At 38.3% G+C, this 133,341-nt stretch overlaps 9 protein-coding genes, 2 long non-coding RNA genes and 1 pseudogene across 17 annotated transcripts in view; 6 read left to right on the top strand and 6 right to left on the bottom strand.

Annotated features, from left to right (window-relative positions):
• Positions 1 to 2,246: 2,246 nt before the first annotated feature.
• Positions 2,247 to 5,407, top strand: LOC6043330 (maternal protein exuperantia). Of its 2 annotated transcripts, XM_038263663.1 has the most exons (6): positions 2,247 to 2,422; positions 2,523 to 3,273; positions 3,382 to 3,868; positions 3,928 to 4,163; positions 4,236 to 4,351; positions 4,460 to 5,407. In XM_038263663.1, the coding sequence occupies exons 2-6, from the start codon at positions 2,529 to 2,531 to the stop codon at positions 4,541 to 4,543; spliced, it is 1,668 nt and encodes a 555-aa protein (XP_038119591.1). In that variant the 5' UTR covers positions 2,247 to 2,422; positions 2,523 to 2,528; the 3' UTR covers positions 4,544 to 5,407. The 2 variants fall into 2 exon arrangements, with proteins under 2 accessions (XP_038119591.1, XP_038119590.1); XM_038263662.1 differs by having other exon boundaries at positions 4,236 to 5,407.
• Positions 5,408 to 14,217: 8,810 nt separating this feature from the next.
• Positions 14,218 to 16,786, top strand: LOC6034093 (annotated as a pseudogene).
• A 3,452-nt stretch (positions 16,787 to 20,238) lies between these two features.
• LOC6048809 lies at positions 20,239 to 21,860 on the bottom strand. Of its 3 annotated transcripts, XM_038263607.1 has the most exons (3): positions 21,085 to 21,860; positions 20,525 to 20,738; positions 20,239 to 20,451 (listed from the first exon to the last, which is right to left on the bottom strand). In XM_038263607.1, the coding sequence occupies exons 1-2, from the start codon at positions 21,332 to 21,334 to the stop codon at positions 20,575 to 20,577; spliced, it is 414 nt and encodes a 137-aa protein (XP_038119535.1). In that variant the 5' UTR covers positions 21,335 to 21,860; the 3' UTR covers positions 20,239 to 20,451; positions 20,525 to 20,574. The 3 variants fall into 2 exon arrangements, with proteins under 3 accessions (XP_038119535.1, XP_038119534.1, XP_038119536.1); XM_038263606.1 differs by lacking the exon at positions 20,239 to 20,451 and having other exon boundaries at positions 20,494 to 20,738.
• A 59-nt stretch (positions 21,861 to 21,919) lies between these two features.
• On the bottom strand, positions 21,920 to 22,397 carry LOC119770318 (probable helicase with zinc finger domain). Of its 2 annotated transcripts, none has more exons than XM_038264981.1 (2): positions 22,076 to 22,397; positions 21,920 to 22,002 (listed from the first exon to the last, which is right to left on the bottom strand). In XM_038264981.1, exons 1-2 carry the CDS (start codon positions 22,345 to 22,347, stop codon positions 21,972 to 21,974), a joined length of 303 nt encoding a protein of 100 aa, XP_038120909.1. In that variant the 5' UTR covers positions 22,348 to 22,397; the 3' UTR covers positions 21,920 to 21,971. The 2 variants fall into 2 exon arrangements, with proteins under 2 accessions (XP_038120909.1, XP_038120910.1); XM_038264982.1 differs by having other exon boundaries at positions 21,920 to 21,999.
• Positions 22,398 to 22,959: 562 nt separating this feature from the next.
• On the top strand, positions 22,960 to 24,148 carry LOC119770704. Its single transcript, XR_005278952.1, has 3 exons — positions 22,960 to 23,131; positions 23,230 to 23,345; positions 23,491 to 24,148. It is a non-coding gene; the product is annotated as an uncharacterized LOC119770704 (long non-coding RNA).
• A 622-nt stretch (positions 24,149 to 24,770) lies between these two features.
• On the bottom strand, positions 24,771 to 25,678 carry LOC119770705. Its single transcript, XR_005278953.1, has 3 exons — positions 25,517 to 25,678; positions 25,287 to 25,425; positions 24,771 to 25,198 (listed from the first exon to the last, which is right to left on the bottom strand). It is a non-coding gene; the product is annotated as an uncharacterized LOC119770705 (long non-coding RNA).
• Positions 25,679 to 27,738: 2,060 nt separating this feature from the next.
• Positions 27,739 to 28,775, bottom strand: LOC6043329 (MIP18 family protein galla-1). Its single transcript, XM_001858438.2, has 3 exons — positions 28,418 to 28,775; positions 28,096 to 28,359; positions 27,739 to 28,035 (listed from the first exon to the last, which is right to left on the bottom strand). Exons 1-3 carry the CDS (start codon positions 28,584 to 28,586, stop codon positions 27,938 to 27,940), a joined length of 531 nt encoding a protein of 176 aa, XP_001858472.1. The 5' UTR covers positions 28,587 to 28,775; the 3' UTR covers positions 27,739 to 27,937.
• A 2,789-nt stretch (positions 28,776 to 31,564) lies between these two features.
• On the top strand, positions 31,565 to 67,525 carry LOC6043324 (protein fem-1 homolog B). Its single transcript, XM_038260659.1, has 6 exons — positions 31,565 to 32,268; positions 64,371 to 65,110; positions 65,170 to 65,877; positions 66,510 to 66,612; positions 66,689 to 66,830; positions 66,924 to 67,525. Exons 1-6 carry the CDS (start codon positions 32,068 to 32,070, stop codon positions 67,079 to 67,081), a joined length of 2,052 nt encoding a protein of 683 aa, XP_038116587.1. The 5' UTR covers positions 31,565 to 32,067; the 3' UTR covers positions 67,082 to 67,525.
• LOC119768891 (PR domain zinc finger protein 2-like) lies at positions 60,033 to 61,660 on the bottom strand. The gene is made up of 2 exons (XM_038260660.1): positions 61,392 to 61,660; positions 60,033 to 61,262 (listed from the first exon to the last, which is right to left on the bottom strand). Exons 1-2 carry the CDS (start codon positions 61,512 to 61,514, stop codon positions 60,111 to 60,113), a joined length of 1,275 nt encoding a protein of 424 aa, XP_038116588.1. The 5' UTR covers positions 61,515 to 61,660; the 3' UTR covers positions 60,033 to 60,110.
• A 16,415-nt stretch (positions 67,526 to 83,940) lies between the features above and the next one.
• LOC6043323 lies at positions 83,941 to 105,916 on the top strand. Of its 2 annotated transcripts, none has more exons than XM_038264205.1 (3): positions 83,941 to 84,800; positions 104,855 to 105,224; positions 105,418 to 105,916. In XM_038264205.1, exons 2-3 carry the CDS (start codon positions 104,861 to 104,863, stop codon positions 105,672 to 105,674), a joined length of 621 nt encoding a protein of 206 aa, XP_038120133.1. In that variant the 5' UTR covers positions 83,941 to 84,800; positions 104,855 to 104,860; the 3' UTR covers positions 105,675 to 105,916. The 2 variants fall into 2 exon arrangements, with proteins under 2 accessions (XP_038120133.1, XP_038120132.1); XM_038264204.1 differs by lacking the exon at positions 83,941 to 84,800 and adding an exon at positions 97,317 to 97,465.
• Positions 105,917 to 110,247: 4,331 nt separating this feature from the next.
• The window catches only part of LOC6043327 (leucine-rich repeat-containing G-protein coupled receptor 4), a 62,068-nt gene continuing 38,974 nt past the window's right edge, over positions 110,248 to 133,341 (bottom strand). Inside the window, exons 1-4 of one of the 2 annotated variants that reach the window (XM_038260139.1) lie at positions 122,724 to 122,828; positions 112,015 to 113,821; positions 111,215 to 111,309; positions 110,248 to 111,154 (exon numbers count right to left, since the gene is read on the bottom strand). In XM_038260139.1, the coding sequence (XP_038116067.1) occupies positions 110,596 to 111,154; positions 111,215 to 111,309; positions 112,015 to 113,821; positions 122,724 to 122,806 (2,544 nt within the window). In that variant the 5' untranslated portion in view covers positions 122,807 to 122,828 and the 3' untranslated portion in view covers positions 110,248 to 110,595. Of the gene's footprint in view, positions 111,155 to 111,214; positions 111,310 to 112,014; positions 113,822 to 122,723; positions 122,829 to 133,341 lie in introns of those variants that run through there. The other variant, XM_038260140.1, reaches the window with a different exon arrangement.
• LOC6043322 lies at positions 114,145 to 123,524 on the top strand. Its single transcript, XM_038260141.1, is given in 8 exon segments — positions 114,145 to 114,279; positions 114,621 to 114,838; positions 114,905 to 114,993; positions 115,056 to 115,119; positions 115,268 to 115,363; positions 122,895 to 123,212; positions 123,277 to 123,375; positions 123,378 to 123,524. Coding segments are annotated over 8 exon segments (1,017 nt in total). The 5' UTR covers positions 114,145 to 114,178; the 3' UTR covers positions 123,410 to 123,524.

Below are 133,341 nucleotides of genomic sequence, written 5' to 3'. Positions count from 1 at the left end.
TAATCCGAAAAACATTTGAAAATTTCTAAATTATTTAAAACATTTGATTTGAACAATAAACCAAATTAAAAAAAATCTAATAAATCAATGCCTCTCTTATCTTCTTATCCAGAAAGTGTAAGTTTTAACTTGTCAAAAATTTCAATAACTATAATTGAGAGGACAAAAAAATCCTAAAAGTATACTTAGCAGTCACACCCCAGAAATGAAAACTAAAGTATTCTAAATATTATTTTTATTTATTATTCCTAAGAGGGAAAAGACTTTCCAAAATAAGTTCAACTTCCGTATACTCTCTTGAGAATAGCAATTCTCCTTATCTAGTTTTAGTAAGTTAATTTCGCTTTACCAAGGTAATTTCGCATCAACCTCAATATTAAATAATATTTTGGAGAAAAAAAAACCCTCTGACAATCTTTGTAAAGTTTAAGTCCGCCAATTGTGAATATTCGAGTTTTTTCTGCTAACTGATATTTCTTCAATAAATACTTACAACTTTAAATTGTTTTGTTGAGTCGTTATTTATCATATTGCGAAAATCCCGATACTGGGAAATTGTGTATAAGCTATTTTTAGTCGTAAATATTAAAAAAAAATGTCCCTAATAGCTCAAGAAACGATCTTGTTTTTGCAGATTCCAAAACAAAATCTAAAGGAAGAAATAGTTCCTAAAAATAATGAGGCTACCTCAATTAACGTTTCATTGAAGAAGTATTAATTAATTGTTTTTGAATTTTAGCTGAAAAGAAACAAATTTATTACCTTTCTTTTAAAATTATTGGCACTATTGTCATAGTTAAAAAACTCCCGGGTCCCGGGAATTCCCGGGAAATGACCAAATTCAACTCTCGATTCCCGGGAAATTGAAAATCTCGAGAATCGTCACCCTCTACTCTTAATTCTGAATGTTTTCAATATTGGCCACTAATAACCGTTTTTTTTAGCGACGAATCGAATTGAAATTATAGCATTTTTCAATATCGTGGACATTGCTATTGTTCCAAAGAGGCCATCATGGCCCAAAGAGCACCATACTTTGCCATATCTTTTAATTCCATGTAGTTTGATATATCGAATGAGCACCATCCCGAAACCACTAGGGCACTTTTTTGGATATTTCAACCCCATGTAGGAAATTGGACGCCAATTCTATGATATTTTATAATTTTTAAAATGTGACAAAAAGACTCACGAAAAATGCAGGATGGTATGTCTCTCTTAAGAAAATACAAAAATCATTTAATAAAACTGTTTTTTGAAAAGTAGTTTAAACGTCAAAATTTTCAAAAACCGAAGTCTCCACATTGACCATTGTCCTATGCCCAATCCTTGTGAAGATATAGCGGCTTTAAAAATAAAAATGTTGAAAAAATGGGTTTTTAGTGGTTTTTGGCAATTTCTATATGACCGACTTGAATTTTCAGTCTCGTAAATATTTTAACCAGAAAGCTCGTCCAATTACGCATAAGTTTGGCTTTGACAGCATTCCAATTGAATGTATGGGCTTACAGATATAAGCTAAATGAGCTTTTACAGCTACGGGTAAAAGCTAAACAGTTTTTGCCTCAGCACTAACAGCTACTATAGTGCTGAATAATGGCCGCATTTGGACCTTACTCGGCTGGTTTAGTGCTGTTCTCTACCTTTGATGTTCAACGTGTTCAACCGAGACCCAAACAGACACAAGTTTGACGTATCCACCCTTGCAAATAATATCTGCACACCAAATATTTGCACACCTGAAATCCTACCCCTTCTCCCCCCTGCTCGTTCTGAGTGGTGCGTGTCTCGACTAAGCTTTGTTGATGCTTTCGACCCAGCCCTCTGGACGTAAAATTCTTTACCAAATCTACAAATAAAAAAAAACTTTAAAACTAATTTTCCCATTTAGTCAGTTTTTTTCCTCAAATTTTTAAGTTCTGTCTCTTCTTTATGAGAAATATAACGCTCCGATCAATCAGATGCTTGAATAAAATCGGGCTGACGAATACCGATCAGGGCGTTAAATTTCTCAGCGGGTTGCAGCTTACTTGTCAAATTTAGAGCCACCCTGTAAACATTCCGTTATCCAAAGCTCTTTAAAAGCCCTCTCTCTCTCTCATCACCTTGGGAACCGTTAGCCGCCACGCGACGACGCTCGCACTTTCTGTCTCTTTCTTTCGTCCGCTGGCATCAGCTGACGGACGCTCCTTTTTTCTCTTTCACTCCTCCCTTTGTCTGCTGTCGCGCCCTGCTGCCAACCAGCGTTCGCCGCGGTCGTTCACTTTGAGTTCATCAAGCAACGATCGAACATCATCTCTCGTCTGGAACTGAGGCCCTTGCTCTGGAAGCAGCGCTAAAATTCAGCGAAAAATTAGGAAAGTGTAGCAAGAAAACCTGTCGAGAATTTCTTCCAAAGAGGCCTGTGAGAAGTAAGAAAAAGGTGAGTTTGATTTTTCGGAGAAAGTTTTTTGGTTGGTGGATGACGGGTTGTTCCTACAAAATGGCGTTTCGGCGTGGCCTGCTTTGTTCTTTGTCCCCAGATCAAAATGGTGTCTGCTGGATTGGACGAAAGCAAGGTGGATTTCGAGCACCTGGAGGAGGAGGAGTGCGGCTCGGATGATTCGGACTCCGCCGGAGTTCCGGCGGGGACGCTGTCGTCCAAGTTTGACCGGACGGACACGTCGATCAACACGCACCCGTTGCCGCATGGGCGGTACACGCTGATCGGGATCGATATCGATACGACCGGCCGCCGGCTGATCGACGAGATTGTCCAGATCTCGGCGTACACCCCGGAGCACCAGCACTCGCAGTACATCATGCCGCTGATGAACCTGAATCCGGCCGCCCGGCAGCGGCACCAGGTTCGCGTCATTACGGTGGGTTTCTTCCGGATGCTGAAGAGCATGCAGACGTACCGGGTCGTGAAGACGAAGACGGAAGTGTCCGCGTTGAACGAGTTCATCACGTGGCTTGAGGAGAGGCTCCGGGAGGATGAGGGATCTGATGGGGTGGTGCTGATCTACCACGAGCAGCGCAAGTTCGTGCCGTACATGGTCATCGAGGCGCTCAAGAAGTACGCCCTGCTGGACCGGTTCACGGCCACGGTCAAGTCGTTCGCGAACGGGTTCAAGCTGGCCGAGCAGAAGTGCACCAAGACGATCAAGTACTTCTCGATCCGGCAGCTGGCGGATCTGGTCATCGGCGAGGACGAGGCCAAGGGTGGATTCGAGGGGAACGCGGCGTACCGGGCTCGGCTCGCGTACCAGTTGGCGCGGAAGCTGGCCAACGGTGAGTACAGAGTGGTGGTCGCCATTTTAGTGTCTATTGTTTGTTCGTGTTCTTTGTTTGTAGTTGGCACGTGGTTTATATTCTGATTTCTATTGTTCTCCTCTACAGATGGCGCCACCCCTTTGCACAGCACGGACCTGACTGCTCCGGAAACCGACGACGGCAACAAGTCGGACACCACCACGGAGGCCGACACCGAGAGCGGTGCCGAAAATCCGAAGCCCCAGCGCAAGAGCTGCGCCAGCAGCGTGGACGAGAACAATAACGAGGTCGTCGCGTCCTCAACCGTGACCACCTCGGACGATGAACAAACATCGCAACAGCAGCAGCAGGACCAATCCACCGTCCTCGACAGCTCCGTGACGGTCGAAGTGGACGACGTCACCGGACAGCTGACGACGGTGCCGGAACCGCAGCCCCGCTCCCGGCCCACGACGGAAGCCGAGCGGGAGCAGATGTGCACGGTGCTGTGCGAGCTGGCCTCGCCCATCTCGTGCGAAATCGGCGAACTCGACGAGCAGGAGAAGATCCTGCTGCGCCAGAACTCGCTGCGGCCGGTCTTCCTGCAGTACTTCAAGACGACCATCTACCACAGGCAAGTTTGGACTCGGTCGCTCTGGTAGATCAACGTTTAAACTTTTTCTTTTTCCGCAGAGTTAAGGCTGTAACGTACAGACGAGTGCTGGCCGAGTACGGACACGACTTTGAGTCGCTGCGGCAAATCTGGACGGAGAGCAAGCGCGAGGGCCTGGAGCAGGTGATCGCGAAGCTCACCGAGCTGAAGGAGGACGAACGCACCGAGCTGTGCGAGCTGCTCGACTGCCACTACGATCCGGACAAGCAGCAGCTGAAGCCGGTCGTGAAGCGCGTGCGACGTCGCACCTCCAGAGGTAACCCCAGAATCCCTCGACGAACCCCCTCCGACGATTTCATAACACCCCTTCTTTCTTCAATCCGCACAGGTCGCCTGTTCTTCGCCAATAAGAACAGCAACACGAACAACAACAATAGCTTCGCGAACAACAGTAACGTCAGCAACAAGGAGAACCGCAAACCCAACGGCGGCCCTGGAGGACGTAACAACAACAACGCGAACCAGAAGAACTTCAACCAGCAGCAGCAGCAGCAACCGTCCTCGCCGACCGGAAACAAAAAGTTCCGTCAGCGTCAGCCGAGACGTCGTCGCAACAATAACAACAACAACAACACCATGGACAAGCAGAATGATCCCAACTTTAACCAGCCACCGATCATTCAGGCGAGCGCCTAAGTTTGCCAACTTGATAGTTAAGGAGAAAACTCGCCTAATTTGAATTTGATTCCAAGTTTTCCTTTTTATTAGTAAGCACTGATTAGTAGTTTTTATCAACGCGAGAGAGCGCAAATCAGCCATCGGCTGCGATGAGAGAACGAGAGAGAGAGAGAGGGAGAAATAAGTACAGGAGTGTAAGAGAGAGTGTTCAGGGATTTGAGGAAGCCGCCAGTGATCGAAGATCTTCCTTTCAATTCCGTTTCCTTCTTTTTTTTCTTTTTAATTCAAACGTTATCTGCAACACACGGTTTAGACATTAGGGGTGATATTAGTTGATAACTAATGTAATTTTAAAATGTTTATATTTTACCTTTACTCCAAAAATTACATTATTGTAATTCCACACTTTTATTTACACAATTCTCCAGAGCGATTTAGGGTTAGACGTCGAAAATGCTCTTGAAATTGCTTTTGAATTTATCGCACAAAAAAAAAACAGAAAAGTGCAGCGCAGTGTCACACAGCGCGGCTTTTTTGTTGCGGTCCAGCTATTACGGCGAAAAGTTTACGCGAAGAAGAAGAAAAACCTATACACGAAGATTGTAAACATTTGAAATGTAACGGAACCGTTGAACGCGCGCCAGAAATGCACACGTGGCCTCCTGGTTCGGGAAGATTGTGTGTTACGCGTGTCGATAGTTGCCGAAGGTGAAGAAGAAGAACACAATATCTACTAGTTTCATTGTATGAGAGAGAGAGATATGGAAACATCCTTGGAATGATTTGAATTTGTTGGTTCCAGCCAAACCGCAAGGCCCCGTCGTCTGCGACGTTCTGGGGAAACTTGTTTAGCAGCGCAAAATATAGCGAAAGCAAAAAAAACTTGGTTTTGTTTTAACGTGAAGACTTCCATCATTGTCATGATTTTTCCTTCAAAGATATAAATTTTGTGGCGCTTTCAATATTTTGGCAAAATTCCTTCAACAAGTTGTTTAGAATAGTGCCCTACACATGCTGATTCCTTTTGGTAACGAATATCCCATTCCTTGTTAAGTTATGGAAATCGTCATTAATCAATGATTGCCAACTAGGACGTCAATGACTGTGCCACAAAATTATATAAATTTCGAAGCACAATTGATTTAGTTCAAAAATTCCTTAAGTGGCAACAACCGGCACATGCTGATTCCTTTTGGTGCTGAAATTCGTTAAATTGAATTTAATACACAATTTTTTTTAGTAATGATTAATTTTCTTCGAAAATGATGAACGGCTTCACCTTAATCTACGAACAAATGACTCCAATATCAACTATCCAATAACAAAGTTCAAGGCGTTCGCCGCTGCACACAACAACGAGCAACCAGGTGATCCCGAAACATCGGCCGCTGTGGAGAACGCGCTGGGCCACATCCGAGCGACAACTCCTCCCGTGCCTCCGGCCGCCCTTGTTAAGCCGAAAGAGGTCAAAGCGATCATCAGCACGCTCAAAAACCGGAAGTCTCCTGGGCAAGACGGAATCCGAAATACGTGCCTCAAGCAGCTGCCAAGAAAAGGTTGGTCGTCCTGACCAAAATCTTCAACGCTTGCCTGGCCTTGGGCTACTTTCCGACCGGCTTGAAGCACGCGAACGTGATCGCCAAGGCGAACAAGGACATAACCAACCCAGGAAATTACCGCCCGATCAGCCTTTTGAGCAGCCTGAGCAAACTCCGGGTACGGGTGATCCTCGCCCGGATAAACCGTCACCTGGAGACGGAGCAACTCATCCCACACGAGCAGTTCGGCTTCAAGCCGGGGCACTCAACGGTGCACCAATTCGCCCGTATCTCGGAGATGGTGAAGCGCGGTTTTCTGGCGGGGAAGTCGACCGGCATGATCCTTCTCGACGTCGAAAAGGCCTACGACTCCGTGAAGCAGGACGCCGTGGTCTACAAGCTCCTCCGCTCGAACCTCCAGCCGTTCCTGGTTTACGTTGACGGTGAATGGCGAGCGTTCCTCCGTCCACAACATCCCCTTCGGCGTGCCCCAAGGATCAGTGCTGAGCCCGACTCTCTACAACATCCTCACCTCCGACGTGCCGATGATCGATGGAGTGTCGTACGCATTCTTTGCGGATGACACTGCATACTTGGCATCGGATAAGGACCCGAAGATCGTCGTCACCCACCTCCAAGCGGCACAGAGCAACCTCGAGGAGTTTCAGCGGAAGTGGCGCATCAAGCTGAACGCTGGGAAACCCAGTCCAAAAAGAACAAAGAACGTTTTTTTTACGCACAACAATAATTATAATTACAGTCATCCCACATATTCGGAACGGTTTCCAGATCGGAACGGTTTCCAGATGTTCAAAAAATCATAGCAAATCGATAATTGAACTTAATGATTCGCTTTTACCTTCATTTGAAAGCTTTTCTTGCGATCTTTCGAATGCTGTATCGAACATCTACAAATTTTAACTTTTATATGAAGTTTTTGAATAATTACTTTGACCCTTGAAATCCACAAATTCGGAACACTTTTTTCTTACGAATGTAAACAAACTTTGGATCTCTCCAGGAGTACATATTTATTACCAAATAATGACTTCTCACACTGAAACCAATGAAACTCAAGCTTAGTGATGTTTTATACGTGGTTTGATAACTTTTTTTGTGAAAATATCAGTTAAATTCAGGTGTTCCACAATTGTGGGAGGCACAATAACATTCCACAATTATGAAACAGGCCATTTGGAGGCAGTGTTTTGCTGCTCTGGACAAAAAAGTCTTGGAATGAAGTTTTTTGTTCAAAAAGTACTAGGGTATATGACCCTATTTTGGACCTAGTACCTATTTTGGACCTATTTTTATTAATCGAGTTAGTTCAGGCTTTTAAAGTACGAATTCACTGAATCCAACCAACAGAAAGTGTAGGCAGGATCGTTTTGTATCTTACCTCTTCCAAAAATGTTAACATTTTTGATTATTTCCGCCTCTTCAGCCACTTTTTCCAACGCCATTCGAACTTCCTTTCATTTTCCTAGCACATCGATTAGGTCCAAAAATTCCGGCCTCGTTGCTTATCAGATTTGGCTCGCGACACCTTGATGATTTTTTCTGTTTTGCACTGACACCAAGCAATTTCGTCCGGTTTCCGAGCAATGTAATTGTTGCTTATTTAATTCTTTCTTGTTTTCCGTCACTAAACTATTGATATAACTATTCTATTATCGAAAAAAACTCATTTCAAAATATATTTTCAAATCAGCCGCGTTGGATCAGTTTTTGGAGCTACTTTGCCGTCGGTTCAAGGCTATCACCAACACATGCATAACAAGGTGTTGCCAGTTTTGTTTATCAATTTATTTCGATATTTCATTGAAATTGATTGATTTTTTTTTAACTTAATATTTTGAATTGAATTTCTTTACTGTAATTATTTGAATGAAATCTAAACTTTAAAAAGCAAATGATTAACAGAAACAATGAAAATATGTTTTTTAAACGATTAAAATGCAAATTGATGCTAGAGATTTAGATGATTGTTAGGACCGATTGCAAAGTATCCCAAAATTTAAACTGATGTTGATTTATTTTTGTCTTAACATCATTATCACCAATTTAGCCGCATATATTTTTAATTTTTGCTTCAAAAAAATGCAAACTGGCTACCCTGTTGGAATTGAAGGGGAAACGATTGAAAAACCTAAAGGGTCTAGTTCATTAAATCGTCAGCTGTCACCGTGACAGGAGCTGTCAACATCGTTTACGAGTGGTTTTTGAAAAAGTCGTATGAATTAAATTTAAAAAAAATCTTGAGTTAGTTTAAAAAAGATCCTAAGCGCTAGTTGTAAACAAATCAATTTTTCGATTTGTTCTCGATCAATTTACGAATTATAAATAAAAAATGCTTTGAATTATCATCTGCACGTCTCATAAATGCTCTTTACTGGAAAACAAACAAAATTTGGTTTGGTTCAGAAAAAAAATCAAATATATGTCGGAGATCGTGATGGCTTTTAAGACGTATTGCAAACTAATCAGAGAAATATACATATGGAAAATATATTTTTTGTAAGTTTTATCTGATTTTTGCATATTTATCTATACATAATTTTTAAAAATATAGGTATAACGATTTTTTTTTCGCCATTGGCAGCGTTGGTTTAAAATAAATTACATTTTTAAGTTTTACCGTGTCAATCATGTTAGAAACACAATTAAACCAGCTAGAAAAATAAAAATCTTCGAAAAAATAGGCATAAGAGGTTAATGCGATGTCAACATTATTATGATTTGAGACATATAGCCGGGGTGACTTTGATAGGTTTGATATTTTTCCGCAAAATGAAGAGTAAAATTGAATACGTACGGAATGGTATGGAATCATACTGACCGTGGTAGAGAAGTGCTTAAAGTACCTCATAAAGATCTTTTCATGAAATTTTGAAAAGTTTAAAAGTCAGTTAACTATAACCACAGACAACAGACGTTTGGGCTCGATTCTTCCCTTGTGTAAATCATTGTTACAGATTTTTTAGTTGTGGCAATCCGTTTGTGGCGCTGCAGTCGCTTTGCCCTGACACATTGCCCGCTGTCAAAATATCGCTTTCCGCCTACTTTCATTTTGTTGGTTTTCAACGTTTGCAATAGAGCGTCCAATTTCCCGTCCCGGGAAAAAAATTCCCGGGAATTCCCGGGATTTCCCGAATAAAAATATTTCCCGTTTCCCGGGAAATTTGTAAATTTCCCGGGAATTCCCGAAATTCAAGCGGAAGTATACATTTTCTCAACTTTCTGGTACATTTTTTAAACTTTCAAAAAAAAAAATCTAAATAAAAAAACTTATTTTATTAAATTCAATTTACTGTTCTTATTGAACTTATCAGTTCGTCTAAAAATTTTATGTCAAGATTTATTTCAGATGATAATAATTTCTGAAGCATTCACAACTAGGTATAGATCTTGTACGATATTATGAATAAACTTACGATATTAAAAATAAACTATTAAAATTTTGGTAAGCTTTTTAAGCAAAAATTCTTGTTATATCATTTGAAAATAAGGTAACTCTTCTCGCCAAGATCAAAATTGATTTTTTTTGTTTCGTTTACCATTACCAAATTATTAGGTTAATTTGTTCAAAAGTATTCGAGAAATTACAGTCAAAAGTTAAAAATTTATAGAGCACTTGAGCTACACTCAAAAAAATGAGTTCGCGTAAACGTGAACAGAGCTTATGCCAACGGGAACCAGGAAGAAAACTGTTCACTTTCATGGTGCAATGCACTATAAAAGTTGAATAGTTTTCTTCCTGGTTCCCGTTGGCATGAGCTCTGCTCACGTTTACGCGAACTCATTTTTTTAGCGTACAAAGGGCGTAAAGTTTAAATCTGAAACTACTAAACAACTTTTTTTTTCTATGAAAATTCTTTTTACCGAAGTCTTTTATTAGACCGAATCATTAAAAATATCATTAAAAACTACTTCAAAAATGTAAACATATTTCAAATACTCGCTCCAAACATTTGAAAACTGGAAGTTGTAATTACATAAAAATGGTATTTCGAGTGAATAGCAGATTTTTAAGGTAAATTCAATGTTTATATATTTATTCATGAGATTAATCCAGTAAGATTTGTTCTGAATAAAATATTTGCCATGAAAAACATATACCTGGCTATTTCTTATCAATACAAAATACTAATCATTATATTTTGAGCGAACGAATTTAGAAAATTTATATATTTTCCTGAAGTTGTATGTTTTTTTTTACAAGCAGCCAAGGCATTACGTGAACCTTTCTCTTACTCTGACCATTAGAATTGCTATTTAATACTATTTTGTTGCAAAATATTGACCAAAACCAGGATCAGAACAATTTTCGATTAATTTAGAATTTCCCGGGAATTCCCGGGAAATTTGTTGAAAATTTCCCGTTTCCCGGGAATTTTGTAACCCCGGGAAATTGGACGCTCTAGTTTGCAATCGTTTGTTCTGGTTCTGGTGTTTGAGGATCGCTTACACTAGAAATCCGGTGGGGGAATCTGACGCGCCGGGGAGAACATTCAAGATTCAGGCCTTTGGTATGGCGACGAGGGTTCGCCGGAAGTGGCGTCACTTGAAGGTGGGGTGGGTTTCGAGGGCGTTGAAGATGTTGATGCCTTGGAGGTGAGCGTTGAAATGATCGTGGTAGCTGGTTTGTCGGTTCCGGAGATAATCTTCGGAATGCGGTCGTTTGGGGCCAAAAGGTTTACGGGGTTGGCCGTGATAATAGCTCTTGCTGACGGCGCCGATGACATCCAGACTTTACCGTGTCATACCTTGCTGTTTTTCCTTCTTCGACAGTTCCGGATTGTTTCGTTTCTGGTTCCGGATCTTTTATCCTCCAAGAAACGCTTGCCCATCCTCCCGATTTCCACCGGGTCTCCTCCTTATTTTCGCTCACCTCTGTTGGTTTTGTTTATAAACACAACCAGCAAAAATTTGACAGCCTCAAGCGCGGCCTTGGTTGCTGTGTTAAAAAACCATCAGATTAGACTATTTTTAATATTGATAATTAAATGAAAAAATCCATGTGCTCGTAAATCGTGTTAATTGATAATTAAAGTAGATTTACTATAGCATAAAAACACAATCTTTAACTTTTTATTTCTTTTCTCGAAAAATTTAAATAATATATTTTTAAACATTTTTGGGTGATGCATTTTCAAACACACCTTCTCAGAAAACCATCATGGCTGCTTTAGAGAGTGGCAATAGGCTAACAGATGGCGCTAGTAGATTAGCAGGATGCGGCAGCCATGTTTTTACACACGATTTTCAAAATATTTTGTTCTAGCCGCTACGTCTGTTGTCTGTGCTATAACTAAGAAAATGTTGATAAATAGCATTATTTTCATCTTCTCAACGTGTCATGATTTTTTCAATGAACATGATTTTGAATCGTAAAACGGAATGCATTTTCGGATTCTTCGGACAATCTTCTACCAGGAAAAGGTAAAATAAGTAATATAAATATTATTAAATTTTATTTGTTTTTGAAACATAATTTAAAAAAATCTCATAATTTAAAGGCATTTCCAGTAAAACAAATTTCATGCAAAATGTGAAAACTTTTGATTCATTCTTTAAATTCAGTTATACATGTAATATAAATCCATAATTTAATAAACAAAACTAGTTTCAACGAATTTCAGGCAAAGTTCTAAATTTTTAACAATATTACCTAAAATTTATATGTATTATATTAAAAAGCTTATAAACATAATTAACTAAGTATTGACATAAATGATTTTCTTAAAAAAATATATCAGCAACCTAAGTGATGGTAAGTTCGAAGTAAAAATAATGTTTGAAAACCTCAAATCTGCTTTTAACAAGACAAACTATGACTATCAAAGGCACCCTGGTATTCAAACAAAGATTTTTTTGAAATATTACATTGTTTTTAAAGTGCAACATGTAGTTAATCTTTTTGTCAAGCAACTGTAAAGTTTAACATGACAGATGAGAAAGTTTCACACCAAGTTACAAGCTATAATCTCCCTTTAAAATTTCTTGATTGTTTAATAATATTTGAACATAAGCTCTGCGTAAAATTTAGAACCTTTTTTTCATTGTAACTTGTTATGTATCTGTGTCATTCATTTAATGTTAAGATAAGGTGTTTTTATTGCGAGTAATAACGGGTTGTCTTTTATGTTCTAATGCTTGAACAATTAGGTCGTAAGAATATGCAAATTGTAAATAGGACAGAGACCTTCTAAAGATGCGTGAGTTTCCATTCAATATGATTAAAACACGTTTTCAAATTCAAATCCATTGTTTCATCATAATTGTTTAATTTCTGAAATAAATATTTTCCAAATTATAATCGTGGATAGGCCCTTTGGTTTATCAAACCGAGTTTTTGTAAGTGTGCGTGTTGCCGCCGCACGCCGCAATTCGAGTTGTCCAAATTTCAACCAATCAGAGTGTGGGTCCAAAATAGGTTCAGCGATGTCTCCAAAATACATTCAATAAGTCCAAAAGCATCCAAAAATGTTTTACTTGAAATGCTTATTACAATGGAATGGTTAAATTATTTTAAATTTTCAATAGTACACTTTGTTAAGCATAAATTAAGGCACAAAACAATCCTGAAACGAGCCAAATTAGTTAGACCGTTCCTGAGAACTATGCGAAATATGTTGACGCTTTGCATAGTAGGTCCAAAATAGGGCCATATACCCTACTTTTATTAGTGAAATAGCAAGATAATGTCCAAATGAAGGTTCTAAAAATAGTAGGGTCGACAAAAAAGCTACTATTGGCATGCTATTGACGGGGTCGGGCCGAAGGCCCGAATGTCATTCGCCAGAATGTATTCTCCGGTGTGATCAGCCAGGACGATAAGAGTGGCGGCTTAAAGATTGTTGCACTAAGTTCTTCGTGGAATTGGTGACTTTCGTCTTGTACTGTATTGTCCACCTTTGAAATTTTGAAGTGCTCGAAATCAACGATTCAGTCTGGACTTGTCTTGTCAAGTGAGTTGTGTGCACGATGTTGGAGTTCAGACGCCGGAGACTAATGAACCAATCTGGCAACTTAGGCACAGAGTTCGATAACCAGCCCTGTACAATGCTCTTACGGGGTCTGGTATGAACTCAAGAGTACGCTCGAGTGCCACCGGATGTGGGATAGCGAAAGTCACACTAAAGCTGTCCTTTTCTTGCTGATGCCATCATCATGCCACATTGTTCGATTGGCAGCTCCATAATCATGCAGTGATGAAATGGATTCTCAAACCGATGGATTCAAACTCGTGCGCGCCTTTCGGAATCGAATTGCCCGTAAAACCATAGGCAATAACCTGCATCCATCACTCGGTGGAAGAGTTGTTTTCCCGAAATTTTTATGATTGCTGGAGCATAAATCTTCCCCCTAATCGATCGATACTTCGTCGACTACCCCACCACAATCAAGGTTTTCGTTGCTCATCGTAGAAACTTTGATTATTAAAATTTCGTGGTCTTCTCGAAAATATCCTGTGAATAAATATAAGTTGAATTTACTCGATGCACATTACGGCATAGACGGCATGAGTGTCAAGTCGAAGCCGTACTTTAGCTCATACCTGTCAGCTACGTTGAACAGACCAGTCTCTGTAAAACAACGCTGTCTTCAAAGGGATTCGAGTTGCAAAGATGCTGCTGCCGTTCATCCAAAAGAACATACCACCAGAGCTGAAAATGTCAGGGGTCCTGACGCGAAAATCGGCGACGCATACACGATTTTTTCAGATCCATTCACTCACTCAGCCAAAATATCTATTAAAATTCATATGGCTAACCTTATAGACACCAACAATATCCTCATTTTTACATTTCATATGCGTAACTTATGGCTTATGATCGATTTCATTAAATTTATAAGGTTCACTTATGACATTCATTAATGTTGTTTATGTGAAAAAGTCATATGGTTAACTATAAATATAAACAGTAAATGTATTATCACGGAGCACATCATCTCGCAAAGTTGAACGCGTCCGTTGAATTGACGCTTAACCAACAAGTCAGCAGCGCAAGTCCCGAAGCGACCGGAAGCTGCAGAAGGATGTGACGATCTGGTCACGCCCGAGCGGCAGAACCTGAGTAGGTACCCACGGACGCCGGTACCAGTATCGACCGAAAAGAGCCACAGCGGAGTCAAGAGCGGAGTGCGGAAATGAAGGTTGTCAAACCGGTAAGTTCAATCAAATTATTCTATAACTCGAAATAACCGTCTTTTTTTATTTCTTCTGTCACCCGAAGCACCACAGGACGAACAAGCTCCTTAACCCACTCGCGAGATCACCCCTTTCTCCCGGAATCAGTCAGTCGTTGAGAATGCCGTAGAGAGCACCGCCGATATTGGCCCAGAAAGTGCACGAGAACATAACCACGGCAGCGGCAACGGTCGGTTGCCTGAGCATCCTGGAAACGGCCGCAAAACCGACGAAGGTTGGGAGTTTATTGGAAGAAGGGAGTATGGCAGGAGAAAAAAATGTAGTCCTAAGAAAGTCGTGGCGAGCGTTCCCGTACTAAGTAGAAAACTTCACCGGAATAGAAGTTTGGAATGTTATTATAATGATTTGATTGAAATAAATTGTAAAAATTTTAAGCAAATTCAATGTTTACATTTCTAATAACAAAAGCAAAAATCATTAAATGTTTTATAAGTACCAAATGCTGCAAGCTTCTCATATTTAAATTTCATAAGGTTTACTTATGAAAGCAACAATTGATCATACTTTTTTATGTACTTTTATATCACAAACATTTTCCGTACGGGGGGGTACGGACAAATATTTGACTCACTGTATATATTACATCTATAACCCAGACGGAAAAGGGGGGCGCCTGGCGGGCGTTTTGTCTTGGGCGCTGCACTTAGCTGCGCAAGACGTCTGGCAGATTTTCCCCCCGACTGGCCCAAGAATGTTGCCAGAATTCTGGCGAATATGCAACAAACCGGTCGTGCACGGTTCAACCGATTGAACCGATTCGTTTTTGTGCCAGACAGCTGTGTGTTATTCCGCCAGATTTTTGCCAGATTCGTCGGGCGTCACGCAAAACCTGGCTAAAAGAAATGTGCCAAGTGTGTCTGAACTGCACGACAAACGTCCGCCTGCGCCAGACACTCAAATTTACCAGATTTTTTTCCGACCGGGAAGGTTACCTTATGGAAAGAAATCCATTTATTGATCCTATAAAATCTATATGGTTAGCGTATGGAAAAAATCTATATGGCACAAGGGGGTTGACACATCAAATATTTTCATTCGAATCATTCTGCTCATTCCACAATTATTCTGGAATGATGCTGGAATACACATGATTATTCCGTTTCTGATTAATTTTGTTTTTGCGTGTTAGCGATCAGCAGCTGTCATTTTATTGAAGGAAAAGTAAACATGTTTTGAAAATCAAACAAATTCTCGTCATTCCAGAATCAATCCAGAATGATCGGCTGGCAACCTAAAAATCTAGGTTCCATCATTCCGTTGATTCCAGAATGAAATCGGAATTATGCTGTAATGAAGTCAATTTCGAGTACCTTTGTTAATCTTCGTTTACCGTGTACCTCGTGCTGTCAAAAAAATCTTTGTCAAAACCAAATGTAAACATAAATATTTAAAAACGCTTTTCTACGTTTTCAAATCTTTGCTACACCAGAACCGGGCCGATCGGGGGCCGAAGAACTACATGCCGGAGAAGTCGTTGACAGGTTTCCTGGACCTGGTCATCTGGGGTAACGAGCGCGTAAGAGAACCCGGCGTCAGTCAGCCCGGCTCGACGGTGGCCACTTCCCTGGCGGAGGGCGAGTCCTTCGACAAGTGCTGTGGTATTTTGAGCATTCTGTTCCGAATGAACCCGATCAAGCTGCAGACGGTTGTGTTTGAGACGGTCAATTTGGTGAAGATCGCGAACGAGTTGCAGCTGGACGAGGGATACGCTCAACAGAAGGTGCTAAACTTTGCGGCGGAGAAGGTCGAAGAGATGATTGCGAGGGCAAAGGGAAAGTTGACCGAGAACCAGAAGCAGCCAAAGTTTCCGTTGATTCGGCCGAGGATTGAAGTTACCGAGGTGGAGCAGCAGTTTAATGCAATCCCGTGGCCGGATTGCGAACCCTCAAGACATGTTCAGGCCTATGCGGACAAGTAGCTGGAGGTGCAATCGGCGAAGAGTATAACTGAGCTGACCCGCAGGATGGTCGACTACGAGGACGACGACGCGGCGCAGTTTATTATCATGTTCACGAACGGCAAACGATGACCACCCTGGACGCGGTCGCCGACGCCATCATCGAGGACAACATCGACGAGGTACTGGCTGGGTTTTACGAGAAGGAAAAGGACACGTACAACGACATGCTCAAAATGTTAGACTCTCGCATTCAAAAGCGCGGAGATTCACCGTGCGATTTCTTGATTACGACGACGACGACTTTGGCTTGAAAACAAAATCCCGCAACAACTCCACGTCATGCTCCAAGGCCAGCGCCGACGACGATCCGAGGAGGTCGGGGAAGTCGCGGAGGAAGGGGATCGAGAGCGGTGGTCAATTCTAGCACTACGGGTCGGGGAAGAGCGAGTCACGGAGGTCGTAGGGCCTCTACCAGCAAGATTGACTCGTTCTTGGTTAGTGCAGCGTCGCCGGCGAAGACAAGCTTCCCTGCGAGCGGACGGAACATTTCTAAGGTGGTTTACATCTCGGACAAGGATGACGATTACACACCCTCCCTGTTCCGCTGAAATATTTTACATTCCTTTTATTTTGGAACCAGTGTTAAATTGTTGGCTTCCTCATTTCTTATCTTTTCCCTTCTGGATTCGTATTCCTAGATGCAGGCGTACTTCTGGCCCGACTTGCCGACCTGTGGCTCTAAGTCGTGCAGCGCTTCATCGCGGCCGAAATCTTGACCGTCTTGTTTGCTCCGGCCAACTCCCGCACCAGCACGAAGACCTTGTCCGACGTGTTTGGACGCTGTAAATAAAGAATGATTTGTTAGTAGATCGTAATTTGAGTCATTAATAAAAAGTAACTTAGTTAGTGGTCTTCTGCTCGGATTGACAACGGCAAGGATCGACACACCATGACCTAGTGTATGGCAATTCAATCGGTATTGGCCGTCTTGTCAAACTCGTCGATCCAGAAAGCGCCCTGATCAGCCAGAACCAGCACACCTCCTTCCGAGAATCATCTCGCCGGTCAACGGATCCTTTGTGACGGCGGCAGTCAAACCATCTCCAGAAGAACCAAGGCTCGTAATGTACTAACTACGAACCAACCGATCGATGTAGCCCAATATCTGCGCCTTGGCCACACCGAGATCTCCCATCAGGCAGAAGTTGAAGTTGACACGAATTTACAGCAACAATAGCAGCGCCTCTTTCATGTCCAAATGGCCGTAAATCACCGACAATTCGCGTGTAAAAGTACCTTGACCAATTTGACCAACACGTCCGGAGTCAGTTTGTTGCTTGTCTCGCCATCCGCGGAAGACTGTCTCGTGGTGAACCAATCCGGCGGGAACCCCCTCTACCTGCGGTGGCCGGAAAGTCTTCTTCTCTCAGTTCCGAAACCATGACCTTGAAACCACTTTGATGAATCGGCAAAAAGATTCCGCTAATAACGACGTGATCTCCGGGTCGATCACCGTGACACTTAACGGTCACCGAGCGCGGAATGTGTCAAACGGGAACCTGATCGCTGTGCTCCTGGATCTTTATCTCTTTGAAATTCATAATCTTCGCGTCTACAGGTACAAACGGTCACCGGATTTGTGCGCCCGGTAATCCTCCGCAGGACAATCGATCGAAACCGCCTTTGACACGTTCGGTGCTTGAAGTAAACCTTGTAAATGATCAGCTCAACCGGAATCGTGTTCCGCGCATCATCCCCTCCTTGCCGGTGAGACTGCCATCCTAACCTGGGTCATTTCCACCGTTGGTCAGCGGAGCTTCCCCACCGGAGACAGCGGAAGCATCTCCCCGGTTACCGTTTCGAAGTCCCGGAGTACGGCCACCGCAGGTAGAGGGTGTTCCCTCCGGATTGGTTCACCACGAGACAGTCTTCCGCCACTGCAATCTACTGGTGGAGACGATAGTCGAAATGAAGGTGGCTGCGATGGTGGCTGGATTGCTGGTTAAAACTCCTCCACCCAGCTGGTCACTGACTTATTTTTAAACGTCCTCTTCCACGAGTAAATTCGAGGTCCTTTTCCGGGTGCCTCGTTGGGATGGTTGGGCTTGGGATATATCCGCAGAAACTTTTGCTTGCCGCAAACGACGACAGAACGAACACGTGTATAAAAACATTGGATGAAAACATTTTGTTTTGTTTTGATGTGTTGACGTTTACACGCTAATCTGAAAAAACTTATATAATAGAGCAAAAAATTCTCATCATTCCAATTATTCTGGAATTAAACTAGAATGATTCCAGAATGATCGAGTGTCAACCCCCTTGACCTAGAATGATGCTTTTTAAGTGTACTTTACGGGAACTATCAATAGTCTTGTTTAAACTTATTTCTGAATAAATTTGTTGCATACGACCTTTGAGTGCACATAGGACACGCTTCATAGAACTTTTTTGCAGATAGGATTTATCACATTGGAGCAAATGTGTGCAGCATTGCACATAGGACTTTTCTTAATTATATTTAAATCTCTATTTAAAAAGAACAACTTTTTTATAAAAACTATGTTCGCCCAATCCTCGCGCAACGTGTAGGCAACAGCTGCCCAGACGGAAAAGGGGGGCGCCTGGCGGGCGTTTTGTCTTGGGCGCTGCACTTAGCTGCGCAAGACGTCTGGCAGATTTTCCCCCCGACTGGCCCAAGAATGTTGCCAGAATTCTGGCGAATATGCAACAAACCGGTCGTGCACGGTTCAACCGATTGAACCGATTGGTTTTTGTGCCAGACAGCTGTGTGTTATTCCGCCAGATTTTTGCCAGATTCGTCGGGCGTCACGCAAAACCTGGCTAAAAGAAATGTGCCAAGTGTGTCTGAACTGCACGACAAACGTCCGCCTGCGCCAGACACTCAAATTTACCAGATTTTTTTCCGACCGGGTGATTGAGAGCATGAAATGTTTCAATGCTTCCACACGGACCCACTCGGAAAATAATCTGGTAAATTTGAGTGTCTGGCGCTGGCGGACGTTTGTCGTGCAGTTCAGACACACTTGGCACACTTATCCTAGACAAGTTTTGCGTAACGCCAGATGAATCTGGCGAAAGTTCTGCCAGCTATCTGGCACAAAAATCAACCGGTTCAATCGGTTGAACCGTGCACGACCGGTTTGTGTCATATTCGCCAGAAACCATGGCAGAAATCTGGGGTGAATCTGGGGGAAATTCTGCCAGATGGCTGGCGCAAGCCCCCAGACGAACGCCAGAATTGTGTCCGCCATTTCCGACCGGGGAGGATAGGCATTACACGAAATCGAGTTCGATTACACGAAATTCAGTTCAAGTACGATTACATACTTTCGTGTAAGAGGGGTCGAACTGAAAATCGTGTAAAATCGAAATTGAAACGTTTCACCTGGTCGAAAAGTTTCACAGGGTGAGAAATTGCCTATATCTGGGCGTATATATATATATCGTTTTTTGTTGTTCAGAAAAACAATAAATTTACTCATAAAAAGAGTTCGTAAGAAAGCTTTATTTCAAAGATTAAGTACAAATTATAATAATACATAATTAATATGATATATCTAAATGGAATTCCATATTTCGAGAGAAAAACTTAAAACAAAAACTGGTCTTCCACGTTCGGTCGGAACACTTGGCAATCGGATACAATTCCGGTGGAAACTCAGTGCAAAGTGTTGGTGGACAAGATCATACGTCATTGCTGGTGTGGGTAGTGGCCATCGTGGTCATTCCTCGGACCTACTTGGATGTTGTTTGGTCTGCAGACGGGCCCGAGTTTTGCTGGAAGACTTGCTTTGGTTCAGTGTAGGTCGAAATGTCCTCCTGGGCCCACTCCGGGTTGCCTGCACAGCATGTTCCGGATTGCCGTCAGATTGTTCAACGGGAACACCTCGCAGAAGCCGCAGTGGAACGCGACAAGCTGTTGTCCGATGCCCTCCTACAGGTAGAAATTGATCGTTAAGTTGCAGTACTCCTTGACGTCGTCTTCCAATTAGCTGTGAGCTGGGGTAGACGGCGGTCCAGGAATTACAGAGCTAGGTGAAAGCGCTGATTCGTCACTTCGCTGTGAGAACATCAAAACCGGAACGGGAAACGCACCACCTTCTCGCCACTGAGGGACTAGCGCAGATCGTCGGTTGCCTATATTCCCCGTACCTCAATCAGTAAGGCAGGACTACCGGGGCCTGGGCGACGGAGGATGTAGTTATTTGGCCGGCTCGAACGGGGGACGTAGCAGCGCAGATCTCAGCACCTTGAAAAAAAAAACAAACAAAAATTACAATAAATTCAAATAAACAATACACGATTTCATCAGCGATCGCTACCTTTTGACACTTTTTTGGTGGTCGATTCCAGGGAGGAGGTCGCTTTTTAATCAGCAACGACGGCGGCTCGAACGAGGGACGTAGCAGCGCAGACCATCGGTTGCCCAGATTCCCCGTACCTTAATCAGTACGGCAGGACTACCGGGGCCTGGACGACGGAGGCCGGCGAAGTACGTAGCAGCCGGATTTGCACAAGCAGCGGATATTGCTGCACCTAAAAAATAGAACAAAACAAATTAGTTGGGAGCACAACATTTTGCCTCTTCCGGCCGGAGTTGTCTAAATGATGCCATCTCCTGTTGGAAGGGAACAAAATCAAGGGGGTGGAAATGTCAACATTTGGCCATATTCGGTCGGATCATTGTGATCATAATCTCGTACTCATACACGAATAGCTTTGGCGGGGAAGGACCAGTGCCACCGGTATCCTTGAGTTTGCCGTTCCGTTCGCGACATTTCTGGGCCGTTTCGAAGCGTTAACGAACGGATGTTGTTAACAAGTACTAAAAAGAGGATGGTTGTTACAAATTTCGCAATTTCTGAATCTTGTAAAAACTTACATTTGAGAGCTGGTACGACGCACGCATCCCCTCCAGAGTCTTGCCGAAGTGGGGCTTGCAGCGCATGGTTCAATTCGGTGACATCCGGTACAACGGGAACTTCGTAGACCTTGCCGAGCCCGACGACCATCTCAGATAGGTGACATGCTGGGTCCACTTGAGTAGATTTCCGGTACCATGATACGAAGTTCGTGCTGGTCGGCGTGGCGTGGACTAAGCCCGAGAGCGCGTTGCCTCTCCAGGTTGACATCCCGCTGGGACTGCGACCAAACGATACTCCGCGAGGCGCCAAAAGCCGTACAATTAAAGTACAGCTAGCGCGTCTCGAACGGAAACAGCAACGAACAGCTCTGGTTAAAGTCCTCGCATCACTTGGGCAGACTTCTGCTTCTGCAGCTTGTTGGTGATCTTCTTGCTCATGAACGTGCCCGGGATGCGTACGTTCAATATGCTTTTGAGGTTCTTGTCGTTGTTGGAAGGTGACGAGGCCATGTCGACAAGCCCACCGTGCCGCTGCTGTCTTCCGTCATCCATCCGAAGCGCTCCAACTTTATGCAGGCTCTGCTGTTGATGAAGCAGCGATTGCTGTTGTTGCATCGCCACTACAACCTGCTGCTGCTGTTGCTGCTGAGGGGGCATTTGCATTTGCACAGGCCGTAATCGATGCCATCAAGTCGGTAGACGAACTTGGGCAGATGGGACCGCCGCCGCCCATCACCGGGCGAATGTGGTTCTGGTGAAGCTGATGGCGTGGATGTTGGGGCTGGTGGTGGGGTGGGAATGATCCGTAGTTCGGAAGCGCTGGCTGGCTGGGTTGTTACTGTTGCTGCTGCTGCTGCTGGACCGGACTCCTCATCGGCGGTGGAATCAACGGTCGGCCCTGGCCTTCAGGTGCTGTGCCATCTGGGGACGAATCTGCTGACAAGTTTTGGAAGAGGCAAGATTGAGTTTAGAAAAAAAATCCTTACGAAAATAATCATTTCAAACCAACCTTTCGTGTTTCAGCTGCTTGCCGGACGTGATCAGCTTCTGCTCGTAGAACAGCTCCGACGTAAACTTGATGATCGCTTCGTGCGCTCGGTAGTTTTCGCACAGCAAGATCTTGCACGGGAAATCGTTCGGATAGTGATCGTACAGGCGCTCCAGCAGCGAAATGTCCAACTTGCGCTCCTTGGCATAGTTCGATAACAGCTCCGGGGACATTTGCATGTGGTCACCGGCCAGCACGATGCGCGTCTTCTCCTTCGCCAGCGCCAACGGCATGATCGCCTAGCACTCCATGGCGCCATGGAGTGCAGCACCTAATAATAAAAAAAGAGATAATTTAAGGTTAGTTTGAAGTTTGAAAATCCCGCCGGAAGATAGATTTGCACTTCTTTCAGAACAGCATTCAGCAATTCTTGTTAATTCGTTTTGAGGGCGTGTCCCAAATGTTTTTGTGGCCGGATTCTTTTGATTTCTTGGTTCATCGGTCTGGGGGAAGCGAAATTCTATCTTCCGGCAGGATCTTAAACAAATCTGTCGGTTGCGGCAGGAAAGTGCAAGATTTCGGTTCCCCCAGACCGAAAAACCAAGAATGGCCAGTGAATGTTTTTGTGGCCGAATTCGGTTGAATTCTTGGTTCTTCGGTCTGAGGGAAGCGAAGTACTACACGGAGAATCAGCATTACACTTTTTGCAGTTCGATTTTACACCACCGACTAGTTTCAACCCTCGAACTGAAAAAGGTGTAAAATGCGAACTGCAAAAAGTGTAAAAGTTACACCTTTACCAGTTCAGGGGTCCGAACTGAAAAAGGTGAATCGTGCTGCAGCGTGAGAGAGAGAAACCGTTAGGAGAGAAAAACAACCAACCCGCGCTCTCGTAAACCCAAACGTAAACATCTGTCGGATAGGTGCTTGCAATTTAACTTACACGACAATGTAAACAATCTTTGCTTGGTTGCGGATAGGACTTTTCAGATTTTTATAGTTTTTGATGTTTTTGAAATGATTTTTTTGCCAAAGAAGTGCTAGAATCTTGTTGAAGGCTGATTAACTAGAGTTCAGGTAAGTTTTTCTGTTAAAATACAGCAATGGTAGTGGTTTGCAACCTTGTTTGCAACCTGAAATTAGTATTTTTTTTTTAATGATAATATTTTTTTCAGAATCTGCTGCACTGGTTTTGAGGACACATCGGCAACGGCGAAAACAAAACTGAGTCGATCTCGCTAGCCGGAACGAGAAGCGCAAGAACGACGACCCTCCAAGCTGGAGACTTCAGGTAAAAAGAAAATGAGCAATCAACCACTTGGCTGCCGTTGTCCACTGAAAATTTTGGCTCGAGCCAAAATTCTCGGTGGGTGGTAAGTTTAATTTGGAGGATTGCGTGATTTTAGTTTTGAATTGATGTGGAATTTTGTTTTTAGGTGTCGTGAAGGCGGTTTGCTGACGAAAGTAGCAGTGGTAAGAAGGACAAGCACCGGTAGAACGGCGAGCGAGACAACAATAAAAACCGGGATCGGAACTAGGATCGCGATCGGGAGAGGGAAAACGACCGTCACCGGCACAAGTACAGTTCTTGGTCGGGTTAACAGTCGAATTCATCGTCCTCGAAGCACCACCACGAGGAACGCCAACGAAAGCTTTCCCACTCGTCGTCGTCCTCGAATCAGCATCCACACAGCAGAGCAAGTAGCCGGCGAGAATCGACCTCGAACGTTACGAAGGACAAGGAGGTCAGCGGCAATGTCGTGAGCGTTCCAGCTCTGATGGTTTCACCCTCGGTTTCACCCGCCGCGGCCGAATTAAAAGTCCCGGAAGCGGCCGTAGATGTGGTGGTCGGTGCATCACGTCGTTGACATCAACTGCTGAAAAACTGGCCCAAAGTTTTTCTCCAAACTCTGCTCTGCTCCACCGAGCGATCGACGTAGACAAGGCAACATGGCTTGTGATTTGCGATTCATAAACAGTTTGTTAAGTCTTGCACAACTTTTTTGCCAAATTTTACTTTATTAAATTGAAAAGATGTAAAATTGTTACCTCGGTACTTGATAAAACAGAAATGATTTGGGAACATAAAACCAAGTGAGAAAGACCTTGTTATTTGGCGGGCGTAGCGACATTCGTCGCTGGAGGAACCGGTTACTCCGATGTTGGAACTCTGCTGCTGCTGGGAACGTTCCGACGCGGGCGTTGGACAGGTCGGTGGCAACAGAGAAAGGGGTGGCATCGGCGGTAGCGGTGGAGATTGCTGGGCTTACTCTTCGGAAGTCGATGGCAACGGAAACAGCTTCTCCGTACTGATATCGTCCCCGTCGGCCAAGATAGTCGTTTCCATTGCGACGCCAACGACTTCGTCATTGCAGTTTACTGCAGTCTCGTAATTGCTGTTTCTGCGTGGTGACGACTTCCTCGATGATGGCTAGGCCAACGACGACCACTACGTCTACGGCCGCTTCCGGAACGTTCTTCCGCCGAGGTCGATTCTCACAGGATACATAATCCGTAGGCTTAGTAATTTTTCTAATATAGCTAAAAAGTTATCGCTGATTTGCTTATATTTTATCTTTTTATATTTTATTGAATTTCATACCAAAGCAACATTTAATTATCTTGTCCAGCCAGAATGATTGAAATAAATTAAAATTTCTGTGACATTTTGCCCAGCTCAAAATATTTTTTGAGGATTTCATCTCACTTTTCAAAAAATAAAAATCAAGAAGCCAAACATTATTTAAATTGGAGCAAAATCTTCAAATTTTTATTTAAAATCAGAACAGAAAACTAAAAAAGTGGTATTTTTTAACTTCCACGGGAACCATCCACCTAAATAATCAAATATCGTGAAAATTAAACAGGAAACAGCAAAATCTTAAATCTCCCTTTTCTTTGGTTTGCCCTCGGCCGTTCGCTTTGCCGGGGTGCGCTTCTCCACGTCCAGCAACACCGGATCGGGCAGGATGGTTTACTTTTTCTTGCAGTGCGGCGGATAAACTCCGTACCCGTTGGCAATCTCTTGCACAATTCACCGCTTGAGCCGCTGGCTAACACCGAATGCCTCCCTCCTCAGCTGGTTGGCGTCCTCCACCCACTGGACGCATTGCGGAAAGCCACAACGAACCGCCTTCAGGACACCTAAAACAAAAAATTCCTCACTAACTCAAAACTCGAATCACGCAGTCCTCGACGCAGTCCTCGACGCAGTCCCTCAAATTAAACTTACCAACGGCTGTTCCCAGTCCCCGGAAGTCCCCAGCTTGGAGAGTTATCGTTCTTGGGCTCCTCGTTCCGGCTAGCGAGATCGACTCTGTTTCTCTGTTCTCGCCGTTGCTGATTTGTCCTCAAAACCAGTTCACCAGATTCTGAAAGAAAATTTAAAAATCAATCAAAAAGGTTGGTTTTAATCCGCTACCACCGAGGCTACCACCGTTGATTTTTAACAGAAAAACTTACCTGAACTCTAGTTTATCAGCCTACAACAAGATTCTAGCACTACTTTGGTAAATAATCGTAAAAATAATGGTAAATAATCGTAGAAAATATTAAAAGTCCTATCCGACTCAGGCAAATAATGTTTACATTGTCGTGTAAGTTAAATTGCAAGCACCTATCCGACAGATGTTTACGAGAGCGCGGGTTGGGTGTTTTTCTCTCCTACAGTTTCTCTCTCTCACGCTGGAAGCATTGAAACATTTCCCGGTCGGAAATGGCGGACACAATTCTGGCGTTCGTCTGGGGTCTTGCGCCAGCCATCTGGCAGAATTTCCCCCAGATTTACCCCAGATTTCTGCCATGATTTCTGGCGAATATGACACAAACCGGTCGTGCACGGTTCAACCGATTGAACCGGTTGATTTTTGTGCCAGACAGCTGGCAGAAATTTCGCCCGATTTTCGCCAGATTCATCTGGCGTTACGCAAAACTTGTCTAGGATAAGTGTGCCAAGTGTGTCTGAACTGCACGACAAACGTCCGCCAGCGCCAGACACTCAAATTTACCAGATTATTTTCCAAGTGGGTTCATGCTCTCAATCAGCTGTTGCCTACACGTTGCGTGAGGATTGGGTGAACTTGAAGTTTGCAAAATATTTTTGTTTTAGGGTTTCATAAAAAAACGACCTATACATATTTTTTAATTAGCAAAATAACCATGTACATAGGTCATTTTGATATGGGCGTATATTAGGCGTATATGCATCATGACTATAAAATTATATAGATGGCACATAGGTTGATTTGCTACGGTTCTATGTGCACGTTTGACTCGAATGCACATAGGACTCCCGAGGGGCAAAACAACCTATATTTATTTGGGGTAGCATTTTTCGAGAGTGGTTTTAGGTTGTTTTGTTTTCTATCAATAACTTGAAAAATAAAAGGCTTTTACAAAATCGGATCAGCGGTTCGTGTAGTTTCCGGCTTGCTGAACGTCATGCAATAAATAACTCAGTTTGCTTATTTTGTCGGATAGGACCTTTTGAAAATTTACTCTAGAAATAACCAACTTCTATATCATCCTGCCAACATCCTGTTGTCATTGGAGGGGAAGCTTTGTTATGGTTCGTTTTTCTTTGCCGAATGTACATGGCATCTTTTTTCATGATGCTTTTTCCATCCCGAGGTTCATGTAGTCTTTTATTTGACAGGTAGACAGGGCTATATAAACAGGCACTGGTGATGCCAGAAATTTGTTTATGTTGCTTTATTTAAAATCATTATTGAACAGACTTCACTGAAGTAACTTTTACTAATTTTTGGCGGAGGGGTAGCTTATTAGGAGTACACTCAACCCCCGGTGGTTGGTCTTTTTTTCGTTTGACACTTTTTTAGTTTATCCAGGTTTTTAAGCGAAAATAGCGTTCGAAAGGTGAACGCCCGAAATGTCAAAATCACGCAGTGGTACCAACATTACGAAAAAAGTGTGCCATGGCATGACAGCCACATTTTTTTGTATTGTTGGTGCTACTGCGCGATTTTGACATTTCGGACGTTCACCATTCGAACGCCACCTTCGCTTAAAAACCTGGATAGACCGTTGGTTGGTCAAAGTCAAACTTAAAACTTGACGAACTGTCACTTTTTACACGGCGCTTACGAAAACTATCAAAAGAAACGTTTGATAGTGAAGCTAAGAACAAGATTGTCCGTTCGACGCAGTGGTGAACGCAGAACGCTGTGCCAGTTCGATTTTTCTATCAACTGTCAGTCGAACAATCTGCAGGGGTTGCTTTGTTCAATGGTCGATGTCTTGGGAGTCTTGCGGGAGCCTCACAGAGGGAGAGCGAAAGTAAAGACGTGCGTGTCGTTTCGAGTCAACGTTAAGAATGATATTTATTAAGCTATGTTTTTGACAGGTGGTAGGGCTGTCATTTCTCTCTGTGTGTAAGTGATGTTGAACTGCAGGGCTGTGCCCATTTGAACACGATGACTGGCAGGCTATGATGACAGGCGCAAAATTTTGCGTTTGCGTTCAGGCCTGACGGACAATCTTGTTCTTACCTTGAGTGTGAACTCCGTGTAAAAGGGGTGTCAAACTAAAAAGTGATCGCGTTCGTTTGACAACAGTTGGTGTCAAACCATCGGGGTTTGAGTGTACTTTCAGAATTTGCAATAACTGATATATAACTGATTTGGGAAATAAGACTTTCGGCACTACAATTATTTTTACACTAAAAATTTTACGATCCACGATATCTTCATTTATTTTTGACCTTGTCGAAAAAGTTTAGAATCACTATTAAATCCCTATAAAAATAACGAGTTACAAAATAACACTCTCTTGCACACCTTCTATGAAAAACTTTACACCACTTTGATCATGCAGCGCGAGTCCACTTTTGAGCCGATAAACCGTTCCGAAACCAGAACGAACCGTTCAGTCTTCTTCCTTAATGCAATTCTCTACGAGTTGCCTCAGGTTTGGATTTTCCATCGCGGCCGCTATTCGTTCCTTGTCGTTGATTTGCTTGTTAACTGAAAATTATTTTCATTTAACTATGAATGCTTCTAAATTCAATGCAATTTTCCACTCACTTTCCTCCTCGGTCGAGTGCGCCCCCTTCTTGATGTAGATGTCCAGCTTCAGGTTGTGGGCCAGGCTGCGCTGGACCTTGATCCGGATGCACAGCCCAATCAGCGTGGCCAGCGAGCAGTGCGGCACGGTCGGGTTGAACTCTATCCGCACGACGTACACGTTCCCCTCCGTCGGTTCCTGCACGAAGATGCCCTCCTCGTAGACCACCTTCAGGTCCTCCAGCGTGTTTGGCTTTTCCGGGTCGCGGATCGTCCGGAGGAAATCTACAAAGTCACTAAATTGTTTCAAACTTCCAGCGGAAAAAGAGTTCGTTAAACGTACCGTAAATGGTTTCCCGCAGGTCATCGACCGAGCGGTAACCCAGCTGAGAGAGGGATGGAGACGGAACGACCTCTTTTGCAACAACAGCAGCACCACCACCACTTCCTGTGGAGTTTGTTCCGTCACCCGTAAGATCGTCTGACGTTTTCTTGCGGAAGAACGATAACATTTTCGGGCACTACACAGCTGACCTGGCCGGCGGGGGTGGACGAGGAGTACACAGGAGTAATCAATTCACTCGCGCAGAGTCACGTACGAGAGATTTTCCGCGATTAGACGGAGCTGTTGGGTCGGATGTTATCTTGTTCGCTTTCGTTTTGTTTTGGTCGTCTCTTGCACAACACTGTTGTTGATTTTTGACGTTTCGTTTTTGGGTTTAAAATCAGCCGCCGAGAACATATGAGCCGCCCGTGAAGTTTTGGGTAGGAGGGTTCGGTTACCGGGTTTTTCGCTTTTTAGAAACAGGGCTTTGTAAATATTCGGTGTATTCATTTGGTAATAATATTTTGAAAATAATATTTATCGTAAGAGTCTTGGTTAAAACAAATAATTTCTAAGATATATGGAAATTTTACAGGTCTACCCGAAGTTTGTCCGAGCATCGTCAAGTCCAAGGGCCGAACATGGCCAAACACTCATGTCATCAACTACATCAGATTCTTTTGTGCACCAGACGTGTTTCTTTGCTCTGCAGTCGCCTTTGTTCAAGAAGTCTCAACGCGTTGCGGCAGGCTCAGTGAAATGAGTGATGTCCGCAAAAACACGCTATTGATGAATTTGAGCGTACTCCCGGAACGTCCACAACTGGAAGTCGTGCAGAGGTTCGTTGATAAAGGTCTGACTCTGACCTCTGTCATTCAGCTATGCAACATCCGCCATTGTGTGCTAATCGAAATGGCGGACGCAGCCACCGCCTCAAGGATAGCAACGAAGAACCACCTAAAGTACGCTATCAAAACGTACCCATCATCAAAAATCCCGGTCTACGCAGAAAAAAAATATTTGTATTTTTCGGCAGAAAACCTAAAAATGAATTAATAAATACTAAATTAAAAATAAATCTTTAAAAAATAAAAGGTAGCAAAGTTTTAAAATTAAAAAAAAAACTTGAATTCATAAGTTCTTAAATTCTTAAAATGTCCCCATGTCAATTGTTATGTACAATGGTAAAAAACACGATTAAAAACCATTTCTGATCACTTTTTTTTTTCATTTTAATGCAAAAAAATATTGACAAGACAACATTTTTTTCGATACATCACCCCTTACATACATCGTCCCCTTGGAACGAGCTGTCAAGTAGGAAATTTTCTGTTAAGAAGGGCCGTGAAGTTAATTTTTAAAACTTGATTTCAAAATCCATTTTAAACTCTTTGTGGTCGTACAAAGGGTCATTGTACTCAGAAAAATAAGCTTTATCGCTGTAAACAATAATATCAGCAATCTAAGCTTCATTTTAGGACCCAATTCTTAAATTCTTTTTTTTTTTTCAATTCAATTTGGTTTTATTGATGAATAATCAATTGCTCCGCCTTGTTGCGGAAGGTCCGAAAACGCGTCATCATCTCCCCTGCGAGAGTAAAGAACTCTGACAGGGTAAAGAGATCTTCCCTGGTAACTTCTTGCTGGGCCGTATTGCCACTACTGGCAGCAACCACGCTGGCGAAAGATCGCCCCCATCCAGGAAGGAACGCTGAGTTGTCTGCTGGAACCGTACGATGACCAGCTGCCGGCACGGTTACGCTCGTACTTCGCTGAGGAGGGTGGGACGTCGTCGGTGGGACGCTGCTGCTTTCTTCTTCCTCTTTTCCTGCTCCTCGAGGTAGTTTTTCCATGCGCTGCATGCCTTGGTTTGCTCTGCCTTGTCCCCAAGTCCGCCTTGCACGGCAGTGCACACGCCTCAAATAGGTGTAATTCACCGCACTTCACGCAGCGGGGCGGGAGGTTGCAGTTCCGCGAGCCGTGGCCGAATTTCTGGCAACGGTGGCATTGTGCTGCGTCCGAAGGGGTTCTTTGAGTATAACCGCCAGTTTACCCAAAAACCGTCCAACGCCTTAGTGCGCCGCAGGTCTTGAATTTTGATGGTGCCCCGGTCGAAGTACAACAGGTACAAGGTGTGTGTACCTGTGACTGTTGTCTTCCGCGAGAGGACTTTTATGTCACGCGGTGTTATTCCTGCACTCGAGAGGTCCTTCTTGAGGTCGGAGATCGGGCGGTCTTGGTACCCCTGCAAGACGACCTTAACTTGCCTTATCGGCTGTCTTCTGCGCGAGGTTGAATGTGTAAAACTTGAAGTTTTTGCGCTTCAATTTCTCCACAACCAGTTCGAAGTTCTTTTCGTCAAATGTGTAAACTTGCACTGACAACTTAGCGATTTTCAGACAATATCTGAGGCCTTCCAGCAACTCGTCAACATCGTCCACCAACGTGTCCAAAACAAACATTGGAGGTTATCTACGTTCCTTTGGAGGATTGCTCTTTTTTGACGTCGAAACTTTCTTCCTTGCACGACCATCGTCGTCGTCGGTAGTGCTGCTACCTGCGGTGTTGTTGTTGTTGTTTTCATCGTTGCTCAGCATCTGGAACTCGTTCCTGATGGGGATGTTGGCGGATGGTGATATGCCACTGGTGGTGGCACCGGAAGTTCCTGAACGCTGCTGCTTTCTTCTTCGGAACATATCCGGGATGTATTTAGATACTTTTTGTCGATTCCATCTACGCTCACGCTCCCCTGCGCGATGGCAGCCGACACGGCGTTGGTTTGTTTACCTTTTTGCATACGGTAATCGAACTTCGCGGGGGTTTCGAGGCCGCACTCGAACTGCCACGGCCACGGCCGGCCTTTGGCATGCTGGAGATGATAACTCGCGGGTAATCACAATCAATTACGGCGAAAAAATCTGAAAAAAACGATAGAGCACTGAGCACTTCACCGCTGCTTGCTCTCGTGCGTACACGGAGGTGGTTACTGTTCTTAAATTCTTAAATTAAGCACTTCAAAACTTCCCCACATTTCCCGGATGTGGATGCCGCCTCCAAAACCGACAGCACTGCTCTTATCAGCCGCCGCGCCATCGTGGAGATGGATTGTTTTGACAGGATTGACTCTCAGCTCGAAAAACGTCATCAACCTTGTTTATTTTGATTTTCCCCGATTCCGTGTGTGACTTTCAGCTGCTGCTGCTGCTGCTGCTTGTGATCGCGACTTTTATTGAGATCAGCGCGTAGACCGTTTTCCTTGCTTTATTCAGTGCAAAATCCGTGTCCACCCTCGCCGTCGCCGCCGCCATCCGGGAAACTGTTCGCGCTCATTTGTGTGGGTGGTTTCGCGAAACCGAACCGCGAACTCGCACTTTTCTTCTCGTCGGACTAGAGAAAGAAAATTTGCTGCGATCGCGCGCCAGTGAAAAATCGTCTCAGCTCAGCTCAAGTCGCAAAAAGGTCGGAAAATTCCTCGGAGTAGCCAAATTGCTTGTCCGCGTGTGCTCGCGGTTCTAAGTGTGTGACGTTCAACGTTCGGATTTTTTCCCCACAAACGCAAAAGTACTCATTTCATAACATTGGCAGTGAAAACGAAGGAAAATCGGGAACGCCAACGGAAGCTAGAAAAGTAGAGTTCGAGAGTTAAGAATTAAAGTGGAACCGCCCAAATGCAGGACGACACGGTGAAGGAAACGACGATGGCGGACGAGGCCCTTGCGGATGTTCCGATGCCCCGGGGCCGCGAGTTCAACAAGTTTTCGCTGGTCCATAGGGTTTACTACGCGTGCCGGGATGGGTTCTCGCGGCTGCTGTTGGCCACCCTGAAGGACATTGACTGCGAGCACGACCGGAAGGCCATCGTGGATCAGGTGAGTGACCTGCTGGTTCCCGTATTTGGTTTGTGGCGAGTTTTTAGTTCTTCCGCGCTGTTGTGGCGTAATTTGGATGATGATGATGATCAGCTCTGTAGTAGATTCGCTTTCATTTTGGCAAACAGCTAGCTTGAAACGAGCCGAAGTTTACTTCTGGTTTTGCTTTGCTAAGAGAATTAGAGCAGAGGAAATGTTATTACATTTGATTTCTTTTTGTTATTTGATTGTTATTGAATATTTTCAAAAATACCAATACCAAAACAAAAAAAAAGTAATGTTGGGTTTCATTGGACCTTCAAATATTCAAACAAAATTTAATGTGAATGCAAAATTATTATTTATTTATTGAACCTATCAATTAAATTGCTTGTGCTTTTCCTCGAGATGAACAAAAAGTGTGATAAATACATGAATAACTCTATAATTTTTTGAGGTTTTGAAATTATAAATAAACCCCGATACCCTTTCCCCTTCTTTCCCAACTGTGATATTAGATTAAGCAAACATAACAGTTATGGATTTCGCTAGGTTTTTTTACCACCCTTTTCCTAGATTTGAAGATTTTAAACAAACAATTTCTATGCTACCAAGTCAGTATCTGAAACATTCATAGTTGTAAGGAAAATCCAAATCTCTATACAAGCACAAAAGAAACAAAATTGTAACATGCTATCTCGAAAAATAAAAAATTGAATTGAATTGAATTGAAATTATAAATTTTAGATTTTTTGAATCTTTGATGAATTCTTAAAATTCAAATCTTTTACTTATTTTAATCTTTATATTTTTGTATTTTTGATTTTCTATAAATATTAAAAATAAAAAATATATTTTTTTTTTGTTGAATTTTAAAATAGTGTTTGAATTTTTCTAGTTTTAACTATAAATTAAGCCGTTGCAATTTTTTTCAATCTCTATTTCGCCCTTCCCTTCAAAGTTATTTTTTTGAATTATGAACATTGATTTATTTTTTTATTTTTTTAGAATGTTAAAATTTTTAAACTTCGTATTTTCGAATTAACATTAAAAGAATTTTTAAATTTTCAAGTTTATTATTTTTGAGTTTTTGAATTTTTAAATTATTGAATTTTAGAATATTTTTTTAATTTGTTTTCTTTGTATTTAAATTTTGTTAAATTTTGAACCATTGAATTTTAAAATTTGAGTTGTTTTATCTTGCTTTAAATTCCTGAATTTTATATATTTGAATCTTAAATTTTGAAATTTATTTTTAGAATTTTAAATTTCTGGATTTTATAATCAGTTTGAATTTTGAATCACGAGCAAATTTTTTTCGTATTTTTTTTATTTTTATACTTTTGACATCAAATTCAGGTTCTGTGACGCCACTTTAGTCAAATTTAAATAGTTGAGTGCCTATTAAATTACCAAATGCCTTTTTCAATAATTACAAGTTTAGGGGTCATAATTAAATTCGACTACAGTCATCCCACATATTCGGAACACCCACAAATTCGGAACACTTTGGTGGTAATTTGTCAATAGGATGCCAAATGCAACTTTTCTGTCGACCCTGCTATTTTTAGGACCTTTATTTGTACATTATCTTGCTATTCCACTAGTAAAAGTAGTACTTTTTCAACAAAAAACTGCATTTCAAGATTATTTTATCCAGAGCAGCAAATACTGCCTCCAAATTGCCTGTTCCATGATTGTGGGATGTTATTGTGCCTCCCACAATTGTGGAACACCTGAATTTAACTGATATTTTCACTAAAAAGTTATCAGACCATTCATAAAACATTACTAAGCATGTGTTTTAATGGTTTCAGAGTGTGAAGTTAGTATTTTGTAAAAAATATGTACTCCTGGAGAGAAAAAAAAGTTTGTTTACATCGTAAGAAAAAAGTGTTCCGAATTTGTGGATTTCAAGGGTCAATGTTTTTCTTTAAAAACTTGATATAAAACGTAAAAATGTACAGCCGGTCTATACATCAATCGAAAGGTCGCAAGAAAAGCTTTCACATGAAGGTAAAAGCAAATCATTATGTTCAATTAACGATTTTCTATGATTTGTTGAACATTGGCCGATCTGTAAACCGTTCCGAATATGTGGGATGACTGTATCAAGAATAAAACAACGAAACAAAATTGTTTTTGTGTTTAGATTATCCGAATTGATTTTTTTCCAATGTCTTCGAAGAACCAATGTTGGACCTTTTTATTAATTTTGAACTTTTGATTTTTTTATTTTTTTTAGTTCAGATTTTAAAATTTTGAAATTTTTATATCAAACATTAAAATTTTTGTAACATTGTTAAATTTTTTACTGCTGAACAGTTCGGTAAACTGAAAATTACCGAATTCGGCAAAAACATTCCGAAATTCGGTGATGAAGTTCATTATTGTTCATCGTACAACGAGAATTCGGTAAAATTTGGTTCATTTTGACCGATGACAGTTTACCGATCTAAACTTTACCGATTCTCAAGTACCGAATTCGATAAAAAATCTAAGTGTGCATATTTTGATTTTTTTTAGCAATTTTTGTTTTATTTTAAGATTTTAGAATTTCTGAGGTAATTTTTTAATTTTACACCCAAAACTGGCAGCGCTTGTCCGAGAGAATGATGGTCTCGAGTCGAGAGAATAGTGGTACCATTCACGGACGCAGAGAACACAGCTCGAGATGGGCGATAGAACTATTCTCTCGAGGTTCATTTGCAAAAAAAGTCAAACAAAAAACCAAAAGTGTCGACAACGGGAATCGAACCAGAGACCTTTGACAAACCAATCCAATGACTTAGCTGCCTCGGCCACCACAGCTTGGTGACCAAGGAGAAGTCAGAAGTCGATGTATGACACTTGTTGGAGATTTATTGATTCAACTAACGAATGAACTCATTTGTTATGATGGTGTGAGTTGGTACCATTATTCTATCGATTTTGGCACTGAGCCCTCAATAAATTTTGAGAGAACGATTATCTCGATTCTGAATTTTGGGTATATAGTTTTTTTTTATTTTCTTAATGTTCTAATGTTTTTATTTCAAATTCCTTTTTTTTATTTTCTTGGATTTTGGAATTTTAATAATATAAATTAGATTTTTTGAAGAAATTTTATTTTTTTTTATTTTTAAATTCATCAATTTATGATTATTTTTAAATGGAGCATTTCTGAGCATGAAAAGGGATCTCAACGCCGTTCGAAGTCGCAATCTAGATCTGAAATTTTTCAGGAATAAATAAAATTAAATCCTGAAATAATTCATTTAAAACTTGTTTCTTCTTTTACAATCAGTAGATCTCGTTGTATATTCTGGAGCCCTTCTAGACATTTGAAGAGCATGTAAAAATGAACATTTTTTATTGAAAAAAAATTATTTTCGTCAATTCTATCAAAAGATGTAAGCAATAAGAACCGTTTTAATATACTGATTTTCAATTGAAAGGCCTCAGTAGTATATTTTTTTCGGATGTCGTTTTTTTGTAGAGGGTGGTGTACTAAAAGCTTAAGAATTATTCTTAAAACGATCTTCAAGGACCAGTTAGGACAATTACCGTAATACTGCCGTTTGGGTCCAAAATAGGTACTGGGTCCAAAAATTGATTTTCTCCCCACCCCATTCTATCTCTTTCACTCTGACTCTCTTTCCCGTAACGTAAATGAACTGTAAAATATCGCTTCTCGGACGTTTCTTTCCTCGCAATGCGTCCAAACTTGGCGTTTCACAAGTGGACCATCCGCCCCGATCACAGAACCGCGGCGAATGCGACGAAGAAATTAAATTTATAAAAATTCGTCACCTGAAATTCCCACGCTCTAGAGCAGTTAGCACACGTACTACGACGAAGACCCGAATGAGCGAGTGTGTTTGTGGTTTGTTTTTGTAAATTCTTGATGCGTTCGCGTTTTTTGAGTTGAGTGCCACGTGACGATTGCCGCGATCGCAATGATTTATGATCTATTTGTGCGTGCCGGCTTAGGTAATGTCATTTTGAAGCACTGTGAAGAATTTATGGGATGTTTAAGTTTGATCATACAACAGAATTCAAATGTTTCCTCACCAAACTTGACTTACATTCGTCGCGTGCAGGCCTTGGCGAAGTCATCTGTCTCTGTTTGTGTGACATGCGCACTCGATGGGGTTCACGTTCTTTTGCAAAACAGCTGGCTTTTGTTGAGCGGCTGCCTAGTGAAGTGAAATGTTTAGAGCCAGGGCGTAAATGTCTTACTATAGAGAAAATATAGGGGCGAAAGGAGATAATGACACAAATGGTTGCGTCTTTTGTCAGCCGACAAAGACACGCGTTCGAACGGGGCTCGTCTGGTGATTGATTTTGAAGATTGCAATCACTAAGTAAAAAAAAGTAAATCTTTCCCAGTTCCTGAGGGGAACACCCTCAGAATTTACAAAGCGTATTCAGTGGCAGTTTCATTCTCAACTTAATGTTAGCATGTTAAGTTTAATGTTAACATTCCATAGATCGTCTCCCTAAGGTGTCGTAATAAGGTCCAGTTTGTGACGATACACTACCTTTCCTTTACTAAGCAATCGATTCCGGGAGCCGGGATTTGAACCCCGATCTACCGCTTACGAGGCGGAAGCGTTGCCACTGGGCTACGTGGCTCGGTCCCAACTACTTTAGTAAAATTTTGACAAAATCGGGCGATTTTTTGATTAAATAATTTATTTTTAATCACAAAAATTCATATTTTTTTATTTTTAAGACTTTCATATTTTTGTTTTTTGGAAAAATAGAAATTTAAGTTCAGTTTTTTATGTACAGTAACTCCAAGTTCATATTATCATTTCAAAGTTATTGTCAGTTTCGTAAAAAAATACGATTTTGTCCCACACTTACTATTTTGATGATATCTCTAGAAATATTGATATCATCAAAATATTGAGTGTGGGTCAAGAACGTATTTTTTACGAAACAAACTATAATTTTAAGTGATAACAGGTAGCTAAGTTTTTCAAAAAGCATCTTAAAGTAGAGATTCCGAAATACTTATGCCGAAAATTTTATGTGGTCCGGTCGTAACACGAGCGTTAGGTTTGATAAATCGTCAAATGTCATATACTTTTGACCGGCAATTTTTTTCTGAGTAGTTCTCATCAATACCTACAACTTTACCGAAGACACCAAATTGATCAGAAAATTTACTCAAAAGTTACTGAATAGGGACAGTAGTGTTTAAAGCATTTAATGGTTTAAAATTTGGAAATGGATGTACACAGTCTGAGGCTTTTGTAATCGAAACCAACCAGAAAAATCAAAATGTAATAACCATTCGGCCAAGCCGGGTTTTTGGAAATAACATAACATGGTCAAAGTTTTTTTGCCTGTTCTTAAATTTTCTGAAAAGATGGCATTTTTTTGTCCGGCCCTTTATTTAAAAAAGATCAAATTAAAAAAAAGTGTATAATTTTTGATTTTTTAAAGTGACAAACAGTATTTTTTTCAAATCAGGTATTTTTTATTCATTGTATATTTTTTTCGGTGTTGTCCTTATGCAAACCTTTAACATTGCCAAATACAAATCGATCAACAAATTCCTTCATAAAATACAAATTTGCGAATTTTGCCATATATTTTTTTAATGGACAGTAGGGTGACCTTAGGGATATCCCCTATAGATCGTCAACCCTATACCGCCCAAGTTTTTTTTCGATGATTTTTATTTTTCCCGTGTTCAGGAGGTCATTTGGAGCAAGTTTTGATCTACAAAAAAATTTACTTCTCTTGTTTTATGGTTTTCTTGTTTTATTTTTAGTATTATACATGGTGTCGATCCAAATCCCAAAATAAAATTCCCTGACTTTTCCCTGACCTCTCCAGACCACCAATTTTTTTTTATTTTCTATTTTTTACTAACATATGGTTTCATGCATTTTCCTTTTTGAATATTGGAAATTTAAGATATTGAAAAACTTCAATGACTTTTTTATTTTTTTTTAGGTCGATGCCATTTTTGATTGTGTTTTTATAAAAAAATAATTTAAAAGTTTTTGTCTCCACTTGAAAAAATATGTAATTTTGCTGAACCTTAAAATTTAAAAAAACTAAGAAAAATATACAATTAAATGTGAATTTTTCAAGTACATGTTTACGGTTTTAAAAAAGATCTAGGTCTTTTTCAACAATGTTTGTATTTAAAGTTAACGGTTTTTTCTGGATATTTGAAGAAAACATCTTCTTAGATATTTTTTTTTAAAAAATATTTTTGCTATGAAATTTAAAAAAAATGTCTACCTTGACCAGAGCCTAAAATACAACCTGCTCGAGCTTTTCAAAAAGTCATTATTTATCAAACTTAGATATTTGGGTGTATTGGAATAGATTTCAAATTTAAGCTCAATCTGACCACGGGAACTCCTCCTTGTAAGCCCTTGAATGTTGTTTGGGAAAAATATGTAAAATGTAGTTGTACAATCCCTATGAAATCTCGGATGTTGGATCTTAATTAAAGTTGAAACAACTTTTCCGAAGAGACCATATTTTATAAATTCTTGAACTCTCAAATTTCTTTATTCAAGGTTGTTACAGAGAAATCGAAAAAAAAAATCCGCGCCATCCCGAAACCCAATCAACGCAAAATCCGCGTCATTTCAAGATAAATTATTATGCGGCAAACAAACAAAAGAGTATCATAATAAATTCAATTTTGTAACTCAGAACACAGAATCTTGAAACGTTGAAAATGTATTTTTGCTAGGATTAGGTAAACTAGAGAGAAAAGCCAAAACAAACATCTTGGCAAAAAAAATAAAAAAATCAACTTTTAGAAGTTTTGATCAAAAAACCTAAATAAAGTAAAATAATAAAAATTAAAAATTATAGTCAATCCTCGATCTTGAGATTTTAAATTTAAGATACAGTTCAAACTCGATAATCTTACCAAAGCGTCACTTAGAAAAATCGAAGAAAATTTTCCGACATCTTCTTCTCAAAATGTCTCTAACCGAAAAAAATAACTCCAAAAATATTTCAAATTTTACCAGGTTTTCTGTAATCTGAGATGGTAACAAAAATCAAGAATTTAAGAATCTAAGAATTTAAGAATTTAAGAATTTAAGAATTTAAGAATTTAAGAATTTAAGAATTTAAGAATTTAAGAATTTAAGAATTTAAGAATTTAAGAATTTAAGAATTTAAGAATTTAAGAATTTAAGAATTTAAGAATTTAAGAATTTAAGAATTTAAGAATTTAAGAATTTAAGAATTTAAGAATTTAAGAATTTAAGAATTTAAGAATTTAAGAATTTAAGAATTTAAGAATTTAAGAATTTAAGAATTTAAGAATTTAAGAATTTAAGAATTTAAGAATTTAAGAATTTAAGAATTTAAGAATTTAAGAATTTAAGAATTTAAGAATTTAAGAATTTAAGAATTTAAGAATTTAAGAATTTAAGAATTTAAGAATTTAAGAATTTAAGAATTTAAGAATTTAAGAATTTAAGAATTTAAGAATTTAAGAATTTAAGAATTTAAGAATTTAAGAATTTAAGAATTTAAGAATTTAAGAATTTAAGAATTTAAGAATTTAAGAATTTAAGAATTTAAGAATTTAAGAATTTAAGAATTTAAGAATTTAAGAATTTAAGAATTTAAGAATTTAAGAATTTAAGAATTTAAGAATTTAAGAATTTAAGAATTTAAGAATTTAAGAATTTAAGAATTTAAGAATTTAAGAATTTAAGAATTTAAGAATTTAAGAATTTAAGAATTTAAGAATTTAAGAATTTAAGAATTTAAGAATTTAAGAATTTTAGAATTTTAGAATTTTAGAATTTAAGAATTTAAGAATTTAAGAATTTAAGAATTTAAGAATTTAAGAATTTAAGAATTTAAGAATTTAAGAATTTAAGAATTTAAGAATTTAAGAATTTAAGAATTTAAGAATTTAAGAATTTAAGAATTTAAGAATTTAAGAATTTAAGAATTTAAGAATTTAAGAATTTAAGAATTTAAGAATTTAAGAATTTAAGAATTTAAGAATTTAAGAATTTAAGAATTTAAGAATTTAAGAATTTAAGAATTTAAGAATTTAAGAATTTAAGAATTTAAGAATTTAAGAATTTAAGAATTTAAGAATTTAAGAATTTAAGAATTTAAGAATTTAAGAATTTAAGAATTTAAGAATTTAAGAATTTAAGAATTTAAGAATTTAAGAATTTAAGAATTTAAGAATTTAAGAATTTAAGAATTTAAGAATTTAAGAATTTAAGAATTTAAGAATTTAAGAATTTAAGAATTTAAGAATTTAAGAATTTAAGAATTTAAGAATTTAAGAATTTAAGAATTTAAGAATTTAAGAATTTAAGAATTTAAGAATTTAAGAATTTAAGAATTTAAGAATTTAAGAATTTAAGAATTTAAGAATTTAAGAATTTAAGAATTTAAGAATTTAAGAATTTAAGAATTTAAGAATTTAAGAATTTAAGAATTTAAGAATTTAAGAATTTAAGAATTTAAGAATTTAAGAATTTAAGAATTTAAGAATTTAAGAATTTAAGAATTTAAGAATTTAAGAATTTAAGAATTTAAGAATTTAAGAATTTAAGAATTTAAGAATTTAAGAATTTAAGAATTTAAGAATTTAAGAATTTAAGAATTTAAAAATTTAAGAATTTAAGAATTTAAGAATTTAAGAATTTAAGAATTTAAGAATTTAAGAATTTAAGAATTTAAGAATTTAAGAATTTAAGAATTTAAGAATTTAAGAATTTAAGAATTTAAGAATTTAAGAATTTAAGAATTTAAGAATTTAAGAATTTAAGAATTTAAGAATTTAAGAATTTAAGAATTTAAGAATTTAAGAATTTAAGAATTTAAGAATTTAAGAATTTAAGAATTTAAGAATTTAAGAATTTAAGAATTTAAGAATTTAAGAATTTAAGAATTTAAGAATTTAAGAATTTAAGAATTTAAGAATTTAAGAATTTAAGAATTTAAGAATTTAAGAATTTAAGAATTTAAGAATTTAAGAATTTAAGAATTTAAGAATTTAAGAATTTAAGAATTTAAGAATTTAAGAATTTAAGAATTTAAGAATTTAAGAATTTAAGAATTTAAGAATTTAAGAATTTAAGAATTTAAGAATTTAAGAATTTAAGAATTTAAGAATTTAAGAATTTAAGAATTTAAGAATTTAGGAAAATAAGAAAAAATTTTAGTTCCTTGAACCTCCGGATGTTAGCTAATTAATAAAGATAAATAATAATAATAATAACAATAATTTTTTGTTCTTTTCATTGTTTTTTTTGCTTAGATTTTTTAAATTTTAATTTAAAAACTTTGGATCTTTTAAATTTTTGAAATATATTTTTTGAGTTTTTGAATACTATTTTTCTAATTTTATTTCCAAATTTCTGAATAATTCAATTTTGAATGTTGGAGCTGAATTTTTTTTAATGTTTTGATTTTTTTATTTTTCTTCAACGGAATCGACGTAACACCTTTTAATGTGGCCCTCTTAAAACTTTCGGTTTCGTCAACGGATCCACAGGCGTGTATCATTCTTTTTGCGACAAGACTCCGCCTCCCGGGTCTCCTAAGTGTGAATGTATGGCACGGGGAGAGGGCACCGACTAGCTATTTTACACTGAGAATTTTTTGCGTCCGCCTCGGGATTCGAACCGGCGACGTCTGGATTGTGAGTCCAGTACGCGGTCCGATTGATCCACACAGGCAGACATTTTTTCTTCGAGAATGTTTAAATTTTAAAAAAATATTTCTACTGGTTGAATCCTATCTAAAATTCAAAGGCCAGCTTCTGTTACGTCTAATCAAGCTCATATTTTGGATATAAGCACAGTACACCCACATCCTAATGTCTGTATCTTCGAGAAAAGTTTAAAACATGATAAAAGATGATAAAACATGATAAAAGAGTATAAAAGAACACTAAATAAGGGTAAAAAAAATACTCAAAACTTAAAAGAAATTAAATATTCAGAGTCAGTATGTTTAAAAGAAAGTTGAGTGTAGTAAAACATTTATTTAAGAAATCCTCAACAACACATTTGAAAAAAAAATCTCTTCATAATTTTCATCTTCATCTTTCGACGTTTCTTATTGAGAAAATAAAAACAAGGAAGAAAATTCAATTAAAAAGAAATCAAAGTATTTACACTCAACGAAAAAAAAAAACAGAAAATTATCCTGAATGTTAATAATATTTTTCTTTTAAAGTAGAAAGTAATTTTATTTCTCCCAATATTTTTTTATCAAAATTGCTACCGCGCGAGATCCGCGCCAACTTCGCGCCGTCCGTAACAACCCTGTTTGTTCCATAAATTTTTGTTTTATTTCTTTAATTCTTGAATTTATTTTTTTAATTTTTAATTCCATTTCACCATCACTATTTTGCTTACATTTTAGATTACACAAAATTAGATTACTTTGGATCATTTTCAAATCATTGTTCAGTTTAATTTTGAGAAAAATATAAATTTAGATAACGAATACAAACGTGAAATTTTGGAAAAAATTCTAACCTTACATTTTTTTCAGAATTATAGAATAAGAATTTAGAAAATTAAGAAATCAGCAATTCCAAAATATCAGAATTTCAGAATTTTTTTAAAATTTAGAATCTTTGAGCTTTAGAATTTAAGATTTTTTTTAATTTTTTAACTTTAGAATTTTTTAATCATTTAATCTTTCTGACAAAATGTATGATTTTCTCTGTGGTCCCTATATGCAGAGGAAACGACCAATTTTAGAAAAAATCTCTGAGGATGGTGGGGCAACTGCCTCGTATTGTCCCACCCTGTGTGCGCCAGTAATTTGTAATTTTCAACAAAGCAAGTCCAAATTATTTGATTTTCAAACCTAAACATATTGCAAACAAGCAACGCGCGAAGAAATGCCTTTTCTTCATGACCCTTTTCTTAAGCATTTTTATATAGAGTTTTGCGTTCCTTCCGGACTGACCAATATAAAAAATTAAATATTATTAATGTTGCAAAGTTTGGCCTGGAAGACATTCAAATACATCATCAAGGGCGAATTTTCAAAAAGAAATGAAATTTTGTAGTTATATTTTTAAGATCATCAAAATTCCCTGACCCAGCTTAAAATTCCCTGACTTTCCCTGACTTTTCCAGGTCAAATAAAATTCCCTGACAATTCCAGGTTTTCCCTGACTTTTCCAGAAATCGACACCATGAAATTATAATTGGCTTTTATCTTGTTTAGTTTATGTTTGTTTTTGCTAGTATTTGGCCTATTCTACCACCTAATATAATTACTTTTTGCCTATCTATTTTTTTACGTTTTTACAGTCACCTCTTCCATTATCATTTAAATTGTAAAAAATGCGTAGATACATAGTCTGGTACACTAGAAAAATTACTGCATACTACATTTTACTTAAAATATAGGAAATGGTAGTAAAAAACATAGCCAAAGCTAAAAAAAAATACATTTTTAAATATATTGGCAAAGTCACATAAAACAAGTCAACCTTCCAACCCATACATTTTCTAAAATTTTAAGACTTCTTTTTTCCAATGCTTTTTAAGGATCAAAAATTGTTTGAAAATAGATTTTTTGCTATTTTTTTTAGATCGGAGCCCGTCTAAAGGCGGGGTTGAGCTGTAGAGCAGGGGTGACCAAAGTATGACCCACGAGAAGATTTTTTGTGGCCTGCGGACCCGTTTTGAATTATCATGTAAAATGGCCCGTTGATCACTTCTAGAGCTTTTTTTGAAAATGTTTCATAAATCAATTTTTTGCTTTTTGGGTGTTTTTAGAACCGCCTTGAGCAGTGATGCAAATGAGTGATAGAAAAACTATCAATTGATTATCTCTGCACCAAAAACATCCGAGAGTATAGTGGCCGTCACTATTGCCGTTCAAGAGCCAAACGACATGTGACACCTAGTGTTGAGTAGCAGAACAGAGCGAAGAATGTCGATTGAAATTTCCGCCCTTTGAGGTTATGTATGCGAATTCTGTTTTGTTAAATTCCAGCGTTCAAAATAACTTTTGAGCAAAAATTCGAGCTGATACTTTGTTAACTTTTGATGCTCTATCATTTTAAACAATATAATTTTTTCAAAATTATTTTTTTTCCAAATTTTTTTTATTGCGTTAATTTATAGAGGGCAATAAGTTTACACTCGTACTACTTGAGTTTTTTTCTCAAAAGTTGTTTTAAGAGCTGTAAATTCAATTTTAAGTTTGCATTCCTATGTAACCGAACAGCGAAAATTTGAATCGTCATTCTTCGATGCTTTGCGCCATCTGTCGGAATTTTTGAGCTTTTAATCGCGAATAGCTTCTGAGATCTCTTCTTGTGTCTCGTGATTCCCAGCGATGTCATTCTCTCACTCTATCACTCTTCCCCTTTTCCTCGACAATGCGCTCTCACCGCTGAGTCTCTCAATCTCTCCGGAAACTGCAATGATAGAACGCGAGATGGCGATCAGGAGCCTACCACGGCGCTGAGAGTTTCAATAAGGAGAGAAGAGCAGTTGTTTTTGAAGCATGAATATTCAGGTTGGATAATTGTAGTTGCTGAGAGCTGATATTTTGATATTTTAACATCCCTGGCCTTGAGTCGGGGGTATTCAAAAGCAACCGAAAACCGAAAATTGAAAATGTAGTTTATTGGACCCTTCCAAAAAAAAAAAAAAAAACTCTGGACTTGTAAAGTGATTTAATACTTTTTTTAAATTAAAAACAATAATTTTATGCTAATCTTCTAGTAAATATCATCAAAGCTTTCATCAAACATCAAACAAACAAAAGCATCTTTTGCGATTAGTTTAGGATGGTGCAAAATCTAGTACCGGATATACACATTTCTGAAAAAAAAATTATGAAAAAATCTTCGTGGATCAAGTTATAGGCATTTTTAGGGGAAATATGGTATATGGCCCTATTTTGGACCTACTATGCAAAGCGTCAACATAGTTCGCATAGTTCTCAGGAACGGTCTAACTAATTTGGCTCGTTTCAGGATTGTTTTGTGCCTTAATTTATGCTTAACAAAGTGTACTATTGAAAATTTAAAATAATTTAACCATTCCATTGTAATAAGCATTTCAAGTAAAACATTTTTGGATGCTTTTGGACTTATTGAATGTATTTTGGAGACATCGCTGAACCTATTTTGGACCCACACTCTGATTGGTTGAAATTTGGACAACTCGAATTGCGGCGTGCGGCGGCAACACGCACACTTACAAAAACTCGGTTTGATAAACCAAAGGGCCTATCCACGATTATAATTTGGAAAATATTTATTTCAGAAATTAAACAATTATGATGAAACAATGGATTTGAATTTGAGAACGTGTTTTAATCATTTTGAATGGTCTCTGTCCTATTTACAATTTGCATATTCTTACGACCTAATTGTTCAAGTATTAGAACATAAAAGACAACCCGTTATTACTCGTAATAAAAACCCTTTATCTTAAAATTAAATGAATGACACAGATACATAACAAGATACAATGAAAAAAGGTTCTAAATTTTACGCAGATTTTACTTATGTTCAAATATTATTAAACAATCAAGAAATTTTAAAGGGAGATTATAGCTTGTAACTTGGTGTGAAACTTTCTCATCTGTCATGTTAAACTTTACAGTTGCTTGACAAAAAGTTTAACTACATGTTGCACTTTAAAAACAATGCAATATTTGAAAAAAATCTTTGTTTGAATACCAGGGTGCCTTTGATAGTCATAGTTTGTCTTTTTAAAAGCAGATTTGAGGTTTTCAAACATTATTTTTACTTCGAACTTACCATCACTTGAGTTGCTGATATAATTTTTAAGAAAATCATTCATGTCAATACTTAGTTAATTATGTTTATAAGCTTTTTAATATAATACATATAAATTTTAAGTAATATTGTTAAAAATTCAGAACTTTGCCTGAAATTCGTTGAAACTAGTTTTGTTTATTAAATTATGGATTTATATTACATGTATAACTGAATTTAAAGAATGAATCAAAAGTTTTCACATTTTATATGGAATTTGTTTTACTGGAAATGCCTTTAAATTATGAGATTTTTTTAAATTATGTTTCAACAACAAATAATATTTAATAATATTTATATTACTTATTTTACCTTTTCCTAGTAGAAGATTGTCCGAAGAATCCGAAAATGCATTCCGTTTTACGATTCAAAATCATGCTCATTGAAAAAATCATGACACGTTGAGAAGATGAAAATAATGCTATTTATCAACATTTTCTTAGTTATAGTTAACTAACTTTTTAAACTTTTCAAAATTTCATGAAAAGTTCTTCATGAGGTACTTTGAGCACTTCTCTACCACGGTCAGTATGATTCCATACCATTCCGTACGTATTCAATTTTTACTCTTCATTTTGCGGAAAAATATCAAACCTATCAAAGTCACCCCGGCTATATGTCTCAAATCATAAAATTCATAATGTTAACATCGCATTAACCTCTGATGCTTATTTTTTTTCGAAGATTTTTATTTTTCTAGCTGATTTAATTGTGTTTCTAACATGATTGACACGGTAAAATTTAAAAGTGTAATTTATTATAAACCAACGCTGCCAATTGTGAAAATATCGTTATACCTGTATTTTTAAAAATTATATATGGATAAATATGCAAAAATCAGATAAAACTTAGAAAAATATATTTTCCATATGTATATTTCTCTGATTAGTTTGTAATACGTCTTAAAAGCCATCACGATCTCCGACACATATTTGATTTTTTTTTTCTGAACCAAACTAAATTTTGTTTGTTTTCCAGTAAAGAGCATTTAAAAGACGTGCAGATGATAATTCAAAGCATTTTTTACTTATATTTCGTAAATTGATCGAGATCTGATCGAAAAATGGATTTGTTTACAACTAGCGCTTAGGATCTTTTTAAAACAAACTCAAGATTTTTTTAAATTTAATTCATACGACTTTTTCAAAAACCACTCGTAAGCGATGTTGACAGCTCCTGTCACGGTGACAGCTGACGATTTAATGAACTAGACCCTTTAGGGTTTTCAATCGTTTCCCCTTCAATTCCAACAGGGTAGCCAGTTGCATTTTTTGAAGCAAAAATTAAAAATATATGCGGCTAAATTGGTGATAATGATGTTAATACAAAAAAAAATCAACATCGGTTTAAATTTTGGGATACTTTGCAATCGGTCCTAACAATCATCTAAATCTCTAGCATCAATTTGCATTTTTATCGTTTAAAAAACATATTTTCATTGTTTCTGTTAATCATTTGCTGTTTAAAGCTCATATTTCATTCAAATAATTACAGTAAAGAAATTTAATTCAAAATATTAAATTAAAAAAATTCAATCCATTTCAATGAAATATCGAAATAAATTGATAAACAAAACTGCCAACACCTTGTTATGCATGTGTTGGTGATAGCCTTGAACCGACTGCAAAGTAGCTCCAAAAACTGATCCAACGCGGCTGATTTGAACAAATATTTTGAAATGAGTTTTTTTCGATAATAGAATAGTTATTTCAATGGTGACCGGCCCGTGGCTTAATGGCTACGGCTCCCGCCTCATAAGTGGAAGGTTCCGGGTTCGCATCCCGACCGGTCTCCTTGAAATTATTCGACTTTAATTGAACTTTGAATATGAACAAAAAACGCATGGAATCAGGTGGGATTCGAACTCACACCTTTGGATTGGTAGTCAGATACTCTAGCCACTCGGCCACCGAGGGGTTGACACCCCTTGAGTTAATTAATCCGTAGTGGTGAAATAATTTCACAAGGTCATTTACTATATAATACAACAATCCCTTCCCCAACGATTCCCCTACACACACTACACACCATATTCTATAAATAACTCGAAGTGGTTGGTACGGTATGTCCTCACTTCTTCTTCTTCCCCTAATGATTCCATGAAATGTGGGTTCCGTTCATAGAATCTGTCTCTTGCGGTTAATGCAACGCAGTAGGCCGGGCCGCTTTAGTGAGTGTAATACATTTCGGGGGTTCTCGAAAGTACTGCAATCATTAATAATGACAAGAAAGAACTTAAGGCGTAATCTAACCATAAGTTCTTCCCGGATGCTTTCTTCGGACTGGCTGCGCTTGTGTTCGATTAGATTAGATTAGATTAGATAGAATAGTTATATCAATGGTTTATTGACGGAAAACAAGAAAGAATTAAATAAACAACAGTTACATTGCTCGGAAACCGGACGAAATTGCTTGGTGTGAAACAGAAAAAATCATCAAGGTGTCGCGAGCCAAATCTGATAAGCAACGAGGCCGGAATTTTTGGACCTAATCGATGTGCTAGGAAAATGAAAGGAAGTTCGAATGGCGTTGGAAAAAGTGGCTGAAAAAGCGGAAATAATCAAAAATGTTAACATTTTTGGAAGAGGTTAGATACAAAACGATCCAGCCTACACTTTCTGTTGGTTGGATTCAATGAATTCGTACTTTAAAAGCCTGAACTACCTCGATTAATAAAAATAGGTCCAAAATAGGTACTAAGTCCAAAATAGGGTCATATACCCTATATTGCAAAAATGTCCAGCTTTAGTCTGATGATAATCTGAAGATTCGATTATCCGAAGGGAAATTTTCGGATAATCGTGTACGGAATGTAAAGTTGCAAAGTGATATTATTATTTTAATGCATTTTTTTTTGCAATAATTTGAATCGCTTTTTAAACAAAACCAAGTTCAAGACGTTAGTCCCAATCTCTGCTTTTTCCTTCTCAGACATCAAAACAGAGTCACCACGCAAACTTAAACGCAAAGATTTCCGTATTATTGTTTCCGCCAGCTTTTCCGCGCTGGGACAATTTCGCAGCGATGGGGTATTTTCTTGGTGTGGTTCTCAGATCAGCAGAATCCGTCCAAAGTTCAATTTTCCCGCCCCGTGTGCTCGGTGCTCGGAAACTGCGCGACAACAACACGGGAAATCAACAGGGTAAACAAATTTTCTTAATAACACGGTCATCGGGTGATTAATTTAATGGTATTTTTTCTTTGAACACAGTAGCGGATTTGCTGGTTGATCGTGCACGTGTTTTGATAATTTCTTGGTAGGTTGTTTGAAGAAAAGTAGATTTTGAATTTAAAAATGTCTTTTTAATTTCAAAATGTTTGGAATCATTTGTCTGAAAAAATAGAGTTAAACCACATTGCTACAAAATAGTGAACGCTTCTACAGATTACCCAGGTTGAAGGACCGGTTCCTGAACCTGGGTCTGTTCCCAACGCGACCGGGCGCCATTCTTCCTGTGTGATTATTTGTAAAGTAAACGCTGCTGGAGAACCCGATCTAAAAATAACGCAACCGTTCTTCGAAGAAAGAAACCCTCGTGTGAGCAACATCTTGGCGCGGTTTCTTGTGCGGGGTTAAGTGCCAACAACGCTGTGGTGTGGAATCAGCTGGTTTTGTCAGATTATTCACCAGAAATTCTCCCGGCAAGATAATTAATGGCGGTTCTCCGTTTGTGGACCACTTTAGTGAACGGAAGGAGTGGAGACGCATGGCACTAGGTGTTTCAGATGAATTTACGATGCGCAATTAGAGGCTGACGTGAAATTAATAGATTCAGTCGAACTACAGGGAACTAAATTCTGGATGTTTGGAAAATTTGGCAGACATGAAATAGCAAGTGCTCCACGTAAGTGAAAGTATTTTTTTTTCCTATGAATCATGAAGAGTATCAGGGTCGCATTTTCAATGGCAATTTATTTCTAAACTTAATGTTAACATGTTAAGGTTAATGTTAACATTCCAGAGGTCGCATCGCTACGGTGTTGTGATCAATTCCAGCCTGTGATGGTACAACACTACCTTCCCTTTACTGAGCAATCCCATCCAGAAGGGAAACGATAATCAGTTGTGTTGGTTCGAGCCTATATTTGAATCCCGATCTACCGCTTACGAGGCGGAAGCATTACCACTGGTTAAAAATTCATTATTCAGCCCGATAACACCGATTAACGAAATTTCTGCGCAGGCTCAACTCGAAGGGAAGCATAAAATTGGGGTCCCCAGAAACACGTGCACTTCGAATTTTTCAAAAATATTTAGAAAGGGCCGAATTGTTTTGCTCCAATGTTTGTATGGAGAATTAATGTTCATCACAGCTGTTCGCTACTTTCACATATTGCACACAGAAAAAAAATATTCCTATAAATTAAATTACAGTGCAGACTCGATTATCCGAAGACCTTGCCAAAATTTTACTTCGGATAATCGAATCACATTTTTTTTGTTGTTTTATTTTTATTTATTTTTTTATTCATAGCTTATTTTTATTAGGTCCTATTAGGTGCTGCGACCAGGTTGGGACCGAGGATCAGTTTTAAATTTAATATATAATTATAACAAAAATAGCAGGCCAAGGATTGATACCTAAGAGCATGCAATGGCACTGACCTTGTTGCGTGCTCTTCGGTTGATGTCCACGTAAGGAACATCCTGGAAGGAGCGTAACTAACTACATCCGTAGTTCTGTTAGATCATCCGAATTATCTTGATCAGAACAGTATAGCTCTGGTTCCTTGCGAGTGTCCTATTTTCTTACCTCCACGTTGGCTTGATTTTCATGATGACCTAGCTGGTGGCCTGTGGAAACGGATCGTAAACCTTTGACCACCGCGGGTCAGAGTCGAGACGGCTAAAAGAAAGGGGCGCGACAACGTGGGAATGGGAAATAATTTGTGATTGTAGACGGTATTGTTTTGATTCGCAGTATGCTGAGTCAACTGCTGTGGATGTACCTGAAAACCTATCCACCTAAAATTTCATTATCTTTCTTCTAAAATTTGCGTCAGATTTCACCGATAAAGACCGATTAGATTAAATTAACACCTGAAACATCGCACAACGGGGTTTCTCTTCTCTTCATTCTCAGCTACCACCTATCTCCTATTTTTATTTTGCTCTTCTGATTCCCAATTCTTCACTGATTCTTCTATTTAATATCCAACATTTGATTTTAATTTTACTAACTTTTGATTCTCTTATCTCTCAAAGCTTTTCCACTCTTTTCTATCAATTAATACTGCTGTAACAAACTTTGTTTTGTTTTTTTTTCCTTTAAAATATACTTTTCCTTAATGTACTAGTAATATCAAGTCTATTTATCATTCGCCTAATCTTTTTTTGATTTTATTGCGAATTTATTTATTTGAATAATTCTTTATCTGTCCTATAAATTATCATTACTATAATCTAAGCTTGTTTTGTATCTCCATTTATTAACTATTGTCTAATTTTACATCTAATACATCTAGCTTCTCATTTTTATTCTTCAAAATACGCTCATCCAGGCCTGCAAAATGTTTCCAACCCAGCGTACACATGAAGCAAACCAAAATGTTTGTTCACTGCTAGCATCTGACTGTAAGCCTACTGTGCACTATGGGCCATCTCCATACAAACAGGCGGCCAAATTATTTTTTTGCTTTTTAAATGTTTTTTCATACAAATTTGGGTAATTGTATGGTATTGAAATGATATACGTACATTTTTATGACATTCCATGTTTTTCAATAGTTGATTGTTTATAATAAATAGTCTTTTCATACATTTGCAAGTGCAACAGAGTTGTGTATATATTGTATTGCAAGTTTATATTATTAAATTATGGATAAGTTAATACATCCCCACTTTAAGGACACAACCCCTCCCTCCTCTTTCTTTCACCCCCCCCCCCTCCCCTCCTCCCATCCAACAAAATTGTGTTAAGCGTAATAAATTCATTTTTAGTCAAATATTTATTTTTTACTGCTGTGTGTTTCTTTTTGTGAGTCCATGCCATATAACTTGAGACCCACCTCCCCCCCCCCACCCTTACGGGCATAATTGCGAAAATTTTAATTGTAAAACCAAATAACAGAAAAATTAATTTTATCCAAAATATTAATTATGAAGTAAAACGATAAAATACAACACATATTCTAACTAATCCTAATGTTCTTGTTCATGAAAATTCTTTTGATTATTGAGTTTCTAACGGCTTCAAGATATGTTAAAGGTACTTTTTATGATGTTTTGTACTAACCAACATAGAACTTTAATGTGGATCAGTTTCATGGATTGATCGCAGAAATTCATCATGCTAAGTCAATATTTTGCTGAATACTTTTTTCAAATTGAGATTCCTAGTTTCGCTTGAGAAACTTCGGTACGAATACCTTTTTTTGACTAAGGTACTCAATATTAAACTGAGGCAACAGAAAATTCCAATAAAGTCAGGTAGGTAGCAAAGCAAGTGAAATAAACGGGCGCATATGTAGATTGCAGCAAATTTTGATAAAACGTAAATGTTCAAAATGGCATATCTCCGAAAACGCAAAAAATCGCAGGCTGGAAATTTCAGCAATGTTAGATTATGATCCAATCTTTCAAGTGATCTTAGTTTCATGTTTAGCATCGGCTATCAAAAAAAGTACTCGATTAACAAACACAAAAAAATAAGTTTTGTCAAAAAAATGCTTCAGTTATTCGATGAAAACTTCAGTTTTTGGTTTCGAAACAACATTTTATCTATTAATAGTTTCAAAGCTTATCTCATTACCTTTCCAACGATGTACAATTGTCCTAATGAAATATTTAAATTGCTGAGCTATGTTAAAATTAAACAATCAGCCTTTTTTACGAAAAACGCTAGTTTTTTACTCCATTTTTTGACTTTTAGCTTGCGTATCTCCGTAATGAACAAACTTAGAGCTTTGAAAATTTGGATTTTTCTTAGTTAGAATGTTTACTTTCGAGAAAAAAATACCAAAAAATATTTGGAGAAGGTAACTTTTTTGAAACTTGGCCACCCAATGTACCATAGTGCACTATGGGGTTTCAGGCGGCCATAAATCGAAAAACCGACATACTCTAATTATTTTTTTGGTATTTTTTTTCGAAAATAAACATTTTAACTAAGAAAAATCCGGAGTTTGAAAGTTGTAGGTTCAATATTCACTGAATTGCAGACCTTCTAAGGCGAAAATGGTAAGAAAAAACATGTTTTTTGACAAAAAAATGATTATTTTTCATAGTTGTACTGTGTAGCTGTTTATGTATTTTTTCCTGCATCATTATAAATATTCAGAAAGGTAATTGATTCAACTTTTCAATAACATTTTACAAAACACACTTTTATAGGCTAAAAAAAATAATAAAAATAAAAAAAGATGGATTTTTATTCAAAATTTAGTTTTTTTCGACTTTGTTAATGGAGTACTTTTTTTGTGTGCATTTGTGCGATCTGAAAATTTTGCAGCTTAAAATTTGAACCATGTCCTAACTTGTCTCCAAATTTCAAAGTGCACTTATGTGCACTTTTTGAGTTATGCCATTTTGAACATTTTGATTCATGCAAGAAAATTAATGATTTCGCGTATACGCTTGGTTAAAATCACATTATTCACCTGCGGAGGCAGAAATGACGTACCTGCTATGTATGTTTTGAAATTGATTTGATATTCATGACTTTGTTGGTACCGTAAACTGGGGTGACTTTGATAGCCCGGGGTGACTTTGATAGGTTTTTCAAATGCCCGTCAAATTAATATTTAAACATTTTTGAGAATTTTCAAAGAGAGGTGGATTTAAACTCAAGAAAAAGAGGAGGGAGATTGAACGTAAATCAGAAACTTTAACATAGCATAAACCGCCATTCCGTGCATCAAATAGACAGAGCAAGAATATTAAAATTCACCACTTTAATGCATGTGGCCTCAAATATATGAAAAAATCGAAAATTAAACTTTTTTTTGGAAAAATATCAAAATTCATTTGTTTTCATTATACTAAGTACAAACAACACAAAAAAGTCACAAAAAAGCAAAAAAATATTTTTGGCCGCTCGCTTATATGGAAATACCCCATAGTGTAGTGCTGTGTCCGTTCAACCACTACCGCCTGACTCGTGCCGGTCGGTTGCTGGAGAACGAGAGACGTGAAAAAATGAGCTACACTCACTCAATTCGTGTCGTATGACTGACTCGTAAAATCCTCTCTAAACACTATTTGACTATTTTTAAACAATTGAATGGTTCTAGACTGTGCAAAACACTTAAAACAACCATAACTTATATTCAAAATTACATTTCCACGCATAAATACAAACTTTTTTGTGTAAAAACTTGTTTCTTTATGTGTGTGCGTGCAACGTCGAATGAGCGTTGGTCGACTACTGCCTCGCATTGCAGCTGCTCAGTGAGCTAGGGCACTCACGACTGAGACGGGTTTGTTTATGTCACGGTTTTGCTGTTCAGTGAATGGATCTGAAAAAATCGTGTATGCGTCGCCGATTTTCGCGTCAGGACCCCTGACATTTTCAGCTCTGCGCTCATCATTCTCTTACTATTGATACTTGATTTTTATAAAATAAATTCTCTTTTACTGTCTATTGTTTTCAATCTTCACCCTTTTTTTGAAACAAGTGAGGTTTGAGCCCTTACTCAATTTATGGAATGGTTAAAGGATTAACACAAATATTACTATTGTATTTTTGGTAAACTTTTATAACATGCTTAGGACCAAAAATTGTAACAAAACACCGTGACAAAAGAAATAGCAACAGATAAACACGACTCAACATTAGGGAAGATTTCAGGAGAAAACAATACACAGTAAATAACAATAAGTTTTTGGATTCAAACTAAAAATAAAACAGTTTTTGCTTTAATGAAAGTTGATAGGCACACTATAAATGGTTAGGCGCTTATACTTACATCAAACCCTACTTAATGTACCACCCCCGGCCGAGTTAAAATGCGTAACCGGAAAAGAAGGTGTGCATGCCTGGCACGAACACTCAAAGCGTGTTCTAGCGTGCTGCTCGTACTGACTCAGAGCAAGGGTGAGATGTAGGTGTAAGGGCAGTGCGTGTTCGTCGGGAACCTAGTGCATAAGATCGGTCAAGGCCTGTTCTTACACTGAAAATTGCGAATTGCGAATTATAACAAAAATAACTTCTTATTCTCCGTACTCCGAGACCATGTTACTGACGACCTCCCCGACTTCCTCCTTCGTGGCTCTACCGTCTCGGGAGCCACTGCTTCCTTGGCTTCTTCCTGCGGGGCGAGGGCGATCCTTCGATTTTCCGTCCGGAACTGCGCCCGGCAGCGGAGGGAACTCCGCCGGCGTCAACGCCGGAATTGCTGAACTCTGCTTCTCCGCCTTCCTTGCCGGTGGTTTCGGTTTCGACGCCTGCTGGCGCCTCTGGATCAAGTCCAGAGCAGTTGACACACCGCTTCGACTCTGCTTCTTGGACTTTGCACTCGTCCGTCTTGTGGAGACCCCCACAGTTGTTGTAGGCCTTCCACCGGATGATAGTGCTTGCCACAACTTTCATTGCAATTAGCTTCTTCAGATTGGTGTATCCATTGGGGAAGACCACAATGTACGGAGTTTCGTCCACGGTGGACTTTTCCTTCCGCTTGATGACATAACATGGAGGTGCTCCAGCGCGTCCAGCTTGAGATCCCTCTTCAGAAGGTACTTGACCTCATCCGGTTTCAGTTGATCAGGTAACCCGGTGAGATCGTTCGCTTCTTCGGCCGTGGGTCTAGAATTCCACTTTCTTCTTCTTAAGGAGCTCTTGCAACTTACCAAAATCTTTGACAGAGAAGCAGGTCACCTTGGTTCCAAATCGGGTTAGTTTGTAAATCGGGTCGAAACCAAATTTACAACTTTCCACTATCGCCACGATCTTGTAAAAGTCCGTGATGTTCTTCACTATCAAAGGTGGTTGCTTTTGTTTACTTGCCGACTGGCCGGGTGCTGGAACCGTCGGGGCGTCCCCTCCTCCTGCTAGACTGGCATTGTTGTTGTTTTCCGCTAGCGGGCTGAACTTGTTGTTGTTGAGCAGATTCTGCTCCACTTTGCTATCGTCATCTTTCTTCCTTTTGCATTCGTTCGCCTCCATTCCTCGGAATGTTGGGGCGGAAGGTCCACCGAAAGAACAACGACGGCCACTATCGGTACTTTTGACCCGCAAAACACGACACCTCCAAACGTAAACAAAGCCGCGAGCGCGCTGCTGCCACACGTCCGTCACACAAGAGCACAGCGGGAGAACTGTGATGAAATATTGAAAAAAAAATGCATTTTTAATTTTATGGGCAATCAACCATTCAAATGTGACTAAACTGGGGTTGCAGAACTCGAATTTGATGTTAAAAGCAAGAAAATAAAAAGAAACTTCGGATAATCGAGTCTTGACTGTATTAATCATGTACTAAAAGGTATCATGATAAATGATATATATTTACATTAGCTTCATTGGAAATTTACATTAGTTTTGATAGAATAATTCAAATCAACTAATTTTGATTGGCTAATGGGAATGAGAAGCTCGACTTGGATTGCATCAGTAGGAAAAGAATGTGGCCTTATTCTATTTAAAAAGTATTTAAGCGGACAGCAAAAGAAATTTCTCTCTCGTCGACGGCCAGGTGGAATAACGCTGGACTGGAGTTGAATGGACGACGGATAGGACATTGTCAGTAATTATGATATTTTTTTGCTTTTTTTTTCATTGATTGAAAAACCTCGAATTTCTTTAAATGCTATCATTTTTTCATTATCTTTGACTACAGGAAATCTGATATTTTTGAGCCATATTTTAAATTTTGAGAAGAAAATTTTTCCTATGATTTTGTTTTGATTTTTGTTTTTTTTTGTTTTAATATCTAATTTTTTTGATTATAAAATTTCTATACATGATTATTTTTTTTGTCATATTCATACTTATGGTTTTTCTCTTGAGCGAGTTGTGGCGCTATAACCACGGCAAATAGAGTCCAGGCATTCGTGGAAATACAATGTCCCATCCCAGAGGGTCCCGGAGTACCAAACCTTCTTAGCATGGTGCTCCCAACAAATAGAGTTATTTAAGGCTGATCTCACGCACACCAGCGTCGTGCGTATTTGTTTTGCTGGCCGGTACAAAATTTAACCTCAATCTTTTTCGTGTACGTACACGCAATACATGCGCACGTAGATAACTCTATAAAACCAAAATCTCGGAGCGTATGGTGGGGTGTCCCCACGCTTCCTCCTCCAATGTCGATTTAGAATTGTTTTGTTGTTCGAACACTTCGTGCTCAAACTCCACCCACTTCAACGAATCATGTCTCTGCAATAAAACTTTACACAGTAGGCCTGGCCGCTTTAACGCTTGGGATGTTTCAATGCATTCTAATGCGCACTAAATGTTAATAACTGACAAGAGTGCTCGGCGTTATCTAACCCAAGGCACTCTCCAGGATCCCTTCGAAAGATTGGCTGCACTAGGGTTTGATTAGATTAGATTAGATTAGAAAAAAGTCAAATTATCGAGGGATTTTATTTTGTAAAATATTGCAATTGAAGAAAACTGAATTCTTTTGAACAATTTTGACTACTTATTTCATCAGTTTATTTGTTTTTGAGCAGAAAAATAGCCATTTGAAAAAAAGTTTTTTTTGCCTCTTATGGACCCCCTTTTCCTAAAGTGGACCCGGGTCCACTAATATTTACTGAAAACTGCACTACTGAAATTTTCAGTTAGCTTTTCACTGAACTACAGTAAAATTTGTATAGATCTGTCAAAGTTTGCTGAAATTTAAGCGAGTTTTAATTTACTGAAAATTTCAGTAGTGCAGATTTCAGTAAATTTAACTGAATACAGTATTGAGAAATTGGTTAACAGTTTAACTGGAATCACTGAAATGGCCATAACTCAACGAAAATTCAATCATAAAGTATAGATGCAGTTTTGTTGTGAAAATGCTAGTGGCCATGGCTGATTTCAGATGTCGAACTCAAAACACTTATTTTGGTAAAAAGGACAATTCAATATCAGTCAAGATTGATTTAAATGATGCTGAACATGCCAAATAAAAGTTTAGTAGGCACCAACACGCTTGAAATTGTGATTTTATTGAATTTTTCATCAAAAACCCTTCAGAGGGCCCACTATAGGAAAGGGGTCCACTAATGGATAACGTACCCTAGTTTTGAACCAAAATTCATTAATATTAAAAAACGATACTTAATCCACCTTTAGGTGGTTGGTGCCTTCCTCACATTCATAAAGTCAATACATTCAGTAAAAATAGCAACATTCCCTTAACATGTTTAACAAATCAATTTTATTACTGATTTTTTTTTGATAGGGTTCGCAGACCTTCAATTTTTCTGGCTCATCGGCAAGGTCTGATAAAAAAAAACCTATTCAACGAAAGTTCACATGGAAGATTCAGACATTATTTTTATCACAATATCTCAGATCCGGCCTCCAGAAAGTATATAAATAACACTTAAGTGCCAATAACTTTTGATAGGGTTGTCAGATCCTTGATGTTTTAGGCTCATTTGAAAGGTCTTTCAATTATCTAACTAACGATGGGTCGCATGATGGACCCGGACATAATTTTTACTGAAATATCTGAGATCCGGCCTCCAAAAAGTGTATAAATAACACTTAAGTGCTAATAACTTTTGATAGGGTTGTCAGATCCTTGATGTTTTAGGCTCATTTGAAAGGTCTTCCGATTATCTAACTAACGATGGGTCGCATGATGGACCCGGACATCATTTTTATTGAACTATCTGAGATCCGGCCTCCAAAAAGTGTATAAATAATACTTAAGTGCTAATAACTCTTGATAGGGTTGTCAGATCATCAATGTTTTGGGCTCATTGGAAAGGTCTTTTTAATACGTTTCTAAAAATGTATAACATGATAGGGTTTCTTGCAAAAACCACCCTTTTTACAATCTTCCGGACATACGCCAAAATCGTTTTTTTAGCATAACTTTTGAAGTACTTAACTAAACTTGCTGATTTTAAATAGAGACCTATGGGACCCCAAGACGGATCGAATGAGACTAATACGGACAAAATCCGTTCATCCAGTCCGGAGATAATCGAGTGACAATTTTTTTGTCCACCCACCTACACACATCCACACAGACATTTGCTCAGAACATGATTCTGAGTCGATATGTATACGTGAAGGTGGGTCTACGAGGTCGAATTAAGAAGTTCATTTTTCGAGTGATTTTATATAGAGACCCTAAATAGGGAGACTGGTCTAAGTTTGCTGAATCGATCTGGCAACGTATGTTTTGAGCTTGGCAACACTGATAAGTTTTGCTGGGGGTAAAGGCAAATGCTCGTTTGGATACGTCAAACTCGTGTCTGTTTGGGTACGTCAAATTCACTTCGACCAGTCTCCCTATTTAGGATCTCTAATTTTATAGCCTTTCCTCAGTAAAGTGAGGAAGGCAAAAAACATTTTTCTGCGTGTATAGGATAACATGTCAACAAAGTTTGATTGATATTGGAGAAGGTTGAGTAAAAAAGTATCTTAATGTTAGGGATGGAATCGTTCTTATATAAAGAATCTAATGTTTTGTTTTAGGACGTAAGGAAATTGATGAAATGAGTTTTTTTTTTGCAAAATTTTAGAGAAATTGGAGTTTGTTTCAAAATGTTCTTCAATTTATGAAAATAAAAAAAAAAACAGATCGAAAGAAGCGTCGACAACAAAAGCCACATGTGTGTTTGTCATGTTGTCGTCCTCAATTTCTTGCCCCATTCGACAAACGCGCTCGGAAAAGCAGTAAACTCTAGCGGAACTACACGAGCCAGACTGCTACCATCAATTGCGAGCCGACGACTCGTGCTCGTGCATTCACAATAATTACTGCGAACGATTTTTTTTAACTGCGTGCAGTTTGTGCACGATGTCACGGTCAGGATCGCCGTTCATTTGTTAAAAACTTGTTGATCGGGCGTAATCCGTTGTGACCGAATTTCTTTCTTGAGAGGTTTCAAAGACAATTGTTTGTTTTATTCGTTTATTCGTTTACTGAAACAGCAGATTTCCGCTGCTTCGTGCTTCTACAATTAAAGAGTCCCCGTTCAATTTTCCAGCAACTCGTCCTGTTCCTGCTTCATGACGCAGTCCAGCAGTTCGGCCGGGTGTACCTCGTAGTTCGGGCTGTCAATGTCCTCCTGCAGTGGCGGCGCCGGTGTAACTGGTCTACGCTTCAGACAATGCCGCACGTGCCGTTTGATTTCCTTGGACGTGTTGAACCGCTTGCGACAGTAGGGGCACTGCTTGGGGACGTGCACCGAGGACAGCGGCTGGTCCGGGGGTCGTTTCAAGACCGGGCAGGCCAGGCGCTGGTGGCGGATCATGTTCTGGTTGGAGGAGAAACCCTTGCGGCAGTACTTGCAGATGGCGGAGTTGATGTAGAGGGAACCGTCGGGATGCAGGACGGGGCAGACGTGGTCTTTGTGTTTTTTAAGGGTCTTGTCGTTGGTAAAGCCACGGTTGCAGTGCTCGCAGTAAATGCTGAAGGTTACGTTCTTGAGCACCGAACAGTTGCTAGTCTCGTGACGGTTCCGGGATGTGGTGGACGCGAAGACCTTGCCACAGTGTTGGCACGTCATGGCGTGCATTCTCATGTGGCGTTGATAGAGCGAACTCGCGTGGAAGCTCAGCTTGCAGTGCTGACACTTGAGCCTTCCCATGGTCACGAATTTGGTCTTTTTAGTGCGGTTGATCTTGATTTTAAACGTTGGCTTCGTCGTCGGCCTTTCCACTCTAACCGGCTCCGGTTCCTGCTCTTCCTCGCCCTCACTCTCGGCTTCGCTATCAATGATGTACCGTTGATGTGTCAGGGCTTCGTCTCCAAGTCCTTCCTCCCCGACCGACACCATCGGCGGCGGCGGCGGCGGTTGTTCCCCCGTAATCGCCTCAACTTCAGAATCCACGTCCTCGTCAATCGCAATGACCTGCGTCTGAGCATTTAACTTGCACTCTTCAGCCTGGAAGTTGTTTTCGTCTTCCGGCAGCGCTTGTTGTGTTTGTCCTTCCGGAGGATACGCTACATCGACGGTAGTGGTGGTCGTGGTCGCCACCAGTTGTTGACTGCCGGAACCGAGCACAAGCTGCTGGTGCAGAGTGGCGTCAGCTTGGCGGGACTGCTTCCAAAACTCGAAAGCGGCGTCCAGCCGGGCCATGCAGTCGTAACATATCTGCTGCGGAAAGTTGTCGCGGTTGGAGAACTGAAGTTAGAAAAGAAGCCATACAATATAAAGGTTAGACTTTTCCTCCGATGGACTTTCTCCACTTTCCCTAAGAAAGCTTGCAGCATAACGGTACAAAGCCACATAATTAGATCCTGTCCAACTCACCTGCAGCTGCGTGCAGTAAATCAGCATCAGATAGACCGGTTCTCCGTTGTTTTGCGAGATCGCGTCCACCGAAATCGCCTGGAAGTTGTCGGTCCGGGAGCACGTCCGGCAGCACGTGTCCATCGTGCTGGGATTTTAATTCAATCGATACGAAACACTGTTAGTAAACCAAGCCCTTAATTTAATCAGAAGTGCAACATGCAAACTTTTCTGTGGCGTTCGTTGCGGCCGGCTGAATGCACTGAAAATTGCAACAACAAGCATCAAGTTTGACGTTTGGGTTTTCTGCCTGCGCCTGCAGAATCCATCTCCTCGTCCTCGATAAGACAACAGGGTGACCAATCAAGAAAATTCATCTCTTTGAAAAATGAGTGTCGTTTTTTATAAATATTGTGCGTATTCCCGAAAAAGACACGCGGCATACCAGCCTCGAAACGACGCGCCGCACTTTCGGCAAATGCGCGCTGTCAAATCCCATACTGCGCGTTTTGTTTTTGTTGATCTTCTTCTTTGAATTGCATAGCATTGTTGCCGGGTATGTTTTTTATCGCACCAAAAGTGCAGAAAATCGCTGGTAACAGTGTTTGCGGCACATTCTGAAATGCCGCGCGGCGTGTACCTTCGAGAGAAACGGACAATATAAAAAAAGTTTAAACTGCACCCCAAGGTTTTGCAAGGACCGGCCCGTGGTGTAATGGCTACGGCTCCCGCCGCATAAGCGGAAGGTTCAGGGTTCGATTCCCGACCGGTCTCCTTGAAATTATTCGACTATAATTGAACTTTGAATATGAACAAAAAACGCATGGAATCAGGTGGGATTCGGACTCACACCTTTAGATTGGTAATCAGATTTTCTAGCCACTCGGCCACCGAGGGGTTAACACCCTTTGAGTGAATTAATCCGTAGTGGTGAAATAATGTCACAAGGTCATTTACTATAAAATACAACAATCCCTTCCCCAACGATTCCCCTACACACACTACACACCATATTCTATAAATCAAGCAAAACAATGCCAAAGGGCCGTTGTGGGTTTGTAAACAAAGAGTGTGTCCTGCTCACGCTAGAGGATGTTTACATCTGGCATGAAAGAGATACACTCTTTGTTTACAAACCCACAACGGCCCTTTGGTTTGGCATTGTTTTGCTAGAAATAACTCGAAGTGGTTGGTACGGTATGTCCTCACTTCTTTTTCTTCCCCTGATGATTCCATGAAATGTGGGTTCCGTTCATAGAAACTGTCTCTTGCGGTTAATGCAACGCAGCGGCCCTTAGTGAGTGTAATACATTTCGGGGGTTCTCGAAAGTACTGCAATCATGACAAGAAAGAACTTGAGGCGTAATCTAACCATAAGTTCTTCCCGGATGCTTTCTTCGGACTGGCTGCGCTTGTGTTCGATTAGATTAGATAAGATTAGATTAAACTGCACCCCAAGGTTTTGCTTTTAGCGGTATACGCACTTCGGAAGGAACCGGTCAAGAAAAAAAATCAAATGGGCAGAAGCGGCAGCGCAAGCAAGTCAGAGAGGGTGAAGAAAATCCCCAAGACATCGCTCCCTCTCCTTTGTTCTGCTGTTCGTAAAGCTTTTTCTTGACCCCTTTTTTCCGATCTGCATACTAGCCTTTTATCGCAAACAAATATTAAAAACTTCTATTTTCAAACTGTAGTATCTCTGGAGCCGCAAGCCGACGGTCGTTTCCAACCGTACATTTTTTTTTAGTTCAAGAGGTCATGGTCAAGGTACCTTGCTGGACTCGGCCGTCGGCTGAACTATCATGTGGTATGATTTAGAGATCCTTAATAGGGAGACTGGTCGAAGTGAATTTGACGTATCCAAACAGACACGAGTTTGACGTATCCAAACGAGCATTTGCCTTTACGCCCAGCAAATCTGATCAGTGTTGTCAAGCTCAAAACATACGTTGCCAGATCGATTTAGCCAGCATAGACCAGTCTCCCTATTTAGGGTCTCTAGTATGATTATGTGGTTAAAAATAAAACTTTTTTCGAGAAAAATAATATTTTTCCGACTGAATAAAAAATTTGCGAGCATGTTCAAACAATTATTCCTAGTGTCGGAGAAGTGATTAAAAATCAAAATTTTAATCCATATTTTTGCATAACTTAAACTTTTTCACTCCAATTGAGAACCCCTAGGTTATTTACGATCGTTTCCAATGACCGTGAGAAGATGCCAGAAAATGCAGCTAACAACTATAAATCCACAATATCCGTATTAAAAAAACCTATGTAAAATTTTCTCAGGAACTCGATGGGGAGGTCAAAACTTTATTTGAAATTTGCGCTCAATGTGAAAATTAAGCAACAAGTTTCCATTAGCGCAACATAGACTTAACCAAGGGGGCGTACACTGATAATATATAAAGTGACTCCGTTCGTTTGACAACAGTTGGTGTCAAACCATCGGGGTTTGCAGGATTCGAAGGGGTTTTATGTAGCACTTCAAAATGTCCCATAAGGATTCGGGATTGGTTTGACATTTTCCCATTTTTCTAGCAAATTACTGTTAAAAAAGGATATTTTTGAAATCCCAATTTCTTTGCAACAGCATCCAACACCCCGATGCTGGTGTGCTCTTTTTTACTAAGCTTGCTGGGATTCCCATCTAGATAGGACAAACGAGCACACGGGCATCAACCTATCTTTGTTCGGTTTGATTAGATTGCATTTAGCGCTCAAAATTGAAAATAAAATGATTCATACAAAATTTAAGCGCCATCAACAGTAAACCATAAACTCAGTCAGGAAACAGCCAATTTGTCGCCGCGGCGTCATCATCGTTTCATGAAAACGGTTCGTGAAAACGCGCTTAAAATGTCAAATAAAACGCGACCCACACGCACGCGGTTACTCATCAACATTCTTCACATTTTCATCTCAAGTGCATTAATTTACTCACCAACTCTCAGCTGATGACTAACGGAGGGATTTTCTTTGGCTTCTTTTTCTTCCAAGGACTTCACCGAAGAGGACCGCCAGGTTTACACGCCGCTGATTGCGGCCGCCATGCGTGGCCACTACGACGTGGTGCACATTCTGTTGACCCAGCTGCGGCCAAATCTGGAGAAGGAAGGTTGCGTCAAGTTCGACGGTCATCTGATCGAGGGTGCGTCCGCGCTGTGGGTCGCGGCCGGCGCTGGCCATTTGAACATAATAAAGCTGCTGGTGGAACATGGGGCGGATTTGAACCATCACACGCGAAACCTGTCGACGCCGGTGCGGGCCGCTTGCTTTGACGGTCGGTTGGACATTATCCGCTATCTGGTGGATCACGATGCGAACATTAATTTTGCCAACGCTTACAATAATACTTGCCTGATGATTGCCGCGTACAAGGGACACGCCGAAGTGGTGGAATATCTGCTGGAGAACGATGCGTTGCCGAATGAGCAGGCCAATTGTGGCGCCACGGCACTGCACTACGCGGCCGAGTGTGGCCACGTGGAGGTTTGTGGCGTTCTGTTGGATTATGGAGCGGTTTTCAAGCAGAATGAGTACGGAATGACTCCGGTGATTTGTGCGGCGGAACGGACCCGCGAAACGGTTGTGGAGTTGTTTGTGAACAGGGCTGGATTATTGACGCGGGAGGAACAGATTGACGCGCTGGAACTGATGGGAGCGTCGTTCGCGAACGACAAGGACAATTACAGCTTGGTAAAGGCTTTTCGCTACCTCATCTCGGCTATGGAACTCAGGTAAGCTTGTGTTCAAATTGATAATCCTTAAAATGGTTATATGATGTTTTCTCCCACAGATTCGAAGACATCAATCACCAGGTGCGCAAACCGATCCTCCCACCGATCCCAGCCTACGAACACTGGATAGAGTGCCAAACCATGCAGGACCTCCAAGCCATCCGCTACAACCACAACTCGCTGCACATGGAATCGCTCACCATCCGCGAGCGCATTCTGGGCCGGCACTGTCCCGAGGTGGTCCACTCGATTGTGTTCCGCGGCGCAGTGTGTGCCGACAACGGGCGCTTCGATCGCTGCGAAAGCCTTTGGCTGCACGCGATGCACCTTAAGCAGGCAAACTCCCTCTCGATTCAGCGCGATCTGCTGCGCTTTGCGCAACTCTTCTCCCAAATGCTCTCGATCAACGTGGCGCTGCGCTTCTGCAACGTAACGGAAGTGCTGGCCGCGTGCGTCGAAGAACTTGGCCTGAACCAGCAGAAGCTGGTCGATCCCGGTCCGAAAGATCTGATCGAAGTGATAGCCGAAGAGCACGAGCTGAACATTGTAACGGTGCTGTACTTGATCACGATAATCACGAAGCTGCTGCGGCAGAATACGTCGACGCAGGTCACGGATATTACGGAGGAGAACATGCGCGAAGTGTACCGGCTGGTGTACCGGTTAAACCAGATGTCGGTGAAGTTGCGCGACGATCAATCGCTGCTGCATCTGTCCGTGAATGGGGTCACTCCGGTGGATGACTTCCACACAGATGATATCTGTCGGTAAGTTTTACTATTTGTTAAAATATTTTTTTCAGAGTCATGTTAAATGTTCTTGATGACTTTTTGCCTTCTACAGCCTACAGGCCACTTTTTTTGATATCGTTTGAGTTGGCAGAGAATGAGCCAATTTATTTTTTTGTTTATTTTTTAACCTCCTCCCCCCAACCCTTCGTCGTAAATTCCGTCGGACGGGGAAGTAAATGTTGGCCCCGGTCGAACCTAGAGGTTAGTTCGTTAGCTCAGTCTAGGTGTAGGAGTCGTCTTCCTGGGTCCTGTCTCGTTGAATTCATTGGTCGGCAGTTGGGCTCACAATCCAAAGGTCGTCAGTTCGAATCCTGGGGTGGATGATAGCTTATGTGTTAAAAGAGGTTTGGACTGTTTCACCATTTCAAACCTTCGGCTGCCAATTTTTCGAAAAAAATCATGATTTATGTAAAACGTTGAAAAAGTAGAAATTTTTCTTACTCTATGTTTAGATGTAGAATAAAATTGCTTTACATTCTTTACATAAATTTCGATGTCGTGCACCGTTTTCAAGTTAAAGCCACCCAAAAATAACGTAAAATTTTCAAGAGACGATAACTCAGCAAATATGCAATCAAAAATGACAAATATATTTCAAATTTACCCAGATTTCCCTGTATCGACACCGTCAAACTACTGCTAAGATGTGGCGCACCAATTTCTGTGGTGGACGTTGACCGGAACACCCCGCTGCATACGCTTTGCTCAACAGTAAGGACATTCAATATTCTGACTGCCGTTAAACCTAATCCTCATTCTCGAAAACCATATTCTTTTCGCACTTCAGCTGCAAACGATCGCCATTCGCATGTCGGACGATGACGTCAAGGCGGTGGTCAAAGAGCTGACCGAACTTTTCATCGACGCCGGAATCCACCTCGATGCGGTCAACAGCGAAGGTCTGAAGGCGTCCCAAGTTTGTGTTCAAAGTAGGTTTCTATCCTTTTTTGTGTAAACCCCTGCATTCCGAACCGAACAGATTTTGAAATTTTAATTAACTTTTCGATTACCTCTTCTTCTAGATTCGGTGGGCAACTTTATCCGTGGCTACGAGGCACGCGCCGTGAATCTTAAATGCTTGGCCGCGCGGTGCATAGCGTTGCACCGTGTGCCCTACAAGGACGGAATCCCGCGCCAGCTGGAGGCGTTCGTGCAGCTGCACTGCTCGGAAAAGTACTGACTGACCTTCGCGGAAGCCATCGCTCCGGGGTCAGGCGGAAAATTTAAAGTTGGAATTGCCAGGTCTTCCAGGAAAATGGTGGTGGGTCGAGAGCGATGGTGATGACCAAACTCATTTTATAGCAGCAGAAAGTGGTGGAGCAGTTTAATATTTACACAACTTTTACACAACAACACCGTAACGTAACGACAAATGTGATTTTTACCCGAAGGAATGAAGGGAAGGAGAAGGACACTCTTTGAAGCAAAAGTTTGTCCCTCCTTCTTGAAGCTTGTTTTTATTGCTAGACAACATTTTGATTGGCTGAGAAGGATAAGTTTTCGTTAGGAGCAACCTAACGATGATGCCATGAGATTACTTACTTACTTGCAATTTTGCTGTGGTATATAAAAGATATTATTTTTTAATTGTGGAAACAAAATAAATCGAACAAATTGTATCTAACTGTGTGTTGTTTTCTTTATCCGAAAGGCCTAAAAAAGAAAGACGACCGACCAAATCTTCACTGTGCGACAAGTCTTCCAAAAGTGTCATGAGTACAAAGTTCCCACCTACTCATCGATTTTAAAGCCGCGTACGACTCGGTTGATCGCGAAGCTATGGAAAATAATGGACGAGAATGGCTTTCCTGAGAACTGAACAAGATGGCGTAGAAAAGGGAGCGGTGCTGTGTGTGGGGAATCGGACCCGTTCCATTTACTTGGGAGGCTTCGGCAAGGCGATGGGATCTTTTGACTCTGTTTCAATTGGTGCTGGAAGGTGTTATGAGACGAGCGGTGCAGGATGGTTGCTATGGGCGAGTCATGGTGCGAGGATGCCGGAATGAACTCAACAATGATCTGAAATTAAAAATACCCTTTTGGATTCACTTTTTCAAAATATTCAGACATCATATTTATAAAATTTTCAGCATCAGTAAGGCTACCAACTGCACGGATTTTTTCTCTTACCGTACGAATTTTTTACCCTCTTTGGGGTCATATTCGACCTTGACTATCAAAAATAAGACAAAAACAAAATTGTGATCCGAATTTCCGAAGTCTTGATTGTATTGTAACAACCACGTTTTCACTTTAATTTGCTTTGGCAAAAGCTTCCAGTCAGTACAATTTAAATTTGAACATGAATTCTATGTTTAAATGTTTTAAATGCAACAACCGGTTCGTACACAGAACCGGGTTTGCCTCAGTTTAAACTTGATTATCATTTTTTTCTATTTAAAATCCTTTCAAAAGAAATTTACTTAGCCTGTTTATCAAAACTTGTGGAAACTTTTAGAACATTATTATTTGTAAAAACAACTTCAAATTTCGTAAACTTCAAATATTGGAAGAACATAACGATTTGACTCAGCAAATCATAGTTTATTTAGTTAAGAATGTTTTTTAAATGTGCATGTCATAAGCACTCTCTTTGTTATACCATGAGGTCATATCAGCTAAGTGCACGGATTTTTTCTTAGTAAGAGTTGGCTTCGAACATGAGTGTCAAACGCTTTATTTATAAAAGTCAAAGTAGTTATGTCACAGACATAACCGGAATGGCGTAGACTACGTAAAGTTTTGAGATGTGGACATAGAGTTTTCCATATCTTAATTTTGAAGAATTAGCTAGATACTTGAAATACATTAACGGAATAAGATCATAAATGGGAGATGGACCCCCCAACAAGACAGAACTTACACACTCCAGTCAACTCAATCGGACCGCAACTGCCATGTAACCATACTTTGAATGTGTTGGTAAATCTTTGACTAGAAAACCTTATTTAAACAATGGAAACATCGAATGGAGGAGAGAAGAACGAAAAAGGATTTTTTCGCGAACCGAATGAAAGTTTGGTAGCATGTGGGGGAGAGAGAGGGGTTGGGGGGAGCAGCCTCAGAAAACTGTGCAATCCGTCACCTCCGAAGACCAACACTAGTTCCTGAAAGGCATTTCACCGACTCATCACGGGTGGGACGAGGGACGGGGAGTGAGGCAACTCCAAACCACGTCAACCACGAAAGATCCAAACGGTCCGGCCATCGAGAGGCAACTGGCTGACGGTGACGACGAGAAGGCGATGCGCGCTTCTTTTCGAGTTCTGGTCCCTCTCTCCTGCTGCTGCTGCTCTGGGCTGAGCTTTCTTGCTGCTGCTGCTGCCGGTCCGACGTCTGAGACGTGAATGATGGTCTGAAATCTGGCGCAGTTTGTTATATATGTTTTCGGCCCGCTACTTTCCCTCCTTTTTCGCGACCGGTACCGGTCGCGCTGCTTGTGTGATTTTCCCCTCAAAATAGGTACTTGACCTTCCCGTCCGTGAGTGGGAAGCGCTCATTTTACTTGCAAAATCTCTGCATTTTGAAAACATTTCAAAACATTGAGTTGTTATAATAGTAAAACTATTTTGCCAACATTGAAAATTTAATAGAAAATTGCTGAATAATTTTCGAATCGAATGGAACCAAAATCGTGCCGATTCGATTTGAGGGTAGGAAGATATAAGCTATTGACGGATGACGCAATATTCCAGGGCCTTCGGCCCGGGTTTTTTGGAATGACACCCCAGTACCTTCGACAAAGACGTAAGTCTACGTCAAAATAATCCAAAAATAACATGCTGAAAAGTTAATTATCACACTCTTTTTGTGCTGAAATATTAAAATGGGAAAACAAACCGTTAATAAAAAAAAAATCCTCGAATTGCAAAAAAAAAAATCATTTCGAAATTTGTTACATAAACTACAATTTTAACATTGTTGATCTGACTTTTGTTTTCTAACATGATTTTTATCGAAAAATGAAAATTAGGTAAAAAAAATCTTCTAAGCCTACACTTACTCCTTAAAAACATTTTATTCCAAATTCCAAAATTAGTACTTCACTAAAATAAGCGTAATTAAGAAGAATCTTTCTCTCTTTTTGCATTGAACTTGCATTTGAACTTTTTCTGGGTGGTTCAAATTGAATAATGATTTGTTGTGTTAATTATGCTTTTGAAGGCTCCCGAAAACCCGGAGAGATTATATTGAAATCATTCTTCTTGAGACCTTATGAGCACAGTCACATGAAAATATAGCTTAAATCAGTTTTTTTTTTCCAATGAATCAATGTTTTGTATATAGAAAAATATTCAGCACACAATAATTTGAAATGATATTCAGTAAATGTTTTGTGAATATGTCAGAACAAATAAAAAGTCTTTATGGCAATCGGTCTCAACCTTTATTGATGTATTTCCCCCTTGGCTGAATGTCAAGAACTTCATTCCCCTTTTAATATCCAATTAATTGGTATCATTGCACAAATGTCATAATTTTGAAATATTTTTTTTCACAATATCATTTTTTTTCTTTACTTGCAATAATTTACAAATACTTGAAGCATTTTTAAAGCAGTTTTTCATTACATGCCTATACAAAGCAAAAAAATATATATACAGTATGTAAAAAAAGTATTTACACCCCTTGAGCACTATGCACATTTTGTGATGAAACATGTAAAAAATTTAAAGTTTGACAGGAACCTAGTACTACGTTTTGTTCAGAAACTCATGCCAAACATTTTGCTACAAACAGCTCATGAAAAGATGATTTCTATAAAAAGTTATATAACAAATACTATTACGAAAATAAAAAAGGTGCAAAAAAAGTTTGTACACCTTTCGAAAAATTAACATAAATAATGTTATTTGTTGACAAATCACCATAAATCCAGTCTCCCAACTCCAAATAGGCATCCTTGACTGATTAAAAAAATGATTTGGATTGAATATAAAGTTTACTAACTACTTAGTATAAAAGTTTATATAACTCTGGAAATTCTATATAAAACTTATCTAAACTTAATTTTGCAAACTTTTAATTCAACTAAAAGTTGGAATTTCGTACCAACCCGGAATTACGTCGTCGGAAAATCCGCCGGCATCCGAACCGGTCCACAATTCTTAAGTCAACCTATGTGGCATCGGAAAGGGCATAAAATTTCCGATCTTTTGATACCCATACATCTAGGTTTTCTATAAAACCCACGTTTTTAAATACCTGGGCAAAAAGTAAGTTTGATCCACGAGAACAAAAATTACGAAATTCCATACATTTTTGGCAGGTTGCTCAAACAAAACCATAACAACGTTTTTACCTAGGTATTTAAAATCGTGGGTTTTATAGAAAACTTAGATGTATGGGTATCAAAAGATCGGAAATTTTATGCCCTTTCCGATGCCACATAAGTTGACTTAAGAATTGTGGACCGGTTCGGATGCCGGCGGATTTTCCGACGACGTAATTCCGGGTTGGTACGAAATTCCAACGAAAAATCTATTCTATCGATACAAATACCCCCAAAACGGTGTTATACCCACTCCAAAATGTTTCTTTAGTAATTCTATGGTAATATATTGACATTTAGTTGAATTAGAAGATTTCAAAATTAAGTTAAGATAAGTTTTATATAGAATTTCCAGAGTTATATAAACTTTTATACTAAGTAGTTAGTAAACTCTATATTCAATCCAAATTATTTTTTAAATCAGTCAAGGATGCCTATTTGAAGTTGGGAGACTGGATTTATGGTGATTTGTCAACAAATAACATTATTTATGTTAATTTTTCGAAAGGTGTACAAACTTTTTTTGCACCTTTTTTAGTTTCGTAATAGTATTTGTTATATAACTTTTTATAGAAATCATCTTTTCATGAGCTTTTTGTTGCAAAATGTCTGGCATGAGTTTCTGAACAAAACGTAGTACTAGGTTTCTGTCAACATTAAATTGTTTAGATGTTTCATCACAATATGTGCATAGTGCCCAAGGGGTGTAAATACTTTTTTTACATACTGTATATATATTGGAATGTCGAAAATTTGGTAGGTTGAATATTAATGTATAAAAATGTGAACCTGATGAATATTCACCAGAAATTGATGAAAATTTACAATTTTCTGATGCAATATTACACATTTATTTTTGACAGAAAATTTGTCATCATTTTCTAATGAATATTACCATCATTTTTGCCTTCCTCACCTTACTGAGGAAAGGCTATAAAATCACTCGAAAACAGAACTTCTCAATTAGAACTCCTAGACCCACCTTCATGTATACCTATCGACTCAGAATCGAATTCTGAGCAAATGTCTGTGTGTGTGTGTGTGTGTGTGTGTGTGTGTGTGTGTAGGGATGTGGGTCTGTGCACCAAAAAATATGCACTCGATTATCTCAGCACTGGCTTAACCGATTTGGACCGTTTTGGTCTCATTCGATTCGTCTTGGGGTCCCATAAGTCCCTATTGAAAATTATGCAGTTTAGTAAAGTACTTCAAAAGTTATGCTAAAAAAACGATTTTGACTAAAGTCCGGAAGATTGTAAAAAGGGTGGTTTTTGAAAGAAACCCCAGCATGTTATACATTTTTAGAAAGGTATTTAAAAGATCTTTCCAACGCGACCAATACATTGAAGATCTGACAACCCTATCAAAAGTTATTAGCAATTAAGTGTTATTTATGCACTTTTTGGAAGCCGGATCTCAGATATCACGATGAAAACGTTGTCCGGATCTCTCATGCAAGCCGTCGTTGAACAGGTAATCAAAAGACCTTTCCAACGCGTCCAAAACATTGAAGATCTGACAACCCTATCAAAAGTTATAAGCACTTAAGAGTTATTTATACAATTTTTGGAGGCTAGTTCTCAGATATTTAGATGAAAACGTATTCCAAATATATCATACGACCTATCTTTGGATAGGTAATTTAAAGACCTTCCCACGAGCGTGTCTATTTTGGATAGCATTACCCTTTGAATGAGAGGAAGGCACCAACCACCTAAGGGTGGATTAAGTAACGTTTTTGTCTGTGTATTTAATGGTATGCAAAACCTCACAAAAATATTTGTCAAATAATCTTCATCAATGTTTCTGTGTGTAGCAAACATGCACAGTTTTTTTCAATCATAGACAGAAATAAAAAAAAAACAAAAAAAAAATTAGATTTTAGTCAAGTTTAAAAAAAAAAATATTTGTAACTCAATTATTTTTAAACGTGATAGAACGTTGCTCTAAAAGTTGCAAAAAATTAATTTATAATTAGTTTATAAATAATGTTCTGAAATATTCATTTCAACGCAAAACATCACAATTATATTTATTTTTAATTATTTTTATTTTGGCGGGATGACGAGATAGCGCTTCGGTGTCTTCAAAAAAGTTGTAGGGAACACCATTTTGAGCAACTTTGCTGAAGAGCACTAAGCTCTATCTTAAAACGGGAAGTTTTTAGAGCCATTTTTGTGATTCAGGTTAAGGCGTTAATGAAAAAAAATAGTTTTTTGAATTTATCAACTCAGGCTTATGTCGTAACGAGTTGGTGTCTTCTAGAATATGTTTTATTAAGAGCTTTTAAGATAGAGCTTTGTGCTCTACAGCAAAGTTGCTCAGAATGGTGTTCCCTACAACTTTTTTGAAGACACCGAAGCGCTATTTCGTCATCCCGCAAAAATAAAAATTCTATACCACCCTAATGTCCACCATACCAAAAGATGCCCCTTTTGACCCTGATCATTTGTCCCGAAGACACCAAAGCTCTAAATCTTAATTTTATCATGATAGATTTCGGTTTCGGACCACTGTGCATTGAACCAACAATGCATCTCCACCTTCGGACCCTTCCTCATCTTCTGTGAGAAAAGTGTGGCGACAGCAGCGTGGACATAATTAAAGCTTTGTTGACAATAAATCACCCAAGTGCCAGGTCCTGTTTGCTTATTTGTCCGATGATCATCATCACTGTCAACACACTATCGTGTGGCGGACATAACAATGTCATGGAAGTGGTGGTTTCGGGTTGTTTGGTCTAGGGCACAATAAAATTGAACTCAACAATAATGTTAGCAATGCTGATTTATGCCGATTTATGTAACTCTGTTGGGTTTTTCGTATTTAAGGTTTTACCTTTTGGTCTTGAAAACTTTTCCATTAGAAAAAAATGGCGCCATGTCCGATAAAGGCCTCGTCAGGGTCGTCCTGCCCTAATGTAAATAATCCAACTCAACAGAATAAAAAAAAAGCATTCCTCATAAAAAGCTCCGACAATCGATTGTTTACCATCCGTCCAGGTGGTCGCTGCTGCTATTGGTCGATAAAATGCATAAAAGTTCTTCCTGGTGCGCTCTTTTTTTTCTTCTGCTCTTCATGATTTCACCCTGATGTGTGTTTGGAATTGTTCCCTGCCGCGGCCATTTCCCGAACCACCCCTCGATGAATAATGGATTGTGCCCAACTGGAACACCGCGGTCAGCCGGCATTAATGGGGACCATGCCCTGGCGCGGTGGTCGTCAGGAATCGAATCAGCTGCTGGCGATGTTATTGCTCTGACTGCTCGTTTTGAACTTGCCACGCCGGATAACCTTCAAGCGAGCGAATTTTAAATTTTTAATTTTAGTTTTTAACTAAAAGTGTCTCTTATTTTTTTTTATTTTTTTTTATTTGGTTTCATTTGGAAAATCATTTATCACAAGATGATAAATTTTCAGAATAGAAACTTGAGATGGCCAGGGTTACCAATAAATTTCACCGGATTGTTGTAGTGGTCGCCACGTGGCCTCATTTTTATCAAATGGGCTTTCCTTTCGTGGGAAATCTTGATTGCGTGTGACCGGAGCGTTTTGTTAGTGGGCAGTTAATTCACTAATTTGTAATATTAGTACGCGTATATCATGCAGCTTGAGCGTTTCCGGTTAGATGGTATCTGGTACATTTTTGTGTTGAAAAAAGTTATGCTTGGCTTTAAGGTGCATTTTTTATTTTTCCTTGTCCACATCGTAAATAGTAATTAACATGAAAAAATAACTTAAACTTTTTAAATTTATTTGAAACTTTTCAAATGATAAGACTTATTTTCAATTGTACCTCTCATCAAATGACGACAGTTTAAATAATTGATAACAAACAAGACCGCTTGTTTGATGTCTTCTACTTGGACACTTTTTTGAAAGCTTATCACGTTACTTGAATTGCTTGTCACTTTATTTTTTAGGCCGATTTGAATCGTTCTTTTTGTCTCAGAAAAAAAATTAGGTCCACCGTACAACCCATGGAGAAAAACTATTTGGCCCTGCCTAAATTTTGTACGTTTGAATTTAAATTAGTGAAAAATATATTCGGAAACAAGTTGAAGTATATTTCGATGAAAACTGATGATTGCAAGGCAACTGTACTGCTGTATAATTTTATAACACTTTTTTTTGTTTGATGAAAGCATGGCTTGTAGTTTATATTTTTATTTTCTTGCAGTGCTTTGACTTCCATGCCATAAACAACAAAGTATTTAATTTGCAGAACCTAAAAAAAATGTCGCTTCAAGGCAAAAATATGAAAAACATGTAATACATGAGCAATTCCAGCTCAAATCAGGATTTTTTCTGGTACTTTTGTACCCGACCCTCTCCGATTTCAATGAAACTTTGTAGACATGTTATCCTAGCCTAGGATTCCTAGGCCTATATAAGTCATTTTTGTGTATATGGAGCCAATAGTACTCGAGAATAACATTTGAGAAGGGCCTAAGGTATTTAAATATTTTAGTATTTTGCAATTTAAAAATTACTGTATCTCGTTAAGTTGCATCGTATCAAAAAGTGGTCAAAGACAAACTTGTAGGAAATTGGACGGGCTTTCTGATAAAAATACACTGAAACAAAAATACACGCCACTTTTATGTCATTTTTCAATTTTTTAGTTTAAAAGTTAAATTTGAAGGTGATTTTTTTTCGCTCAAAATTTTTGAGGAAATACCCTAAGATGTTACCAAAAGACTGACGAAAAATGCAGGATGGTATTTCTCTCCTAAAAAAATACAAAAATCATTTACTAAAACTGTTTTTTTGAAAAGTGGCCTAAACGTCAAAATTTTTAAAAACCGGTAGTGGGAATCGATTCCCCAGATAATTTTACATAAAGTCTCCATATTGACCATTGGTTTTAAAAATAAAAATGTTGAAAAAACGGGATTTTTGGTGGTTTTTGGCATTTTCTTTATGACAGACTTGGTTTTTCAGTCTCGTAAATATTTTTACCGGAAAGCTCGTCCAATTTCCCATAAGTTTGCCTTTGACAGCTTTTCTCGATTTCTCGAGAATTTCCGAAATTTAAGCGGAACTTTACATTCTCTCAACTTCTTGGGACCAACTTTTTAAAAACGCTCTGAAAAAAATAATAAATGAAGAAACTGAACATAATTTTGTTTATTTCAATTTATTGTTAAGTGCATATAGAAATAATCACATGATCAGATAAGGGACCATCCATAAACCACGTAAACACTTTTTTGGGAATCTGTTACCCCCTCGTGGACAATTGTCCATACAAAAACTATTTTGTATGGATCGTGGACAATCGCCATTACCCTCCCCCCCTGAAGTGTCCACGTGGTTTATGGATGGTCCCTTAATTTGATATCATGATCTATTTCTTGTGATATTAATTTTGAATCATCTGGAATAAGATCTAGCCTCATGAAAATATACTATTTTGCAATTCAGGTAAGCGTTAGAAAGAATAATTGGTGTAATTTCTCTTTCAAAAACATATTAACCCCTTCACGCCAATACAAATTGAGATTTTTTACATTTTTGTATAACATGAACAAATGAGATGAAACATTCAATATTACGCTATTTTGAAACGTTAGTCTTGATGAAACAAATTCAAAATATTGGTTTTTGAAACATCTGTAAATTTCACGAATGTTTCATATTTTAACATTGAAAGTTGAATGATTAGTTGCTGAGATATCAACATTAGAAAATGGAGGGTTGTTGGGGTGAAACTTAAAAAAATCAAATTTCCTGATTGTTTTTCTTTAAGGGGTTACATACATGTAATTTAAAAAAAAAAACATGGAAGGCTCTTATGAGCACACACTCCAACTTTTTTTTTAAATATGTTTTAGGGCATTAAAATACTTCTACTGCAAAGAAAATAAATTTCAAGACATTTGATTGAATCATTGCCGAGATATAGCTAGAAGTTTAAAAAAAACGAGTGCCACGATATCTCAAAACTGCTTTGACCAAATCGGCTCAAAATTGTAATGAAGACTAATTGAATCGGTCCTGTGTGCATGACGAAGGCCGATTCTGGAAAAGTCTATTTAAAAAAAAATAAAAATATTTACAATCTTCCAAACTTTAGTCAAAATCGTTTTTTTAGCATAACTTTTGAAGTGCTTTAATTTAATAATTTTTAATAGCGACTTATGGGGCCAAGACGGATCGAATGAGGCCAAAACGGACAAAATCGGTTTTGCCAGACTCGAGATAATCGAGTGACAATTTTTTGATCAACTTCCCATGATGAGGAAGGCAAAAATCGTAAGTTAGTTTTCGTCAGTTTATGATTGTTGATTTTTTTTGTTATAAAAATAGAATTTCAATATCGGGCTTCGTTATACACACAGGATATGTCGTGAGTGAGAGTCTTCATCCATAATTTCAGCTCATTTGGTCCACCCAATCTCGAGATATCGTGGCATCCGAAAATCAACTCGGTGTTTCGAGAAAGAATTTCATAAAGGTTTTAAAAAAGGGTAAAAAAATTAAGTACAATATTTCTTTTTTTTACAAAAATCGCACAGTTCAGACTTGATTATCCAAAGCCTCGATTATCCGAAGTTTAGATTAGCCGAAGTTCGATTAATGAAGGTTTGTATGGAAATTCTAATATACGAATCATGACCAAAAAATGATTTGTTTTCGTATTTTTTTTATTTTCTTGCTTTTAACACCAAATTCAAGTTCATCGACCCCACTTTAGACAAATTTGAATATTTGATTGTATTTTAAATTGAAAAATGCATTTTTTCAATATATTATCATCGTCATCTTGGATGTATAAAAATTATAAATCATTTTAGAGTAGTTTTTGAGTACTTAAGTTTGATTATCAAAAATCTGATATCAAAAATTTTTTTTTCGCAAGCCTTCGGATAATCGAGTCTGGACTGTATTAAAAAAAATCATAACTCGTCTGCAAAATTTTGGTCCAAACTTCTGAATGGCTTAGAAGATGCGGGGTTTTGCCCCCAACATGTAAAAATAAAAATAAAAAAAATACGAATTTTAAGATATTGATTTTCTTTGAAAAAAAAAAAAAAAATTAAAAAATCATTAATTTTTTCCGTGTTTTTTTTTCTGAATATTCCTCATCAATACCTAAAACTTTCCCACAGACACCAAATCAATCAAAAAAATCCTTGAAAAGTTACAGATTTCCGAATATTTACGTACCATTTTTATATGAACAGCTGCCAAAATTGTATGGATATTTGTAAGGGTGAACCAATGACGCAAAATGGCCTTTGGTGATAGGGAAGTTTGAGCCAGATAAAAAATACAAAACGATTTCGTAGAGAATTGCTCCTATCACTCTTCAAAAGCTTATTTCAACATAATTTTTTGCTTGGATTGTCAAAATTTAATTCTTGGTCTATATTTTTCGTATTTTTATAGAAGTTTCAAAATTTCTTGTTTCCAATTAGACGCTTAGATTATACTGAAGAACGTTAAAATCTGAAGTACCGTAAACTGGGGTCAGTCGGGACACATGGGGCGAATTGGGACAGCAGTTTTACACCATGTTGGAGCACAATATTTTTATTTTTCTTGTTGATTTCGGTTAGAACAGTCTCAAACCAACAAAATGTGTACATCCATTTCCAAATTTAAAAGCTTCAAGTGCTCTAAAAACTGCTGTTCCTATTCAGACTGAAGTCCCGATTCGCCCCAGATTACGGTATCAGAAACTATCACGTGAACTGGCCAAAACAGGAGGCAATCTAATCAACAAAATCGAGAGGCTGCTGCACATGTCGGCACTTTTCTTATCAGGACGCACACTCACAAAAGTCAGTTTTGTCTCGAGATGATGCAGTTTTTCAAAACTGTTGTGTAATGGGTGTGTTTGTTTTTGCGCAAGTAGGTATTTGCCGAATAGAAAGATGCCAAGTTTTTGTTTGCGCACTTGAAATTGTTGTTTTGTGCTTGTACCACAAGCACTGATAAGAGCAGTTTATTTGCTGGATCGCGTCATTGCACTTCAATTTAAAAGTTTCTAATAAATCTGGAGTTTTTTTAAAAGGTCCAATAAACCAATGTTTTTAGAACCACCTTGAGTCAGGGGTATTTAAAAACACCCAAAAAGCAAAAACTGAAAAACTCCAGAAATGTAACATTTTTTAATTTCTTAAAGGTTTAAAATAAATTTCAGCGAAAAAAATTATCCACCCTGAATTTGAAAGAAAGAAACCCTTTCGCTATTGTCCCTTCCACAATGCAACACACAAAGTGGTGGCACATGTTCGCAGCTCGACAATCGATTCGACGACGACAAAAGAATGACTTTGTGTTAAAACCTCAATCGCCACCAGCTTTCGGTTTGTTTTGGTTGGTTCTCACTTGGCTTTGACGGCTAAAATAGAACGACTCTATACCTAGATCTTACATGTACGGCTATGCTTATACAGAAAAGAGTCCTCATTCTCAGATCGGTGCAGCTGATAAGACTTGTCACCAACGGTGAAAAACCACATGCTGCGTCGGTGGTTGTGGTGTGATGCCCATTGAAATGAGAAAGGAAAATGAGCAAGAGCGGGAGCGGTTGAGGAGAACAAAAAGCTCGCGCTTATTCTCCTAACTTTGGGTTCGCGACTAGTGAGCTTTGCTGGGAGGTACTAATCGGATACTAGTAGCCACTACTACAGCGACGTGCGTGTTTATGTACTAATCTGTATTCATAGCATCATGCTAAATCGTCATCAACAAAGTGTACTTGTTGCCGCGGAGTTGAAATTATTACCATGTTGTAGATTGGGGTGGATGGTGTAATAGGGTGTAATATGGTTGTATAGAAAAAAATAAAGTTGTCCAAATTTAGTGAGCATAGCACTTTTTCATTTCTTTTTGGGGTCCTAAACAACTCCTCAAAGTTTGGGACCGATTGGTTTAGTCCTCACTTTGCGCAAAGCGATTCAATTTTCCATATAAATTTGTATGGAGAACCCCATTTTTTTGGATTTTGATATTTATCAAATCCACGTTTCATGCTATATCAAAACCGGACTCATATTCGGATGCTCCGGAATGTCCTCTACAACTTTCCCCAAGAGAGTATGGTGCTAGCTTGCCCCTAAAAAAAGATACATCGTGTTCAAAACGAGACGAGGACGCTATACCTTCTTTCAGGAGCAAGTTAGCACCATACTCTCTTCGGCAAACTTGTAGAGCACATTCCAAAGCATCCGAATATGAGTCTGGTTTCGATATAGCATAAACGTGGATTTGATAAATATCATAATCCAAAAAAAGGTTTACCCCATACAAATTTATATGGAAAATTCAATCGCTTTGCGCAAAGTGAGGACTAAACCAATCGGTCCCAAACTTTGGAGAGTTGTTAAGGGCCCTAAAAGGAACTGAAAAAGTGCTGCGCTGGAAAATCGATTTTGATATTACAACCTAATGGTGTAACTTACTTATATGCCGTTGTGTATTTCTCGCTTTGTTTGTTTGTTTTTTTATATCTGTTTAAACTGTTGTGTTGAAACATGTTTATGTTTCGTTCTATTTTTTTATATTTCGATAGGCTTAACAAAACTTGTTTTTTATTTTATGAAATTTTTATTTTAGAATATTCGGTAATAGACATTATAAAACATAGTGAATTTACTCGACACGGAAAAAATGAATTACATGTAAACTCAGTTGATGTAAACTTGAGATTCGACGTAAACGGTTGAATCACACGTAAAATCATTTTTTTACGTATAATTTGTTGCAAATTTACAAGAAATTGCATGTAAATTTCAATGTTTAATGACGTGCAAAAGTGTTACATCATAAATGATGTAACATTCGGAAATATTTTTTTGTGTGTAGGTTTATGCTAATCTTTCAAATTTTTGCCTGTTTAGCAGGCAGAAACAAAAATTGTTGGTTGATTTTTGAAAATTAGATTTTTTTTATACGAGAGCAATTCCCGGAAATGAATTTCATTTATATTTATTGATTTTGCTCAAACTTTGTAGGGGCCTTCCCTATGACCAAAGAAGTAATTTTGTGTCATTGGTTCACCCATAAAAATCTCCACACAACTTTGGAAGCTGTTCATACAAAAATGGTACGTAAATATTCGAATATCAAGGAATTTTGGTGTCTTTGGCAAAGTTGTAGGTATTGATGAAGACTATTCAGAAAAAAATAGATACATGGAAAAAAGAATTTTTAATTAACTTTTTATCAAAAAAATCAGGTTCCCCAAATCCGTATTTTTAATTTTTGATTTTTTTTTATATATATTTAGGGGACAAAACCCCGCATCTTTTAAGCCATTCAGAATTATGGACCAACATTTTGTCGACGAGATGTGATTTTTTTTCAAACTGTGATTTTTGTTAAAAAAAAATAATCCTGTACTTTAAATTTTCGACCTAATTTTTTAAATGTAATATCGAATTTGCAATCGAGAAGTACTTTACATTTTTTTGTTTAATAGCATCGTTTTCAAAATAAAGAGCTTCAAAGTTAAATTTTGCCCGAAATAATATAGATATTTGACTTTTAAAATAGTGTCCATCAGTGTCATTCCTCAAAATATTTTTTTCGATGGGTTCAAAAAATTTCCTACAATTTCGTCTAAGAAACATTGAAGATTGGACCACTGGTTGCTGAGATACGGCGGGTAAAAGAAAAAGAAACAGGAATGTTGATTTTTTTTGAAAAGGTTCGATAAACCAAATTTTCAGTTTTTGCTTTTTGGGTGTTTTTAATACCCCGGTTTCAAAAACACACAAATAGCAAAAACTGGAAATCTGGTTTATTGGACCTTTTTTTTAAAAAAAAAAACACTCGAGAAATATGAAACATTTGTGTTTTTTGTTTTGTCCCCTTTGAAATGTTTGTCTTGATTCAAATTAATTCCAAATATTGTTTTCGGAAAAATCGGCAAATTTCACGAATGTTTCATATTCTTACATTGAAAATCGAACCATTAGTTGCTGAGTTATCGACATTATAAAATGGAGGGTTGTCCGATGTCTGAAAATATTTTCATCGTATTCCTCGGATATGCAAAAATGGTGAAGTTTCATCAGGATTCGGAGAAAAATGACGAAAACGGGAAAAAACCTTTTTTCGCTAAAACTGCGATAACTTTAAAATTTAAGCAAAGACCTACAAATGTTTGGGTACAAAAATTTTTGTCATTGAAAGACGCAACTTTTTTTACAAGAAAAATTTTGTAACTTGTAACTATTTTTCCTAAAAAGGCTATTGAATCATCTTTCATTTGCGTCCACGACAGCTAAAATCGGTTGAAATGGCGCGGAGTTATGATTAGCGGAAAAATCAGGGGTTTGAGGCCCACCCTACAAAACCGTTCCAACCAAAGTCAGAAAAAGAGTCATCACAACCAGAGCTGAAAATGTCAGGGGTCCTGACGCGAAAATCGGCGATGCATACACGATTTTTTCAGATCCATTCACTGAATCGCAAAACCGTGACATAAACAAACCCGACTCAGTCGTGAGTGCCCTAGCTCACTGAGCAGCTGCAATAGAGTTATCTAAGCCCGATCTCACGCACACTAGCACGCCATTCGTTTTGCTGGCCGGTACAAAATTTAACCTCAATCTTTTTCGTGTACGTACACGCAATACATGCGCACGTAGATAACTCTATGCGAGGCAGTAGTCGACCAACGCTCATTTGACGTTGCACGCACACACATAAAGAAACAAGTTTTTACACAAAAAGTTGGTATTTATGCGTGGAAATGTAATTTTGGATATAAGTTATGTTTGTTTTAAGTGTTTTGCACAGTCTAGAACCATTCAATTGTTTAAAAATAGTCAAAATAGTGTTTAGAGAGGATTTTACGAGTCAGTCATACGACACGAATTGAGTGAGTGTAGCTCATTTTTTCACGTCTCTCATTCTCCAGCAGCCGACCGGCACGAGTCAGGCGGCAGTGGTTGAACGGACTCAGTAGGCTTATAGCCAGATGCTAGCAGTGAACTGACATTTTGGTTTGCTTCATGTGTACGCTGGGTTGGAAACATTTTGCAGGCCTGATCACAACTATCGCTGGCTGTACGAGTGCACAATACCATTATTTCCATCATCCATCGACCAAAGCTGGACTTGGACGGCTGGTAGTGTGCTGCAGCACTTCATTGGACTACATAGTTTGACACAATATTGTTGAATTAAATTTGTTTGAATATTATCGAAAATAACTTGATTGCAGGTTTAACTTGTGGAAACGCATGGTAGTCAAGGGGTTGGAAACTCTTAGAGCTATAATTATTATGTTACCCAGTATATCAAAATATATGTTAGTATACTTATTATTTCCTTTACATATTTCCAGTATACTTACCAATATACTGAGAGTATCTTAATATACTAACCTTTTATTGCTTTTCGGTTAGTATACTAACAAGTATACTGGAATATCGTTAGTATACTCAGTATTCCTAAGTAATATTAGAGTTTCCAGCCCCTTGATGGTAGTACGTGTATTATGTTATTCTTCTTTCATTTTCAATGTTTTTATTTGCATTTTACATGTTTTGATTTTTTTAAAATATAAGGCTCATTAGACAGCCTTCAACTATTTGTTTGTGTTTGGTTGAATATCGATTTTTATTTTTTTTTAGACTGAACCCCTGCTTAGCTTGGGTTGTAGACGATAAACTCGTTAAATTTCTGTTACACGGTGTAATGGGTGAAAAGGCTGCCAGTGGCCGGTGTCGCGGAACTTCTCCCAATTGCGAGTATACACTATACACTCAGCAGCTGCTGCTCAAACCACAACTGGTATGCGTCTCCTCCGTTTAGTATCAGAGAGACCGTCCACTCGGCCAGTCCTAGCCTAGGCACTATTCTGTGGTGTGGTGAGAGTCGCGCTTTCCGTTTCAGTCTAAGCCGGGACATTCAACGATAGTGACGTGCAGCGGTTTTGTTGGGAAAGTACTTGTTTGTACTGGATTGTCCTGGTGTCCTTCTCTCCACGTGCAAGGAAAGAAATGCAGTTGTCACGTGCTGCATGCAGTTGAAGAACTTTGAAATGACAGGACAGGCTTTTGGGGGGAGAAAAAGTTCGTCATTGAACTAGAATGCGCTTATCGAGCACACAATCACAACCGCACACAAGTGCACTGGAATATTGATGAGCTCAAGTCACCACTTCGGGCAAAGTGGACAGCCATGCTGTCTTCGTCGTACAAGATTTAGTGTCCTGTGAGGAGTTCCTCAATTCGAACGAGACATGCAAACAAATTTGGCCCTCGAAGATATGGCTATCTGTGAAAGTTGAAACAAAGTAAAAAGTGACGACCGCCGTGAATAGAACGAGTGAAACCCAAACCAAACCGCATGTCGTCGTCGTCGTCTAACTGAGTGATAACGAAAAATACAACATCATCAACAACGTCGTGCTAAAAGTGTCCTTATTTTCGACTGGAATGTGCGCTTTTTCGTATTCGTGTCAGCGGAAATAATAATAATTTATTCGACAAGAGTGGGGAAGTGAAACAAAACACAACAACACAAACAAAAAAAAAATACTTGAAACTAAAGAGATGTACTACTACTAAGTCCGCCGACTAATCGAGCAGAAGCAGCAGCAGTACGTAGAAACGTATTACACCAGCACTGCACACGTAAACCGGGCGGATAGATTAAGGTGATTATTCATAGTTTGTACGAGAGAAGAGCACAGCGAAGAAAATAGTTCGTCGTTTGTTGTTTGCTGTGGGGAAATATTTGATGAGACGACTGTCTTTGGCGTCTTTTTTCATGGATGGGGGTACAACACTGAGGCCCGCATATGGTTGATAACAGAGTTTATTGATTTCCTTGCTTCTGTGTAAAACTAATTTTGTAAGTGGATTCACAAGCCTTTCAAATTTAATTATAATTTTCCAGCAATTCAGTTCGATTCAAAGTCCTTTGAAGTTGTTTGAGTTTTTATAAAAACTCAAACAACTTCAAAGGACTTATATATGGGTCATTCGAGGTCATCTGGGTACACTTTTGATCAAACTTGAAGGGAACGTTAATCTATCGATAGTTACAAGAAATCGAAAGTTTGGTGCCGATTGGACTATCCCTCTATTTTTGGCAACTACAGTCATCCCACATATTCGGAATACCCACAAATTCGGAACACTTTTGTGGTAATTTGTCAATTACATGCCAAATGCAGCTTTTCTATCGACCCTACTATTTTTAGGACCTTCATTTGTACATTCTCTTGCTATTTCACTGGTAAAAGTAGTACTTATTGAACAAAAAACCTCTTTTCAAGATTTTTTTATCCTGAGCAGCAAAATACTGCCTCAAAATTGCCTGTTTCATTATTGTGGGATGTTATTGTGCCTTCCACAATTGTGGAACACCTGAATTTAACTGATATGTTTACAAAAAGAGTTATCAGACCATTCATAAAACATAACTAAGCAAGAGTTTCGTTGGTTTCAGTGTCTGAAGTCATTATTTTGTAAAAATTATGTACTTATGGAGAGAACCAAAGTTTGTTTACTTCCTAAGAAAAAATGTTCCGAATTTGTGGATTTCAAGGGTCAAAGTTTTTCTTCAAAAACTTGATATAAAAGTTAAAATTTGCAGGTGTTTGATACAGCATTCGAAAGATCGCAAGAAAAGCTTTCAAATGAAGGTAAAAGCGAATCATCAAGTTCAATCATTGATTTTCTATGATTTTTTGAACATTGGCCGATCTGTAAATTGTTCCGAATATGAGGGATGACTGCACCTTTTTTTTTGTCAAACCGATTTAAATTCTCTAAAAAAAAATTTTATTGAAAGACGCAGCGCAAAAAATTTTGAGCAGCATTTGGGAGCGTTCTTTTATTACGTAACGCAGTAGGGGGGAGAGGGGGGTCGGAGGCCGTGTTACGCTCCATACAAAATTTTTAAAATTTGTATGGAAATATTGTTACGAGGGGGGGGGGAGGGGGTCTAAAAGTCCGATTTTTCGCGTTACGTAATAAAAGAACGCTCCCTTTTTAAAGGATTTTCTCTTGATTCTACATTAGGGTGACAATAAAAAAATCGACATCAGAGATACCCTCTGACTCGATTCCTAATGCAAAAATAAGTATCTGTGCCAATTTTAAGCCAAATCGGTTAAGGCTAAGGGGTCGCTTTTCATCGTTGAAGTTTATATGGGGAAAATCATGAAAATGTATGGGGAAAAACATCGTTTCAGTAATTTTCTGCTAGGTGGCGCAGGTCTCGCCCAAAATTGTCCAAGTGTGAGATTCTTGTAGGAAATTTAATTCCCTACAATTTTGTCGAAGGGTGCAAAACGATCCGAGTTAATCCTGATTTTTGGTGATTTTTTCTAGAAAAAAAATTGCTTATATGCTTCCTATATACCCCTTGTATACTTTCAAGTATATAAGCCGATTTCTTTTCATCGCATTGCTAATAACTCATCAGGATCAACTCGGATTGTCTTGCACCCTTCTACAAAGTTGTAGGTAATTAAATTTCCTACAAGAACCTCACACTTGGACACATTTGGGCGAGACCTGCGCCTCCTGCTGCAAAAATCCTGAACCGATGTTTTTCCCCATACATTTTTGCTATTTTCCCCATATAAACTTCAACGATGAAAAGCGAGGAGCGGCCGTGGCTGACTGGTTACGGTGTTCGCTTTGTAAGCGAATGGTTCTGGGTTCGATTCTCATCTGCTCCCAACGAGAAAGTATAGGAAATATTAATCTTAAAACTCTGAACATGAACGAAAAATCAAAGTCGCTCGAGTCGGGGTTCGATCCCCCGTCCTTTGGATTGATAAGCAAAAATGCTAACCACTAGGCCATCGCGACTTGGTGAGCTATGATTGGAATTAGGAATACTGTTACTCTTAACTATATACGCGCTGGGTCCTTGTCCATTTTGACAAAAGTTCGGAAGTTCTAAATAACGTTTGAATCCGATTGGTGCAAACGTTCTTCAGGGCGGGGCTTGTCGATAAAGCTGAAGTACCTCGCGCTCGGCTAGCCAGCGTAGAAATGGGTCTCCGAAGCTCGGCAGAGCTAATACCTTCCAGATGCCTATGCAAGTTATTTGCATGTATAGAATGTAGATCTAAAAATGCATGGAAACAACGCAATTTGTAAGAAGCGACCGCGTGGTCCCGTTTGGTTGGTTGCACACACACACACACACATAAACTTCAACGATGAAAAGCGACCCATTAGCCTTAACCGATTTGGCTCAAAATTAGCACAGTTACAGTCGACTCTCTGGCTGTCGATCTTCTCGATATCAATAATCCTCCATCTATCGATAAATTCTTCAGTCCCTTCAATCTGCACACTTCAATTATCTTCATTCCTCGATATTTTCCCTTGCTTGAAGGATCTCTTCCTCGACGGTCCCTTGGATTATGTTTGCTTTAAAAATCTCTTCCGGTTGTCAATAATTTCACTTTCTCATGGCTTGCATAGACATTTTCTTGGCGAAACGAAGCTTTGAAGGGTGTTTGACATTAGTTTGTTTTTGTTTGATGGACGTTGCCATGATTCTCTCTCATAGCTGGGTATCAAGAAAAAAATATTTTCAATCGAGTCTTCATTTTGCATCGTTCTGTAAACTGATGATTCTCTTCTTCGACGGTCCCTTGGATATTGACAACCAGAGAGTCGACTGTACTTGTTTTTGCCTAAAGAATCGATCCAGGGGGTATCTCTTGCGATTTTCCGAAATTTTCAATTTTTCTGGTCACCTTATTCTACATTGTACTTGTTCCATTTGTCTCGATAGACTCTCCGAATCATTATGCTTCAATATCTGACCACCATCCAAAGGTTTATATCCATAAATACTAAGTGTCCATATTTTCTTTGAAGTAACCCTTTTTAAAAAACTTTCTCAAAGAGCAACCCTGATACTGATTTGTCAGTATGTTTTTTATCACCCTGAGTTTGATTATCATTTTCCCCTACTCAATGACTAAACAGATTTTTATTCTTTGCCAGTTTGAGAACACGAGCAAAAGTTTCTAGAACAAGTTCCGGGAGTTAAATATGAATGGGTAATTCTCCGCCAACTCACACGAAATTGGAAAAAGTTGCCCCAACCTCTCTTTGATGTGCGTAAAACTTTGTCCTAAGGGGTAAATTTTGTTCCTGATCTCCATTTTTGAAAATCTCGTTAGCTACCATTTTTGAACATTCTGTAAAGACGTGTTTCTAAATAAATTATAGCCGCAAATGGTGATGGTTTGGAAATTTTGCGTCAAACGGACTATTATGTGACATTGGACGCCCATTTTGATGTGGTACTCAGAATTTCTTGAAAAAACAATTTTTCATCGAAAAAACAAAAACAAAAATTGTTTCAAAAATTGTGTCATTTTTCGTTACACGACTGTAAACATTTTTGGGCCGCGTAAATTTTATGGAAATTACATGTACTCTTCGAATCTGCAAAAAAAGAGCGAGCCGCTCAAAGAGCCGGTTCAATAAAAAGAGCGAACGAGCCATGGCTCACAAAAAAAGAACCGCGGTTCTTATTAAAACTCCGGTCTTTTGAAAGAACCGTTCCAAGATGGAATAATGTTTAAACTTGTTATAAATATAATTTAATAAATTCCCAACATTTTGTAGTGATAAATTTGTTTTTGTCAATTTAAAATATTTCAATGCTAATAGAATAATAATCCCAACATCATCCCTTCATGTACTTTTTCAAGTACTTCAGGATAAAAACGGCATGTCCCGACATTTTCAGAGCTGAACCGTCATAATTCATTGGGGTGACTATAGTAACTTTTCTCATCAATATATATTGAAAACTCTCAATAGCATTGATGTCAATTTTTGAAAACCACTTAATAGTTTTCAAGCTAATGTTGACCTATGGTTTTCAAGGGCATCTTCTTGTTCTTAGGTTTTTTTTTTATAATTTGTATGATTCTAATGCAAAATAACATTAAACATCACACAATTCTTAAAACATATCCTTTTCATCCATACATAAAAAAACGATTTTGCCCACCTCCAGCAAAAACGCAGAAGGGTATTTTTGCATTAAGAACAAAAAATTTCATATTTCGTGTTATTTCTAACTTTGCATGGTTAGTTTTAAGAGTGCAATAATGTTCTACAAAGTCGTAGAGCGGTTTTTTTTTTTTTTAATTTTGATATGCAAACATCGTAATCATCACGAGTTATTTTTCATCTTTTTTTTTTGGTCTGTAGAATAATTTTACATGGAATCCTAAAATATGACATAATACGACTTTTTTACACTCTGGCTCAATTTCGAGGTTTTTTAGTTTTGGTTCAATATAAGCAGAGATATGCCCAAATCCCTGAAATAAATAGTGCCTTTCTCCAAAATTTCTTAATTTAATTACCTTTCACACGATGGGCAATGCCTACTGAGTTTTGTAATGAGTGCTATAGAATATTTTTCATACATTTCATTAATTTTTATGTTTTAATAACATATTATCATCATAAAAAATATCTTAGTAGGCAGTGTCCATCATGTGAAAGATAATTAAATTAAGAAAAATTTGAAGAAAGGCACTATTTATTTCAATAAATTGGGCATATATCTGCTTATATTGAACCAAAAGTGATACTTTTTATGGAACTTGTTCAGAAAACTGTTTTCTATAATGTCATTGATTCTAAAATGTTTTAAAATGTAATGGTGTAATGTGGCAGAGGATTGAAAAAATAATTTTCGGAACCTATTGGGTAGTAAACGGCTTATTAAATAAAATCTATGTTTTGCATTGTTTAATGCTCAAATTTGTATCCGGGCAATTTGTTGCTGTTATTTCATGACAAATTGTACAAAGAAAAGATTTACTTTCGGTCGTATCGGGGTTTCCAGCTAGGATTTTGGGGTAATTTCAAAGAAAGCTAGAAATCTGGTAAATTTGGTTCCATTTTTTATTGGAGGTCAAATATTGGTCAAATATAGTTGGTTAGAGTCCCCAAAGCATATTCATAAGAAGTTTGAGTGATATCAACATGAATGCACCGATTTTCTGTGACTTTTTTGAATATATATCCCATAAAATCGAAAAATAATGCTCAAAAAAAAAGTTGCACTAGACCCCCCGACGAAATATTTCGGTATACCCCGCAAAATGTCGGGACAGAGCCCTTCTTTCACGGTGCCAAATATCAGACATACCGAATTTTTTTATCTTTGAGGTCTCGAAAAACTACACCGTGTTCAAACCCCAATTCCTGAACTCTAGGAATTTTGGCTCCTTTCTATTGGAAGCAAAGTAACCTACGACCAGTTGACCAGTTAACATAGTTACCTTAGTTGTTGATTGGAAATAAATATTCATTCTCGTTTCAAACCTCAAACCCATTGGACGTGTTTTACCCTGCTAAAAGGTTATGGGCCTTCGCACAAAGCCGAGAAATTTTTTCAAGTAGCGGACAAGTTTTGAAGATGCCGAGAACTCGCCGCAGCGGAGGAAGCTTTCCGGAAGTTACACCAAATGGAAACGGTGGTTCGGAAGTAGCTGCAGGTGGAAGCGGCAGTGGCCAAGGTCCGAATGGATCCGGACAAGCGCCAAACGGAAACGGAGCAGCTGGCAACGGCGGGAACGGAGCCCCGCTAGCCCAAGTTAGGAACGTTCGGGTCACGAGTTCGGTGGCCATGCCGGCGATCGAGAAGCTAAAGGGTCGGGAGAACTACTCGACGTGGGCGTTCTCGATGCGGATGACCCTGATCCGCGAGGGCAGCTGGCCTGCCGAGCGACGAGCGGAAGGTGACATCGTGACGGAAGACCTGAAGGAACGGGCGCTGGCTACGATCTGTCTGGGTGTAGAAAACACCAACTTCGGTCTCATCCAGGACGAGGAAGACCCGAAGGAAGTCTGGAGGAAGCTGGCGGCTTCGTTCCAGGACAAGGGTTTGCCGAGGAAGTTCGGCCTGCTCAGGAAGCTGACGTCGATTCGCCTCGAGGACTGCGCGAGCGTTGAAGAGTACGTCAACGAGCTTATGACGACTTCTCACAAGCTCACTGCGATCGGTTTTAAGGTCGACGATGACTGGATGGTAGCTTTGCTGTTCATGGGACTGCCAAGCTACTACGAGCCCATGGTCATGGGTCTGGAGGCCTCGGGGGCTGCTCTGACACTGGATTCAGTCAAGGCCAAGATCCTGCAAGACGTGAAGCACGAGAAGGGACCCACCTACGCCGGATACGACAGTGCGCTTTGTACCAGGGGTACAAGTTCGAGTCGGACCAGGGAGCCGCTGCAGTCAAGATCAGAAAAGCGATGTTTTGTATGCGACAAGCCGGGACATTTTGCGGCCAAGTGTCCAGAGAAGCGGATCGAAAAATCGAAGCCTATAGCCTGGTTCAGCACGGACACGACGGGTGGTATCCAAGCAGGCGCATGGTACTTGGACTCAGGAGCATCGTGTCACCTGGCAACATCGGAACATAACTTCAACGGAGAGGAGTCAGTGCAGTTCGACGTTGGAACGGCGAACAACGGTTCGATGACGGCGATCTCAAGAGGAAACGTGGCATTGGAGTGTCCAGACGGCAGCTTGGACGTTCGCGGAGTGCTGAAGATCCCAGACCTGGCCTCGAATCTGCTCTCGGTGAGTACAATCTGTAAAGAGGGCCACATGGTGATCTTCACGGCAAAGCAGTGCAAGATACTGGATGAAGACGGTAAGCAGGTCGCTTCCGGGCGAGAGGAGGGCGGACTGTATCGATTGGCCGAGATGAAGCTGTCGCCGAAGATGGACGAATCGGTCGTGTGTCGACCGGAGAGGGCGTTTCTGGTCAACACGGCGAAACTGATGGAGAAGACGGCAGAACCGGTTGCAGAAGATGCGCAGCCGGACACGAACGAGCGGACCGTTGCGGTAGACGGTGATAGTGAAGCTCGTGGGGAGGCTGGCCTTGCGCTCCCGCCGCAACAAGATAGACCCGTTGACACTTGTCAACAAGAGTCGAGGCACAGCGGCCGGGAGCGCCGTTGTCAAGGCAAGTACGATGACGTTTGTTCCGGTACACTTTCTGTCGCGGATTTTTATCCACAGCCTGCTACAGTGAAGGACGATTATTTCTTGGAGGACGGTCCACTGAGTGTCGAGGTCATGCGGCGACCTGACTGTGAAGCTGGGAACGGACCCAATCTCGACGGCGGAGCTGATGCGAGAGGTCAAGCAGCTGCCGTACGTGAACCAGGAAGAGGACGAATGAGCGAATTTACGGTTCCGGCGTTCAAGAGGTTGCTGTCTATCGCGCTGGACGAGTTTGCCGACGTGGAATCCTACGTGGACGAGTTCATGGCACTGGCTCGTGGTCTAGAGGATAACGGTTACGTGATTGGAGAACCAATGCTCGTGGCGTTGTTGCTGATGGGACTGCCGGTAAGCTGTGATTCCTTGGTTCAGGATGTGGAGAGCTCAAAGATGTCGCTGGAGGCTGCGAAAACTCGGATTCTTCGGGACGTTCGTTTGTTGCAGGAGGAGTTCGAAGGAAGTCGAATGGCGCGTGAGTCCGCCGAAGGTCTAGGAGATGGAGGCGATACCGATTGAGGAGGAGTCAGGGGAACAATCGGGTTCGCCGCTTAGTTAGTTAGGGAAATTTTTTCAATGGTCGTAGTTTAAGGAGGAGTATTGGAAGCAAAGTAACCTACGACCAGTTGACCAGTTAACATAGTTACCTTAGTTGTTGATTGGAAATAAATATTCATTCTCGTTTCAAACCTCAAACCCATTGGACGTGTTTTACCCTGCTAAAACTTTCCTTATTAAGTAATCCAAAAAACCCGATTACTAAATAAGGAAAAAAATCCTAGAATAAAGGAATTTGGTACTATTTTTTTATTTCAGTGTATAGTTAAACAATTTTTGAATTTCGTTAGGGTGATCACATATACTTTCCCTTTGAAATTTAGACATATTCAAATGAAGATATCTCAAGTTTAAAGAAAAAACACCACTGAGTTTTTTCAGCGTTTGTAGCGATAGATCACCTCTTTCTAATGCAACCTGGCGCTTAAAATTTGGCCTGCGCTGTTTCGAGATATTTATGTTTTAAATTTCCATCTTTTGTGCCTTAAAATGGGTGTAACTTTGGACACTTAAGTCCAAATCGGAATGTCAAAAAATAGAAATGTTTGTTTTCAATGCTTAAAAAATGCTTAAAACCGTGAATGCTACATTCAACAACTGATTTTTAAAGATTTGCTTATATGCTTTCTCTAAATTTGGTCGTGGAAAGCGTAGATTTCGATGTATAAGTTTGTGTTTTTGACATAGTTGCTTGGACTGGCAAGCCCCGAGCAGACGGAAATAACGTGGGAATAACATTTTTTGATATTTGAAAATACTAGGACAATAACATTTTATGTTATTTATAACAAGAATTGTTATTCGTCGTTATGATTTTTTTGTTATTGGATTGTTATGGTAATAACAGACTAATAACATTTTTAGTTATTCTTCGAACAAATCTTTGTTATTATTTTTTGTTATTTTAACAACTAATCCGATCATCCCAATAACAGTTGGCGGTATTCTTCCATAACAAAAAAATGTTATTCCAAAGTTGTTTGGGCTTTCAACCAATATCAGACCAATAACAAATTGTGTTATGATAACATAAACTGTTATTAAACCCTTATGCATAAATGGATTTTTCAAGAATATTCCATAACGCTTTTTGTTATTTTAACAGTATTTGTTATTGAAATGGCATGAATTTTGTTATTACCGTCTGCCCGGGGCCTAACAATTTTTCAGAAGACATAAAATTCCCAAAAATATTCCTGAAAAGTCAGATTTTTTAAATCACCCTAATCGTGAACCACCCTTATTTTCAACCAATCCAATCCTTTCTATTTGAGTCAACTCTTTTCAAGACACCAATGCTCCAAAACTTCAAAATTTTTCGGAAAATCCTTTATGTAAAGATGTGATCATTTTGGTAAAATAAATTCCGTAAAGAAAACTCAAGTTTTGGGACATGGATAACATTTTTTGCTCAAAATTTTTGAAAACTAGCTTTTTTTTATTAATGTTCTGTGTTCTCTCTACACTGGGGAAGGTATTAAATAAGTAACATTTGATATGTTGTGAAGCATCAAACATGTATTGGGTCTTTGTGAAATATCTATTCAACTGGTTGATTGTTTCAATTGATTTAAAACAAAATGTTGAACTACGGCTTAAGGTGTTGCTTAGACTAAATGAAGTACCCTCTCATGATTCGTAATCTGACTGATAAAGACCTCGTTGTGTGGGTTATTCAGGGAGATAGTAATGATACTATACAGCAGCAGTAAAAAGAGTTATTAACAAATGGTTGCATTTCACTTCTGCCCTGTTTCCTCTTGTTGCCGGCCGCTGGATGCCACTGTGTCACTTCCTCGGGAAGTTTATCTATTTCTGGCACAATTATGCTTCGATTATTTCCATCCGATGCGTATGGACTGGGTCTCGTGGCGCAGGGGTAGCGGCTTCGGCTGCCGATCCCGATGATGCTATGAGACGCGGGTTCGATTCCCGCCTTATCCACTGAGCTTCTATCGGATGGTGAAGTAAAACGTCGGTCTCGGTTTCTCCTGTCTTGTCAGAGGCGCTGGAGCAGAAATCCCACGTTAGAGGAAGGCCATGCCCCGGGGGGCGTAGTGCCAATAGTTTCGTTCGTTGCGTATGGACTTAAAAAAGGGAAAGGTTACCTTGGATGAATTAAAGCTGATAGATTGGAGGCTTTTAGGGAAATTTTTCGACGGACAATTAATATTTAGTCATATTTTATTTATATTATTTTAGTTTAATCCTCGACCTTCATAGGATGACTAAAAAAAATATGTTTTCATATATCTTTACATCTTTTTGTGTGGTGGTTCTTGTTGTATTGATTTATTTCTCTTCTTAAGCTATTTAAACAAATTCAAGGTACTTTTTTTCTCTCTTTGAAATGAAGACACCAAAGAAACTAGGCCTACGTCATAAATTATTCCAGAGAGCTATCGATCGCCAAGTGAATCACCCTTCACAGGCGACCGTGCGTTTCCACACCAGCCCGTAGAAAAGGGGTTAATTTTTCCGATTCTCGAATCCACCCCATCCATAATTTTCCAGTTCGTAGACCTTTTGGCAGGCAGACAATCAACGAGGTGGGTGGGCAAAACTCCATTTTTATCTTTCCTGGATATTGTGCAACTCTCCACACCTCTCCCCCTGTGGGAAATTTATACCGGCCGGCAACGAGGCTCCATAATCTATCCTAGCCGGCTTCCGATACAAGAGAAGGAAAAAAAATGATGGAAAACCCCATTTTGGGAATAATAATTACCCTCAACTCAACTTTTTTTGCTCAACCTCGAAAGCGGTGGGAGCGGTGGTGGTGACCAGCTGATTTTTATTATCGTCATCATCGTGACCGCGGGATTTATTTCCACGAGTTGGCCAACAGCACGCAGGTATTATTGTACGACTGACGCCCGTCGGAAGTCAGGGGAATTTGATGGATTGGATTAATACCGCCCATCAGGCGGAGTAAAGGGGCTGGTCAACATCATTTCCCAGACTGGCAAGGACACATTCGAGCAACATGGGCGAAACTGTTGCTGGCCAGTTTTTATGTTGAGCGAATGACGAGGCCGTGAAAGATGGTTTTTGTTTTTAAAAGGTCATTTGGAGTATTTTTAACCTTATTTAAGAATTTAGTCATCTCTGATACTCCTGGAAAATTTTGGAAATTGGGGGAAAACGTGAAGGCATTATCAACCTCGTAGATGAATCGGGCTTGCATTTTTCAAAAAACATGCAGCTTGGCGTGATTTACGTCACGACTGCCAACCCTGCAATTGCGCCACGCCACTAATCATGTGGTCAAAATTCCTGAAGGTCATCCCGTGTCCCGCAACCAGCTGCCGACTGGTCCGAGAACATCTGCGAAGTTCTCACATTGCATGCGATTGTTTATGCAAATTGTGCCCCGGTGTAATTTACATAAGAAACTACTCTATTCCGCTCCAAGTCGGGTCGCTACCCCAAAAAGGTTGGAAGAGCTGCAAACAAATCACTCTGCAACCACCTGCAAATCCTTCTGGGTCAATTCGGCCCCGCTGGATTTGTGCTGATCCTGCAGCGGCACTGCGCTGGGTGGAACTGGTCAGCAAATGTAGCCTTCAAGCCGCATGTTGTTGTCGACGGCGGGTTCGTGAGTACAAGACAAAGGCGGGCGACCTTTCCGGGACCTCCGAAGGGGCCTGATGGCCACCGTGCAGCTTAGCAACTCAGCGCCACCAAGGATAGCATTCTTCACCGGGTTGGCATTTGGGAAATTTACGCAAGGACACGGGCACTTCCTGGTGCCGAGGACGACGATGACGGTGATGCACCGTTTTGTTCTCTTCTTTGAGCATGGTGTCGAGTTAACTAGATTTTTTTTAAATGTCAAATTATCAAAAAAGAATCTTTTATCAAATATTCTCATCGGAAATCAGATTTTCCAAGCTTTCCAAGTTGAGTCGTCACCATCGACGCAATATAGAGCTTCCCGGCAAGACTTCCGGAGAAAGCAGAAAATAACTATTAGTAGAGCTCCAGCGGACGCTATGAATGCCGTTGAAGCGTAGTGAAAGAAATCCATAGAAATTAAAGCGAAATGTGTTGGATTATAGCAGGGATAGCGACGGTTGCAATGATTCCTTGAAAGGTTGGTCAGAACGCAAGAATGTGAAATTCATTGCTGCAGTTGTATATGCGTTAATTGCGGAAGTCGTATATCCTTTCGTCGACAGGACAAAAAATACGCCCACAGCTAATTCATGAGGTGGTGCTGCAAGAAAGGCCGGCATTCGACTCTTAACTATAGCCACGTGGATTGAAAAAAAGAGGTAAAATTGGACACGTGTACGAAACTATTTGGTCCGTAATTGCAATAAAATTGGATCGCCTATCGGTCAATCACAACCTTAAGGTTGATGCTTTTCACGTGCGAAACAGGATTCTTGTTGTCGTGGGTGCTGAGCATAGTACTTTGGCTACCGTGAGTGAATCAATTTATAATGACAAATTTCACAAATCAGTTTTGGATGCTACAGATTCTGAGCACAGAGCTGGGATAGATGTTAGTTGTACAGTGTGGTTGCTCGAAGCTGTTTGGTGTGGTGAAGAAGAATGTTTTTTATAGTGGTAAAAACAAATTGATGGAAGAAATCTGTTTAAATTCAAGTTTAGTCACTCGTAAAATGGTGTTGTGATATATTGGTCCAGTCATTGTCAATTTGATGCTCTTTAATAGTGTTCAACATCTTAACAAAAACATAAAACAAGAAAACTGTACAATAAATGAATGAGGTACGATAAAAATAAATATTCACTGCATAAATATTAGATGTTGTCCTTACCTAAAAGATAATTGGCAGGCCCGTAGCAAGAGGGGGGTGCTTCGGGCTGATTCAAAACAAAAACTGAGAATCGTAACTTGATAAATAATTGAAAATAACCAGCTCTCGACACAAATAAACGACCAAATTACATATAAAAAATTAAGGGGTTACATACATGTAAATCGGCAAAAATGCAAGAGGTTTGTTTAAAATATACATGTTTATCTATTACCAAGTTAGAAGACATTTGGTTGAATCATTGCCGAGATCTAGCTATTTGAAGTTAGCTGTTTCTAAAAACGGGCGCCACGATATCTCAACACTGCTTTGACCAAATCGGCTCAAAATTTTGGTGAAGACTCGTTAAACCGGTCCTGTGTGCATGATGAAGGCCGATTTTCAAAAAGTTTATTTTTTTAAAGATAAAAATATTTTTATTGTTTTTCATATAAAAAACAACAGTTTTTGATTTCTGTATTTTTTTAAAAAAAGCAAAATTTCAAAATCGGGCTTCGTCATGCACACGGGATATATTTTGAGCGTCTTCGCCCCAAATTTCAGCCAATTTGGTCCACCCCATCTCGAGATATCGTGGCACCCGTAAATCAACTCGGTGTTTAGGAAAAAATGTTCACAAAGTTTGACAGTCTGCTTTGCGCATGGCAAAATTTTGAACTCAAATCGTCTCTAACTCAGTTCAGTTACGAAATATCTTCATGAAACTTTCAGAAGTGATTGAAAATCATTTTTTAGTGGATTGATTGAATTCAGAGCCGTACCTAGGGTCCACGGCGCCCTTGGCGAAGCATCAATTTGGCGCCCCTCCAAATTTTTCATCATTTTGATATGTTTACTTAAATTTTCAGCGATTGATTCAAAGAGTTTTAGTAATATAATGGTAATTGATAGAATAAATATAACAGCTAGAAAATCCAACCACAATTTAATTCTTTGAAGAATATTCAAATTAATGTTTTACTATTTTTAAACCATTTCAATCGATTTATATATTTCCAATATAGATAGGTTGTAACGAAAAGGTGCTTTAGGATTAATGTTGACTGAAAATAGCAGAGTGTTGTTTTATCGTTTTAAACAGAATTTGATCTGACCTAGCTTAAATTTCATTGTATCAGCATTTTCCTGCATTCCTGAAAAAATAGTTTAACTGATTAGAAAATGGACTCCTTTTCAAACTTGTTTTTGGATGGATTCCTTTTGAAACTATTTTTTTTCAATTTATTTTTGAAAACAATATTTCTCTTCTCTGTGACTGTGTTTTTTGATTGATATAAAATTCCTAAAATTTGTTTTTTGAAAATTCAAAGCTTCAAACAAAGGCAATTAGTTTTTACCAGCCTGATGGCAAGATTGTCAAATTGTATGTATGGGCCGCGATACTCACATTGGTTGGACCGTGGACCCCGCTATTTGGTCGCTTTACCCCTCTGACGCTAAATATAGGGTAAAAGAGCCAGCAAATGTGCATTTGAAAAAAAGTTTTTTGTGAAAAATATTTCAAATTGTGTTTTTAATGAATAATTTTAAATATGTTTTGTCAAAAAATAAATAACTAGAAAAATAAAATATTATCCAGCCTTTAAGGACGAAATCAATCGTTCACATTTTTTAATGTTAACTTTATTAACATATTTTAGTGTTAAATGAGGTTAAATGTCAATATTCCAAGAAGATAATGTACAGCTTGTGACGATAAACTACCTTTCCTTTACTTAGAAATCGTATCCAGAAGGAAAACGATCACCAGCTATGTTGGTCCGCACCGGGTTCTGAACTCCCATTTGCGAGGCGGAAGCCTTACCGCATGGCTCGGTCTTAACAAAAAAAATAATTAGACAATAAATAACAATTTCAAATTACAAACCTAAATATTAAATAAACTTATTTTCAAATTGACTTATAAATGGCCTGTATACCCTATTTTGTGCAACCAGTTTATGGAGCATTCACCCTATATGGACTGTCAAAAGTGAGGTTCACTTTTTGACAAGCTTGCCACCAGTCTGGTTTTTACCTTTTTAACACATTGAAATTTTTTGTGTTTATTTTTCGACATCTAAAGTTTCTTAAAATTTTGTATAAAAACCGAAAAACGAAACTATTGGCACTACGCCCCCGGTGCATGGCCTTCCTCTAACGTGGGATTTCTGCTCCAGCGCCTCTGACGAGACAGGAGAAACCGGGACCGACGTTTTACTTCACCATCCGATAGAAGCTCAGTGGATAAGGCGGGAATCGAACCCGCGTCTCATAGCATCATCGGGATCGACAGCCGAAGCCGCTACCCCTGCGCCACGAGACCCATATAAAAACCATTACACTCAAATAGAGGGTGACGAGCGGGAATTCCCGGGAAATCGACCATTTTTGGACCTCTCGATTCCCGGGAAATTTGGTCGAAGCAAAATTATATAAACAAATAAAAAAAAATTTAAAATTCGAAATTGTTCAGAACATTGGGTGTTCAATGTAAGATGTTCAAGTTCGAATGAACCAATGCTTCTCTTATCTTCTAATTCAGAAAGTGTAAATTTTAACTTATTGAAAATTCCAATAACTATAATTGGGAAAACTTAAAATAATGTGGACCCCAAAATTAACCTTAAAGCATACTTAGCAGTTAGCCACAAGAAGAAAGTCTATTTTTTTTATATTTTTGTTTATTATTTCTAAGAGTATAATTTTCATATCCTCTTTCAAGCATAGCAATTCTTATAATCCATTTTTTTTATTCTTATTATTTTAATTTCGCTGTATCAAGGAAATTTCCTTTTTTGATGTCATGGAGTACTTTTGTGTTTCGCTTAAACCTCAATATTAAATTATATCTTAGAAAAAAACTCTGGAAATCTTTGTAAAGTCCGCCAAATGTGAACATTCGGGTTTTCCGGATCACTATTTCTTCAATGCATATTTACAGTTTTAAAATAGAAAAAAATATTAAAATTGTTGTTTTGAGTCGCTATTTATTATATTGTAAAAATCCCGATACTGGGAAATTATATATTAGCTATTTTGTTATTTCACAAAAATCTAATAACAAGTTCTTACAAAAAGTTGTATTGCAGATTCAGAAAAAAAAACAAGAAGTAGATAGTTCCCAAAAATAATGAGGCTACTAATTAACGTTTCATTAAATAAGCATGAATAAATCGTAACTGAATTTATTGAAAAGAAACACATTTATAACTTTTCTTTATACATTACTGGCACTATTGGCATAGTTATAAACACTACCAGGTCCCGGGAATTCCCGGGAAATTTCCAAATTCAACTCTCGATTCCGGGAAATTGAAAATCTCGAGAATAGTCACCCTCTACACACAAAGCTTTTAGAACCGTTTGTGTAAATATGAAAATTTAGGCGAAATTACACTGGATAGCCCAACACATAGAATCCATGAAATAAAAATGAATGTGAAAGATAAGCAACTTTATCCATTCCATTAAAACATAACAAAACAAAAATTTCAAGGAAAATGTTACTAACATTCTTCAAATTATTGACCCTAGAAGCAAAATTAAGTGGAACTTTGTGTTTTCCCAAAAATATTGCTGTTTTTGGAGTTGGAATTTTGCTTTGGTTTAAATTCTAATGGGTCCGCGATAATGGTGTTTCTGCAAATCAAAATTATACAAGAAATTGTATAATATTTTACTTTACGACTAAAAAGTTGGTGGGCATGCCAATCTATGCAACTTTGTCGAAGACACCCAAATTTTACTTTTTCACTCTTGCTGCAAGCAATTGAATACAAGCAGCAGAATATAATATATTTAGAGCAATTTATGTGCTCTTAAAAAACCAACATTTTTATGTTGAAAAAAAAATATTTTGCTAGAAATTTAACAAAAGTCAAAGCATTTTTTGTGTAAGAAATATTCAATTTTAACACTTCAGTATTTCGAAAACGTAGGCCAATCTCAACGCACAAGTTTGCATTTAAAACGATAAAAATATCTCAAATGCCATTTTCTTTAAACTTGATATATCTTATTCTTTTTATTTTAGATTTTCAATGGAAATGTGTAAATTTCAATTAAATAGCTGATTATATAAAAAAATACTTCAAAACATAAAAAAGCTTGATGGTTCCTGATGCTGGAAAAAATGGTGAAATTTAAATTGAATTTTATATACTGTAGTTGGAATATAAAATCTCTAGCTATTTCAAAGAATTGTTATAAAACCCTGAAATTTTTGCCACTTGAGCGCCCCCTTTGATAAATGAATTGAGAGAATTTAATTTTAAATTTAATTCTGGTACAATTATTGAAATAGTTGATTTTGGCGCCCCAAGTGTTATAAGTAATATTTGTAATATTCCGACCAAGATTATCGAGTTATTTTGTAATCCTACTTTAAAATTTGGCGCCCCTTTTGTTCTGAATACCTTTCTAGGATTTTATAATTACATGACAAATTTGTACAATCATCGTTTTCGGCGCCCCCCAAGGGCTAGCGCCCTTGGCGGTCGCCAACTGCGCCAACCCCTAGGTACGGCGCTGATTGAATTTTTCTTTTTTACCAAATTTTGTGATTTTCTACATGTATGTGCATCGGGACACCTAAAATGAAATAGAATAGGTAAATACACTGAACCCCGATTTTTTGACACCAATCGTTGTCAAACACACGGAGACACTTTTTAGTTTGATACATTCTCTACAACAGAGCTTACACTTACTGCTAAACGTTTGGGTTGATATTGGGTTCATAGTCAGTGTGATTCCCGTGTAAAAAGTGACAGTTCGTCACTTTTTAGTTTAAATTTGTCAAACCAACGGAGTACAAACTAAAAAGTTTCTAACGAAAAAGTGACCAACCACCGGGGGTTGAGTGTAAAACTTTCTTTTTGGTTATTAAAGAATTTAACGTTGAACTCAATATTTTTTCTTGGTTTAAGAGCAGTGTTGTAAGATTATTTTATGTGAGGGTTGTACCACTGACGAACTGACGTGCCACCCCAAATTTGAATTTGATCTTCCGTCTCACTCACCCTCAGCGATCACTGATTGTCAAACAAACGATTTGGCAGATGCGCAGCTGCAGTTGCTGAGAAACTTTCTGGAACAACAAATGAAAATGGAGGAAAACATATTGAAACCTTAAAACTTCTGAATTTTGAATTTAACGGTGAATAATTTGCAAATCTTGCATTATCTAATCGAAAATGAGGCAACAAATTGCGTTAAACTTCCAAATTAGGCTTGTTTTAGACTTTTCGCAACATTGCCATTCCAACTCTTATCCGCCATTTTCACATGTTGTTCCAGAATTCTTCACAGCAAGGAATGTGACAAAACGTCAAACTCTGATTCTGACAATCGCCAAAGAAGAGAACAGTACAAAGAAAAACAAAAAAAAGTGGCACTTCAGTTCGTCAGTGGTTATAAATAGGGTATTTATCCCTATTTTGGGCCTAGTACCTAATTTGGGCCTACAAAACCTAATTCAAAGAAATTTTGGATTTCACCAAATCTGGCATGAATCTGCCACTTGATAATGATTCGTGCTGTCATCATTTTTATTTTGGTGGGCAAGAATAATTCACTTAGGTCCAAAATTTTCATCACTTTTGCTTGCCGCTTCTTGGCACTCAGCGTCACGGCGTTCATCGCTCAGAACACTAATGCAAGCCGTCCCGCGAATCTTCAACCACCGGCCAATGTGGTGGGTTGCCACATTACGGGCTTGTTATTTGGCTACGCAACAAATGTTTAAATATGTTCAAACTCATAAAAGAATGATATAAATGATGCCCATGCTAATTATGCACGTAATGCAAGTGAAATCAATCATTCTAGTGTTGATTTCTGGCTTAAAACGCCACAATGATTTAGCTTGTTTGTCGACCGAATTTGTGCGGTTGTACTGTACGAGCTGGGGTTGAACCGTACGTCAAAAAAGTTCAAGTTCTGCCTATAGCAGCCTCTGAGGATACATCAAATTAAAAATGCGCTCGGTTTAGTAGGCCCAAAATAGGAACAAATACTCAACGTTCCTAAAAAAAATATGAGTTGGTATACCTACGGGGCTACGGTCTAAACTCGATTATCCGAAGACTTTGGAAAATATTCACTTTAGATAATCGAATCATGAACACGAATTTTTGAGCTGAAATCATTTTGAAAAATTCTTTATACACGGATAGTTTTTCTTTGCATGGCTATTTAGGAGGATTTTTGACGCATTTTTGATTCATACATTTTTGGAACATACACAGAAGAACAAAAATAGTGCATAGTTTTCCAAATTTCATGCTTTTAAGTACTCTAAAAACGGCATTATTGTTCTACGAATACTTTACGTCTCTGTTTTTTTATATTTTCTTTTTTTATTTTTATTTTGAGTATGTGTTCTAATTAAGTTTTGGATTTGGTTTGCTGAAAGCATATGGACAACTTAGCATTTTTTATATATTCCAGTTACTTTTTAGTTTAGTTTACTTGTTTTTCACAATTTATTTCGTAAAATAATAACATGAGCTTTTAAGTTGCAATGAACTGCAAAAAACATAAAGAAAAGGACTGCTCACATATTTTGCTCAGAAGAGAATGTTAGTTGAAGTTAGTTAGAAATTTCATGATATTAGCAATTCCCGATTCCAGGATTTTTTTTATAAGATCCCAGGGATTGTCTATCTTACAAAATATAATTTCAAATAATTAGTTTAACGGATTCGTCCACCAAAATATTATTATTTTTATGCAAAATTATAAATTTAAAGCAAGAAAATAATTCCATACACTCTTTTTGAATTGAAACAACTTTTGATTCTCGGGAGTTTCAAAATCTCGAGAATCTTCTATAAAGTTGATTGAAACTAATAATCCCAAATTCATATCCTTGATTGGGAGTTCTTTTTTTTTTCCATTCTGATTGATAAAATTTGATGGTTTGATTTTTTTGACTACCATCATCAGGGGTGACATTGGGTCTGGTGGGTGAGATTGGGTCATACCATAATGCTAAAAATTGTATGACCCAATGGCACCCCTGATGACGGCATTTTTCAATAAAGATCGAAGCCCAATGTGGGGTTGAGTTGTGGCAGGTTAAAAGCTATCATTGAGGCCATAGTTTAGTGGGTGGCATTCAAGGGTTAAACAGATTACTTTCCCCAAAATAATTGTAAAATCGAAGTAAAATATATTGATTATTCTGATTGGTTTCGGTTAGAGATTACTTAGACCAACAAAATGTGTAAATCCGTTTCCAAATTTAAACCTCTATTAAAACTCTACAACTAGTCTGTATCTGACGTAATACAGGCTTGGTATCAAGGCTTCCAACTTTCCCCAACTAACCGTGCGTTCATTTATCTCCTTCCAGCTAAAAATGATAATATTCCTCTACCTGATCCTGGTGCTGGCCTGGGCCCTGCTCATCATCATCCTCAAGTGCAAAAAGGCACGCGCCAAGCGGCTGGCCGAGCTGCAGGAGGCGTCCCAGCCCGTCCACGTGGTTCAGATCGGCTCGAACCTGTACGACATAATGTCGATTCAGCACCACCACCACTCCCACCCGATGGGTCGCGTACCCCCGTACGGGACGGTTTACGACTGTCTGGGCACCGGTGACCATCAACACCACCACCACGGGACGACGCCGGGTTCCAACGGGGGAGGGCGCTCATCGGTGACACATTCAAACGCGGCCTTCGTCGGGGATGACGGCAGCGTCTACCCGGGAAGTCACATCTGTAAGTTATTTGATCTTTCGAGAAATATATGTTTTTAAATAACTGCAAAATTGATGAATTGATGAATAATTTTCATTTGCTTTTAAAAATAAAATGCGCAAATATTTTCACTGTGCCTTAATAAAATTTCCACGATGACAATTTTTATTGTTATCACCTTTTTAATTGTTTTCCTCTCCCCCTGTTCAAACAGCCCCACTGGAGCCACCCCCTTCGTACGATGAGGTGATACGACTGCCCGCTCACTATCCCAAGGTGGAAACCTTTGTACCCGAGATGGTGGTTCCCTCCGACGAATCAGCGGCGGCAGCAGCCACGGCTACTAGGAGTGCCGCCACCGCCCCCAGCTGTGAGTCCCCGCCGGCGTTCAGCGTGAGCGGGCTGGCCCGGATAAAGCCCATCTCGGCGGCGGTCAGTTCTTCGACCGCGACGACGGCGACGAGCACCTAGTCAAGCGCAGGAAGCTACACTGAACATGGTTTTGTGAATTAAGTTTAAGGATTAGCTCTAGTAGGGATCGACTTAACGTGCAATGAATTTGAGAGAAATCGTTGTAAGAACTATCAGCAACATGTTAACGTTTGTAGAACAAATAAGTTACCATCTAGGATTTTTAAGAGAATCACTATTTGCCATATCGTTTTTAGTAAATGTTCACTGAAATACACGAAACTTCGGTGAAAAAAATAAAACGTGTTTGGAATCTTTTCACGATGAACAGCCGTATTGTGCACAGCTTGCATACAAGCTTGCGTCCAATAAATTTGAATTCCGGTGGAGTGGAGAGGTACCACGTGGAGAGCAGCACAGAGTGTGTTATTACGGAAATGTGTGAGTTATTCTATATGTTTCCGCAAATCAACTTTTTTCGTACTTTTAATTCAAATAAACCTTGTCCAACCATTCCCTATGTGTATGTCAAAAGAAGCCAAAAAACCGTCCAACTTTAATGACTTACAGGCACAGGTGTTTTGTGAGTCTCTATTGCAAGTTTCCGCTCTAACCTACACTCAAAGTCAGAAGTATCCCTCAAAAGGGTACTTTCAATCCTCAAAAAGGATACTTTCTATCCTTTTTTAAAGTTCACCCGGCGTCACCCTTTTAAAAGAGTATGTCAAATTTAGTACATTTTCGATACTCTTTTAAAGGGTGACGACGGGTGAACTTGAAAAAAGGATACTTTTTACTTTGAGTGTAGTAGTCCGAAGGCTTGAATAGGCAAAGGACCTCTTTTTACTCAAAGGAATCTTCCTTATTTAAAAGAGGCGTGTTTTTTTCAGTGTATTTTTTTGGAAAGCCCGTCAAATTTCCTACAAGTTTGTCTCTGACCACTTTTTGATACGATGCAAGGCTTCGAGATACAGCGATATTTAAATTAGAAAATGCAAAAATATTTAAAACACTCACGCCTTTCTCAAATGTCATTATCGAGTGAAACTGGCTCCATATACGCAAAAATGGCTTACCTAAGCCTAGGACAACGTGTCTACAAAGTTTCATTGTTATCGGAGAGGGTCGAGAAAAAAGTACCAGAAAAACTCCTGTTTTGGGCTTGAATTGCCCTTTCTCAAGTATTTTTGTACTGATTGTTTGATTCTTGATCCTCTCCGATTTCAATGAAACTTTGTAGACATGTTGTCCTACACTGAAAATACGCCACACGTTTTATTCAAGTGCCCAAACACTTGAATGGTTGAATAAAGCCACATCATGTGTTTCAACATCATTCCAAACCATTATCAAATGCAAGTGTTTGGGCGATTGAATTTTTGGTATTTTTTGACATATTATTGTCATTCGGGTGGCTCAAGCTTTTCAAGAGTTTTGCTCATGAATTTGTCCCACTACCTTTAACTATTCAAAGTGAAGAGCAAAACACTTGAAATTGATCTTAAGATCTACCCAAAACAGGCACTATTCAAAGTCAACGTGAAGTCCACATGAATTTAATGTGTTTCACTGATTGATTTTAAAGCGACTTTCATCGGAGGCTACACCCAACTGGCAGTCGCATGATTGTGATGCATGGCGGCATGAAAGTATATCAGAATCTGCATGAAATCTGTCCTCATGCATTTTTTGCGATATAGGAGTATGACGTTTTTGCCCGTTACCGACAATTATCGACATTACCGACGACTTTTTGGTTGTATTTCACAAAAAAAAAACACTTAGCAGAACGAGGATTGAACCACCAACTTCTTGGTTATTGATCCGACACGCTACCACCGCGCCATGGACGCTTGATGAAAAGTGAGTGAAAGAGCACCAACATATGCTTCTCTTTGGAGTGTTGCTCGGGGAAGGGCCAGCTTTATAGGGGGATGGCGTCGCTATTTTTAGACCACATTTTCCACTTTTTCTCATCGAAACCGACTACTTTATCGACTTCATTTTGCTGGGCGAGATAGGACGCCGTCTATTTTTAGACGATGACTCAGCACTTTTACACTCTTGCGCTTAAAAAAACCAGGTGGCAGCACGATGTAACGCCACGTCCCTATATGTGTTGGTGAGAACTGCAGATCGCTGAAATTTTTAAACGCGGGCAAAAATGATCTACGGGCTTGCTGCAAAATTTTTTATAAAATATGACATTTTCTGCAGCAAATCCAATGTTGCAGATTTTGAGATATATTTTTCCTTTGGGTGTAGAAGCTAGGCTAGGAGGAATAGCGCAAAAAAATCACCCGTCTTCAACTGGCCAGCCGGCGCAGTGGTAGCGTGCACGACTAGCAAGCGAGAACGTGTATATCGCTTGTACGTACTTTTATTTTTCAACCCCATTTAAAATTCAAGTGTTTGGCTATTGACATTATTTCATGGCCAATCATCGAAATTTCAAGTGTTTTGCGATTGATATTTGAGTGCTCTGTACAGCAGGGCCAGATCATGTGTAGAACACTTCGTTGAGCTGTGTAAGTTTTACTCAGTGTAGGCTTAGGTAAGCCATTTTTGTTTACACTCAACCCCCGGTGGTTGGTCACTTTTTCGTTTGACACTTTTTTAGTTTGTACCCCGTTGGTTGGTCAAAGTCAAACCAAAAAGTGACGAACTGTCACATTTTACACGGCACTCACGCACACTATCAAAACAAACGTTTGATAGGGTGTGTGAACTCCGTGTAAAATGGGTTTCAAACTAAAAATTGACCCCGCTCGTTTGACAACAGATGGTGTCAAACCATTGGGGTTTGAGTGTATATGGAGCCAGTTGCACTCGAGAAGTTCTGTCAAAGACAAACTTATGGGAAATTGGACAAACTTTCAATTAAAAATATTTACCAGACTGAAAAATCAAGCCTATATACGAAATCGGGAAAAGTTGCCCCGACCCCTCTTCGATTTGCGTGAAACTTTGTCGTAAGGGATTACTTTTATCCCTGATCACGAATCCGAGGTCCGTTTTTTGATATCTCGTGACGAAGGGCGGTACGGCCCCTTTCATTTTTCAACATGCGAAAAAGAGGTTTTTTCGATAATTTGCAGCCTGAAACGGTGATGAGATAGAAATTTGGTGTCAAAGAGACTTTTATGTAAAATTAGACGCCCGCTTTTATGGTGTATTCAGAATTCCAAAAAAAAACGTATTTTTCATCAGAAAAAAACACTAAAAAATTTTTAAAAACTCTCCCATTTTTCGTAACTCAACTGTAAAATTTTTTGAGACATGTCATTTTAAGGGAAATTTAATGTTATTTTCGAATATACATTGACCCAGAAGGGTCATTTTTCATTTAGAACAATTTTTTTCAAAATATCGTGTTTTTATAACTTTGCAGGGTTATTTTTTGGAGTGTAACAATGTTCTACAAAGTTGTAGATCAGACAATTACAAAAAAAAATGATAATATAAATTATAATATAAACAGAAGGGGTTTGCAAACATCACGAGTTATCGCGATTTTACGAAAAAAAAGTTTTGAAAAAGCTGCTCGTCGTCGATCATGGCCGTTCATCGTCACCCGCGACAGACACGGACGACAAAACAAAGAGAAAAGCAAAAAGTAACTTTCTCGAAACTTTTTTTTCGTAAAATCACGATAACTCGTGATTTTTATAAGCAAACTCCTTATGTTTATATATCAAATTTTTTGTAATTTTCTGTTCGACAACTTTGTAGCACACTATTACACTCTAAAAAATAACCCTGCAAAGTTAGAAAAAAACAAGAAATTTAAAATGAAAAAAATTGTTCTGAATGAAAAAAATACCCTTCTGGGTCAATGTAGATTTGAAAATTACATTAAATTTCCCATAAAATGACATGTTCCAAAAAGTTTTACAGTCGAGTAACAGAAAATGGGACAATTTTTTAGACTTTATTTTGTGTTTTTTGATGAAAAATACGTTTTTTTTTGAATTCTGAGTACGCCATTAAATCGGGCGTCTAATTTTACATAAAAGTCTCTTTGACGTCAAATTTCTATCGCATCACCGCTTCAGGCTGCAAATTATTGGAAAACACCTCTTTTTTCGCATGTTCAAAAACGAAAGGGGTCGTACCACCCCTCCGTCACGAGATATCAAAAAATGGACCTTGGATTCGTGATCAGGGACAAAAGTTACTCCTTAGGACAATGTTTCACGCAAATCGAAGAGGAGCCAGGGCAATTGCTGTGTGAGTTGAATGAGAATAACCCAGGAGAGAATTATCATCCTGCATTTTTTGTGAGGCTTCTTGCAATATCTTAGGCTATTTTCCAAAGAAATTGAATGGTAAAAATCGTGGCATCATCTTAAAATTTTACTTTTTAACATTAAAATCGATTAACCTCATAGAAGTACCGTATTTTTTTTCTCTCATTGTATTTCAGTGGTGGTTCATATACGGGTACTTCCTGAAATCAAAGATTGACCTAGGATAAATTCTAAATTTCAGCTGGATCTGGCCATGGGAATTCCTTCTCGTTTTTTCCCCTGAAGTAATTAGGATTCTTACATGGCCAGATTTATGGGACAACATAACATACGCTCTAAGATTTACCTGTAGAATGTGATAGATTTAAAATATAACGCTTGGCTATTTTTCAAAAATATTTATTTACAAAAACCAGCTTCGAAAAATGGCACAAAAAGTTTCCCTTGAAATCTATAGTGTTAAATATTTTGTGGTAAGTAACAATTAGTAAAAAATGGTGTTCACAGATCGATCTTTCTTAAATGCTAATACTGTATGCGTGTTTATTATGCCGCGTTTAAAAATATAAATATCTCTATCATCTTCTCAATTTATTTACAATACAAATGTACAATTGACTCAGTTTATATGTAACAAATAAATTAATAGGTAATTGTTCTCAGTACTCTGTGCTTCTGGTTAGGAATGTTAATTTAGCAAGCAAATTTCTAATGAACAATTTAACCTTTCATCATAAACTCGTGGTGGCTTGCAGTTTAAAGTATCTGCTCCTACTTTCCGCCTCATGACCAACCGTTCCCCTCCGTTCGTCCACCGTGTAGCAGGTGCTCATCGAGGGGATGTTGCTGCGGCCACTTTTCAGCCGAATAAAGCCCCAAATGAACGCCATGAGGCTGGTCATGATGATGACGGCGCCGAGTCCTTCCAGAACCATCCGACTTACACCCACGGAGGGCAACTTGGCCGCGGCGGCCTCCTCCAGCCGCATCCGGTTGAACGGCGTGTCCGGATCGTCCGCCATTCGGCTCATCAACATCTCGTCGTAATACGCGGCCCCGGACTGATCTTCACCGGCGCCACCTTCGTCGTCGGCACGGTCCGCTTCGGCAATTCGGTTGAGATCCGAAATGTCCGTTTCTCCCGGCTTTCCCGAGCCCGAATAGAGCTCCTTTTTGATGGACTTTGATTTGGTGCGGTTCTGGTTGGGTACCGGGAGGATCGCTATCTGGCAAGCGCCCAGATATTCGTCCTTGGAGATGTCCTCCTTCATGATGAGGCAGAATTTGTAACTGTAAGGAAAAAGGATGTAAGTTTGATTGTGAACGACTTGAATTTTATCATGAGCGTACCTTAATTCACTTTGCAAATCGTACGCTCCGATGAGTTTGGTAACAAAAACGTAGTCTGTAGCGTTTGCGAGTTCCGGCATTTGATTACAGGAAACCTGATGGAAGAGGGAAATAGGTTTATATTTTAAAATGCTTAGCTATAATTCTGACAAAGTCCGACGAAGTCCTCGGAAAAAATCATTTTGGAAATCAAATCTAAAAAAAAAACATATTTTTTGTTCTTTTGTTGCTTTTGGTAATGTAATAGGCAATCAACCACTCAAATTTGACTAAGTTGAGCTAGCAGAACTCGAATTAGATGTTTAATGTGAGAAAATTTGAAAAAAAAAGTTTTGTTGCTTTGTTTCGAATATCCGAAATTCTAAAGGAGCCATTACACTATCGCAAACAAACAAACAAACTCGCACTTTTTCATGTTTGACAGTTTGCCATACTCGCAATCTTGGCAAAATCGGCAAAATGTATGCAGGCTGACGTTTGTACAAACAAATCCAGGCAAACAAAATTAGCAGAAAAACTGGAAAACTGTCAAAAAGTGTGAGTTTGTTTGCCTTAGTGTAATAGCTCCTTAAGAAAGCTTCGGATAATCAAACTTTAGATAATTGAAACATAGGATAATCGAGGCTTCGGATGATCTAGTCTAGACTGTACTACATAAAATCTATATTTTTACTAGAATTTACACTTTTGTTTATTCATAAAACATTATACACAAATTTAAGAAAATGTTCAAAAAATATCCGTTTCTTATTGACTACAAAAAGTTCCTGGAATATGTTCACACAAAAAAAGCCTCTTACCTCCGAATTGTACAGTATATTCTCCGGGTCATCATCGTGGAACACGTACACGAACCGGCACGAGTAATCATCCGTTTGCATGCGCCAGTACAGAAACACATCGCTCTCGTCGGTGAAGTTGATCCCCTTCAGCTGCACGTCCCCACTAATATCCCGCACGTAGGACATATTGTTCTTCAGCTTCAGCATCACCTCAATCGTCCGGAAGGTACTCTCCGCGGTTCGATCCTTGCCGCCGCTACCATTACAGTTCATACTGTCGGTGGTGATTTGCAGCAGGGAAGCGCCTTCAAGATGTGGCGGAGTGGCACAGACCGCTCCGAGGACGTCCTGAGAAGCGATCCGGGATGTGGACAGCCACTCGGCAAAGGGTTTCATGGAGCAGTCACACGCCAGCGGGTTGTTCTCGAGCGAGAGGCTGTGAAGTTCGGTGGCGTTGAAGAGGGCATTTTGGGCTATTATGGTGATGTCGTTGCCGTCAAGGCGGAGTTCCTTGAGGGAGGGCAGAGGGGAGACGATGTCGGAGGTTAGGGCACGCAGGAAGTTGTGGGTGAGGTCCAGGACGATGAGACGGGGGAGATGTTTCAGAGATGATCCGGATATGGCAACGATGCCGTTGTGGCCGAGGTCGAGGACTTGGAGCGAAGCTAGTCCGGAGAAGGCGTGATCTTGTAGGACATCGATTTGGTTGTGGCGGAGGGAGAGCATTTGCAGGTAGGCAAGTCCTTCGAGGGCGCCATTTTGGATGCTGGTAATGGAGTTCTTGTCCAGGTTGAGAATCTCCAGACCTTTCACCATTGGCAGTGTGGTGTTCTTTAACGGACCTCGTATCGTGTTGGATCGGAGGTCCAACTCACGCAAGCTCCGACTAGACTCGATGGCTTTCATGCTCTCTGGCGATTCGCCCAGTCGATTCCCATTCAGCTTGAGGTGGATCAGGTTCTTCAACGGGATAAAACTCTTCGGAGCCAGATAGGATATCTGGTTCTCACTGAGCTCCAAGTAGGACAGCTTTGGCAATGAGATGAAATCCGTATTCTGGATCGCCTTGATCCGGTTGTTGGACAGATCCAACCGATCCAGTTCAGGTAAAGTTACGAACGACTGCATTGGAACACCAACCAGAGCGTTATTCGGAAGACCCAACGCTTGCAAACCCCCTTTGATCCCCGCAAACGCCATCCTATGAACTCGCTTTATCTCCCCCGAAGATATCACCAACCCCTGCAGCGAGACATTCTCAAAGATGTTCGCATCGCTAATCACGCTAACGTTCTTCAGCGTACAGTCCAGCAGCGAAACCGCATACCTCGAAGCCCTCAACCCCTCCGCGATCAACTCCAACCCGTGCAGATCGCCGCGACATCGCAACGTGTGGGGCATATCACAACCGCACTCCAAATTGCTGCTCTGACTAACGTTTGGGCACTGCCAGTCGCCCAGGTCCACCACCGAAGAAGCGCCCGAACTTGCCTTCTTCTCGTACCGCTTCTTGCCCAGCTCGCCTTTGTTGACGTACTTGAGCGCACTCCAGCTCACCCCGAACGCGTCCCGGGCGGCCGCTTGGATTCTTTGGTTAGTGTCGGCACTACTGCTAACGCTGCTGCTAATGCTACTACTACTATTGCTGCTACTGACTAAGGGTGCTGCATCCTCGGTGGGCTGCTGCTGCTGCTGCAACGGGGTGTTGACCGATACCGGGGCAGGACTTCCGCCGCCGGCGATGCCGGCCGTCGTGAGTTCGGCTGCGCCGACGGCCAGTGTGGCGAGCAGGTGACATGCGACTAGACACAGGATGAGGTGGAATCTGAAACGGGAACGAAAGCAATACGGATTTAGAAGGAAATTTACACTATCTGGGATTAATTAATCAGTTTAAATTTTAAAGAATAGTGGTGTTTGGAAACATTGATATAATGTGTTCGATCATTTTCATAACAGAAGGTGTGATACGTGATTCTTATGGATACAACCAATTGAAAAATAGTCCAAAATGTATAATTCAATGGATTCCTCGATCACCTCTCGTATAACGCATCAAATCAAGCTTTTACACATTCAAGCATTGATTAGGCTCGCCGTATACCTCTGCGGCTTCTGTTTTGTTCGCCCCGTTCCCGAGAATGCCGAGATCAGGTCAAGTTCAACCCGCGGCTGTTTGCCGATGTTTTTTTTTTGTTGCGATGAGGAACAACTCACTCACTCTCAGTCTCGTGATTGCACCCAACCCGGACAGTTAAATCTACAACGCAGTTTACTGCGGGGGTAAGACTAGTTAATTAGTTAAAAGTGAACTTTTCATAGCACTATTGCCATAGTATTACTTAGAAACCTATCTTTATACCGGAATTCGTTTTCAAAATCAATTTGTTCTAATCTCAAAGCAAGTCAAAATAAACTCTGTGATTTCCGTGTAGTTTCCATTCTATAGTATACAAATATTGCTGCAAATTGCCAAGACACAATCTCTCAGCTCAACTCGGTTATGCAAACTGATGGCCAATTCGTCGAATCGTAGTGTCAGGCCGGGGTCAGCCATTTATTTATTGATGGTGATAAGTGCCGATCGCCTTGATTCCTGACTCGTAGCTGATCGATAGTTATAGATTGTTCTTACTTTTCAGTTTGGAATTGTGGAAAGTCCAGCAGTCTACCCAGTTGATTGGAGGAGTATCGTTCAAGATGACCTACCCGAATAAGCTAATCAGTCTCGTTCTGATCGCGCTGATCACGCTCGACTCAACTCAGGCCAAAGTGTTCCAGAAGTGTCCCCTGGCCAAGCTGCTGGATAGCAATCAGATATCGCGGACGCTGATCTCCAACTGTAAGCGCTAAAGTTGAATAATTCGACGCTAACAATTTGGAAAACACAAAACCTTTTTCACCGCAGGGATCTGTCTGATACAAGCTGAGAGTGGGGCGGACACTTCGAAGAAGACCTCGCTGGACAACCTCTCAGCCAGCTACGGAATCTTTCAGGTATGACTACGTCACCTTCAAAACCAACCTGCTGTTCAGCACAATGATGTTTCAAATTGCAGATCAACAGCAAGGAGTGGTGCCGCGTGGGAAGAAAAGGTGGGAAGTGCAATAAAGATTGTGAAGGTGAGTGAAGAATCGAGGTTATGCAGATCTTGCGATCTTCTCGGGAACTCATAATTCCATGGAAGATTTGAACACAATTAGTCATCATCGAGTTTTATGATGATTGCTTTCGCGTAATTAATTAATTATGATTTTGATACATTCGCAGACTACCTCACGGACGATATCACCGATGATATCGAGTGTGCCAAGCAGATCTACCGCGATCACGGATTTTCGTACTGGAAGGGCTGGACGACCAAGTGCAAGCAGAACAAACGACTGCCGGACATTTCCGGTTGTTGGAATTGATGACGCAGTGGTGGAATGATGAGTGATTATATTTTTTAACACGAATAAAGAATTGTTGTTGGGGTAAAACCATAGAAAAAAAAAAACTAAATCAAAAGAGAAACTTCAGGTGAACAAATTCATTAAACATTGTAAATATTCAAGTAAGTCAATTGCAAAGTGCTCTCAGAAAAACAAACTGTTGTTAGTGTCTTGTTCTCGTATCATTCAAACTCTTTACAGTTTGTTTTGATCGTCGGAAGTCATTTAATGTATTTGCTAAGTGGCACTTGTTGACGAAACTTTTGAAAGAAACTCAATTGTGTATAATTATTTGTTAAGTGCTCGTCTCATTGGCTCATCGAAAAGGTCCATAAATATCTAAATTAGAAGTGAGCAAGCAAGTTTGTATCAAAAGTTTTGCAAACAAATCGTGAGAAATGAATCAAGACTAACATTTTGAACTGACCAAACATTCAATATTACACCCTTTTGAAATGTTAGTCTTGATTCAATAAAATTCAAAATATTGTTTTCGAAAAGATCGGAAAATTTCACGCATGTTTCATGTTCATGTTTCATGGAAATCGGACCATTAGTTAGGGGAAGGTGGGGCAAGACGACCATATGGGGCAAGAGGAACATTCGCTCGTAAGGCCGTAATTTTTACAATTTTGATTATTCCCAGTATGAGGAATTGTTGCTAGCAATGCAATTAGCTGATTCTACTACCACATAACCGCCAAAACGACGTAAACGCCACGAGGCATAAGATTGAATAAAGTTTTTTTCAAAACCTTTGTTTCCTTATAATATTTGGAAAGTACAAAATAAGGCTTAGGGTTCGTTTTAAGGCTAAAGTGTGATTTATGTTTAGGTTATTTTTGTAGAGAGCTTTTAAAAAATCTTGTTTAGGTGGGGCAAGTGTACCATATGGATTTTTTAGTATGGAAAAAAATACGAATATTGCAGCAACATATTTTATTGTGAAAAAAATACATCAAAGTTCTTAAAAACTGATAAACGATCGTTTAAAAAATTGTCCATACACGATATAATAATATCATGAAAATTTACTATTTATCATCTAAGTAATATTTTTTTTTCGTAAAAATGGTCAAATTTTTAGTAAAAAAATTTTTCATCTAAGAATGAAAGAAACGTTTCAAATACATCCTAATCTGATGTATCTAACTGATAATAGTTCAATTGTCAGTAAATTAGCATGTTTTTCATGCATTGTTCCTCTTGCCCCAACGGGTTGTTCGTCTTGCCCCACTAGTTGAGTAGAACGTACGGAAAATCCAAAATTTTAAAATCAATTTTTGACATTAAAAAACAGAATTTTTAAAAAACTTGTTCTATCAAAGTCTCAGTCAAGACCTGGAATAAGATGATTCTAAAAAATCCGACAGATTTTTTAATGTTTTTAATGGGTTATAACGAGCATTTCCTTAGCTTGTTACACTTGCCCCACTTTCCTCTACTGAGACATCGACATTAGAAAATGGTAGGTTGTTTGAGTGAGACTTGGAAAACTTAAATTTTAGTGTTTCTTTTTCTTTAAGCAGCTGTATCTCAGCAACCAGAGGTCCAATCTTCGATGTCTCTAAGACTCATGAGTAACGATTTCTAATTTTTTTTATAAGTCTAGAAAATTTGCTATAAAATTGTCTTAGAGACATCGAAGAATAAAAAAAAAGCTGCTAATATTTCGTTAAAATCAAACTTTCGGTGGCTATATCTTGAACGGAGCCGTTTATCAAATAACTTTTAGAGTCGATTGCAAATTCAATTTTACATAAAAAATTGAGGTATTTTTTTTGAGTAAAATTTAGTTTTTTTTTTTCAAAAATCACTATTTTTTTCAAAAAAATATAATTTGACGGCAGATTTTTTTACCATACTCAAAAGTTGCGGATTTTTGTCCCCTAAAACATATATATCAACAAATCTCGAAAATCAAAAAATACGTATTTTGGGAAATTAAGTTTTTGTGAAAAAATGTAATTAAAACAATCGACATTTTTTCCGTGTACCATTTTTTTTCAATAGTCTTGAACAATACCTACAACTTTGCCGAAGACTCCAAATTGATCAGAAAATTCACTCAAAAGTTACAGCTGTTTGAATATTTACGTACCAAGTTTGTATGGACAGCTGTTAAAATTGTATGGAGACTTGTATGGGTTAACCAATGACACAAAATAGCTTCTTTGGTCATAAAAAGGGCCTCCACAAAGTTTGAGCCAAATAAAAAAATACTGATAAAACTGATCACTTTTTGAAATAAAGTACATTCCTAATAAAATAAAACTTTTCTGGGGAATGGGTCATTCTGGGGAATGACTTTCTGGGGAATGTATTTCTGAGGAATGGCATTCTGGGGAATGGCATTCTGGGAAATAGGATAAAGCCACGCATCCTTCCTTTTCCTGTAGATTCTATGGAATGTGATCCGTTCTCAGAATCCTCTCTGCGGTAAACACAACGCAGTAGGGCTGGCCGCTTTAATTTTTGTAATCCATTTTTGGGTATACTGCAATTATTAGTAATGACAAGAAAAGTTCTTGGGGCGTAATCTAATCACAAGACTTTCCAGCATGTTTTCATCGGGCTGCCTGCGTTTGTGTTAAATTAGAAAGTAAAACATTTAAAAGTATAAAACCATTTTTTGATTTTTTTGCTTCAAATTTTGGATATTAGGCTTCCTACCTCGACCCAAATTCAAAGGTGCACCGAGATAAAAAGTACCGTGAAAAATAATTCCTAAATTCCTAAATCTGAAATGGTTTACAGTGAGTTCTTGGAATTTAAAGCCTTATCGCAGCACAGATTTTGTTTTTATTCACTGCCTTTTTCTCAAGGTTTAAAGAGATTATGCTAACCTACCAAGTAAAAATTGATGATTTTAGACAAAAATCCGCATATACCATGTGACTCCATTTGAATTTTCCAACTTCCATCGAACAGCAAATTTCCATTACCAAGCAATCAAATCACCGTTCCCGTTACAACTTTATCAACACCCCCGCCGCAAACACGTCATCTGTTTCCGATAACACGTTTTTGCATCACACTTGAGACGGGTTCTCTATTTGTACTGCCCACGTTCTTTAAAAACACCGAAACGATCTTCCGCGAGCAAACACGACACGAAGCCGATCTCGTTCCGGTCCACGGGACAAGCCCCAAAACAACAAACAACCACACACATTCACACACAAATCACTGACCATTAATGTAGCAGCAGACACGTGGGGATTCCCCGGATTCTCCATCGAAGTCGAACTCGTTCTCTCCCTACCCCTCTCTCTCTTTTGCCGATCAGTTCTCTGTGGACCCACGATCGCGGTTGATCTTTTCGCGGTTACTAGGCTCACGCGTAAACTTTTGTTTTTTATAACATTCTCTCACGAAAATTACTGCTAAAGAGTACGAAGCGATTGGCGCTAGGTATTCGAGAGAGAATGAGAGGGAGAGAACATTTGCTTAGCTGGTCTCCCAGCCCGTGGGTTGCGAGAGTCATTATCATCTTCACTTTCGATCGGATCGGCAGCTATAGTACAAGCGCGTGTCGTCCACCACGCGGCCGCTGTAATTAGGGCCCCTCGAAGTCGATGGCAAACACTCGTCGGGTCAACTCGCCGGACAGAGAGAAAAGCGTATTTGCAGATCGATAAAGTACAAACATTGTGGATTCGATAAACACCTGGAGACTGCAATAAGAAGCCGGGTAGATCGAAGAACTGAACGCACAAGAGCTGTGATCTCCGAAGAAGTCGAGTCGAGGTTCGAATCCGCTGTTCCAGAACTTTCAACTAGACTGCGTACCCAAAGTGCCGAAGGGAAATCCATTTGCTCAGGTGAGTGTTGACCTGCGTTTAATATTCAAATCAGGTTACAGCACACCACTACACTTCATTCGGGATAGTTGGTGGCTAAGTGACACCGCGACGAAAACGATAATCTCCACATCATACGGGAGTGAAACAAACAAAACCGGGTGCGAGTGTTGGTGAGGATGTACAAATACCGCGCCAAAATTAGCATTTAATACCTGTACTAGTGCCCCTCTGGTACACATACTCGATAGCTGCTGCTGTAGCTAAGTGGGGATGTTTGTTTTTGTTTCGTGCCACTTTTGGTGTGTGATCGTTTAATATCTCGTATGTGGCTTGTTTTTTTGTGAACCACGGAAATTTTCCGGGATCTTTTTTGTTGGAAGTTGATATGCCGATCGTATACAAGTTATACAGTGAAACCTCTTTTTACGCGGTGGCGTTACGCTTTTTATTCCGTCGATTTCTCTGGAACGACGCAACATTTTTGCAATCATTTAAAAGTAGTTTGTAGGTTTTGTTCAGCACGCTTTTTGGACCATATGAAAAAATTGTATGGTTCTAGAGAAATTGACGAAATAAAAAGCGTAACGCCACCGCGTAAAAAGAGTTTTCACTGTACTTTCAATTCTAGAACATTACAAACTTATCAAGAAGAATGAGGGTAATGCAGCCACAGGTAAACAATTTTATTGCATTTTAAACTGAATTCGAAGCACGAACCAAAAGTTTTCACATTTTGATAAAATTTGTTCAACTGAAAATGCATATAAATTTAGAGATTTTTTTGAATAATGTTTCAAAAACACATATTACTTATTATTTACAAACTTATTTTACCTTCGCCTAATGGAAAACACTTTGACACTTTGAGACCTATCCAACCTTTCCAAGCTATCAATGTTACCCCGTTTTACGGTAACGGAGTTATAAATTTTTGTTTTTTTTTGCTAAATTTAAAAATTCTTTTTTAGATGTTATTTTTTATTGCCGAGTTCAAGTATGAGCCCTAAACTGCGATAAAGTGCTTTTAAGAATTTTCAAAACAAAGATGGTGGCCAAAATGGTGATGATGAAATACTGAAAAAATGCATTCTGTTGTTTAATAGGCAATCACACATTCAAATTTCACTGCAATTGGGTCGCAGAATTTGAGTTCCATGTTAAAAGCAAGAAAATAAAAAATACGATTTTTGTACATGATTCAATTATCCGAAGTGCCATACAAACCTTCGGAAAATCAAAGTTTGTATAATCGAAAATTCGGATAATCGAAGCTTGGGATTTATAAACGAAAATTGACTGTATTTGCAAAAACAAAAATTGAAAAATACTGATTTTTACAATTTGAAAATATGCCATTTAAAGAAAAACAACACGGATTTTTTTTTCTAAGAGCGGAGAGATTGTTATACAATTATCTTGTTTAGACTTTAATGATGGGACTGAAAAAAAACAACTGAAAACACAACTTTTGACCCTTTCAAACTGTAAGGCTTGATTTGAAATCTTGAAAAAAATCGAGGCATGGGAAAATTTACAAAGATTTCATTTTCTGACATTCAAAATCGGACCAAACGTTGCTGAGATCTCATAAGTTTTAAAATGAAAGCATATTGAACCATTCAGAAAAGTTTATTTTTGCAGTTTTATTTTGTTTTTATTTCATTACAGTTAAACCTCGCATAGTGCACATGCGTTAGGCTTTGTGTTTCTTCGATTACTCTAAAACGGCACAATATTTTTGCAATGTTTTTGAAGCTAATTGTGGATTGCAACAACACGAACAAATTGACTGCAAAAATATTGTGTCGGGTTTGAGATATCGACAAGATACAAACGCCTGCGCACTATGCGAGGTTTAACTGTTTATCTGCGTCTTAGCAATTATTTGTCTGTTTTTCAATGTGAAAATTTTAAATAAATTTCATATAAGATTGAAAAAAAAAATTGTTCAGATATGGAAATGAAAAATGTAAAGCACTTTCCGCTTGCAAATTTAATTATTCCAGATTAATCAAAACAATATTTTTGATGATGTTTTAGCGTGAATTTGCAACATGTTTAAAAAGCCATGTATTTTTCTAAAAATAATCTCTCAGTTAGCAAAAGTTTCCATACTTTCATGTAGCTCAGAAGTAGCATTTTTTATGAAATAAATTTCTTGTAAAATAACAATGAATCAATCAATCATGGGTCATGGGTTAATTATTTTTAGTTTGTGAATATTTTTTCTTTTTTGTTTCTATGTAACCTACGACTGATTACTGAATATTTACATATTGCTTTGTTTGAAAAGTTGCCATGGTACGGAGACTTGTATGAACAAAAAATCCATCCATCTAAATATTTCCAACCACATTAAAAACAAAAAAATGTTCATGGAATTCGCTTAATTCGTAGAGAATTGCTGAGTGGTGCTTTCTCTTTAAAACATATTTTTAAATTGCTTAAAGAATATGAACTCTATAAAAAATAAAGTAATTTTCGATTTCAAATTTTATTTTCCATATTAAAATAAATTTTGAAAATTCTATATTAAAAAAGTATATCTAGCCAAAGCTTCAGATTTTGCACCTTTGGCTTAAAAACATAAGAGCTTAAAAGCATTTTAAGTTTCCTAAACATATCGTAACTTGAATTAAAAAATAAACAGTGAAATAAATAAATCGAGATTTTTATATGATTTGTTCACCTTTTCTAAAATATTCTCCAGATGCAGACACGAATTCGAATATTCACATGCTGATTTTATAATACCAGCCTACAAAATTGTATGGAGATTTGTATGTAAAAACTAGTGATGAAAAATGGCTTCTTTTGATGTAGGAAATGCGTAAACAAATTTTCATCCATCAAGTTATTTCTGAATAATTATTTTGATGTAAGGGTTTGGAATTTCACTATCCGATCCTTAGTTTACCATCAAAAATGCAAAAAAAATGTATGACCCAATCTCACCCCCAGATAATGATAATGGTACTGAAATTTTATTTAAAAATTTAATAAAACAATTGACGATATTTCAGAACCAACATTTCTGTCTTTTACAGTCAATGTGAAACTTTCTGTGATATTTTCTTCTCATTTAAAAAATCGAATCTTAAAAAACGAAGAAAATTTCTAATAATTCTAATTAAAGTTTAAATGTTTGAATTGTGATGGTGCTAAATTTTTCTTCGCCTTCTTTTAAAATAGCAAAAATTATAAGCTAAGCTTTAAACATATCTTAAAGTTTATGAATAGTTTTTTTCCAGAAAGTTTTTGTTTTATTTTTTATAATCCTAGCTGAACTTTTTTTTTAATGACTACTTTATTATTTTAGGAATGTTCAATTTCAATTAAGCTTTGTAGATTTAGTTTAGCATAGAGATGGTGCAGTTAAAATTGAAATATATATATATACTTCATAATAGTTGGAAACACATAGTCATACACAACTCTTTAATTTGACTCGTGTTAAAATAATATCTACACATTAATGTGAATTACTGTGACGATGTCCCACAAGATATGAATTTCTTCGCTTCATTTCGGTCCAATGTGTACCTGCAAAAAGAAAAAGAAAAATCCATATCAGATAATCGGTTCCAATAAAACAATGTCATTAAAATAATATTCCCCATTTTCTTAACCGAACAGATAACCACAATACAAAAACAATGACATCCACAACCAACCTGAACCGCACCTTCGCCACCCTGCTGTTGGTGGTCCTCGTTGCCGCCAACACCCTGTTCAGCGGCACCTCGGCCAAAGTCTTCACCAAGTGCGAACTGGCCAAGGAACTGGGCAAGAATGGCATCTCGCGCACCTTCTACGGCCACTGGATCTGCCTGGCGAACGCCGAAAGTGGCCTCAACACGACCAAGGTCACAAAGCTGGCCAACATGAGCGCCAGCTACGGCATCTTCCAGATCAACAGCAAGGAGTGGTGCCGGGAGGGCCGCAAGGGTGGCAAGTGCAACATGAAGTGCGAGGGTGGGTACTTTCTTTGAGTTTAAGGTGGTTTACTGAATTTTAAATAACTTTTTTTTTATTTTAGATTTCATCAACGATAACATCACTGACGACATTGAATGCGTGAAGAAGATCCAGATGCAGTACGGTTTCAACGGGTGGAACTTGTGGCAGAAAAAGTGCAAGGGCAAAGAACTGCCCAACATTTCCAAGTGTAATGTTTAAGGGGGAAACCAAGTGCAATATATTAGTCAAGTGAAACGTGCTCAAAAAGACACAATTGTACAATATGTGATAACGATTTATTCCTAAAAATAAAACGCATTTTATTAGCCAGTTTTAAAACAAACAATTAAAACCCATCAAATCGAAGAACCAAAAGAACAGCTGGTCGTAAAGTTCCTCGCCTGTGCTGCCGCCCTTTCACACAAGTCTCGCGTTATGGCGTGTTTGGGCCGGTTTGGTGCCAATTTCATTTCCCAACTTGAATTGCCATTTCTGGTTCCACGTGTTCACTGGTGTTGCTTGTAACTCCTTTTACTTTTGTTGAACCCTTTTTCGGGGTGATCTTCGACGCGGTGGTTTTAAAGCCCAAGTCCACTGATGGCGAGTTTTCTTCCAATTTGGAAAAACGAGTTAGTAAAGGCAACGCAGTGGTTATTTTGTGAAACGGTTGGTTGGTAAGCCTCTGAGCGATTAAAAGGTTCGAACACGTGAGCTTCAAGGTTTCCCACATGAGATGCAGGTTTGCAAACATACAACATAGTCGGCACTTTTATAAGAAATACATGTTACTTTTGCTCTCTTGCGATCAATCGCAGCATTCAGAAATTGTTTTCTACTGTTTCAAAGTAATATTGATATTGTAAAATTATCATATCCATAGAATCCAAAACTATTACCAAACATGACCTTTTGGCTCAATCTAGAGGTGGGCAAAACCGCTCTTTTTGAGGAGCCGCTCATTTTCGTTCGCTCATTAAAAAGAATCGCTCTTTTTCAAAAATTGGATAGAAAGGTTTTTTTTATGAATCGTGTGATTTTAAAGGTTTTTTAACATTGAAATTTTATAAATTATTTGATAAAACAAATTAAAACTGAAAACGAGAAGACGCCCTTGGAAACCATAGGTCTTGGTGGTCTCTTTGTCAAGATTTCTACTCGAACCTAAACATTCGGGTAATTGAATGGCATCCAAACTTAAATCTAGGATGCTGGAAAAATTGTTTTTAATTGCGTTTATTTCTGCAAGAATTGAACTAATGCTGATGTTTTATTTGAAGACAATATTCTGTGAACTCTTTTCTACATTCTGATTTAATCGATAAATTCTATAAACGCTAAAGCTTAATCGGACAAAAGGGTTTATTTTTTTTTTAATCTCTAAGCTATTCAGTAGATTTTTGGTAATATTTTACAAATTATGCAATTTGAAATGCTCAAATTCGTATTCTGGTTAAACTTTAGTGTACAATCAGTTGTACAATGATTTTTTTTCATTTTGTTTAGACAATAAGTTATTTTTGAGATAAATTTTTATTAGCATTGAAATGTTTGAAATTGCATTTTCAATTCTCAAAAACAAATTTAATACTTTTTTTTGGAAATTCAATAAATTATATTTATAACATAAATCATGCCATCTTGAAACGGTTCTTTCAAAAGACCGAAGTTTAAAAAGAACCGCGGTTCTTTTTTTCTGAGCCACGGTTCGTTCGCTCTTTTCAGTGAACCGGCTCTTTGAGCGGCTCGCTCATTTTTTGCCCACCTCTAGCTCAATCTGAGGGCAGAAGTAGATTTAGTGGGTAAAATTGCATGGAAATTAAACATTTCAAATTAATATATTTCTTGTTTAAAGAATAATTCTCCTGAGATTTTTTTCAGTGTGTGTAGTCCTCCAACTCCCCTTTTAAATACATACCAAGTAAAATGCTTAAAATTTACACAGCAAAAAATCCGATTCGTCAAAATATACACTTAATATTACACGCTGCATGTACATTTTTTGCAAACACAAAAAAACGCTGCAACCGACGGGATTCAAACCCAGCACCAACAGTAAGGGCTGGCGCCTTAGCCCACTCGGCCACCAGACCGATAAAAAGCTGATAAGATAAACGCATATATGGGCTTGACATTTCGGTCCAGTAGATTTCCCATACTGATGAGCTACATATTTCAGGGTGTAAAATTACATAAAATTGCATAAAATAATGCAATATTTCTTTTACACCCAGGCCTTTTACACGTAGCTGGATTACTACTTTTTTAGCTGTGTGGCCTACGAATTTTCGATATATTCAGGTTTTAAAATTGCATCTTGTTTAACATTTTAATGGCTGCATCTTATGATCCTTAAGCCCAAATCAACTAAAAACAACTGTTGTTTCAAGCTTTGCCAGAATACAACTCTTCTCAAAAACTAACCCTCAATTGCTGTGTTAAAAAAAAACTGTTTTCTGAAGGTTCGCTCAGATGCTTTCTCTAACTTTAATCGTAAAAGGCAAACATTACTAGATAATATTTTGCTGTCATCGATCAAATCTCTATGAAAAAGATCTTTTTTTATTTTAATTTTTGTATTTTTTAATCCGGCTGAAACTTTTTTGGGGCCTTCAGTATGCCCAAAGAAGCCATTTTGCATCATTTGTTTGTCCATATAATTTTTCATACAAATTTGGCAGTTGTCCATACAAAAATGATGTATGAAAATTTAAAAATCTGTATCATTTAAAGAAATTTTTTGATCGATTTGCTGTCTTCGGTAAAGTTTTAGGTAAGAATAAGGACTACACTGAAAAAAAATAATACACGGTAAATTTTTTTCTGTGATTTTTAATTAAATTTTTTGTCACTTATCTTGATTTGTAAAAATATACTATTTTTATTTTATTTTTATGTTTTAGGGGTTATCGAATGCCAAATTTTTAGAAATTTCCAGAATGTGCAAAAAAATCTTTGACCGAGTTATGGGTTTTTGAATCAATTCTGTTTTTTCAAAAACTCGAAATATTGGTCGCAAAAATTTTTCAACTTCATTTTTCGATGTAAAATCCAATTTGTAATCAAAAAGTACTTAAGTGAAATTTTGATAAAGTTCACCGCCAAACATTCAATATTTCGTCCTTTTGAAAAGTAAGTCTTGATTAAAAAAAGAAAATATTGTTTTTGGAAAGATCGGAAAATTTCACGAATGTTTCATATTTTAACACTGAAAATGGTACCATTAGTTGCTGAGATATCGACATTAGAAAATGGTGGATTGTTTGGGTGAGACTTAGAAAACATCAATTTTCTGCTTTTAAACCTTAGCATGGCAATATCTCAGCAACTAAGGGTTGTATCAACAAAGTTCAAGCAAAATATAGAGAATTTTCTCAGCTTTACAAATTTATTATTTTCAAAGGTAGACAAACATGGGCAAATTGCAAATCAAGTTTTAGTGTCAGCATAAGTGAAATTAAAAATCACTAATTTTTTACCGTGTCATCTTTTTTTTAGTGTAGTCCTTATCCATAACTACAACTCTGCGGAAGATACCAAATCGAACAAAAAATTTCTTCAAAAGAAACAGATGTTTGAATATAGAGAATTTTCTCAGCATTTCAAACATATTTTTTTCAATTGTGCACCAGTTCAAAAAAAATAAAAAACTGCGACTATTTTCAAAAAAGTTACCTAAAAATGGCTTTAACTTGAAAACGGTGCCCTTTATCAAAATTCAACTAAAGTACTTTGCGTATTTGATTTTACATTGAAAAATGAAGTTGAAACTTTTTTGCGATCAATATTTCGTTTTTTTGATAAAATCTGTATTGATTCAAAAAGTTCATAACTCGTTCAAAGATTTTTTGCACAACCTGGAAATTTCTGAAAAGTTGGCATTTGTTGTCCCTTAAAACATATCAAAAAATTAAACAAAATTAAAAATAGAGCTATTTTATGCAAATCAATATTAAGTGACAAAAAGTTCAAATAAAAATCACAAAATTTTGTATCCGTGTATCATTTTTTTCAGTGTAGTCCTTATCCATACCAACAACTTTGTCAAATCGATCAAAAAATTCCTTCAAAAGATACAGATTTGGAAATTTTATATAACATTTTTGAAGCTGCCAAATTTGGATGGGAAATTATATGGACAAACTAATGTTGCAAAATGGCTTCTTTGGGCATAAGAAAGGCACCAAAATTTTTCAGTCGGATTCAAAAACACAAAAAATCGTATGACCGAAATCTGAGCGAATTGCTCAGGACGTAAAACAAACATTTGCACCTGCAATACAGTAACAAAAATGTGTTTTCATTTGTTTCACGAAATTCAAGCTTCAAAAACACCATTTTCAACCGACAACTGGTTTTGATTACCCGCGGCTCAAAACCAAACGGCTCTAAACGCTTCGAACGAGCGATTCGTAACGTGAGCCCAGCCTGAAAGGCAAGAACATGATACCGGCGACATGTGTTCGCGCGTTCAGAGCGACGTCAAACCCATTACAAAACCATGACGGCATCTTACGTTTTGTTGACGTTTTTTGTTTCTTTCATGTACGGTCACGGTTCTGTGCGCAAGTTCAAAAGAAATCTACGGCCGAGGTGAGTAACATGATCTCTTTCACTCTGGTGAAGCACCTTTCGGGCGTTACCTTTTTTCCCATCACTTTTGACTCGCTGGAACGGAACTGATAAGATTGTGAGCAAATCTTGTCTCTTCCGTAATACATATTGTAGAACTATTCCGACTTGTTCAAATAATGCTATCTTTGGTGTTCTATTGATGTTTTATTACTGGACTAGTTTGTGAACGAGCGTTAAGTGCGTTTCTATGGACAAACTGGAGAAGGGTTTTTTGCCCGAACTTCCGGTGAATAATTGGCACTTTTATTCAAACACTGACAATTGCTGTGAGATAATTGGCAAGAATTATTTAGGGGAGAGTGGGGAGACTTGATCCCCTTTTTTTGTATCACACATAACTCTGTCAATTTCTCACAAAACTATGATCTTTTTGCATGAATTGAAAGCTTAAACATTCAACTATGTTTGGCTGATAAGGGTATTTCATCAAATAAACTCTTCGAATAATGCCAAGCCTTTTAAAAAAATATTTTAAACCGGCATTTTCAAAATGTTGGGGTAATTTGATCCCCTTTCAACATTTTGAAAAATCTTAAGCAAAATGTTTCTAATTCATCCAAACTTTTAATTTTCTATAAGATACAGCAATTTCACATTAAACCTGTACGTTTGTGTTCAAAATATAACAAGTTTAGCATGTAAAATATTTAAAACTTAAAATTTTCTTTTTATGACCAAAAAGTGAGCACGTTTACAAAAACTGCAGATCAAGTCTCTTTTTTAAACAATTGATTGTAAAAATAGTATGACGATAAATTTAACGTCAAATGCGTAAGGGTTTTGGAGTTGATATGTTTATCAAACAATTCATGTATAAAAAATATTTTTTTGAATAATTTTTGAGTGTTTTCTATACATATCAAAACAAAGAAAAAAGATCTCTTGGAAGTTTTTTGCAGCACTTTTTAGAAAAATGTGTAATTTTTTATTTTTTTCTTTGTTTTCTACAATGAGTTTTAGTCAATTTCGCACAACTTTCTAGAACAAAGCTAATTGTTTTACCCACATGCTGACGAGATACAGGCTTGGGATCAAGTGTCCCCGGGGATCAAGTCTCCCCACTCTCCCCTACTGTAAATCGTATGCAAACGTATTATTCACGGTCTGTTAATCATTTTCACTATGCCTTAAAACAAATTGAATACAAAATTAACCACCTCCAACATTGTTCACGCAACTAATTATGAAATTCTCCAAATGACCCGGTCAAATCAAACGCCGGCCCCAACCTCTGACAAATGGCAACAAACGACATCAAAAGACCATATACGTTACCATATAAAAACACACCTGAAAAGCCATCAATCATTCGCGATATTCCATCTGTCCCGGCCATTTAAGCCAACCCGCGTTTGGCGGATTTCGCTGGAAAGCACCCAGTCATGGTAGGCTCAGACGATATCTTAGCGAGCGATTTAGTTTTTTTCGTTTTCTGTGGCTTAAGAGCCCCAAAAAAAGCTCAAGCCACAGAGTTGATTTATTGATTCCTGTCTACGAGGCGCAATATAACACCCTCCCCTGACCTGACGTCTTATTTGGCATGGTTTTTTTTTTGCTAGTTGATGAGCGCCGACGGTTCATGATATTTTAGCGTAAAAAGTTATCACATAAGTGACAAAAAACGCATGATTTAATTTGCGTAATAAATGGTATCAGGTGCTAAGAAATATCTGGAAAATGATAATTAATTGGATCGCGAGCTTTTTCTGGGAATCTCAAGATGATCAAATGTGATCAAATTTAAGATTCTAAAATGGGTTGGCCAGTAGCCACAAAATGCATTCCAGATGAAAGTTATTTGGGAGCTAACGCTTCCTCGTCGTAAGTAGAGAGCCTATATGGAGAGGCGAAATGTCACTTTCAGGGTTCCAATCGAACTGTCAAATCGGGGTTCCAATCGAGCAACAAGGTCATGCAAGAACAAGGTCGGAATCAATTTAAAATCATTTTGGCAAAAAAACGAGACTTATAACAATCAAAAGTATCGTAAAACTGTTGTTGCTAATAATCTGATAGTTTTTGTTATGTTTGTGCTTGTTCGGTACAAGAAAAATGCCAGCACCAAAGAAAAACTACAAGTTTTTCAACCTTAAATTTGAATGACTTTGAGTGTTTGAAATTTCTCCCAGAACATTTCATTTCCCTATGTAGGTCCCAAGTCGTAAGCGGTAGATCGGGAGTTCAATCCCCGGCTCGGACTAACAAAAGTGGTGAACGTTTTCCTTCTAAATTCTGCGAAATTATGTGAAAGTATAGTTTGTACCAGACGCGTTGCTTTCAACGACCCATTTCAAACCGGCAAACAACCTGACGGACAAATTTTGAGGTCATTCGACATTGTCTGGCCCCGCCTTAACATAAAGGCAAACACCAGAATTTTCAAGTCCCATTGCAAGTGGTTTAGATAGCAAAATCATTTTGAAAATGGATTTTACGAGGAATTTCGAATAATTACAAATGGGAAGGGGCAACTTTCGGCTTGGTTTAACATTAGGGTGGTTCACGATTAGGGTATTTTTGAAAATCTGACTTTCCAGGAATACTTTTGAGATATTTTTTTTGGCTAGCCAATTTGAAAAGTCGAAATCACCAAAGTTCTATGAGCATTTTTTTTACGAAATCGGTCTTTTTTCTTCTATTTTAATTTTTGTATTTTTTAATCCGGCTGAATCTTTTTTGGTGCCTTCGGTATGCCCAAAGAAGCCATTTCGCATCATTAGTTTGTCCATATAATTTTCCATACAAATTTGGCAGCTGTCAATACAAAAATGATGTATGAAAATTCAAAAATCTGTATCTTTTGAAGGAATTTTTTGATCGATTTGGTGTCTTCGGCAAAGTTGTAGGTATGGTAGGTAATAGGTAACTTTTTTCAAATTTATGTTTTCCAAGTCTCACCAAAACAATCCACCATTTTCTAACGTCAATATCTCAGCAACAGTGTTAAAATATAAAACATTCGTAAAATTTTACGATCTTTTCGAAAAAAATATTTTCAAAATTTTTAAACCAAGACTAACATTTTGAAAGGGCGTATTATTGAATGTTTGGCCCTTTTGAAATGTTAGTCTTGATTTAAAATATTGAAATATTGTTTTCGAAAAGATCGAAAAATATCACGAATGTTTCATATTTTATCATTGTTGCTGAGATATTGACGTTAGAAAATGGTGGGTTGTTTAGGTGAGACTTGGACCAATATTTCGATTTTTTGAAAAAAATCAGTATTGATTAAAAAATCGGGCAAAGATTTTTTTTCTGAAAAGTTGGCATTTGATGTCCTCTAAAACATCAGAAAATGAAAAAAAATAAAAATAGTGTTTTTTTTGCAAATCAAGTTTTAGTAACAAAAACCTAAATAAAAAATCATCATTTTTTTACCGTGTATCATTTTATTCCAGTGTAGTCCGTATCTAAACCTACAAATTTGCCGAAGACACCAAATCGATCAAAAAATTCTTTCAAAAGAGTTTGGAATTTTCATACATTATTTTTGTATGGACAGCTGCCTAATTTGTATGGAAAATTATGTGGACAAACTAATGATGCAAAATGGCTTTTTTGGGCATACCTACGGCTACCAACTATACGGATTTTTTCCTTATCATACGGATTTTCGAACCTCTTCGCGGATTTTTGACAGGCCGGAATTTTTGTAGGGAATTTTACGCATAATACGGATTTGTAAGGAATTTTAACAACTTTTTAATCATAGAATTGCTTATTTGATGTGGTCGAAGCTTTTGTTAACTAGACATTTTTATTTTTCTGTGAGTTTGATTTAAAAAGGGAAAGTTTTCCGGGGTTTCCTCAATTCAAACTTGATTATCAATAATTCTAGAGTTTTTGAACTATTGTCTTTCATATGTTGATAGGACCTTTAAAAAAACTCTAGAATTGTTCTTTTAGAAATTCTTTACTAAATATATTTATCCCTTTCCAAAGGCTTTCTAAATTTTGTGAAAATATTTGAACATTTGAATTAACAAATCTAGAGTTTTTTTAAAGGTCCTATAAACTGTTGTGTTTCACATGTTATAGGACCTTTTCAATAAAAATAAAACTGTGGAATAGTGTTCGTGAAAACACTAAGAACGATATTATTCGTAATGCAAACTTGACATTTCGTAAACTTTTAAACGTTTAAAAAAAATGAAGAACATAATGATTTGATTCAAATCACGGTTTTATGAATTCATAAGCACTCTGATAGAATTTTGTGGAATTTGTTAGCTGTAAAAACGACACAGTTTTATATTTTTAATTCTCAAATTTATTAAATTTAATTTATTTAAATAATTCATTGACAGTTTTTGTTATACCATGGTGTCATATCGGCAAAGCGTACGGATTTTTGCTCAGCAAGAGTTGGTAGCCTTAGGCATACCGAAGGCACCAAAAAAGATTCAGCCGGATTAAAAAATACAAAAAAAAATCGAATGACCGAAATCTCAGAGAACTGCTCATATCTCGCAATTTAAGCCTTATGCGACCAAATTTAGGGAAAGAATCTGAGAAAAAAAAAACAGTTTTTGAACGTTGCATTTGAAGTTTGAACTATCAAGCTACACAGAAAAAATCAATTCTCGTAATCGTGAATTAAGTTCACGAATGTGAGAACCACGAAGGAATTTATTCATGAGTATGGTGCATTTGCACTATAAACGTGAATATATTCCGTCATGGTTCTCACTTTCGTGAATTTAATTCACGATTTCAAGAATAGATTTTTGTCGGTGCAAGTATCCGGTTTTTATCTAGATTTACGGTATCTTAGTCACCTTTAAAGATTTGTTCAAACCCGCACCAATTACCGTGTTTGCGTTCAAAAACAAGTTCTAAATTAAATTCCAATAATTCGAGCCCAAGGTTTCCTACTGCTGTGTTTTCTAAATTTTCACACAACGCAAACGACATCGCGGTTGATGCCAATCTGAGCCCCCACATGCGACTCAGAACCAGAACAGTCTGACGATTACCCACCGTGTCTCCCAAAAAGGGGCTTGAGAACCAGTTTCGAACCAAATACTTCGCAACTGGGGAGGCAATTGTAGGGTTGGATGACGTGTCGTTGGACTTAGTAGAAAATCGAGAATTAAAGACAAATTTAAGTTCCAAAAAAGCACAACATACCCTATTTCAGCAAAAAATTAACATTCTTGCTCACACAGACCGCATTTTTTTCGAAACTCCAAAAGGGTAGGCAGTAGTCCGAGTTGGTATCTGCTGGTTCAAATCTCGAATCACCCGCGGGTGCAATAACAACTGACTGACTTACTGAATGGCAACCACTTTGGGGTGTGAGGTGTGGGCGATCTCGTCATGAGGTGCTCCCACAGGTAGTAGCCGCGGAATATGTTTATTTTCCTCTCAATCACCGCTGACCGACCCAGAGGGGGTGGGGGGTGCCTTAAATACAACTGACCGCCCACGGTTCAGATTGGTGGAGGTTCATTTCGCAAAACGATCACTTCTGCCACACTTGTGCGCGTATTCAAATGTGTGATACACG

Source organism: Culex quinquefasciatus, chromosome 3 (assembly GCF_015732765.1).
Source record: "Culex quinquefasciatus strain JHB chromosome 3, VPISU_Cqui_1.0_pri_paternal, whole genome shotgun sequence".
In the NCBI taxonomy this organism is placed as follows: Eukaryota; Metazoa; Arthropoda; class Insecta; order Diptera; family Culicidae; genus Culex; species Culex quinquefasciatus.
This window is presented reverse-complemented; position numbering and strand designations above follow the sequence as displayed.

What these genes read in the sequence shown, in the direction of transcription:
- LOC6043330 (XM_038263662.1), top strand. Translation starts at nt 2,529, where the DNA reads ATGGTGTCTGCTGGATTGGACGAAAGCAAGGTGGATTTCGAGCACCTG. An exon ending in GGCGCGGAAGCTGGCCAACG is followed by an intron (nt 3,274 to 3,381) that starts GTGAGTACAGAG and finishes TCTCCTCTACAG; the next exon opens with ATGGCGCCACCCCTTTGCAC. An exon ending in AAGACGACCATCTACCACAG is followed by an intron (nt 3,869 to 3,927) that starts GCAAGTTTGGAC and finishes CTTTTTCCGCAG; the next exon opens with AGTTAAGGCTGTAACGTACA.
- LOC6048809 (XM_038263607.1), bottom strand. Translation starts at nt 21,334, where the DNA reads ATGTCAACCTGGAGAGGCAACGCGCTCTCGGGCTTAGTCCACGCCACG. An exon ending in CGTCGTACCAGCTCTCAAAT is followed by an intron (nt 20,739 to 21,084) that starts GTAAGTTTTTAC and finishes TCTATTTTTTAG; the next exon opens with GTGCAGCAATATCCGCTGCT.
- LOC119770318 (XM_038264981.1), bottom strand. Translation starts at nt 22,347, where the DNA reads ATGCCGTTGGCGCTGGCGAAGGAGAAGACGCGCATCGTGCTGGCCGGT. An exon ending in AAGCAGCTGAAACACGAAAG is followed by an intron (nt 22,003 to 22,075) that starts GTTGGTTTGAAA and finishes AAAACTTGTCAG; the next exon opens with CAGATTCGTCCCCAGATGGC.
- LOC6043329 (XM_001858438.2), bottom strand. Translation starts at nt 28,586, where the DNA reads ATGTTATCGTTCTTCCGCAAGAAAACGTCAGACGATCTTACGGGTGAC. An exon ending in CCTGCGGGAAACCATTTACG is followed by an intron (nt 28,360 to 28,417) that starts GTACGTTTAACG and finishes GTGACTTTGTAG; the next exon opens with ATTTCCTCCGGACGATCCGC. An exon ending in GCACTCGACCGAGGAGGAAA is followed by an intron (nt 28,036 to 28,095) that starts GTGAGTGGAAAA and finishes AATAATTTTCAG; the next exon opens with TTAACAAGCAAATCAACGAC.
- LOC6043324 (XM_038260659.1), top strand. Translation starts at nt 32,068, where the DNA reads ATGCAGGACGACACGGTGAAGGAAACGACGATGGCGGACGAGGCCCTT. An exon ending in CACACAGATGATATCTGTCG is followed by an intron (nt 65,878 to 66,509) that starts GTAAGTTTTACT and finishes AAATTTACCCAG; the next exon opens with ATTTCCCTGTATCGACACCG. An exon ending in TGCATACGCTTTGCTCAACA is followed by an intron (nt 66,613 to 66,688) that starts GTAAGGACATTC and finishes TTCGCACTTCAG; the next exon opens with CTGCAAACGATCGCCATTCG.
- LOC119768891 (XM_038260660.1), bottom strand. Translation starts at nt 61,514, where the DNA reads ATGGACACGTGCTGCCGGACGTGCTCCCGGACCGACAACTTCCAGGCG. An exon ending in TTTACTGCACGCAGCTGCAG is followed by an intron (nt 61,263 to 61,391) that starts GTGAGTTGGACA and finishes TTCTAACTTCAG; the next exon opens with TTCTCCAACCGCGACAACTT.
- LOC6043323 (XM_038264204.1), top strand. An exon ending in CTACCCGGGAAGTCACATCT is followed by an intron (nt 105,225 to 105,417) that starts GTAAGTTATTTG and finishes CTGTTCAAACAG; the next exon opens with CCCCACTGGAGCCACCCCCT.